The 144179-nt window shown below is 28.7% G+C and overlaps 3 protein-coding genes across 3 annotated transcripts; 1 reads left to right on the top strand and 2 right to left on the bottom strand.

The window, feature by feature from the left end:
* Window positions 1–2712: 2712 nt before the first annotated feature.
* On the bottom strand, window positions 2713–6613 carry LOC122498888 (coiled-coil domain-containing protein 136-like). Its single transcript, XM_043606884.1, has 7 exons — window positions 6370–6613; window positions 5878–5931; window positions 5630–5713; window positions 5102–5190; window positions 4685–4925; window positions 4215–4354; window positions 2713–3948 (listed from the first exon to the last, which is right to left on the bottom strand). The coding sequence occupies exons 1-7, from the start codon at window positions 6476–6478 to the stop codon at window positions 3547–3549; spliced, it is 1119 nt and encodes a 372-aa protein (XP_043462819.1). The 5' UTR covers window positions 6479–6613; the 3' UTR covers window positions 2713–3546.
* Window positions 6614–9546: 2933 nt separating this feature from the next.
* On the top strand, window positions 9547–16166 carry LOC122498929. Its single transcript, XM_043606930.1, has 3 exons — window positions 9547–9582; window positions 10337–10826; window positions 13815–16166. The coding sequence occupies exons 1-3, from the start codon at window positions 9547–9549 to the stop codon at window positions 16100–16102; spliced, it is 2814 nt and encodes a 937-aa protein (XP_043462865.1). The 3' UTR covers window positions 16103–16166.
* A 39005-nt stretch (window positions 16167–55171) lies between these two features.
* Window positions 55172–143343, bottom strand: LOC122498899 (putative aminopeptidase W07G4.4). Its single transcript, XM_043606894.1, has 9 exons — window positions 143115–143343; window positions 134050–134142; window positions 118989–119270; window positions 96571–96679; window positions 87359–87506; window positions 84919–85271; window positions 84153–84431; window positions 61220–61459; window positions 55172–55548 (listed from the first exon to the last, which is right to left on the bottom strand). The coding sequence occupies exons 2-9, from the start codon at window positions 134064–134066 to the stop codon at window positions 55378–55380; spliced, it is 1599 nt and encodes a 532-aa protein (XP_043462829.1). The 5' UTR covers window positions 134067–134142; window positions 143115–143343; the 3' UTR covers window positions 55172–55377.
* Between the last annotated feature and the right edge of the window lie 836 nt (window positions 143344–144179).

The following is a 144179-nucleotide window of genomic DNA, read 5'->3' as shown; positions in this document are numbered from 1 at the left end:
TTACATAAATAAGTAAGTTAATTTACGTAAATTACGTAAGTTACGTAAAATATAAGTTGCGTAAATAATGTATGATACGTAAAAATATAAGTTACGTAAATAACGTAAGTTGCACTTACGTAAATAACTTAAGTTACGTAGTAGACGAATTATTGTAAATTGCACTAATTAGGTAACTTACGTACTTTACGCAAGTCATTAATTGCAAAAAAAAATTATTTTAGTTGAAAACTTTCTTTTTTAATTTTACAACAGTAATTTGTTATCAGAAATATAGCAATAGTAGTCTTTACGAAGAACTATAGTAAAATAAGAAGGCGAAGCAGCCGCGGTCATCTTATTTTACAATAGTCCTGTTGTAAAGGCTACTACAGTCTGTATCACTGATTTCCTTAGACCGCTACAAATGTGATCAGAATCCAAGATTTCCTTTTAACGTAGACTATTGTAATTATAACAAGTCTCTGCGTGAATGCCTACAGTACCCTTTCTGAACCTGTACATCTAAACTATTAATGATTCCAAAAAATAAATTTCAACACGATTAATACGGTGTTTGGACTCATTAAAGTAACTGTAGTAATCGCTCCTATTAAATTCTTAATAAATTATATAGTTTTCGTAATCATTACAAAAAGTGGTCACATATCCGAGCTGTAATATAGACTATTGTAATCATTACGAAAGAAATTTTCTCCGTGTATATGTGACCTGGTCTATGAAAAGGGACCTTACGTGTCAAAAAATCATGTTTTTACTTTTTTGTTGATTCGGATAGGGTTTGAAACACTCTTTAAGATGGTGAAAACCAAAAAGTCATAGGTTGATTAGCAGTTTTTAAAAAAAAATTTTAAAGTCAAAAGAAACAAGAGTAAAAATACGAAAAACTGATTTTTTGTTATTATACAAATTAAAATAACAAAGACGATAATTGTCAATTTAACATCATATTCGTAATCAGCGGCCTCGAAAACACTTACAAACATGTGTCACTTATTTATACTTATTGTTGCTAGTTAGAAAACTTAGATTATTTTTTCTATGTTTGGGGAGTTTGTTATTAATTTATATAAACAATTATTTAAAAAAAAATTTTATTACTTGTATGTTTTTTATTTTGATACTGTGATCCACGGTGAAGAAAATAAGCCTAAATTGATTAAAAAATATATATTATATATATATATATATATATATATATATATATATATATATATATATTTCATCACTATATATTTTTATCAATAATTATTTGGACGTCCACATGATAAGGGCCTATATTGTCGGTTCTAGTTTTCGAGATAATCGCAATTTAGTAATTTTGGAGCAAAATCTTAATTTTAAAAAATTTTTTATTATCAATCTACATGTTTTGATAAGTCGAATCATGCGGTTTTCATTAATTTATCGATAATTTAACTGTTTGATTTCATTGGTTCTTTAGAAAAATGAAAAGGGCCCATTTTGGCGGTCATTTGCAAAAGTAATCCGTATTTTAAAAATGGAGGTGTGGAAAAAATTTAAAACTTCTTGATTTTTCATCTTTAAGGTGTCCTGGACTGTAAACAATTCATATCTGAATAACTTTCCAGAAGAACCAAAGATATTGATGTTAGAGTCTTTTTTTCGTAATTGTCGAAATGAAAATTTGGATATTACGTTAATTTTTTTATAATAGAAAGTGTCAAAAATTTTTAAATAAGTTTAATATCTATTCTTTTTCTTCAAATGACACAATAAAATTGTACCTAATCATTAATCTTGTATTAAAATCGTTCTTGAATAGAAAAACTGTCCATTTTAGAAAAAAGTTTTTCGTATTTTCAAAATTAAGAGGGGGAGATGGTTTTAAAAATTTAAAACCTGTTGGTTTTTTATCTTCAAGGTAACCGTTTTTTTCGAACGTGCATTATGTACGTCTGATATCTCGAAATGGCACCTCAGACGTGCAAAATGAAATGTACTGCTGTTGACACTGTCCTAGGCGCTTCTAATGTCCCGGAATTTTTTCCGTGCAATAGTGCCAAAATGGGCCCTTTTCATGTGGACGCCCGCGTGAAAATGAAAGTATGGCTAAAAGATATTAAAGTCTAGAGAAGTATGTTTTCAGACTGACCAAGTATGGTTGAAAGATAATACAAGTTGACTGCAATTCTACATCAGCCAACTGCCAAACTTCTTAAAGCTGACAAACAATGGCTAATGAGCAAATCCCATTGTTCGAGTACAGCAAAGAATAATGTCAAAAGCTTAGAAAGTATGGGCTCAGGCAAATCGGTTTTATTTTCAAATTTTTCCTTTTTTCCAAAGTCTTAGAAAGTATGGGGAGAAGTTAGAATCAGCTTTTTGGAAATTTTTCGTTTTACTTTTAATTTTTTCGTATTTTTCAAAGTCTGGAAAAGTATGTGAAGAAGCTAGTTAAAATTTTTCCACAATTTTTCATTTTACTTTCAATTTTTCCGCGTGAAAATAAAAGTATGGCAAATCAGTTTTTTATGGTAAAAATAATCAAAATTTCAGTCATGTGTAAAAGCCTATGGTTTAATCATATTGAGTGTATGTTAAAATTTTTAAAGGTTGGACTATGGGATATAGCAAACAAAGTATTGACAAAAGGAAAAATGTATTTTTTATTAATTTTATTATATTATAAATTATAACTATAATATATAAATTTTTATTTTAAACAGAAATTTAAATAAGCAAAAATAAAGGCATCCCGAGTCGAAATTTAAGACCTACTTTAAGCCTGAATTTTCAGGGTTTGTTGACTATTAGTAGTAGTAAAGGAGGTTCTAATTTCAATGCAATTAGGCCCTACTTTGAGTCCCGAAGTCAGCAAAATAAAAATACAAAATCCAACCTGAAATTCGCCAATCTTTCATTTGGAGAACTAAAGGAGGGTCTAGTTCGAATTTCGTATACCTTACTTTCATACTCCTAGACCCTACATTCTGAAGTATAATTTTAAATTATTTTCTTAATGCATTGCTTGAAACACTGAAAATGCAAAAAGTACTCCTAATTGACAAATGCTGATGTGCTTTATAGCGTCTATATACGAACTGTATATAGACGCTATGAAACACATAAAATTCCACTTTTACTCATCCCAAGTGCTTCAATTGAATCTGAGCAAATCTTCAAGTTTTTCTTTTTCTAATTGTAGGGTCTAGGAGTATGAAAGTAGGGTCTACGAGGTTTATAAAGTAAGGTATAGGTTTCTTCGAATTAGGCCCTCCTTTAGTTCTCCAAATGGAAGATTGGCAAATTTCAGCTGATTTTTGGACTCAAAGTAAGGCCTAATTGCATTGAAGTTAGAACCTCCTTTACTACTCCTAAAAGTCAACAAACCCTGAAAATTCAGGCTTAAAGTAGGGCTTAAATTTCGACTCGGGATGCCAAAATGAAGGAGATATTTTTAAAATATGGCTTTGCTCTCTCAAAAATTTCAAAATTCGAACGCAAAACCTTAACGGAATTATTTAAATAAACGGAATTATTCAAAATAAGAAATTAAATTTAAACGCAAAATAAAAATCTCTTTCAATCTGTTCCTTCTGCATCACTTTCCGTTTCACCCTTGTCATCTTCGCTAAAATATTCCTCATTGTCCTCTATTTCATCATTCTCCTCTTCGTCTGTTACATCCTCGCAATTACTCTCTTCTAAATCATTTTCTTCTTCATCCATTTCATCTTTTTTCTCTTCACCGTTTTTGTCCTCGCAATTACTCTCTTCTAAATCATTTTCTTCTTCATCCATTTCATCTTTTTTCTCTTCCTCGTTCTTGTCCTCGCAATTACTCTCTTCTAAATCATTTTCTTCTTCATCCATTTCATCTTTTTTCTCTTCCCCGTTCTTGTCCTCGCAATTACTCTCTTCTAAATCATTTTCTTCTTCATCCATTTCATCTTTTTTCTCTTTCCCGTTCTTGTTGTTCTTGCGCTGCAAAAATTGAAAAGAATTTAATAAATAAATAAATAATAATAATAATAATTAGTACGCCAGAGTTGTAAAAGTTACTAAAATATAAAATACAGAAAGTTATTTATGTATAAAGCCCCTTAGTTAACCCTAAATTTTTTTCTCTGGAAAATATATACAGAAATCTTAATGTAAGATATTTCAAATAACTAACAAGTGACTATACCAAACATTTCAAACTGAAATACTTTCGTTTATAGGTTGGATTCATCCTTGCTAAAGCTTACCATAGTTAAAGCCTTGTCATTTTCCTCCTCCGAAGTACATCTAGGGTGACGCAAAGTCCCACACGTATTGTTTATTAACTTAGTTAAATGTTTTTCTTTAAAATCATCCGTGTTTTTGCTTTTCTTCCGTTGTACGTAATCTATGAAAGAATAGTATTTTCATTTTACAGAATTTTCGTGTAACTAATCGAATATAAATTAACTTATTGAATTTATATTAAACAAAATTTTTATGTAAGAAAAGTTGAATTTCAATGAATTTGTATTTATTACAAATTTTAATTAACAGAATATTAAATTAGAGAAATTTCCAAATTATAAAATTAATATTTCGTTAAATTTTTATTTTCACGAATAGATATTTGTATTGAATTATTTAGATGGTACATATATTTAAAATTTTATATTTCTAAAAAATCATGAAATACTTCATAAGGAAGTTTGCTTTATTGTTTTTATTTTTTACTTACAAAGAATAGCTTCTCTAATATCTGCAGGAACTGCCGGCCTTCCTCTCTTTCTTCTTCCCTTTGCACACATTTCTTTTAAATTTTCGTCGCCAACCAACTCTATTAGAAGAGCTCGTGCCAAATCATTTGGTTTGTTTCTCAAGCGTTGCATAATTATCAATTTAGATGTTGAGACATATACCGGCAATCCTTTTTTAAGTTGTGTCTTTGACTGGGTATCGTCAACTGGACGTTCCTTTTCCTGAGAAAGAGTTTAAAAAAATATTTTTAATTAAGTAGGCTATCTGATGATAGATATTGTATTAAAAAAATTAATAAGTTTCTAATTTCTATAAATCTTAGGCTAAATCGTAATTTCTGCTTATTAAAAGTAAAGTTAAAATTGTATAATAAAATTATATAATATAATAAAAGTACATTTATTTTTTTGATGATTGGTTGATTCGCCTTATTCCTCATCCATTCAGTTAATCTTTCAAAAAATGTGATTGTCTTTGAATCTATTTCTTTAAATTAAGAAGAAAATTAATTCTTGTAATAAATATAAACATAACTTCACAAATATTAGAGCTGTCCAAAAAGCACGAAGCTCGAAGCTCGAGTTCTAGAGAAAATTAAAATACTGTTTTAATACTTATTTAGTTTATTGATTCAATATACCGCATAAATTCGAAATTTTGTACTTATTAATATTTTTTTTGTAATTTAAAAGCTTGAATCTAATCGAGTACTCGAATTCACTCGAGTGCTCGAATTTAATCGAGTACTCGAATTGACCGCAGTACTTGAATTTTTCGATTACTCGAAATCGCTCGAGTCCTTGAAAATTTCGAGTAAACGATACATCCAGCCGGCTCGGACTCGGCTCGAAAAAAGTACGGCTCGGCTCGGCTTTTCGAGATTTTTGCACAGGTTTAACAAATATAATATTTAATATAATTTTACCTAAATCTTCAAATATTAATTCTAAGCTATGATTATCAGATGTTGGAATATGTTGATCGATTGTGATTTGTATTTCCTCTTGGTCTAAAAGAAAAATATAATTTTTGTATTACATAATTACTTTTATTTTGGAATGGAGACTATTTTTGGGCTTAAATGAAGAAAGAACATGTAAAACATATTTTAGAAACAAATTCGCAAAATTACCAAATTATTTTTTATTTTATTTATTTATTTAAAAAATATACCTGAAGCATTCAAAGCTCCAATCTCATGGTCATCATCAACCTTTGCCTTCTTAGCTGTAAAAAATAATAGTAATATATACATGTCAAAAAAATAATATAATTAACATTAGAAACGTTAAATTCTTTTTTTTTAATATTTCAAATTATTCAAAAAATTAATAGAAAAAATTAAGAAATTAATCTCAAGAATTTTTTAGTTTCACAGAATTCCTACCTTATTTGAAGAAAAAACGGTTAACTTTAAGAAAACTATAATCTATTTGTCAAATAATTTTTTATATCCTATTTATATTGTTGAATATGTTTAAAAATGTATTAAAAGCTAACAAATTGACTTTTACTTCCCTCGATTGTTTATTTATTTTACATTAATATCATAAATTATGATAAAAAAATAAAATAAAACAACAGGAAAATTTTAAGAATTGTAGAATTTGCATTTCTAAAGATTTGAGGATATAAATTTAACCAATTAAAATATTTTTTTTATACCTGAAGGTTGCTCTTGGTACTCCTCATTCCTTAACCTTTTCTGAATATTCTCTTTGGATGTAGGTTTTAAGTTATCAGTAATACCATCTGAGAAGGAGGTAGAAGGCATCGATTGAAAACTATTTAGTTTCTGAATTTTTTCCTCTTTTTCATTATTTTTGTCAATTTCATTGTTCTCTTCATTTTCTGATGCATCATTCTTAATAAATTTTTCTGATTTGCAGCTTTTTCTTTCTTTTTGTGCTGTTTTATTATTATTATTATTTTTTTTTTTAACATTTCTTGCTGTTTTTGTTGTTGTTTTTGTGTTGTTTTATTATTATTTTTTTTTTCTTTTAACATTTCTTGCTGTTCTTGTTGTTGTTGTTTTTGTGATGTTTTATTATTTTTTTTCTCTATTTTTTTAAACATTTCTTGCTGTTTTTGTTCTTCTTTTTGTGTTTTTTTATTTTTTTTCTCAATTTCTTTTAACATTTCTTGCTGTTCTTGTTCTTCTTTGTGTGTTTTTTTATTATTTTTTTTCTCAATTTCTTTTAACATTTCTTGCTGTTCTTGTTGTTGTTGTTTTTGTGATGTTTTATTATTTTTTTTCTCAATTTCTTTTAACATTTCTTGCTGTTCTTGTTGTTCTTTTTGTGTTTTTTTATTATTTTTTTTCTCGATTTCTTTTAACATTTCTTGCTGTTCTTGTTGTTCTTTTTGTGTTTTTTTATTATTTATTTTCTCCATTTTTTTTAACATTTCTTGCTGTTCTTGTTGTTCTTTTTGTGTTTTTTTATTATTTTTTTTCTCAATTTCTTTTAACATTTCTTGCTGTTCTTGTTCTTCTTTGTGTGTTTTTTTATTATTTTTTTTCTCAATTTCTTTTAACATTTCTTGCTGTTCTTGTTGTTGTTGTTTTTGTGATGTTTTATTATTTTTTTTCTCAATTTCTTTTAACATTTCTTGCTGTTCTTGTTGTTCTTTTTGTGTTTTTTTATTATTTTTTTTCTCGATTTCTTTTAACATTTCTTGCTGTTCTTGTTGTTCTTTTTGTGTTTTTTTATTATTTATTTTCTCCATTTTTTTTAACATTTCTTGCTGTTCTTGTTGTTCTTTTTGTGTTTTTTTATTATTTTTTTTCTCAATTTCTTTTAACATTTCTTGCTGTTCTTGTTGTTCTTTTTGTGTTTTTTTATTATTTTTTTTCTCGATTTCTTTTAACATTTCTTGCTGTTCTTGTTGTTCTTTTTGTGTTTTTTTATTATTTATTTTCTCGATTTCTTTATTTCTATTTTCTGCATTACCAGTTCTTATCAATTTTTCCAATTCGCTGTTTTTATTCTCTTTTGAAATTTTATGCTGTTCTTGTTGTTCTTTTTGTGTTTTTTTACTATTTTTTTTCTCGATTTGTTTATTCCTATTTTCTGTATCACCAGTTTTTACCAATTTTTCCAATTTGTTGTTTTTTTTCTCTTTTGGTATTTCTTGACTTACGGGTTTCACGATTTTTATTTTTGAAGAATCTCCTTCTTCTGATATTACTTTTGGTTGATTCTTCGCGCCTATTTGCTTCTCATTTTTCGATTCACCTATATTATATTTTTAAATTTTATTAATTTATTATTCTTATTTTATTACTTTATTTATTATTATATTTTTAAATTTTATTAATTTATTTATTATTATATTATAAATTTTACTAATTTATTATTCTTATTTTATTACTTCATTTATTATTATATTTTTAAATCTTATTAATTTATTAAAAAAAAAATTTTATTACTTTATTTATTATTATATTTATAAATTTTATTAATTTAAAAACAATTAATTACTACCTAAATTGCACTGAAGATCCCTATTAGTTAGCAAATGCTTTTCGAATAATTTATTCGTTTTTGCTCTCATCGTCTGTTTTAATTTTAGCGCTGCTGCATTTTCTTCTTTTGACGTATTGTCCATATTCTTCTCTTGACATACGGGTTTCACGATTTTTATTTTTGAAGAAACTCCTTCTTCTGATATTATTTTTGGTTGATTCTTCGCGCCTATTTGCTGCTCATTTTTCGATTCACCTATATTATATTTTTAAATTTGATTAATTTATTCTTCTTATTTTATTACTTTATTTATTATTATATTTTTAAAATTTATTAATTTATTCTTATTATTTTATTACTTTATGTATATTTTAAAATTGTATTAATTTATTATTCTTATTTTATTACTTTATTTATATTTATATTTTTGAAATGTGTTAATTTATTATTATTTTATTACTTTATTTATTATTATATTTTTAAATTTTATTAATTCAATATTATTTATTTACAAATTAATTATTTGTATTAATTTATTATTTATATATTTAAAATTAAAAATTTTAATTATTTTAATGAAATTGTAGTACCTTTCACGTCATTCGTTTTTGGATTTTGACTGATGTTTTTTGATAAATCTTTAATTTTTGAATTTATTGTTGCATCATTTTTACTCCTCAGCATTTGGAGTTTCTTATCAACTGATTTACTGGTCTTTCGTTTTGATAGTAATGATGTACTCAACTCCTTTTTTTGATCCATCAAAATTTCCCCCTCATTGCTCACTGTTAGTGTTTTCAAAAACGCTTCATTCTCTGAAAATTTGAGGTTAAAATTGTAAAATTTTATATAATTTATATAACTTTAATTGTAGATAAATACATAAAAATTTTAACTGCTTAAAAAAATGTTTCTTTGTCTTCATTATTATAATTATTACTGTCTACAAAAATTTTTATTCAATGTTTATACTAACCACTCCGAGATATTATTACTCCTTTATAAGGTTCTTTTCCGTAAAAAACCGTGATTGAATCGCCAATTTCCTTCGATTTCTGTTCTTCGGTTTCCTTTAAAACCGTCACAGAATTATGTTCATCCCACTTCACAAGAAGAAACATTTTATATTATAACGAAGAACTTAAGCAAATTGGCAAAATTTCAATGACATTAATAACAACGCGAATTTAGCCGTAGGATAAAAAAAGAATGTCATTTGAAATTAGCTCATCAAATAACACGATATTTGCAATAGAAGAAAAAAAATGAATGTTTTATTTCAAATTTTCTCAATTTGAAAAGCGGTTATGATATTTTTCAATTGCAAAAATCAATTTTTTACCGTTTTTTGTAGAATTAATTATTTTTATTAATAATGCGGCGACGATACAGAAACCTCGAAGAATACTCTGTAAGTCATCAAAACAAAATAATAGCATCTTTAGAAAGAGAAAGTTCAAGTGACTCTGTTGATTCTTTAAATTCTGTGAGTTTGAAAAAATATTTATATAAATAATTTTTAAAATTGCTACAAGAAGTGTAATTATATGTTAATATTTTTTCTTTACATTAATTAATTTTAATCTAAAATAATAAATGAATAATAATAATTAAATTACTAGAAAAAATAAAATAATAATTAGAAAAAAATATATACATTGAAAAAAGTTTATTTGATTGAAATAATTTTTATTTTTTTAATTGATTCATAGCAATATTTATTAGATCCAATTATTTTATTTATTAATTTAAGTAATTCGCATTTTATACAAATAACTATTTATTTGATACTATAAATTAAAATAATTATGTGTATTAAATATTTTCTTAGTTTAAATAAATATTTAATGGATAATAGAAAATTAAACCATTTAATTGAATCAAAACATTTTTTTAGTGTATAAAATATAATTTATTCTTAATTAAAGTAGTTGAATTATTGTTTTTTAATAATTACATTGTAGAAAAATCAAAAATATAATTAAATAAGTTTTTGAAGTTGGTCGGTCAAATTACTACTGTCAAAATTACAAAAAAGTTATATAGATATAAATATAAATATTTTTTAAAAATTTTATTATGAATAAATAATTAAGAAAAGTAATGAATAAGCAAATAAAAATTGAAAAAGTAAAATAATTAAATAAGTTTAAATGTATTATTAGTTGGAAAATGTAAACGTGGATACAAGTGAAGATGATAATGAGATTGGCCCTGGAAATGCTGCAGCAAGTAGTAATTCTATGATTGATAATGGTGATGATGAAGATGATAATAATCACGATGATGCAGTTAATGGTGGCGACAATGGTGATGGCAACAACAATAATAATGATAACGATAATGAAGATGACGATGAAATCGATGATGACGAAATCGATGATGATGATGATGACGATGATGACGAAATCGATGATGATGACGATGACGACGAAATCGATAATGATGACGATGATGATGATGATCATGGCGAGGTTAATGGTGATGTTGACATTAATAATGATGATGACAGCAGTAGTGGTGTTTCCAATGGTTCATTGATAAACTTTAATAATGGTGATTCTTCTGACAGTTCATTTGTTTCTTCACTTAATGAAACTTCTTCTGATTCATCTGGATCAGAATCTGACATTTCCAACGTGTCAATTGATGAAGGTAATGATAACGCATTTTTAATGAACATTTAACAAACTATTTAGTTAATTGCTTAATAGTTAATCAGGGTTGCCACGCAACCTGGAAACCTGGAAATATCAGGGAATTTTATAAACCTTGAAAAAACTTGGAAAAGTCAGGGAATCTTTATCGAATTCCTGGAAAATTTGTTATTTTCTAAAGTTTATTCTTGAAATCTAATTTTACATAAATATTTCAAAATTAATTAAATTTAAAAAGAGTTGCGTTTACAATTTTCGTAAGTATAAATGAATTTCAAAGGTTTGAATTTTAAATTTTGTAAAATTTCAATTGTGAATGAATTTAATTAGAAATCGTCTTAATGAACGTCGGTTTTTGAAAAAATTTCAATTATTACAATTCTTCTGAAATTTATTTAAATTTTTTAATATATATTTTCAATTGATTATTAAAAATAATGGATTTATAGAAAATTTTTAATTAAAAACACTAAAACAAATTGGATTTTGAAGCAATTATAAATAATTGCAGAAATTCAATTATTTTCAAAAGTAGTAAAATTCTTCTTAGAAATTCAATTATTTTCAACAATTTTAATAAAATTCGTGATAAAATGTCGATTATTTTCAAAAATTTCCCTCAATTCAATTATTTTTAATAAATTTACTAATTTAATAAAATTTTCTAAATGAATTCAATCATTTAAAAAATCTTAATGAAATTCCACGCAAACATTTAATTATTTTTATAGATAATACAATTTTTTACAGGGATTCAATTATTTTTATAAATAATAAAACTCAATGTTGAATTTAAATTATTTTTAATACAATTTTAATAGAATTCCTCGAAATTATTTTCTATACAGTTTTAATTAAATTTCTTCAAAAAATTTAATTATTTAAAACAATTTTAATGAAATTCTTCGAAACAACACAATTTAAAAAAAAAATAATTTAAATAAAATTCTTCGTAGAAATTTTAATAATTTCAAATATTTGTCAAAATTAAGTTATTTCCAATGTCTACCATTTCAATAAAATTTCATAAAAGAATTCAATTATTTAAGAAGAATATTTTAATAAAATTCGTCTCAAGAATTCAATTATTTTCAAAAGTAATATAATTCTTCGCAAAAATTTAATTGTGTTTAACAATTTACAAAAATTCTCGTCAAAATTTCAATAATCTTTACAAATTTTTTTCCGAAATTCAATTATTTTCAAAAATTTTAATAAAATTCTTGGCAGAATTTCAATTATTTTAAATATTTTTATCAAATTTCTCGAAAAATGGACACAAATTTTATTAAAATTTGTCAAAAGAATTCAATTATTTAAAAATTTGTTGTTAAAATACTTTATGAAAATTCAATTTCAAAAAACATTCAATTATTTAATAAAATATTTATTTTTGTATTTAAATAATTGAATTCTCGTGGATTTTTCTAGTAAATATTGATTTAAAAAAGAATTTCAGTTAAAATTTTAGATTATTATTGAATATATTGAAAGCAATATAGAGTAAATTTATAAAAATAATTGGATTTTGAAAAGGTTTCAAATGAAAATCTTCGAAAAATTGAACTTTTCAAACTTTTAATTATCAAATCTGTAGAATTCTTTTTTTTTAAAAAGTTTAATTGAATTTTTCTTTAATTTTTCGAGTTTTTATTTTATAATATATATATATAATTGAAAAATTTCAGAATTTTCAAAATTACGTAAAAATTAATATTGAAAGTAATTGAATTCTTGTGGAGAATTTTATCAATTTTGAAAATAATTGAATTCTTGTGGAGAATTTTATCAATTTTGAAAATAATTGAATTCTTGCGGAGAATTTTATCAATTTTGAAAATAATGGAATTCTGGCGAAGAATTTTGTCAATTTTAAAAAATAATTGAATTATTTTGAAGAAGTTTAATCAAAATTTTGGAGAATAATTGAATTCCTACGAATAATTTTATTATCTATAAAAATAATTAAATTCTTGACAAGATTTTTAAGGAAATTTAGAATTAATTTTTCTCAAACAGTTTATATTAGAATATTTTTTTAATTATTGGAAGTTTTTAATTTCTATTTTATTTAATTGAAATTATTCTGAAGATTATTCTGAAGATTATTCTGAAGAATGCCAGAATAATCGAAATTAGGTAAAATTAAATTGTAAACAAAAGGATTTGAAAATTCGCAAAGAACTTTCTCAAAAGTTAATTTAAGAAAATTGATTTAAAGAAGAATTTTAGTTAAAAATTCTAAAAATGAATAATTGAATTGAAATGAAAATAATTTTAAAGAAATTACAGTTTAACAATATTTTCTATAATATAAAATAATGATAGTATCAAGTTTTAATTATTATAGAACATGAAGAATGATATCTTCATGTTTTATAATAAATATTCTTTTATGTTATTGAATTAAAAATTTTTGAAAATTTTAATTTCTATAGAAAAATAATAATTATTGAATATTCATTTAAAAACGAAATGTCTGGAAATCAGGGACTTATTCAATTTGATAAAATATAAATTTAGTTTTAAAAACCTGGAAAAATTTCGTTTTTTAATCTGAAAAACTTGCAAAAGTCAGGGAATTTGAAATGAGGAAAAGTGTGGCAACCCTGTTAATATTAATCCTAGGTAAAAATGATTCGGACAAAATTCTTTAGAATTCAGTTAAATTTTGTTAAATTCAGGTTCAAATATCTGTACTAATTCCGCACGTTTTTTGAAAGATAAAATAAATTTTTTAGAAATTCCACTGGAAATTTGATAAAAATTTTACACCTAATGTTTGATGTATCATTTTTTCAGAAAATTTTCGACAATTTTTCCGAACGAATTTTGTACTAAAATCTATTATTACCAACTAAAATTTCGTAAAAAATCGATAAAAATTCTGAATACAAAGTTTACTTATTTGTAATTATTCTTATTAAAGGCGTTTATAATATTGTGATTTTAATTAAATAGTATAATATATATTTTTAAATTTTAGATTTTTCCGATGCTTTATCCGACGAATTTTCAAGTGGAACTAATACCGATGACTCCGGAGACGAGCAAAATGAACCTATAAATGAAGATCCACCACTTTTTCAAGGATGTCCACTTACTTTGTCAGAGAGCCTTTTAAGTATTCTTTCTCTGACGCTTCGACATACAATTACTGGTGTACTTTTAGCATCCATTTTACAATTGATTCATTTACACTGTCCAGAGCCAAATCACTGCGTTCAATCTTTATACACATTCAAAAATTATTTCGAGGAATTAAAAAGTCCAATCAACAGGCATTTTTATTGCACTGACTGTCTTAATAATTTAGATGATAAAAATTCACAGTGTGCCATATGTGGGTCAGTTGGGAAATCTAATTATTTTATGACTATATCTGTGATATCTCAACTACGCGCCATGTATGCAAGAAATGGTTTCAAAGAAAAATTAAATTATCGGCATAATAGAGTAAAATTATTCCCAGACAACATTGAAGACATATACGACGGATCTATTTATCATGAATTAAATGAACCAGGGGAATTATTATCTGACGCAAACAATATATCATTTACCTGGTATACTGATGGAGTACAAGTTTTCAACAAATCGAAATTTTCTTTCTGGCCGTTTTATTTGGTCATCAATGAACTTCCATATTCCGAACGATTCAAAAAGGAAAACCTAATATTAGCTGCAATGTGGTTTGGAGAAGAAAAGCCCTCAGCTAATATGTTTCTGCTGCCACTCTATGATGAGTTAATGGAAATCAAAACCGGAGTAGATTTTAAATTATTTGGTCAGGAAGAACTTGTTAATGTTAAAGGAATAATCATCTGCGGTACTTGTGATCTACCAGCGAAAGCAAAATTTCTAAATATGATGCAGTATAATGGCAAATGTGGATGTCCCAAATGCAAGCAGGAAGGAAAGAGAGTTAATAATACACAAGTTTACCCTTACAAAAGAAATATGGCTATGCGTACAGAAGAAGAAACTTTGGAACAAGCAGAAACAGTTACAAATAAACCTATTTGTGGTGTTAAAGGACCAACAATTTTATCATTGCTGGTATACAAATGGATTCAAACAACTGCGATCGATGCTATGCACTGCGTTTTTGAAGGAATAATGAAGGCTCTTCTGAAGTTATGGTTTTTTCCAGAATTTGCCAACATGCCTTTTTCACTTTATCATTTAGTTGATGTCATTGATGAACGCTTAAAAAATATTCATCCACCAGGATTTGTCCAAAGAAGACCACGTTCAATTAAGAAGCACGTCAAATATTGGAAAGCGTCGGAATTGAAAAATTTCTTTTTTTACTTCTCTCTTATTATTTTGAAAGATGTAATGAAAGAAGAATACTTTCAAAACTTTCAATTATTAGTTGGAGCTATACATATTCTTTGCCAACAAAGCGTATCAATACAGATGATAGGCGAAGCAAAAAGATTAATTCAAGAATTTGTGTCAACGTTTCAGACGCTTTATGGTCTTCGAAATATGTCGTGTAACGTGCATTTACTTCTCCATCTACCAGAAGTGGTTGAGAAATTGGGTCCACTTTGGCAATATTCCTGCTTCACATTTGAAGATATAAATGGGAAACTGAAAAAATTAGTTCATAGCAGCAAGAATGCAGAACTACAAATTTATAATGGGTTTTCTTTATACTTAAATACGTTTACATTAAACAAAGATTTTCTCAATGAAGGCACAAAAGTCTACGAGTTTTGCAAAAAACAACTTAGTCCAACTAAACAAATGAAATTGTGTGATATTGGAAATGGATATTTCATTGTTGGGGGGTTATCAAAATTACAAGTGCCGAATAATATAATGCATGGATTTGAAAATGATAGAATCGTTGGCAGAAGATTCTTTGTATTTCAAAAATTGCTGCACAACAACTTTGTTTATAGGTCCGAAATATATCGTCGAGCAAAAGTTACTAACTCAACATGCGTAAAGTTTATAATTGATAATGAAATATCATTTGGTATAATTAATATGTTTGTGAGAGTCACGAATTGTAATTGCAGAAAACTGTGTCGATGTCGAGCAGAACACTACGCCGTAGTAAGAAAATGTATTCACAAAGTAACGTTTCCCAACTTAAGCATACCTAGACAAAGATTGAATTTTATTCACAGTTTACAAATACTGAACGAATTCCAAAATATACATATCACATCATTGAAATCCCTCTGTTTCTTCGTAGAAGTGAAAGATACAAATTTAAAATATGCCGCAGAGCCAGTAAATACAGTTGAGGAAGAATAAAATAAGAAAATGCTTGCTAGTCGAAAGAGCATAGTCTAAATATAATAAGCTCAGTGAAAATAATGTTGCACTTCTAGATTACTTGCTAGAATATCTCTGTTTGTAACTTCTCTCAAATATTAGAATTTTAAGATTTCAAGAAAAAAGCTCAACATTTTTTTTAAATCTTAATTTTGCCTTTCGGCATACCTTAGCAGCCTTCACGAAAAATGAAAGATTTGCTAGACTTACAATTTAAACCACAAAAATTAGTTGACACCGGTCTACCCTTTACCTATTCTTTGTAAACTTACCCAGGCACTATAAAAATCGATATAATTTTGCAAAATGCTCGAATTTTAGTGCAAAACCTAATTTTGCCTTTCGCCATACCTTGGCAGCCTTCACGAAAAATTAAAGATTCGTGAGACTTACATTAAAAAACCACAAAAATTTGTTGAGACCGGTGTATCATTTGCCTATTCTGTGTAAACTTACGTGGCATATTAAAAACCTATAAAATTTTGCAAAATGCTTATATTTTAGTGCAAAACCCAATTTTGTCTTTCCCTATACTTTGGCAGCCTTCACGAAAAATTAAAGTATGGCAGTTAGCTGATGTAGAATTGCAGTCAACTAGTATTATCTTTCAGCCATACTTGGTCAGACTGAAAACATACTTCTGTAGACTTTAATATCTTTTAGCCATACTTTGATTTATTAATACTTCATTACTTGATATTGACTCTTTATTTTGCTTTCAGTGTATGTCCGACTATACATTGATTTTTCTATTAAAAACTAAAAAAATGTTTCTGTTATAAATGTTTAATTAACTAATTGTCTGACTAAATGCGACTAATTCATATTAAATAAAAAAATTTCAATAATAGTATTTACTTTGAATTCACTACTTGTCTGACCATACTTTGATTTTTCCCCTTAATCATTACAAATTTTTACCGTTAGTGATTATTTAAATAAGATAAAAATTTATTTCTTTTATTAACAGCTAAGAATGTAAATTATTTCCAATAATCAAAACATATTCTTCAAAGTTACTTATAAACATGCTTCTACAAAAAATTTAGTTAATTTTTTTATGATTCAACTACATTATTAACGCCCGTGTATATATTTCCCTAATTCGCCTTATTAGAAAAGAGGCGCTGATGAGGATCTATTTATGTCCCTATTAAATATTACAATCAGGCCCTGACTAGAATGCCTCTAGTTAAATTTACACATTCTTATATTCTACTCGGGCATCGACAAGGCTATCTAGTTAGAACCTCTCTATTTTTCCACATCATCACCTGATATTCGAAGCGTGACGCAATTAGACGGGTCCTAACGAATTTTCATAGTTTCCGCCACACTTGCGAAGGGGCATCTATTCAGGGATTTATTAAAGCCTATTTTCAATTTCTACACGGACGTTAATCATATATAGATGCACTGTAAAAAATTTAGGAAGATAACGGACTCGGGAGTTAAGAGTAAAATTTTTCGAGTTAAAAATCAACTCCAAAAGAGAGTTAATTACATTTAAAACCATAAAAATAGTTGAGACCGGTCTATCCTTTGCCCATTCTTCATTAACTTTCCCAGGCACTTTAAAAATCGATAAAGTTTTGCAAAATACTCGAATTTTAGTGAACAACCTATTTTTGCCTTTCGCCAAACTTTGGCAGCATTCACGAAAAATTTAAGATTTGCTAGATTTACAATTAAAACTACAAAAATTAGTTGAGACCGGTCTATTCTTTGCCTATTCTTTATTAACCTTCCCAGGCACATAAAAAATCGATAAAGTTTTTCAAAATACTGGAATTTTAGTGAACAACCTAATTTTGCCTTTCGCCATACTTTGGCAGCCTTCACGAAAAATTGAAGATTTGCTAGATTTACAATTAAAACTACAAAAATTAATTGAGACCGGTCTATTCTTTGCCTATTCTTTATTAACTTTCCCAGGCACATTAAAAATCGATATAATTTTGCAAAATGCTCAAATTTTAGTGAACAACCTAATTTTGCCTTTCGCCATATTTTGGCAGCCTTCACGAAAAATTAAAGATTTGCTAGATTTACAATTAAAACTACAAAAATTAATTGAGACCGTTCTATTCTTTGCCTATTCTTTATTAACTTTCCCAGGCACATTAAAAATCGATATAATTTTGCAAAATGCTTAAATTTTAGTGAACAACCTAATTTTGCCTTTCGCCATACTTTGGAAGCCTTCACGAAAAATTGAAGATTTGCTAGATTCACAATTAAAACTACAAAAATTAGTTGAGACCGGTCTATTCTTTGCCTATTCTTTATTAACCTTCCCAGGCACATAAAAAATCGATAAAGTTTTTCAAAATACTGGAATTTTAGTGAAAAACATAATTTTGCCTTTCGCCATATTTTGTCAGCATTCACGAAAAATTAAAGATTTGCTAGATTTACAATTGAAACTACAAAAATTAATTGAGACCGTTCTATTCTTTGCCTATTCTTTATTAACTTTCCCAGGCACATTAAAAATCGATAAAGTTTTGCAAAATACTCGAATTTTAGTGAACAACCTAATTTTGCCTTTCGCCACACTTTAGCAGCTTTCAAGAAAAATTAATGATTCGTTAGACTTACGTTTAAAACCGTAAAAATTAGTTGAGACCGGTCTATTCTTTGCCTATTCTTTATTAACTTTCCCAGGAACATTAAAAATCGATATAATTTTGCAAAATGCTCAAATTTTAGTGAACAACCTAATTTTGCCTTTCGCCATACTTTGGAAGCCTTCACGAAAAATTGAAGATTTGCTAGATTTACAATTAAAACTACAAAAATTAATTGATACCGTTCTATTCTTTGCCTATTCTTTATTAACCTTCAAAGGCACATAAAAAATCGATAAAGTTTTTCAAAATACTGGAATTTTAGTGAACAACCTAATTTTGCCTTTCGCCATACTTTGGCAGCCTTCACGAAAAATTGAAGATTTGCTAGATTTACAATTAAAACTACAAAAATTAATTGATACCGTTCTATTCTTTGCCTATTCTTTATTAACCTTCCCAGGCACATAAAAAATCGATAAAGTTTTTCAAAATACTCGAATTTTAGTGAAAAACATAATTTTGCCTTTCGCCACACTTTGGCAGCCTTCAAGAAAAATTAAAGATTCGTTAGACTTACGTTTAAAACCGTAAAAATTAATTGAGACCGGTCTATTCTTTGCCTATTCTTTATTAACTTTCCCAGGCACATTAAAAATCGATAAAGTTTTTCAAAATACTCGAATTTTAGTGAAAAACATAATTTTGCCTTTCGCCACACTTTGGCAGCTTTCAAGAAAAATTAAAGATTCGTTAGACTTACGTTTAAAACCGTAAAAATTAGTTGAGACCGGTCTATTCTTTGCCTATTCTTTATTAACTTTCCCAGGCACATTAAAAATCGATATAATTTTGCAAAATGCTCAAATTTTAGTGAACAACCTAATTTTGCCTTTCGCCATACTTTGGAAGCCTTCACGAAAAATTGAAGATTTGCTAGATTCACAATTAAAACTACAAAAATTAATTGAGACCGTTCTATTCTTTGCCTATTCTTTATTAACCTTCAAAGGCACATAAAAAATCGATAAAGTTTTTCACAATACTGGAATTTTAGTGAACAACCTAATTTTGCCTTTCGCCATACTTTGGCAGCCTTCACGAAAAATTGAAGATTTGCTAGATTTACAATTAAAACTACAAAAATTAATTGAGACCGGTCTATTTGCCTATTCTTTATTAACTTTCCCAGGCACATTAAAAATCGATAAAGTTTTGCAAAATACTCGAATTTTAGTGAACAACCTAATTTTGCCTTTCGCCATACTTTGGCAGCCTTCACGAAAAATGGAAGATTTGCTAGATTTACAATTAAAACTACAAAAATTAATTGAGACCGTTTTATTCTTTGCCTATTCTTTATTAACTTTCCCAGGCACATTAAAAATCGATAAAGTTTTGCAAAATACTCGAATTTTAGTGAACAACCTAATTTTGCCTTTCGCCATACTTTGGCAGCCTTAACGAAAAATTGAAGATTTGCTAGATTTACAATTAAAACTACAAAAATTAATTGAGACCGTTCTATTCTTTGCCTATTCTTTATTAACCTTCAAAGGCACATAAAAAATCGATAAAGTTTTTCAAAATACTGGAATTTTAGTGAACAACCTAATTTTGCCTTTCGCCATACTTTGGCAGCCTTCACGAAAAATTGAAGATTTGCTAGATTTACAATTAAAACTACAAAAATTAATTGAGACCGTTTAATTCTTTGCCTATTCTTTATTAACTTTCCCAGGCACATTAAAAATCGATAAAGTTTTGCAAAATACTCGAATTTTAGTGAACAACCTAATTTTGCCTTTCGCCATACTTTGGCAGCCTTAACGAAAAATTGAAGATTTGCTAGATTTACAATTAAAACTACAAAAATTAATTGAGACCGTTCTATTCTTTGCCTATTCTTTATTAACCTTCAAAGGCACATAAAAAATCGATAAAGTTTTTCAAAATACTGGAATTTTAGTGAACAACCTAATTTTGCCTTTCGCCATACTTTGGCAGCCTTCACGAAAAATTAAAGATTTGCTAGATTTACAATTAAAACTACAAAAATTAATTGAGACCGTTTTATTCTTTGCCTATTCTTTATTAACTTTCCCAGGCACATTAAAAATCGATAAAGTTTTGCAAAATACTCGAATTTTAGTGAACAACCTAATTTTGCCTTTCGCCATACTTTGGCAGCATTCACGAAAAATTTAAGATTTGCTAGATTTACAATTAAAACTACAAAAATTAGTTGAGACCGGTCTATTCTTTGCCTATTCTTTATTAACCTTCCCAGGCACATAAAAAATCGATAAAGTTTTTCAAAATACTGGAATTTTAGTGAACAACCTAATTTTGCCTTTCGCCATATTTTGGCAGCCTTCACGAAAAATTAAAGATTTGCTAGATTTACAATTAAAACTACAAAAATTAATTGAGACCGTTCTATTCTTTGCCTATTCTTTATTAACTTTCCCAGGCACATTAAAAATCGATATAATTTTGCAAAATGCTTAAATTTTAGTGAACAACCTAATTTTGCCTTTCGCCATACTTTGGAAGCCTTCACGAAAAATTGAAGATTTGCTAGATTCACAATTAAAACTACAAAAATTAATTGAGACCGTTCTATTCTTTGCCTATTCTTTATTAACTTTCCCAGGCACATTAAAAATCGATAAAGTTTTTCAAAATACTGGAATTTTAGTGAAAAACATAATTTTGCCTTTCGCCATATTTTGTCAGCATTCACGAAAAATTAAAGATTTGCTAGATTTACAATTGAAACTACAAAAATTAATTGAGACCGTTCTATTCTTTGCCTATTCTTTATTAACTTTCCCAGGCACATAAAAAATCGATAAAGTTTTTCAAAATACTCGAATTTTAGTGAAAAACATAATTTTGCCTTTCGCCACACTTTAGCAGCTTTCAAGAAAAATTAATGATTCGTTAGACTTACGTTTAAAACCGTAAAAATTAGTTGAGACCGGTCTATTCTTTGCCTATTCTTTATTAACTTTCCCAGGAACATTAAAAATCGATATAATTTTGCAAAATGCTCAAATTTTAGTGAACAACCTAATTTTGCCTTTCGCCATACTTTGGAAGCCTTCACGAAAAATTGAAGATTTGCTAGATTTACAATTAAAACTACAAAAATTAATTGAGACCGTTTAATTCTTTGCCTATTCTTTATTAACTTTCCCAGGCACATTAAAAATCGATAAAATTTTGCAAAATACATGAATTTTAGTGAACAACCTAATTTTGCCTTTCGCCATACTTTGGCAGCCTTCACGAAAAATTGAAGATTTGCTAGATTTACAATTAAAACTACAAAAATTAATTCAGACCGGTCTATTCTTTGCCTATTCTTTATTAACTTTCCCAGGCACATAAAAAATCGATAAAGTTTTTCAAAATACTCGAATTTTAGTGAAAAACATAATTTTGCCTTTCGCCACACTTTAGCAGCTTTCAAGAAAAATTAATGATTCGTTAGACTTACGTTTAAAACCGTAAAAATTAGTTGAGACCGGTCTATTCTTTGCCTATTCTTTATTAACTTTCCCAGGAACATTAAAAATCGATATAATTTTGCAAAATGCTCAAATTTTAGTGAACAACCTAATTTTGCCTTTCGCCATACTTTGGCAGCCTTCACTAAAAATTAAAGATTTGCTAGATTTACAATTAAAACTACAAAAATTAATTGAGACCGTTCTATTCTTTGCCTATTCTTTATTAACCTTCCCAGGCACATAAAAAATCGATAAAGTTTTTCAAAATACTCGAATTTTAGTGAAAAACATAATTTTGCCTTTCGCCATACCTTGGCAGCCTTCACGAAAAATTAAAGATTCGTTAGACTTACATTTAAAACCGTAAAAATTAATTGAGACCGGTTTATTCTTTGCCAATTCTTTATTAACTTTCCCAGTCACATTAAAAATCGAGATATTTTGCAAAATACTCCAATTTTAGTGAACAACCTAATTTTGCCTTTCGCCATACTTTGGCAGCCTTCACGAAAAATTGAAGATTTGCTAGATTTACAATTAAAACTACAAAAATTAATTGAGACCGTTCTATTCTTTGCCTATTCTTTATTAACTTTCCCAGGCACATTAAAAATCGATAAAGTTTTTCAAAATACTGGAATTTTAGTGAAAAACATAATTTTGCCTTTCGCCATATTTTGTCAGCATTCACGAAAAATTAAAGATTTGCTAGATTTACAATTGAAACTACAAAAATTAATTGAGACCGTTCTATTCTTTGCCTATTCTTTATTAACTTTCCCAGGCACATAAAAAATCGATAAAGTTTTTCAAAATACTCGAATTTTAGTGAAAAACATAATTTTGCCTTTCGCCACACTTTAGCAGCTTTCAAGAAAAATTAATGATTCGTTAGACTTACGTTTAAAACCGTAAAAATTAGTTGAGACCGGTCTATTCTTTGCCTATTCTTTATTAACTTTCCCAGGAACATTAAAAATCGATATAATTTTGCAAAATGCTCAAATTTTAGTGAACAACCTAATTTTGCCTTTCGCCATACTTTGGAAGCCTTCACGAAAAATTGAAGATTTGCTAGATTTACAATTAAAACTACAAAAATTAATTGAGACCGTTTAATTCTTTGCCTATTCTTTATTAACTTTCCCAGGCACATTAAAAATCGATAAAATTTTGCAAAATACATGAATTTTAGTGAACAACCTAATTTTGCCTTTCGCCATACTTTGGCAGCCTTCACGAAAAATTGAAGATTTGCTAGATTTACAATTAAAACTACAAAAATTAATTCAGACCGGTCTATTCTTTGCCTATTCTTTATTAACTTTCCCAGGCACATAAAAAATCGATAAAGTTTTTCAAAATACTCGAATTTTAGTGAAAAACATAATTTTGCCTTTCGCCACACTTTAGCAGCTTTCAAGAAAAATTAATGATTCGTTAGACTTACGTTTAAAACCGTAAAAATTAGTTGAGACCGGTCTATTCTTTGCCTATTCTTTATTAACTTTCCCAGGAACATTAAAAATCGATATAATTTTGCAAAATGCTCAAATTTTAGTGAACAACCTAATTTTGCCTTTCGCCATACTTTGGCAGCCTTCACTAAAAATTAAAGATTTGCTAGATTTACAATTAAAACTACAAAAATTAATTGAGACCGTTCTATTCTTTGCCTATTCTTTATTAACCTTCCCAGGCACATAAAAAATCGATAAAGTTTTTCAAAATACTCGAATTTTAGTGAAAAACATAATTTTGCCTTTCGCCATACCTTGGCAGCCTTCACGAAAAATTAAAGATTCGTTAGACTTACATTTAAAACCGTAAAAATTAATTGAGACCGGTTTATTCTTTGCCAATTCTTTATTAACTTTCCCAGTCACATTAAAAATCGAGATATTTTGCAAAATACTCCAATTTTAGTGAACAACCTAATTTTGCCTTTCGCCATACTTTGGCAGCCTTCACGAAAAATTGAAGATTTGCTAGATTTACAATTAAAACTACAAAAATTAATTGAGACCGTTCTATTCTTTGCCTATTCTTTATTAACCTTCCCAGGCACATAAAAAATCGATAAAGTTTTTCAAAATACTCGAATTTTAGTGAAAAACATAATTTTGCCTTTCGCCATACCTTGGCAGCCTTCACGAAAAATTAAAGATTCGTTAGACTTACATTTAAAACCGTAAAAATTAATTGAGACCGGTTTATTCTTTGCCAATTCTTTATTAACTTTCCCAGTCACATTAAAAATCGAGATATTTTGCAAAATACTCCAATTTTAGTGAACAACCTAATTTTGCCTTTCGCCATAATTTGGCAGCCTTCACGAAAAATTAAAGATTTGCTAGATTTACAATTAAAACTACAAAAATTAGTTGAGACCGGTCTATCCTTTTCTTACTCTGAAAAATACGAAAATGTTGAAAGTAAAACGAAAAATTTCCAAAAAGCTGATTCTAACTTCTTCCCATACTTTCTAAGACTTTGGAAAAAAGGAAAAATTTGAAAATAAAACCGATTTGCCTGAGCCCATACTTTCTAAGCTTTTGACATTATTCTTTGCTGTACTCGAACAATGGGATTTGCTCATTAGCCATTGTTTGTCAGCTTTAAGAAGTTTGGCAGTTGGCTGATGTAGAATTGCAGTCAACTTGTATTATCTTTCAACCATACTTGGTCAGTCTGAAAACATACTTCTCTAGACTTTAATATCTTTTAGCCATACTTTCATTTTCACGCGGGTTGACATTGAAAATTGAAAAATGCTGTTTTTTGGGTACTTTTTGGTTTTTTATCCCGGTACAAAAACTTTTTCTGGGGTTTTCATGATATGCATACGCAACCTCATAACCTCCTTAACAATCTCCAATTTCGATTTTTGAAAATATCTATTTTTCGATGAGTTATCTTTGTTTGAATTTCGCGTCGAAACGTGAAATGAGATAACAGTGAGAGAAAATATTAATTTATTAAATCTCAATCAGAAACTAATAATTCATTAAGGAAACTATTAGATTCTTAGGCAAATCAACGTCATATTTTTAATTTTCAAGGTCAAATTTCTCGAAAACCTAAGGTGTTGGAACAATTCTGATTACGGATTCGCGTTTAGCATCAAAAAACCTATAAGAATCACCCTATCCGATCTCGTAAATAAAAATGCTGTTGCACTGTGCTATCAAAGAAAAAAAATCTTGCTTTTCTTCCTGCAATCTTGACTTGAAAGATTGCTACAAGTTTGCTACAATCTTACCCTTAACTTTTAATAAAATTAGTTTCAGATTAAGATCAAGTCTTTTTTTCCTTGACAGTTGATTGCTTAGGTTGTCAGTTAGAGTCATATAATTAAAAAAAGTGACCTAAACTTTTTTTTAATTTGAAAAATATTTTTGAAAAATCTCCTTATAAAAAAGGATAAGAACTAAAAAGACAAATATAAAAGAATAAACAAGTAAGCAAACAAGTAAAAGTAGAGAAAAAAATATAATAAAAGCAGACGTTAAATAAATATATGTACAAGTTTGAGCAATTAACAAGAGAGAAGAAGTTGCTAAAATGACAGATGCTGAAAAAGAAAAGATATAAAGGAAGTGACTAAAGAAGACACCAGGAATAAGAAAGAAACGAAGAGAGAGAGAGAGAGAGGGAGAGAGAGAGGAAGAAGTATGAAAGGGCGATAGGGGGGAAGGGAGAAAAGTATATATGGCGAGCAGGGGACAAGAAGATAAAGGTGGAAAATCGCGAAAAGAAGAAACAGTGGAGTAAAGAAGAGGAAAGATTGAGGAAGAAGTTGCTTATGTACGAGAGAAGAAAAGCCCCTCTCTTTCTGCCTCACTCTCTCTTTATCTTCTAGTCTCTTTCTCTCTTAATCTTTTTTCTCTCTTTCTTTCTCCTACTTGCTTCTTCTCTCCTTTTCTGTTAGTCTCCCTCTCTCTCTTCTCTCCCATTTTCTCACTCGCTTCCTTTTTCTTTTACTCTCTCTCTCTCTCTCTCTCTGCTACTTGCTTCCTCTCTCTCTCTCTCTCTCTCTTAATCGCGAAGAAAAAAGAGAGAAAATGCAAGAGAGAACGAGAGAGAAAGAAAAGTACCCGTGAGAGTATAGGCGCTCACGTGCGTTTATGTGAAAGGCACATCGGAGAGTGAGTGAGAAGTGAATTTGAAAAAGAAAAGAGGAAGGGGAGAGAGAAACGAATGAGTGAGAGAAGCGGGAGGGATATGATGCAGTTGTGGAGTTGTGCGTTTGCAAGGAAGGCGGAAGGAGGAACCGCGGAGGGAACCGGTCCCGGTCACTGGGCCACCAGCCGGCCGTCGAACCCGTCACACTTACTCTTCACCTCCCCTTGCTCACAAGTCCATTCTCGAAGTCAACACTCCGACAACCTTCCTCCTCGCCACTTATAACCATCTCTGATTTCAAGTTCCTCAAATAATGTCACACTTCATTCTCTCTCTCTTTCTGTTTCTCTATATCCACCACGTACATTAAATAATACGATATTCTTTACCCGGAAATGAATTCACGGAAATGCTAATCCACAAGACCGAGAAAACAAGGAATAAAGGATATCAACATTCCATTTTTTATAAATAATTGTCTGCACGATCGATCAAGGTTCATCTATCATTTTCTGATTATCAATTATAATAGAAGAGTATTTTTTTATTCTTGGGGAAAATTTATTTAATTGTTCTATTACAATTACTATAATTATTAGCGTATTAATAAATTGATTGTAAAATGTAAGAGAGAAGAAAAAAATTAATAAGTAGTTGTTGGAATTGCAACAGTACTACACTCAATATGGCAAATAGGCAAGCAGAGGTACACATTAATTTTGGTACCTGAACCTGAGGACCTTTTTGCAGCAAGTACCTGAAGGCAATCAGTCCGGCACTAAACGCCTAAGGGTGAACCGCTGTCGCGTTACACCAATTTTGTTCATTAACCAATTATTGCATTATATCGAGTAATAATCTTATTAAATACTAAAGCTTGTAAAGATACGTGATCATTTAATAAACGTGTGTATTATGTGTATTCCCTGTGTTTGATTGTGTTTAATCCTTTATAATAAAATACAATTAATATAAAAAGTCCAACAGTAGTATTAGTCTGTGATGGTCAGACATTTTTGTAGAAGTGAAAAAAAGTGTAAAGAAATTAATAAAATAAAATTATTTTTTTATTTATATTCTAAGGAACATTGAAAAAAAATTATTTCATTCAAATAACTGATTACTTATCTATTATCAATTAAAGATTTATTTGAATTAAATAATTATCAATATTTTAAATAATTATGGTTCGTAAGTCAATTTAATAGTATTTGCTTCAAATATCTACTCAAGTTATTGTTTCAAATACAATTTATTTGGTTTAAATAAAAAATTATTTGAGTCAAGCAAATATTTATTTGATAACAAACAAGTAATCGGTTTATTATTGAATCTAAAAAATTTCTTTTCAGTGGACATAACATTAGTGAATAACCCACCCTTCGATATAAACAAGAAATAAAAGGAAAAATTATTTTATTTATTTAATATTTTGATGTTTACTTTTATCATGTTTTATTGGGTGAGATGGACATTAATAACTTTTATTAAAAATTTTTTATGTTAATGTTAGATATAGGGGAGACCGAGAAGGAAAGTAACAGAGGAGGAAAGTAACAACGCTTATAGCTTTTAAACAAATTAGCCGATATACAAAGTTAAAATTTTTTTTAATGAGTAGTGCCCCCTACAACTTCTCCATAGTGTGCAAGAGCATTTCCGGTTAGGTTAGGTCCGCTAGTGATATGACGTTACAAAAATACGTCAAAAGTAAGTTTTCGTTTAAATTTTCAAAACCTCTTATTTTTTTTAATTACACAGTTTTATAAAATGTGCGTTTCGTTTTTTTGAAGCTTAATTATCTGCCTTTAAGTTGTAACAGTGTATTTTTAAATTACGTGTAATACTTTTCTGTAATTTTAACTTTTTTGTTGAAAAATAGAGTAAGGAGGAAAGTAACACGTTGTTACTTTCCTCCTCGTTTCAATATTGTGCATACTTTATGAAATGAGTGAAGTAAATCATATTTAAAGTTACAGATTAGATTTTGTTTGTCAAAAATAATGAATTACAAGTAAATTGACTTTCGATTTGACATATTAACGTAACTTAAAAAGAAAAAGAGACCTATATATTTGATGAATTGTTTTGAGAAAATAAAAAATGGAATAGGATTTCTTTTTGAAAGGTTTATTAAATACTTATTGAAATATGAAAAAAAAACTTTTTGTTTACATTATATAACAAAATGACGGTGGTAAACTTTTATGTTCAAAATCGACTATTTTTTTACGGCCAGAATACTTTTTTGAAAAGTTTAAGTCCTAGAACAAAAAACAAAGAAATTTTATAATCACAATGTAAACTTTATATTTTATAAAGAATTTACTGTTTATTTTTTGGCAAAAAATCGATTACTTTACTCAGAAAGTGCGCAATTTTTACAAGAATTAATATAAAAAATCCCATATGTGCTACCAAAGTTTATATTATATAGATCATTAAATTTCTTTGCTTTCTGTTTCAGGACTTAAACTTTAAAAAAAATTATGCTGACATTTTGGCTCGCATTTTGGTCATAAGAAAATAGTCAATTTTGACTATGAAATTTATCGCCGCCATTTTGTTATAAAATTTTAAATAAATTTTTTTTTATATTTTAATATGTATTTAACAAACCCTCCAAAAAGAAATCCTATTTCTTTTTTCATTTTCCCAAAACAAACTATATCAACAATTAGCCTTCTATGCCTGCCTCAAGAGTGTTGTTACACCTGAAGTAGTGGAAGATATTACTTCATTATTAATTATTAATAACTTAACTTAAACTAAAGACTTAGTATTTTTGTTACACATTTTAATAATTTAATATTGCACGTACGAAACTTTTGGAATTAGATGCTTTATCTATGATATGGATAAGAAGATAATATCTAGAAGACACTAATGTACCACAATGAGTTAAATATGTATTAAATTTGTGCCAAACGTGTACAATTTGTACTCTAAGTATCTTTGTATTTTTCTAAGTTCATAATAAAAATATTTTTAAATAATAATAGTCTTCAAATTGTAAAATTAGCCATAATTCTATAACGTTACTTTCCTCCTATGTGCTGTTACTTTCCTCCTCGGGGGTTAGGAGGAAAGTAACAAATGCAGAGATCGTGAAAAAGTCATACTGTGAACTGGTTACTTAATCTAAATGTCTAATTTAAGATTTATTTAACAGGTGAAAGTCCAAGCTTTCAATTAAGGTGTCAACAAAAATTATTCGTTAAATAGTTTGAACGCTACAATGAAAAAACTGATTTTTGTTACTTTCCTTCTCGGTCTCCCCTATATAAGAAATATTAAAGAAAAACAAATTAAAAATGTCTGAGAACAAACTAATTGATCTAATTGACACCAAAGATGGAAATTTATTTGTAAGTTGAGTCGAAAGTTACAATCAAACGACATTGATTATGAAGATTGGATTTGAAATTTTTGACTACATGAAAACTGCACTGAATCTCATGATAAATGTTCAAAATGTGACAAGAATAAGAAAAAAGTAATTTGAACGATTAAAAATTAAGTTTAAGCTAAGAGTAAAAAATTATAAGTATTGGCCATCTCTCCCGGACATTCCGGGAGAGATGACCGAATGCACTTTCTAAAAAATGTAAATTTTGAGATTGTTTCTATAAAAATCTTTTATTTTATTTTTTGATACTTTAAAGTTAAATGTTGAATGTTTAATTATCAATAAAAGTTTAGACAAAAATCGCTTTTTTATCATTTTTACAGTGCTTTAAAAAAACTATAGCCATCTCCCACTGACTTGCCCTCCCATGTAGAAATTAAGATTGGAGTTTAATGGGGTACAAGTCAGAAGTCCCTATCTGTAGTGGGGAACTGATTAGGGAAAATAGTTGTAACCCAATTACTTTTATAACGGTCGTCAGATCGGGTACTAGTCTAGAATATCTAGTCGGGAACTAGCAAGTAAAACTAGCTGCTACCGCACAAGTGTAAAATAAACGGATCCTTTTCGATTTCTATTATTAGTATTTATTATATAACTATGTATAAATTAAAATTATATTAGTTTTAATTATATCTCGTGTATAAAATTTGTTCACTCGCTTGTATACACACGGAAAGAAAAGGTCTAGAAGAGATATCCATAAAAATATTGTTGAGCAGAATATTGTTGTGTTATCCAAATCAATGGAAGAGACAACTTTCAGAATGGAAGCACATTTCATATTCAATGGATGAGGGAGCCATATTATATTGTTGAATCAAATATGGATGTGACATCCATAGGCATGGTTGGGCTTACAATTCATGCTATGGATTTTCACATATGGCTGCCTCTTCCATATAAACTTTGGTTGGGAGATCCATAGTTAGTTAAAAATTTCGATACATGTTGCGCGCAATTCATTACACAGGCACACAAAAAAATAAAAAAGTCAAAACCCAGAGGTTACACCCCCCTTTCCCATGTTTTTGGGGTCGCTGAAACCGAATAAGACCATGAAAATTTTTTTTCATCGGCCATTTTCCCGCTACCACCCCCTCACATCTGCTCCCGGGGGTTGGAATTTCAGTTTAAAAAAAAGTGGACTAGGGTGTCTATTCCTATGTTTTTTGGGTCGCTAAAACCAAAAAAGACTACCAAAAACAAATTCTTTCCTCCCTTAATCCCCTACAACCCCCTTAACACCCGAAAGGTGGGTGGTCGAAATTCGAATTTTCACGAAAAGTCGATTACGATGTCTAAACCTACGTTTTTTAGGTCGCTGAAACCAAAAAAGATTCCCTAAATCAAATCCTTTCCACTCCGATCCCCTACAACCCCCTGTAATAATTTTTTTCAAATAAAACGAACCGATTTTTGGGAGATTGAAAATTAAATATTAATTATCAAAAATTATTGCAGGGGGTTGTAGGATGTTGAGGGTGGAAAGGATTTGATTTTGGTAGTCTTTTTTGGTTTCGGCGACCCAAAAAACGTAGGTTTAGACACCGTAATCGACTTTTCGTGAAAATTCGAATTTCGACCCCCCACCTTTCGGGTGTTAAGGGGGTTGTAGGGGATTAAGGGAGGGAAGAATTTGTTTTTGGTAGTCTTTTTTGGTTTTAGCGACCCAAAAAACATAGGAATAGACACCCTAGTCCACTTTTTTTTAAACTGAAATTCCAACCCCCGGGAGCAGATGTGAGGGGGTGGTAGCGGGAAAATGGCCGATGAAAAAAAATTTTCATGGTCTTATTCGGTTTCAGCGACCCCAAAAACATGGGGATAGGGGGGTGTGACCTCTGGGTTTTGACTTTTTTATTTTTTTGTGTGCCTGTGTTATCATGGCATCCATTTAAAAATGGTCGTCTCAATTTGTCCGTCGCGTCGGTTTCCTGTCACGTCTATATAATCACGTTGTGAGTTTATTGTGTATAAATAGTGTTATAATTGTTTATTATTTATTATCGTTATTGTCTATTAGTGTTTATGTAAATTCGTTTTCATGAAATATGTGTAGAGTATATAAGGAATATTATATGCTCAAATATTGTAGTTGTGTGTATAGTGTAGGTGGATAGCGTTAGTGTTTAGTATGCGTTAGGTCTAGGGTTCGTGTCTCCCCCATCGGTTAATAATTTATTTCGTTAATATGCGGTTATTCAATAAGTGGTGTGTATTAATTAACAAAAATTTGTATAAAATATCTCAAGTGACATAGAATTTAATTAATTGAGTGATTCTAATTTTTTTGTTTCCCATTTCCATTACAATGGATCACCCAACCATATAGATCTTTTGCTGCTCCAACAATATACAGCCAGCCATAGAATATGGATGCAGCAACCTTAACTATGGATATCCCGTATTTTTCAATATAATATGGCTGTGATATCCATGTATCTGGATGTGTCAACTATTCCTTTTTCTCCGTGCATATCTTATCATTAACCTGACACGCACGTACGACACACTGCATTACCGACGCGATACCACACGTATTCCGAACCGCTCTTATATACTAACTTCTCACTTTTTTCTGTACGTTTGTGAGAATTGTTATAAATTAATATTCTATATTAATTAATCATTTTTTCACAAAATTTCATTTTTAAATATTATCTTACTATTTCCATGTACTTAAGGTCAATTTTTAAATTAACAAAGAATGGCATAATTTAATTAAAAAATCACACCAAAAAAGATTTAAAAAAACACTGAAAAATAATCTACACGGAGAGACCGAGATGTGTAATTTTTGTTTAAAATCACACTAGAATTTACTATTTTCACATTGCAACCACCGGAAATAAGGGGACTTTTTGTATTTTTTACTATTTTCTACACTAAGTCTCTAATACGACAAATGTTCACCAAATTAGTAAAGTTTCTTACTATTTCGTCCAATAGTTCCAAACAACTGTAGTAAAATCAGAAGTATTGTGTACGTAAAATTACTATACACGCACATGTTTATTTCACTTATATGTATAGACGCGGTTAACTAATACACTAATACACAACTGCACGCACGACAACGAATTTCACTGAAAGTATACATCTTTGTTTCCTTATATATTGAATGATGAAAATTTACAGCAATTACGAGAAAGCAGTTTACTTTTAACAACTTATTATAAGACATAGTTCTTGGGACAGGAATAAATACAAAATTTATTAATTTATAATAGTCAATTTCTGAGATAACGAACGACCTACGTTTCACTTTATATTTACTTATTGTAGATAATATCCAAATTTATTTTACATACACGAAACATAGTCACTGTCAATGATCGGATGGCATCAATTCATTTACGGAGATTGACGAAGTTAACAACCAATAAAAATGCAGGTGCCATATGACTGCACTCGCTAGCCACACTTGCTCACCAAAAATTACTACAGTGGATAGTAGGTTTTAGTGGAAAATGTTTTCATTTGTCAGATTTTGTCTAATGAAATTAGATAAAACTATCTTCAATTTTCGCTATACATTTACAACTCTTACACAAAATATTAAAACTTGCTATTTCAATGTAGCAAATTTATCTATTTCTTTTGTAAATTTATCTAATTCTGTAGTACATTATGCTAAAAGTCCCCTTATTTTCGGTCATTGCAAACATTTTTAGTAATTTTTACAAATGTGGGTCTCTCTGTGTATAGAAAAAGAGATTTTATTGACATTTTGATTATTAATTCGAGCCCTAGCAGAGTTAGTCTCACATTTTTTTATATGGTTTTAAAATTTTATTTTTCAATTATGAATTTTAATATTAATTTCATAAAGTTTTGAATATCTCGGATATGGGCTGTAGAATTAAATTTACAATAAATTCAATTATTAGGTATTCATTTAAAACAATTTTCTTTATTAATTTTCATATTATTATTATTACTATTATTATTATTGTTTTTGGGTTGTTATAATTATTTTTATTCAAAATATAAATTATAAATTAATTATTATTATAATGCATTGTTATTCTTCTTCTTATTATTATTAATTGTTATTATATATAATTCACACTTGTATTCAACGTTTTTATATATTAGTTATAAATAACTGCAATTAGTCTCGCGTTTCTTCGTGAACATCGTGTATACATGATCGATCGTGCGCGCATGAAACTTTTTAAAATGATCTAACCCTTTTCAATGTCGCCTTGTGACACTGGTTTGTGGAACCGGTTTTTTTTCAATTTTTTTCTGCTTCTTTTTCTTAATGCGCTTGAGTTTATTGACTTAAAATATTTTCAAAATATTCGAAATTATTTGTGAAGGTCTTTGCCATAAACTGCTAATTATCATGGAACCAAATATCTTGCAGTGAAGGTGCAAAGCATTTTTTTTCTCTCATTTCAAAAACCAGTTACACGAGAAAAAAATGTTTTTTTAAATGTATTTAAAAAAAATTAGAAAAAAAACCAATGGGAAAAAAAGGAAAAAAATAAGAAATAAAAAAAAATAAATTAGGAATAGAAAATAAAAAGAAGTAAAAAATTTTTTTGGAGTATTTTAATTTTTCTTTTTTGAATGGATATAAATTTAAAAAGAGAAGTTTTAATGATAATGACGAAGTATATTGTCAAGGGGTAATACACACTTTTGAGAGAGGATTAACCACATGTGGAGAGGACAATCCGGAGTTACAACAAAACTGGTATACCTTAAGTCGATAAATATGATGTACATATCCATTGTCGTTTGAAACCGGTATTACGTGCAGTGGTATTCAGAAAATAACTCAAAACGATGACAATCGATAAGAGAGGCGCGAGATATTGATCGTGAGAATGGAAAAGGAAGTCTAGTTGGTAGCGTCAAAAAGAAGGGTTTTTCTTCTAATTAAGAAAAAAAATGTTTTGTCTTAATTAGATTCTTTTTTATGTATATAAATATGTGCTTCTACTCAAGGAATTCTAATGAATAATAACAAATGGAAAGAAAAATTTTCTATACTGACAAATTAGTACTGAAGGTATAATTATGCTTGTTTAGGTAAAACCGCAGTTTAGAACCATGACAATGCCAGTATTAGAACAGTGTTCTACGAAGACAAACCTATGATTGTTCTGAACCATTACTAGGGCAATATCACACCAAGAAAAAATTATAATTGCACTGAACCATTATTTAGCCACGATTAGGCCAGTACCTATTTCACTAAAACAAAATTAGAACCAAAATTAAAAGTAGTGAATTAGTATTAGATTATACAGTAGATACCCCATTATCCGGATTTTCGATTATCTTGACAAATTTCAAATATTTTTTTTGTTTTTAATTTTAAATTTTGTGAGCATTTAATATGCCATAAATTTTGAATCAATTTTCACACGAAACGTTACACGCTTTTATGTATTTTAATGATTTTAAGAAAATGTTTATGTTAATCTTTTAAAATTTCTAACTAAATTTCTGACTAAACATTTATTAATGTTGACATTAAGAGTTTTACTTTGATTTAGTTTTTAAATAAATACCTAAAATTATAAACCAAAAATTCGTTTATTTTGTACTTTTTTCAATTATCCGGATAGGTGCCTGCATCCATTAGTCCGGATAATGGGGTCTCTACTGTAATTATAATTCCACTAAAACAGAGGTTGAGTTGCACTGAGACTACACTGAGCACTGACCATGTATTATGCCAGTCTTGAAACAAGTTTGGGACAAGAACAAATTAAAAATCCGTTTTTCAACCAGTATAAAGAAAATATATTAATTAGGTATTGAATAAGCACTGAACTATCATCACGCCAGTTTAGAACCAAGACAAATAGAAAAGCCAATACACAACCAAGAATAAAATAGTATTCCGCCAGTTTAGAACCAGGACAGTTGGAAAATACAGTTTAAAAGTAGAAGTATATACGAGTCAGTAATTAGTATTGACCTAGTACTGAACCAGTTTTACGCCAGTTTAGAGACAAGAAAAATAAAAAAACAGTACTCCGCCAGCTTGGAACTACACGGAAAGACTTTGTGTTTCAAAATTTAACATGATCGTGTCAAACAGGGGAAAACGATGTTTTATGTTATTTAATCGTATTAACGTATCAACTATTAATATGGTTTATACTAAAAATTGGCACGGACCATACTAATTTGTTGTATTACTTTGTTAAAAGCTGATACGTTCGTACGATTAAATAACATAAAAACATCGTTTTCCCCTGTTTCAAATGCATCATATTAAAGTTTGAAATGAATTTTATTAATTTTTGAAACAAAAAGTTTTTCATTGTAGGCTGAATAAAAAATTCAGTCAGCAACGGGTTTTGAACCAATATAGTGAATTACAAGCATTGTTTTGAAATTTTTTATATTGGATCAGCAGTAAACCAGTATAACGCCAGTTTAGAGCCAAATAATAAATTAATAAATAATAGTAAGAATAAAAAAAATTACACCCACAAAATAAATTAAAATTTAAAAAATATGAATGCGAGTACACAACCAGTATTGAACCAGTTTTTACCAATTACAAAAAGTACAATACCAGAACAACATTAGTGCTAAAGTAATTCAAGAACAACTGTAGCCACACAGCGTTAGAAACAAGTCCAGTTTTGTACCAGCGTAAAAACTGTACTAAGCCTCTATTTCGACAGTTTTAGCGAAAATTTTTGAAACTTTTAAAAAAGCTATTATTTTTATTTTTCTTGTTTTTATTTTTATTCGTTTTCACTTTTCTATTAAATTACTATTTTGCAAATCATTATTATTCTAATTATATAAGCCAGCTTTAATACGTCAGAAACTATATACTACTCTGTCAGTTCTGGTGAATTTTGTTCCAATTTTCTGCCAATATTAAGCCAGTCTTGAACTAATACTGTACCAATTTTGTCCCTGTTTTGAACTAGTTTATTTGAATTAATTTGCTGTTTCTCAAATTACTTTCATTCTAATCATACGTTAATTTTGTGCCAATTTCCAACCAATTTTGCTCCAATTTTTTAAATTGGTTTTCTATTTTTCAAATCTTCTTTGGTTTACTGGATTAATTTTCTATTTTTAAAATCTATAATTCTAATCATACATCAGATTTGATATCCATTATAGCAAAGTGTACTCTGTCAATCATAGACCAACTTTGTGGTAATTTTGATCCAGTTTTGCGCCAGTTTTCTGAAAACAAATTTGACATTTTTCAAATTAGCTTTCTCTAATAATGCGTCATCTTTGTTATTCATTTTAACAAAAAGGTACTTTACCTGTCTTAGTTAATTTCCGCGCCAATTTTGCCCCACTTTTGCGCCAGTTTTCATTTAAAAAAAGCCATTTCGCAAAAGTATGACTCATGTAACATCGAAATTCACCTGCATTTCATAATAACTTGCCCCCTCTCGTGTATAAATTTCGGAAAGAATCAAATCATTGAAATAAAAATGTTTTTGGTACACGTGGTGAACCGCAAACGTACTTGGGGCGACGACCTTCTTTTTGTACGTATATATATATATATAAAATGCGTAATGAATACCGCACTTGACGATCGTTAACTTCACCACCACTTTGATGCGTTTAAACGCAGCACGACAATCAATGTCTGCTTATAGGAGTTACAGCGCTCTTACTCAGTGAAACCTCGTTTTTTTCTCTTTTCTTTTTTTTGTCTCTTTCTCTCTCACTTTTTAAAGTCGACACTGGAAGTCCATTAGCATTTCCGTGGACAACGTATGTGTGATTACAATTTCACCCTTCTAACAAAACAAAACAAAGCAAAAAGGAAAAAAGTACGTGATTTTTACATTTTCAGAATGCGTACAATTAAATGACCCATTCAACTTTCAATGAAAGTTAATTCCTCCTGCTCTTGCCAGTGTAATAGTGAGGTTGAGGGACTTGAAATCGTTCGCGTTCACTAGACCACTAGAGCACGAAAATGAAAATTTCACATGAAAAGTAATAAAAGAACAAAAAACCAAATAGAAAGTGCCTAATGAAATGAATAAAAGTTTCAATTCGATTTTATTGTTTCTTTTACTCGATTTAACATATTTTTTTTAAATAGAAGAAGGTGACTTTTCTTATCTTTTTATCTTTCTTTCTTTTGCTTCAAAGCGAGAGAAAAGGGTTTTCTTTTCGTTTTCAAATTTTTTTTATCATTAGACATCAAAAATTTCTAAATTAAGCAAATTTTTTTTGTTTTCAACCTAAAAAAATCTATTCTACAAATTTTTAAATATGTAAAAATTTTAAGATAGAAGATTTAAATATGTGATTGTAAGCTTGTTACTCCAATCAAATGAAAAAAATATATCAAGACTTTCAGTGTAGAAATATAAAATCCAAAAAAGATTTTAGAATAATATTTTAAAATCTAAAAAAACATTTAAGAACTGAATTTTTTAGCTTGAAAAAATTCTAGAATAGAAATTTTAAATCTAAGTAAATTCTAGAATAAAAAATTAAAATAAAAAAATTTTCTGGATACGAATTTTTAAATGTTAAAATTTAGAATAGATTTTTTAATCTAAAGAAAACTTCTTGAATATAAATGTAAAATCCGAAAAAAATTTCTGCAATAGAATATGTTAATCTAAAAAAATCTAAAATAAAAATTTTAATTAATAATAAAATTTCTGCAATACAAATTTTAAATCTAAAAATATATTTTTGAATTGAATTCTAAAATCTAAAAAAATTCAAGAATACAATTTTTTACATTTTAAAAAAAATTAGAGAATACACTGAGAAAACTGGATAGTCAAACTTAGAGGGTTAGGTTTTGAGTGTTAAGCCTGATTCTCTGGATAGTTAACTTTTCCCTCCGAGTGAGTCAAATTATTCATCGGAGTGTCTATTTATCCCTCCGAGATGGTTACGAAAAACTTAACCTCAAATATAGTCTGTTTGTCCCTCAAGATAGTTAGTTGAATACTCCAGTTTTCTCCGTGTAGAATTTTAAAATCTTTAAAAAAATTCTAGAAAATTCAAATAAAAAAATCTTTTAGAATGGAAATTAGAATAGAAATTTAAAATCCAAAATCACGTTCTAAAATAAAATCTTTAACTCTAAAAAAATTCTAGAATAATATTTTAAATTCTAAGTAAATTTAAGAATAAAAATTTTAAATCCCCAAAAAAAGTGTTCTATAGTAAAGAGTTTTTAAATGTAAAAAATCCGGAATAGAATTTTTAAATCTAAAGCAATTTCTAGAATGAAAATGTTTATTCTAAAGAAAATTTTTTAGAATATAAATTTAAAATTCAGATAAAATATTTTACAATAGAATTTGTGAATTTAAAAAAATGTAGAATAGAAATTTTAAATAAAATATATACTTCTCGAATAGGAGTCTCAAATCTATAAATAAATGTTAGAATAGAGTTTTAAAATATCAGAATAGAATTTTAGAGTCTTAAAAAGTAGAAAAGATTCTAAATATAAAAAACCGTAAAAAAATTTTCAAATAATAATTTTAAATTAAAAGAATACTTTAAAATAAATTTTTCAAATGTAAAAAAATCTATAGGGGAGAGTGGGGCAAAGGCGCTATGCGGGGCAAAGACGTTTTTTAAAATATCTCCTTTATTTTCTGTCTATTCCAATTGGTATTAAAAATTAAGCTGCAATGCAATCAGACCAATTGATTAAAAAAAGAAAAACCTAAAAATATCAAATATTTTAAGAAATATAACAAAAAAATTGTTTTGCAAAAATAAAATGATAATTTTACTGAACAAACTTTTATTTTTTAAAACATAAGTTTAAGTATTTAATTTTTAAAAACGTAACATGTAAATAAATTAAATATTTCTCCACACAACTAGCGTGGTGTTTTAGTTTAATTTTGTATCTAAATATTTTTTAATTTTAAAGTGAAAAAAAAGTTTTTTATGTTGGGCAAAGGCAATATTGAACATAATTTGGTTAAAAACAATTGAATATTCGAATTTTCTATGTATTAATTCACAATATAAGGTTAAAATCACTAAAAGTTTTTATTTTTTATTTAAATAGTTTAATTCTTTTAATAATATGTTGTTAACCTCATGTTTCGTAAATATTATACTAATAAATATCAATTGTTAATTCTTTTAAGGCTTATAAATGCTTTCTTTTAGAAATATAAGCAAAAACGTCGCTGCCCCAGCGTGTGGGGCAAAGGCACTTTTTGCATTGTTTTTAAATTTCATTAAATAATGTATTTATAATTATAATATACTAAATAACAACTATTAAAATTTCTTGTTGATTAGCTTTAGAATAATGAAAAACAAAGACAGCATAAATTAATTGCTTAATTTAAAAAATATACATCGATAAATGTAAACCTAGCGCCTTTGCCCCACTCTCCTCTACTAAGACTTTTAATTCTAAAACAATTTCTAGACTAGAAATTTTAAATCTAAGAAAATTTTAAAATGCAAAAAACCCCTTCCAGAATAAAATCTTTAAGGTATTTGTCGCATAAATTCGTTTTCGTTAGATTTTTTTTAAATTTCACATAATTATTCTTTGGATATTTATCTACAAAATAAGGCCTATTAAAATAAAATTGACCGTCTGTAAGTCTCAAAAAATGAAATCAAAGTTTCGATTTTTAATATGTAAGGTATAGGAAAACCATATGAAAACCACAGATTTTTAATTTTTGCACTTATACTAATCGTCAGATTGTTTAGAAAAACTAAAGTTTTATTTATTGAACCAAAATGAACTTTTATAAAAAAAATGAAAATTTTTCACCGTCTTCACGGAGAGAAAAAAAAGTAAGCGGCTCTACCTGTCGGTAGAGCGGTTGCGTTAAATGCGAAACAGCCGTTTAACTTGAGGTTAAGCACGCTGCTTACACTCGAGGGGAGAACGGTTCTCCTTTTTGGGAAAAGCGGGTACACTTTCTGGAAAGTAAGCGGCTCTATTTGTGTGGAGAAGAGAACCGATACTCCTCAAAAAGTATAACCGTTCGACGTTTGCGGCGCAACTGCTGCGCTTTATAAAGGGAAAACAGCGCTCTCTTGCCAAATCAAGCGGCTCACTTTTTTTTCTCTCCGTGTTGTTTAAAAGATATTTAACATCAAACTTGAAAAATTATTTTAACATTTACTGTAAATGACAGGTGAATTCGTAAACGTGGCAATAGCGCTTGTTAAATACTACAGCTTGTCTGCTACTTTTGGCGCGAAATTTTAAAGACGGCCATACGCCAAACTTGCTACGTTGCCACGATCGTTTTTCATGCGAGAGGTTATGAATATACATTGAGAACATCTGGGTGTCAAACTGTATGCCCGCAAAAGTTTTTCGGAAACTCGCATTCATAATCGTTTCATAACCCAGGTGCGATTTTTTGGTCGGCCCATAGTTGGGCCAACTTTTACAAAGTCGGTCCAACTTCTCGTGCCAGAGGTTGGGCCAACCATACAGATGATAACGGCGACCGTCTAATGGCGACGATGGTTGGCCCGACAACTCATAAGGAAGTTGGCCCAACTTACAATGCATATGTTGTGCCAACTATACATTTCAATGGTTGGTCCAAAGACTGACGCCAAAGTTGGCACAACTTTAGATGCGTAAGTTGGGCCAACCACAATTTTCAAAGTTGGGCCAACTTCAACAGCCAAAGGTAAAAAATTATTAAAAAACTACATTATTTAAACAATTAACACGTTATTATTAGCGGGAACATCAGATATAACCTTTACCTATTATTATTAAACACAATCTCATACATACATTTTCGAAAATATCTATCGCTCGCTGGGATCGAACCCCTAACCTAACGCACCGAAGACTTATACACTGACCACTACGCTACGCTCACATGGGAGTGCATAACGCAAAATGTATATTTAAGCTGCAACAGTCGGGCCAACCGTGGCCCAGAGTTCGGCCAACCAAGAAAGTTTAAGTCACTTAAACCGCATTTGACAAAGTTTTGCCAACCGTTGGGCCAACCGTGGCCCAGAGTTCGGCCAACCAAGAAAAATCAAGTCAATTAAACTGCGTTTCACATAGTTTTTCCAACCGTTGGGCCAACCGTGGCCCAGAGTTCGGCCAACCAAGAAAGTTTAAGTCATTTAAACTGCGTTTCTAGAGTTTTGCCAACCGTTGGGCCAACCGTGGCCCAGAGTTCGGACAACCAAGAAAGTTTAAGTCAATTAAACTGTGTTTCTCAGAGTTTTGCCCACCGTCGGGCCAACCGTGGCCCAAAGTTCGGCCAAGCAAGAAAGTTTAAGTCAAATAAACTGCGTTTCACATAGTTTTGCCAACCGTTGGGCCAACCGTGGCCCAGAGTTCGGCCAACCAAAATAATGTAAGTCAATTAAACTGTGTTTCACATAGTTTTGCCAACCGTTGGGCCAACCGTGGCCCAGAGTTCGGCCAACCAAGAAAGTTTAAGTCAATTAAACTGCGTTTCACATAGTTTTGCCAACCGTTGGGCCAACCGTGGCCCAGAGTTCGGCCAACCAAAAAAGTTTAAGTCATTTAAACTGCGTTTCTAGAGTTTTGCCAACCGTTGGGCCAACCGTGGCCCAGAGTTCGGTCAACCAAGAAAAATCAAGTCAATTAAACTGCGTTTCACAGAGTTTTGCCAACCGTGGCCCAGAGTTCGGCCAACCAAGAAAGTTTAAGTCAATTAAACTGCGTTTCACATAGTTTTGCCAACCGTCGGGCCAACCGTGGCCCAGAGTTCGGCCAACCAAAATAATGTAAGTCAATTAAACTGTGTTTCACATAGTTTTGCCAACCGTTGGGCCAACCGTTGCCCTGAGTTCGGCCAACCGAAACTGAAAGTCTTTTAAACTACGTTTGGATAAGTTGTGCCAACCTTTGTCGCCAAAGTTGGCCCGACGGTTGGTTAAACTCTGCATTTAATGGTTGGCTTGCAAAGTCGGGCCAACTGTGGGCACAAGTACTTGCCAAAGTTGGGCAAACTCTGGCAACCAAAACTTTGCTTGCCAAAGTTAGGCCAACCTTGGGCCAACCTTCAAACTCTGGCGGCCAACTTAAATTCGCACCTGGGAAGTACAGTCAACGGATACAAACTTTTGAGAGTGACCAGTAGCGCGACAAATACCTTAAATTAAAAGAAATTCTAGAATAACATTTCAAAATTTAAAATACTAGAATAACATTTTTAAATTTGTTAAAACTTATAGAATACAATTTTTAATTCCTAAAAGAATATTTTATTTTGGTTAAAAAGAGACAATTTTTGGAAACTCCTGCCTTTATTTTTTATTTCTTGTCTTGCCTTTCTTTATTTGATTGTTTCTTTTATTTATTTCTATTATTCTCTTTTCTTGAAAACAAATTTCGGTATTTGAAGGAAGCCAAATTCTTGTCGGATTTATGAGGTGATAGGGAATAAATTCTGAATTGAATCGAAAGTTCGACGACTTGTAAGTCTATATTGAATGACGTCAGAGAGACAACATTATAAACTCGCTGGTCGAATTATCTTACAAATTCTTCATTTTCAATTCTTTGATCAAAATTTATTTGCCTTAATTTATAACAGACAATTTTTGCAATGCAAATAAGTTTATACATTGTCTGCTCGAATTTTTTTCAAATTTCTAAGCAACTAAATTAGTACAACTAGTAGTAATTTTTTGTATCTCTTTTAAAAATTTTCATGAAAAAGAATTATTACTTTAATTTGTAAGTATAATTTTAATTGGTAACCATTTTTTCTTCTTTTGTTTTAAAACTGTTCATAACTTTTCAATATTTCAGGGCTGACAATTTTTCTGAACTTCTTTAAGGGGATGTCAAAGTGGATGCGATTTTCCCATTGAAGCTCAATGCAAAAACCCAATCGACTTTGACATCCCCTTAAGAAGCTCAAGAAACGTTAAATGAAGTAAAAAATTTATTTAACTTCGAAGTAAATGGGTTTGAAATGAAATACAAAATTTTTTAGAAATAATAAAAATTAATTATAATTAGTAATTGCTAAAAATGTCCAATTGCATTAATAATACTATTCTTAAGGCACATTTTGGAACGAAGTATTCAAATGTGATTCATATCTTCATTTACTGTCGATCGATAATAAATGTAAAAGTAAAATATCTTTAAAAAAATAATTCAGAATGAAAGTAAAAATTAAATACACTGTAAAAAAAATTTATTGTAAAATTTGAAAAAGTTAAAAACAAATATTAAAAAATTGTAAATAATATTATTACCATTTAGAACGTACAACTAGCGTCATCTTTAACGCATCATCCCTTTGCGCATCATCAAACTAGAAAAGAGAGAACTGCATTGCCAGCGAAAGATCAGACAAAAATTACTAAAAGTTTCTCAAATATTCCGCATCATATACCATCAGTTTTAAATTTTTAATATGTTATTAAATATTATTCAATATCTTCAATACTACTATAATAAAAGAAACTAAAAAAAATTTTATTTGTAAATATTTTATCAAAGAATGTCAATTTTGAACCAAAAAATAAAAAGAAATTCCAATTTTACATTTCACAAAGAACTTATTTACACTCCTTTACGCACTTTTCATTTATATGCAAATGCAAACGACTTGAAGAAAAATGAATATTCTTTAAGAAAATGAGTCATGCAATTTAATGGACAAAGTAAAGATATGCCGCTCGTCTGTGGTAAATTAAATTTAATAATCAACATTTTTTTTCACCGCCAGACATTATATTTATCACTTGAATGCAAATAAAAGAAATTGAATTTAAAATTTGCGGTTTTAAAATATGAGTTTTAATAAAAGATAAAAAAATAAGAAATTTTTTTCATTACTTAGAAAAATATTGCTTAGGGTATAGTGGGGTAAAAAAGCCACATTTTTACTTTTGATGCTGTAAAATCTGTATTTAAATTTTTTTTCTCCTATTTCCAATTGTTATTGAAAGTTTAGTTATTAAGCTTGAAAATTCTTGACGGAAATATTTTTTATCTCATGAAAGGACTAAGTTATAAGAGTTTTACGAAAGCACTGTAAGTGGCTTTTTGCACCACCTGGTGGGGTGAAAAAGCCACCTTACGATTTTAGCAAAACATGTTATCCATTTAGGTATTTTTATAGTTTTCCTTTATTTATATGACAAATAGTCTTATTTGAAAAATATTTTAATAATTATGAAAGAGTTTTTAGCAAGCAAAATTGAAAATTATATTAAGTTTACCTGTTTTCGATTTGCACTGCCAATTTTTCGTACCTTTTTTAGAATAAGTTCTCTTTAAGTTTCACCACAGATAACATATTTCGTTGCAACCGTTTATTCATTGTTTATTTTTTTAATGCACTTTGAACTACTTTTTTGTCGTGTTTAATTAATTAAATTATTATTATTATTATTAATTAAATTTTGTAAAATTAGAAGGTTAGTTTAAATAGAAAACAAGTGAATTTCACAAAATATTCAATGGATTTTTTGCCCTGGCTTTTTTACACCCAAGACCAGTTATTAAAAAAGCAAAAATAAATTTTTAATTCAGTTCAATTTCCAAAAATTAACATTGTATACGATTTCGGTATACTTTTCTCCTTATGTACAAACATTTACTTTTATTATTCGTTCACTTAATCAGATTGTAATATGTTTGAAAAGTTCACCAAAATGTTTTCAAAAAAGCAACAAAAAATTAAAATTACAATAAAAACAATATTAATCTAGGTACAACATTCAAACTAGATTCAAAAGTTGCGTATTACCTAATAGTATTTATATTCTAAACAGCTGATAAATCGGCTTAATAGTTTTCAAATAAAACTCAAATGGCTTTTTTACACCATGGCTTTTTCACCTCACTCTACCCTACAAATATTTTCCTTTAAATATGCTTTTTAAAAATATTTTTCATTTTAATTAAGGGGTTAAACCACTCTAGAGCGTCAAAAAGAGGTTCTAATTTCAACATTTTTTTAAAAGAAAAGTTTAAAAGTAATGAGAAATATGTTTACATATCTCTATCAGGTACACTTTAAAGAGAACATAATATACTTTATAAATTTTTTTTTGTTTAAAAACTGCAGATGTACATGTACGTGATGGAAACCCTTTGTAAAAAGAAATCCTTCGCGGCCGGAAAGGTTTTTGGTACAATTTTCAACCTAGAACAGAAAACAAATTTTTTTCTATTTTTACATCTCAATAGCTAGAGAAAGACGTAGGGGATTTTTTTTATGTTGCATATTTCTTTAGTTATAAACAATTTAGTGCCTATTTTTTTCAGTCAAAAATTCAGTTTTTCTATAAAATGTTCACCATTTTTGCAAAAATCGATTTAAAAAAAATCCCCTACGTCTTTCTCTAGCTTTTGAGATGTAAAAATAGAAAAAAATTTGTTTTCTGTTCTAGGTTGAAAATTGTACCAAAAACCTTTCCGGCCGCGAAGGATTTCTTTTTACAAAGGGTTTCCATCACGTACATGTACATCTGCAGTTTTTAAACAAAAAAAAATTTATAAAGTATATTATGTTCTCTTTAAAGTGTACCTGATATAGATATGTAAACATATTTTTCATTACTTTTAAACTTTTCTTTAAAAAAATGTTGAAATTAGAACCTCTTTTTGACGCTCTAGAGTGGTTTAACCCCTTAAATTAATTAAATTTAATAATTATTACTTCATTATTTTTAAATTGATTACTATTAATAATAATATTATTATTGTGATAGTTATTATTATTATTATTTTTTTTTTTTTGTAGTCAGAAGTGGAAAATCTGCGAATTCAGATACCTGCCACAGAAAAAAAAAAGTCTTAAAACTGTGAAGGGCTAATTTTAAAATCAGGCTTAATTTTAGTCTGTAACGATATTTTAGCCTCATAATTAACTTAAGAGTATTGTTAACACGCCTTAATCTTAAAGCAATAAATATTTATGACTTAATTTTATATGTGAGTCTTAAATGTAGTCTCAGCGAGACTAGTAGAAACTTTAAGAACTCAATAGATAAAATGAAGTCGAAATGTAGACTAGTTTTTAGTCCCCTAGCGTCTATAGTCCTCTGGAAGGGGAGACGCGCTTGGGCGTGATCAGGTGACGTGTCATTAGTTGTCGTGGCGTTGCCTTGAGTGTACGTGTTTCCTTTATCTGTTAATCACCTATAGATTTTCATATTTTTGTGTACCGAATAAATAAAATAAAAAAATAAATAAATAAATTCATTGAGGCTACAATATTATTCAGAGAAAAAGTTGCGCAGTAAAAATCGAAAAGTATCGAAATGCTTATACAAGATGGTGACTTTTATATATTGTTACAACTCGTTTATATTTATACATAGAAGATAAATTTAAAACAAATATGTATGAAAAGTTTTTATTATATTATGTGCAAGCATAGTTACACTGAACTGAAATGAATTTGATTCAATTAACCGATTTCTTGTCTATTATTAAATAATGACACTTATAAGGTACATGTTAACAAATGTCATCATGAAAGTAGATGAAAAATTAAACCTCAATAATAAAAGAATAAATAAATAATTTCATTTTATTATTTTAAATAGCTAATTTAACTTTTCTTACAGATGCTTATATTACAATCTGTTACCGGCATCTCCTGATATAGTTAATAACTATAACTTTATATTCAATAGAAAAATAAATTTGAACTGCATTATTTACTACTTTTAAGTATTTAAGAAAGCTTTATTTTAGTCACTATATTGACTTGCGAGTAAATTGAAGTTTAAAAGGAAACTACTTTTAAGTCCACTTTTTGTCTATCGGCTATTTTTAAGACTACATAGCGACTTCATTCAAGCCTGAGTACCGACTTTTTTTAAGACTCTTTTTACAAACTAATTTTAAGTCTAGGATGACTACTTTTTGTTACATCTTAAAATTAGCTCGTTTGTAAACTTTATTCAAGACTTATTTTTTTCTGTGTGGGTAATGAATTCCAGGTTATGTGGGGGTGACCGCTCTTGTTCTGGTCTATACCCACTAAAAACCACTCCCGTCTTAATTTGGGACACTTTATCCACCTGCGGAACTACCGTCAGGCCTTCAACTTCACAAGTGGTGGTCCCCTTGTCCTACTCCTTAACTGGGCCATAATCCGCTCTAGCTATGTGGGAACGTGGGTGGGAGGAAAAGTAAATAATTTCCTCCCACCCACACTCACACACAGCAGAGCACTGGATTCCTCCGGTCAACCTCGTCTTCCGTATCGTGCCGCTCTTGTTCTGGCATTATTTCCTCCTTGTCCTTGACAAAGTCTTCTTTGCTTCCTCGAGGGCAGTTCTGAAGACCTTGCAACCTCCTGATCCGGCGACATGCTGGATATTCTCCTTCTCGCCGAACTTTGCCTGGCATAAGAAGCAGCATGGGCTCTTCTTACAATCTGCTGCCTTATGGCCAGCTTCCCCGCACTTGAAGCACGCAGCCGACCTATCTACACCTTGGCAATCTCTACCTAGATGACCATAGTCAAGGCACTTATGACACCTTGTGACCATAGTTCTGCTTCTTATCTTACAGGAGACGAACTTTATGTGCCCGATTTTCTCCAGCTTATCAGCGTCTTCCTGACTGGTGACCACGACAGCGAGCTTTACTCCTCGCTTGTTTGGTCCGAGAATCGTCACCCTCCTACCTCCTGCTGGTACCGTAGAAACTTTCTCCAGAGCACAGAGTACGTCATCTTTTTCTGTAAGGGCATCCATATCGCGGATTTCCAACGTAGATTACGAATCTGTAATATAAGTGAAATTGTCCCATCACGTCTCAATTTTGAAAAAACGGGCTCAAAGTGTCAAAATATGTCATTTTTGGCACTTTTTGAAGCACTATAAAAACAGAACGCGACGTGATAAAAAGCTCAAATATGGCTTAAATGAGAGCTCAAGCCTTCAACTTTAACATCCAGAAGCAAAAAACCATGCAGAAATATCTCAGAATTGTGGGAAAAAACTTTTTACCAATTTACCCTATATGCACTGTAAAAATATGGCATCTTATTTTAAGATACTTTGGTAGTCACTTTTAAGTTGTTTCGAAATGTTATCAAAAGCATCTTAAAATGCATTAGTTTTTAAGATGGAAGTTGAAAAATTAAAATGTTTTGAACGTTTTAAAAGTGACTACAATGTATTTTAAGATGCTTCTTTTTGCAGTGTGATCGCTAAAATAATAGCTGTTGGGCGCGCATGCGGTAAAAAGTTGTTCCCCACAATTTTGAGTTATTTCTACATGGTTTTCTGCTTTTGGAAGTCAAAGTTGAGCTCTCATTTAAGCCACATTTGAACTTTTTATCACGTCGCGTTCTTTTTTTATAGAGGTTCAAAAAGTGCCAAAAATGGCATATTTTGACAATTTGATCCCGTTTTTCTCAAAATTGAGACGTGATGGGACAATTTCTTCGTAATCTACGGCAAAAATCCTGTAAGAATCACTTTCGTTTATTCTTGTAGCAAGAAAAAACCTTAATTTTGTCGACCAGTGTTATCGTTTAAATATTATTATTTATTATAGTTAATTTCGGTGAAATATTAGCTTCTTAATTTACATGAATCTGAATTCAATGTTTGATTTTATTTTTCATTTTTCGAAGTCCGCATTTTGAAATATGAAATTGTTTTTATTTTATCACCAATACTAGACCAATATGGGTACATTTATAAAAAAATTTCAGCTCAATTTATTAAATATTTAAAGATAAAAGTGATCGAAAAAATTACCATTGACTTTCTAACAGTCACATGCTGTTAAAATCTAAGTAGTGTCGATTCATTTTGATCGTGGCTGAAAATTAATTTTTTTCATAAAAAAATTTCTTTCGAAATTGGAACTATATTTATTAAAGTTGTTATTGGTTTCTCCACTTTAACCAATATTGGCCCAATGTAGGTGGCATTTTGAATACCAATAGCTTTGAAACACTCGATTGAAATTAAATGTGGACCAAGTTTAGTCGCAGCAAAAATTAATTTTTTTATTAAATTGAGTAATCTTGATTTGAAATTATAAATATGTTTAGATTTAAGATCAAAATATTTATTACTTAACTTTGACTAACATTGGCCCAGTATTGTTAATGGTTTTAATGCTTTTTTTAAAATAGAGTACTAATTGTAATGTTAACTAAAAAATGGATTCTTATTTCAAAAAAATTATTAGTTTAATATTTTACTTATTTAAAAATTTTAAATCCTGGAATTCATTTCTAAATTTCTGTCAATATTGACCCTCAAAATAAGTGAAACCGGCCACTTGAAAAATTTTTATCTCCAATTTTCAAGTTATCTATGATTTTTAGTAGATATATGAGTACACTTTTTCCCCCTAAAATATTTTTCAAAAAAAAATTTTATTTTTGAAGTAATCAGGTACTGAAGTTTTAGGTCATTTTATTTTCATTTTATTATTACTTTGAAACAAATAAAGATAATTAAGTAATTTTTTTTTTAAATTAAAGCTTAAAGTCTATACTTTAAAGATGAAATAAAGCGATTGCTAAAAAATGAAAATTTATAATTGTTATTAACAATTCTTTTAAACAATTGCAAATTGAAGAATGTTCTCAATGTTTTTGAAAGATTAAATTACGATATATTGATGCGCAAAACTATAAGGATTCATTTAAAAAAAAGAAAAATGAGTAACCTCCAATATTATAGAAATTGTGTAGATTTTTCTGCCAAAATGCAGGCCAAAATCGATTTTTAATCTTAAAAATCCGCTTGAAAGCGTGAAGTTTCTAACAAAACAAAAGAAGATCTTATTTATTCGTTTGCAATTTTATCTTTTTCCAGGAACTTGAGTCAATTTTTGCTTGCATTTTGTCAGCAAAATTTACACAATTTCTATAATATTGGAAGTTACTCATTTTTCTTTTTTTTAAATGAATCCTTATAGTTTTGCGCATCAATATATCGTAATTTAATCTTTCAAAAACATTGAGAACATTCTTCAATTTGCAATTGTTTAAAAGAATTGTTAATAACAATTATAAATTTTCATTTTTTAGCAATCGCTTTATTTCATCTTTAAAGTATAGACTTTAAGCTTTAATTTAAAAAAAAAATTACTTAATTATCTTTATTTGTTTCAAAGTAATAATAAAATGAAAATAAAATGACCTAAAACTTCAGTACCTGATTACTTCAAAAATAAAATTTTTTTTTGAAAAATATTTTAGGGGGAAAAAGTGTACTCATATATCTACTAAAAATCATAGATAACTTGAAAATTGGAGATAAAAATTTTTCAAGTGGCCGGTTTCACTTATTTTGACCCCCAATATTGGCATATTTTCAGTCGTCAGATTTAAATAGTATGCAACAATTTTATTCGTAGCTGAAAATTAATTTTTTATTATAAAAGAATCTACGTTCGAAATTGCAACTATTCTTAAATACACTTTGACCAATGTTGACCCAGTATTGGTCGTGTTTTTAATGCCAGACTTTGAATTGATTTCTACAATCTGACCAATATTGGCCCAATATTGTCCCATGTTAAATGATAAAAATGTTAATAGTAGAAATTAGTTTATTTCACAAAAAATCTGGTTCGAAATGTAAACTATTTTTAAATCCATAGCTAGACATTGATTTCTTCCCTCCAATCAATATTGGCTCAATCTTGATAATATATTACATGTCAATTATTTACATAGACAACCATTTGTAAATTTTTAATTAGTTTCCTTTTTCACAACTACCTCTATGAAATATTAATCTTTTTCTTAGATTATAAACTTGACAATAATCGAATTTTTTTCCTACTGCATTTGCAATATTCAAATTTTAAAAAAAAGTAGAATTTTACCTACATTTTTCGGAAACGAAGCGAAAAATTTTGAAGAAATAAAAAAAAAAGAAAATAAGGAAAAATAGTATATTAAACAAATTGGCTGCCTTTATTCCCATGTTACTTACGATATTTTTTATTCCTAATGCACAAAAGTGTCGATTTCAGATAGCAGACGACAGGAAATAAAAGTCAGTCACTTGTACGACTTATATGAAAATGACGGCCGTTTTCTCCCTTGGGCAAAAATAACGCATGGGATCAGCGGTTATGTTTGCACATGGGAGAAAATTGACGTCATTTTCATATGGTCGAACAAATAAGTGACTTTACTCCCTGTCGTCAGCTATCTAAAAGCGCCATTTTTGTGCATGTGGGATAAAAAAATTTTTTTTTTAAAAGATTTGAGATGGACGTGAAATTTGACATTGAGAAAGATTATTTTGACTTTTGATGGGGGGGAAAATCTGAACTGGAAACGTTGTACGTGTACGATTAGACGTTTATATTGGTTTTGAATTCGCTTCACATACATATTGCATTTCATAAGGCATGTCATTTCGTACGGTGAGACATTTTCCCTGAATCAGGTAGCAGTAAGACAGTGCCAGGACAGGATTTCCAGAATATGAGAAGAGATTATGAGGTTCTGGTAGATGGCCTCCAATGTCGATGTGGGTATATTTCAGTGGTGAACAGCTGCATGTTCCGTGCTAGAAAAAACCAGTGGAAAATCTTTTTTTTTTTTTTTGACATAAAAAAGGAAAAGAGGAAATCTAATAAAATGCATAAACGTGAGTTGAATAATATGAAAATTATATAATCTATCTCTTTATAGTAGACATATTTTAATTCTACAAATTACTTATTATTCGTTGGCAAAAAAATGCACTTGCTTAAGTGCATTTACTTGCGAAATTAAGAGGAGTTATTTTTTTACGAATATATAATAAATGTCGAGAACATTTTAATCGCTATTTTTTAAAATTCTAAAGTTTTACCAACAAAAAAATTAAAATTCGACACGAATTCCAAAAATATTTGATTTCGATTTATGTTTTTTAATATAAAAAATACTTTTCTGATTGATGTATTTTTGACAGATTTTATAACAAATAGTTTAGGTAAAAATCTAGTCAGACTGATAGGTTCGTATTATAATTTTACTATTAGTAGTGTGAGTCCCATTTAGCTGCACTGAGAGACCTTTGAGACTGTAGCGGAACAACGTATGTGACAGAAGTTCCACTATGGTTTTGGTGCGCTGCGGTAAAATTTTGGGCGCGTGACAGTCCCAAATGTTGGTGAGCAGCTCACCGAAGTAGTGGGAATGCCGCCTTTGGTTTGCAGCTGAACAACTTTGGGACTGTCACGCGCCCAAGATTTTACCGCAGCAACCCAAAAGTATAGTCCTGTAGCGTTCCTCCAAAATGTTCAGTAGCAGCCTATCGAAAGTCTGCTGCTGACCCAAAGGTCTCTCAGTGTGAGCATGGATCATTGAATTATTATTAATGTACACTAATTAGTAGTACAGGAAGATTATAGTCAGACAAAAACCACCCTTGTATACAGCAAAAATAGGTGTCTTTTTTGATATCTTAAAATAAGATGTAAGATGGAAAAATGTTATCATACCTTAAAGTAAGATGTTTTCTAAAGTACCTACCTTACTAAAATTATTTTATTTACTTTGATATTTTGTTTTCAAAGAATTATAATTTATATCAATATTAAATGCTATTTTAAATGAGACCATTTAGTAAAATTATTAAAATTTCAAACAAAATTTAGAAGTTGTATAACTTTATCATTTTTCAATTAATTTAATTTGTTGCAGTTATTTTAGTTTTAAAAGATACGGAATTCTTTGTTTGAAAAGATAAATGTATTATTATTTTTTTATTTTTTAGAATAATTAAAATTTTTGTAATCAAGATTATTTTTAATTTTAAAATTATTTTGAAAATAAAAGTATGAAATATGTATCAATTTTTGCGAAATTCAATTTTTCTCGTACAACAAGAAAGTATAACAGTAGTAAAAGTAATAATTTAACAAAATTTATCGGATTCACTTGAAACTCGTTTCTAATGACGAATTGACGAATTAAAGTTACCTTTACTATCAATAGTAAAATTATTAATTTGTCAGATATAGTTGGCAAAAATCTATTAGTAAGTTAATTTTAAATTCATTTTAATATAAGTAGGGGAGAGTCTCCAGTTGTGAGACACCTCCAGTTGTGAGACAGTTAATTTTTTTTAACATGCAATATTAAAAAACCGATTGGTTTATATAAAAACATTTCTTTTTATATGAGCCAACTTTTTCGTGTACGCCGAAGCGGATATATAAACTGTTTTTGTTAAATACCAACACTGTGTGTGATAATCGACTAAAAAGCGTTTTTTCAATAAATGCAAAGTACTTTTTTTCCAAGTTAATTAATTGGAAAAGGTAAATGTAATGCATTTTCTTTTAGTGTTTTTCTTATATTTTGTGATGCAATATTGCATTGTTCCAATCTACGGTTGAAAATAATTTAATTTTCCTTTTTCAAAATAGCGCCAATTTCTGGGTGTGAGACACAGCATATCACCAGTTGTGAGACGGTGTCAACACCCATCTGGGCAGCATAAAAATACGACTTTGCAGGCATACTATTTAAATGTTGTTTTGATTTTTTTTCTAGTATTTTTGGGCATGTCAAGTGGATAAAAGTCAATTGATTCAGAAGAAATCAATTTTAATGCTCTTTTTGAAGCTATTTAATTGTGATTATTTGATAGTCATATTTTGGCGAGTAAATATTATTATTTAGTATATAATAATATATATTATTAATATATTTAATTATTTCTACTAAACATAACGTTTTAGGTCAAACTTATTAAATTTTAGCAATTTTTAATGAGTGTCTCACAACTGGAGACATTTTTTTTTGTTGAAAAAAGCGATGTGCTCGGAAAATGTATCGTAAAATTTTTTGAGTTCATCGAAACACTATACTTTCTTTTAATAAAAGTTGCGTATTTCTGTTACCTTTCGAACGGTGTATTTTATTTACAATTTCGTTTACCCATTTACAATTTACGGGTCAAAAATGAAACCCGTCTCACAACTGGAGACTCTCCCCTAGTAAAATACATTTTTAGTCAGACAATTTAAACAATTTTGAATTTCTCCACTTTTTCACAACTAAAAATTTAATTAATCATTTAAATTAATTTTTTTTCAAAATTTAGAAAAAAATTCACAAGATGCAAAATTTGAAATTTTTTAAATCGTCGGTTGGGTGCAGAAAGGTGCCAATTCAGACTAGTAGTGAAAAATGTGCCGTTTCAAATCTGAGTTAGCATGTTTTCTAAATCTCAGCTCAAATGGCAGGCCTCTCAAATGTTTTTTGAATTATTTTATATTTGTCCGAAAGTTTTCGTTTTACTCTCCTTTCTAATTGCACATTTCCTATCGAGTTTTACAGAACTTTCAACATTTAAAATTTTCAAATTCTCTACATTATAATTCTTAATAGTATGCCGACATTTTCATCAAAATATTCCAAATGTTTTGATCTCTGAACTATACATCAAGAAATGCAACAAAAAGGAAATAGACTCTTTTTTCAAGGAAAAGGATTATAGAGGAACATTTTATAACGAACAATAATTCCAAGAACACAGAACGTAAAGTTTATTGAAAATTTTACAAAGTAAATGCCTGACATACAAATCCAAACACTGAATACCAAAAAATTCATAAACCTCAAAAAGTTAAAATTGATATTCTTCAAGGAAGAAGAAAAAAAGTTGAAACAATATAAAAGAATAAAATAAAAGTTAATTAAAAGCAAGTTTCATCATTAGAAATTTTTTTTAAACTTTATTATCGCATTCTTTGTTAAGAGAATTTTCCAAATCCGAGAATAGGAACCGCTTCGCCAATGCTAAAACCGGTGCGCCAGTTGCAATTTCAGGTAAATCACCTGCACTAGCTGCAATATCCAAATGAGCATAACGTAAAGGTTTTTCCGAACCTCGACCATGCTGTAAAAACAAAGCAGTTTAATTCAATTTATTTCTTCATTGAATTCAATAAATATACACAAAATGTTTATAATACAAAACAATAGAGGAAACTGTTTGCAAATTAGTTTATTGACGTGATAAGAGAGAGAAAAAAAATGCAAATCAAATAAATATAAAAATAGGGAAAAAAAATTTCTTCCGAGAGTAATAATTTATTCCTGTATTCAACGCTGTGTAACTATTTGATAATAAAACGAAAAAGTACCTCCTGGCATCAGTCATAAAAAGTTTCTGAAAATTTAATTACTTTTTACTCCATTAACGAATCACGTAAATGTTCCTCTACATAGGCTCTCTTCGATGAATACAAATTTTAAATTCAGAATTTCTACGTTTCTACAAAAACATTTTTTTATTATTATTTTCCATGTTAATGGAAAATTATTCAATGCTTTTAAATTCCTTCCAAAAGAAAAGAAACGGAAACAAAATTGAAATAAAATATTTAATAGACCCGAGTATGTTATCAAAAAGAATAGATGTTATATATTTTTTTTAAATAACATGAAGTGTTGGAATTTCATCACTTTAAAGTACTAACGATTTTATTATATGTGTAGATATATTGAATTGAAAATCGAGGTTTGAATGTACCATCTGGCAACGATATTTTTATATCTAGAACACAGCAGAAAGCGTCACATGTTTGAGATATGTTTATTTGAAAGCGGTCCTGCATGACGAAGTGTACTTCAGAATCAAAAACTATCAGCGAAAAAAAATTCCACCTGATACTACATAAAAATTGACACGATCTAACAAGTGTCAACTTTTAAATATTCTTAAATCAATATTATTAAGATTTCAAACTGTATTCAAATTTTGATTATTAATTTATTCTACTTATACTATCTAATTTATTTTACGAATTGTTAATATAATTTAAAAAAATTATTATTACGAGAAGATTTATTTGAAATAGTATATTACTATTTAAAAGTCAAAAAAATAAAAAATCCCCTTTTTTTAATTTACAAAAAAATCAAAATTCTTTAGGTACAAATTTTTTTTTTTATCTGAATAACAGATATATCGGCATAAAATGAAATTAATCGATTAAATTGTACATAGTGAATTGCTATCAGTTATTGCAGTCGAACGAGGCTAACAGGAAATGAAATCTCGATAGTGATTTCGCGTTGGTCCAATTCGATATGTTTATGTTTTCATTTCATTTCAGATTTAAATATTGACAAAAAAATAGAAAATAAAAGGAATGACATTATTTATTGAGGGGCGAGAAAAATATGGTGCATTATATAATGGGCCTATACATTAGACCTGCAGTTTTTAGGGATTTTAAAAAAGGCAATATTTTTTCAAAAACAAGTGACAGTATTAAGTGTTTTCACTAATTTTTTATTATTTTTCGGTATTTGTAAACTGAAAGGGGAATTATTTCAGAATTTTAAGGAGAAGAATCCAGGGACTCCAAGAACTAAAATTACCCTCTTTATTATTTACAATAACAAAAATTTAATAAAACCTCTTTCCTGTTTGTAATAAGATAAGAATATAATAAAATTTTTCTGACACTTGTTATAAAAATGTAATAAATTTTCTTTTGATATTTATAACCACGTATGAAATTTTACTGCCACTCGTAATAGAAATTGAATAATATTTTTCTTGCTATTTACAGCGAAATATAAAACTTTTCGCTCAACGATTAAAGTTACGTTAAATGAGAATTAAACTTATTTCGAAAATCATGAAAATGTTTTATAAATTAAAAAAAAAGAAAAGTTTAGTAATTATTCTTTATATTTAGGAGCAGTATTAATATTGTTCGAGAGTGCTTATATTTATAAAAGAATAACTAAATAAAATAAATAAATAAAAAATAATAATTATAATGAAGGAATATAAAAGTAAAGTAATGTTTGAAATAAAATATAAAGTAATAATTGAAATAAAAAATAAAATAATTAAAATAAATTAAAATGAGAATGAAAAATAAATAAAACATATTTTTAAAAAATAATCAATTTATTAAATTAAAGTAATTAAATTGTTTTTCGTAAAAAAACAGTACGAAAAAATTAAGGAGCCGACACTTGTAATCTATACTTTGAGCAAATTTTAAACAAATGGAAAACTTTTTTGACTATTTTCAAAAAATGTGCCTTTTTGACTTATTTTCAAAAATTCAAACTTTTTCGACTTTTTCCAAATATTGCAACAAAATACCACATTTTTAATATAAAATGCAACTAACTTCAATTTTTTGTGTTAACAAAAACTATAGACAAATCTTTCAAAATTATATTTTTCAATAATTTTTTCCGATAATTAAATTTTAAAAATATACGAACAATAAAAAATTTTAAGAATAATTAAAATTTTGTAAAATTTAATTGAAAATAATAATTATTTTTTTAAAGTATTTTTTATTATAATTTTTGAAGAATTTTTATTGGAAAGTTTCAAAATAATTGAATTCATTCTAATTTTTTAAAATTCAATTGTTTTCAAAATTTTCAGTTACACATTTGCGAAAATTCAAATAAATACAATAAAAATAGTATTAAAATTTTTTAGAATTATTTTTAACAATAATGTTCAAAATTTTTTAATTAAAATTCTTCAAAAATTTAATTTTTTTTTTAATTTTTAAAAAATGCAATCAGTTTTAAAAGGTTTTACCAAATTTTAATTGTTTAGAAGTTTGTTAATTATAATATATGTAATTGAGGCCTTGGATCCAAGGCCTCAATTGAAAAACTATTATCTTTCAAAAAATATTTTTAAAAGATTAATTTCAAATATCTCTTTATTTTAATTTTTTGAAAATACTGGTATATTAATAACTTTAAAGAAACGTGCACAGTTACAATTATTATTAAAAATTGATTTTTTGTATTTGGGTCACTCCACTGACTTTCGTCTGGGGGTTGTTGCGGCTATATTTTGAAAAAATCTGGTTTCAAAATATGTTAAACTAGAAGACTTCCTGATTCCATTAACCACAATATTATTTCGAAAATTTTATTTTTTTAAATTTTATTATTAATCAAAAGTTGGCCTCTCAGAGTGTTATTTTGTAACCTTAAATTTTGCACTTTTTTAAAATCGTTTTTATTTAATAATTATTTTATGTCATATAACTGAACTTACCAAAAGCATAAATCATTTGATGGTGAATCAGGAATCGAAGCAATTACTATGAAAATAATTATATTATTTTTAATTAATAAAGCAAAATCGAAAATATTTTTCACAAAAAAATTTTCCGATTTTCTAAAGACTATAACTTTTTTCTCAATGCTCCTAAAATTTTAATCTTCTCCGTGTAGCTTAAAAGTTATATAATTTACTCAATACTAAAATTTGACGTATGTGTTTTGCTTCGTTTTTGAAAAATTAATTTTTTAAAATATTCACTTAAAAAGGTTAATTTTAGGACTTGAAGTTAACCGACCAATTTCACATCACTCTATTTACACGTTGAAATTCGATGAGAATTGTATAAAATTAACCTTTTTAAGAAAATAAATTAAAAAATTAATTTTTCAAAAACGAAGCAAAACACATACGTCAAATTTTAGTATTTAGTAAATTATATTACTTTTAAGCTACACGGAGAAGATTGAAATTTTAGGAGCATTGAGAAAAAAGTTATAGTTTTCAGAAAATCGGAAAATTTTTTTGTGAAAAAAAATTTTCGATTTCGCTTTATTAATTAAAAATAATATATTTTCATAGTAATTGCTTCGATTCCTGATTCACCATCAAATGATTTATGCTTTTGGTAAGTTCCGTTATATGACATAAAATAATTATTGAATAACCGACAGATTGGCTCGGTCGGATGAATGCCTGGCTCAGCGGACGCTTAGGACCAAGGGTACTTGGTTCGCGCCCATTAGCCTGGGATTTTTTCGGCGCGTGAGGTAATCTGAGCGGGAGGTTTGACGTCGAGGTATGATGATGTGCACCGTCGATTATTGTCCGGTACACACTATTAGAACTAGATTGTCAATAAACCGGTTGTACTCAGATAGGTTTTCTACAGTTTCCCTCTCCACTGGCGAGAAAACCCAAGGCAAATGCGAGTACTCCTAATTTTAAGCCGTTCTGTAGTCGCAAAAATTTAGTGTAAGTAGTATGTAAGAAAAATTCCAGTTTTGAATAATTGATTTTAGAAATCAGTGAAAGGTCAGGGAAATACAAAATAAAATTTTGGTTACAACACTGAATTAAATAAACAATTTTTTCTACTATTTCGTATTTTTTAATCTAGTAAAGATACTTTTTTGTAGTACAAAACTAAGATATTTTGAAATATCGTACAGGGTCAAAATAAGTGAAACCGGCCACTTGAAAAATTTTTATCTCCAATTTTCAAGTTATCTATGATTTTTAGTAGATATATGAGTACACTTTTTCCCCCTAAAATATTTTTCAAAAAAAAATTTTATTTTTGAAGTAATCAGGTATTGAAGTTTTAGGTCATTTTATTTTTATTTTATTATTACTTTGAAACAAATAAAGATAATTAAGTAATTTTTTTTTTAAATTAAAGCTTAAAGTCTATACTTTAAAGATGAAATAAAGCGATTGCTAAAAAATGAAAATTTATAATTGTTATTAACAATTCTTTTAAACAATTGCAAATTGAAGAATGTTCTCAATGTTTTTGAAAGATTAAATTACGATATATTGATGCGCAAAACTATAAGGATTCATTTAAAAAAAAGAAAAATGAGTAACTTCCAATATTATAGAAATTGTGTAGATTTTTCTGCCAAAATGCAGGCCAAAATCGATTTTTAATCTTAAAAATCCGCTTGAAAGCGTGAAGTTTCTAACAAAACAAAAGAAGATCTTATTTATTCGTTTGCAATTTTATCTTTTTCCAGGAACTTGAGTCAATTTTTGCTTGCATTTTGTCAGCAAAATTTACACAATTTCTATAATATTGGAAGTTACTCATTTTTCTTTTTTTTAAATGAATCCTTATAGTTTTGCGCATCAATATATCGTAATTTAATCTTTCAAAAACATTGAGAACATTCTTCAATTTGCAATTGTTTAAAAGAATTGTTAATAACAATTATAAATTTCATTTTTTAGCAATCGCTTTATTTCATCTTTAAAGTATAGACTTTAAGCTTTAATTTAAAAAAAAATTACTTAATTATCTTTATTTGTTTCAAAGTAATAATAAAATGAAAATAAAATGACCTAAAACTTCAATACCTAATTACTTCAAAAATAAAATTTTTTTTTGAAAAATATTTTAGGGGGAAAAAGTGTACTCATATATCTACTAAAAATCATAGATAACTTGAAAATTGGAGATAAAAATTTTTCAAGTGGCCGGTTTCACTTATTTTGACCCTACATAAATATTTATTTTTCAAATATCAATTTATTTAACATCATACCTTCTTTATAGTTATGAAGTTTTCATATTCTACCAAAGATATTAATTTCTCACAAAAAATTGGCCACGTGGACAATTATGGGAGGGAGGGGTCTATTAAAAGTCCACGATTGTCCACAATGGGGGTAGAAGGAGTCAAAAAGGGATAAAAAAAATTGTGCACGTGGTATAAGGACGACCCCATTATAATTAGTTAATAATTAAATAAAAAATTTTTAACAAATAAATATTTAGACTCACCTGACTGAGACCAGATGCCATTACGAGAAAAGCTCCTGGACCCTGATGACCTCTTTCCGATTGTGAACTGGGTTTTCTTTTCGCTTGAAGAACATCATCGCCCTCGGCTTGACCTTGATGGCATTTGAAATCCTCTCTTCGTAAACGAGAGATTTCAAATGGATCACCCATGACTTCACCAGAGGCTTGAAGCTTTTCTGCATTACTGTCCAGTCTTGCCACTGCATTATCCATGACGACCTGCATTAAATTAGATTATCATTTGCATAAGTCAGACTTCAACACTAAACCAATCTTTTACTAATTAATTCAAATTAGTCGAGAGATTAATTATTTCCCTCTCTTTAAACTCGTCCTTTCTACTCTGTCTCGTACATTAAAATTTTCCCTCTGTATCCACCACGAAATTCTCAAAAATAATTTTCTCCCATCCAAGTACAATAATTTTATTTCTTTTCTAACAATGTTATTTTTTTTATTTTATTCAAGAGTTTAAAATAAATTTTCTTATAAATTGGACAAAAGGTGAAAAAAAGAATTGTGTATAAGACGAGATAAAAAGTAAACGAAACTTCTCTATTTCCAAACGGTAGACGATATAAAAAAAAGTTTAATGCTGACCCAACAATCTCATGTCTGTCTCCAAATTTTATAGTTCCAGAGAAAGAACATAAAATCGAGTAGATCAGCAGTTCTTTGGCCCTCAACTCACACACATACACATTTATATCCTTTGCTTTTGAAAAAAAGGAAATCACAATTCTAAAGGAGCAATAAATTCTATAATTTAATTCGAACGCTGAAGATTATAAAATATTGTGTATTGTATATTATACGAAAAAAAGGAGAGAGAATATTGTGAAATTTAAAAATTCGCAGAATATAAAAATCTATTCGTTGTTTTTTTTCAAAAGTTGCAAAGCACGTTTTTCTTTTAAAGGTATTTGAAAAAACTGCGCGCGGTTTGCTCCAGATTATCATTAAGAGGTCTTGAGAAATGTAAATACAAAAGGCGAGTAGCTAGATTGGTAAAAGAAAGACTCCTCTCCTTCTCTCTCATTCTCTCCTTTTTTTCTACTTTATGATTAAAGAAAGAAAGACTTTTTCGTAATTATCTGCAAGAAAGGTGGAGAAGTGAGTTATTAAGAAAAATAAGTATAAGAAAAATAAGAAACGCGCTACATGAAAGAACACACAATAGCGATGATGAAGAGCGAGAAGAGAGGGAGGAGAAACGAAAGGAATAGGAAGGAAAACAAGGAAGAAAACGGGTCACACGCAGTCTGAAATACAAAGTAGAAATATACATGATTAAAACTTTTCGTTACAATTATATAGAGAAAGTGCTATAAAAAGAGAGAGAGAAGAATTATTGTCAAATTTGCTTTATTTCAATCAAGATGTGGAAATATTCATTTCCGTAAGAAATGGCGAATTGAAAGTGATTTATGATGAGATTAATTCTTTGAGATGTAAACATTCTTTTGCGATATAGGGAAATTTTCTTTTTCAATTATTAACGAAATCTTGGACATAATTTCTTTTGCTCTAAAGTGTAGAAATTTTAATATTTTGAAAATTACAATTTAAAAATTCATTACATTTTCTAATGTAAAATACACAAAGCGGATTTTATCCATAAATCTAGACATAATGATTTTTTTTCATTTCTGCCTCAGAAAGTGGTTTTTGAATATAAAATTTTTTCTGTGAAAGTATTAATTCCCGTGTAAATGTTAATTGTTCTTAATTACATAAATTATTCTGTATTAAATTAATTACACATAAAATATATTATTTAGAAAAAACTGACTAATTCAAAAAGGAAGAAAACAGACAGTAATTTACATTCAAGAAAGTTATTAACTTTTAGGTATTAAACTTTTCATATTCTGGAGGCGCATGAAAAGTCTCCAATTTTTATTTTCCGAATCTTTATTTTATCGAAATTCTTTTTATCTAATGAATTAATTATAATTTCTTTTAACCGAAAGAATAATTGTCAAAAACATTATTTTTTTGAATGACTAATCAACAGAATGTTTAATACTGCGAAAGAAAATTTTTTATAATCTTCAAATAATAACTGAATTATCATTTATAAAAATTATTATTTCTTATTTACACTAATATTTTTATTTTCGAAATGTCAATTTTGATAAATATTATTTTATAGATTTGTTAATAATTATAATAATTATATTCCAAATTATTATTCAATATAATTCAAATATTACCGAATTACCAATTCTTAAAAAAGTTATTGTTCCTACACGGAAAGAAAAGGTCTGGAAGAGATATCCATAAAAATAATGTTGAGCAGAATATTGTTGTGTTATCCAATTCAATGGAAGAGACAACTTTCAGAATGGAAGCACATTCCATATTCAATGGATGAGGGAGCCATATTATATTGTTGAATCAAATATGGATGTGACATCCATAGGCATGGTTGGGCTTACAATTCATGCTATGGATTTTCACATATGGCTGCCTCTTCCATATAAACTTTGGTTGGGAGATCCATAGTTAGTTCAAAATTTCGATACATGTTGCGCGAAATTAATTACACAGGCACACAAAAAAATAAAAAAGTCAAAACCCAGAGGTTACACCCCCCTATCCCCATGTTTTTGGGGTCGCTGAAACCGAATATAACCATGAAAAATTTTTTTCATCGGCCATTTTCCCGCTACCACCCCCTCACATCTGCTCCCGGGGGTTGGAATTTCAGTTTAAAAAAAAGTGGAGTAGGGTGTCTATTCCTGTGTTTTTTGGGTCGCTAAAACCAAAAAATACTACCAAAAACAAATTCTTCCCTCCCTTAACCCCCTACAACCCCCTTAACACCCGAAAGGTGGTGGGTCAAAATTCGAATTTTCACGAAAAGTCGATTACGGTGTCTAACCCTACGTTTTTTGGGTCGATGAAACCAAAAAAAATTACCAAAATCAAATCCTTTCCATCCCGACCCCCTACAACCCCCTGCAATAATTTTTTTCAAATAAAACGAAACGATTTTTGGGAAATTGGAAATTAAATATTAATTATCAAAAATTATTGCAGGGGGTTGTAGGGGGTCAAGGGTGAAAAGGATTTGATTTTTGTAGTCTATTTTGGTTTCAGCGACCCAAAAAACGTAGGTTTAGACACAGTAATCGACTTTTCGTGAAAATTCGAATTTCGACCCCCCACCTTTCGGGTGTTAAGGGGGTTGTAGGGGGTTAAGGGAGGAAAGAATTTGTTTTTGGTAGTATTTTTTGGTTTTAGCGACCCAAAAAACACAGGAATAGACACCCTACTCCACTTTTTTTTAAACTGAAATTCCAACCCCCGGGAGCAGATGTGAGGGGGTGGTAGCGGGAAAATGGCCGATGAAAAAAATTTTTCATGGTTATATTCGGTTTCAGCGACCCCAAAAACATGGGGATAGGGGGGTGTAACCTCTGGGTTTTGACTTTTTTATTTTTTTGTGTGCCTGTGTAATTAATTTCGCGCAACATGTATCGAAATTTTGAACTAACTATGGATCTCCCAACCAAAGTTTATATGGAAGAGGCAGCCATATGTGAAAATCCATAGCATGAATTGTAAGCCCAACCATGCCTATGGATGTCACATCCATATTTGATTCAACAATATAATATGGCTCCCTCATCCATTGAATATGGAATGTGCTTCCATTCTGAAAGTTGTCTCTTCCATTGAATTGGATAACACAACAATATTCTGCTCAACATTATTTTTATGGATATCTCTTCCAGACCTTTTCTTTTCGTGTTCGTGTCTCCCCCATCGGTTAATAATTTATTTCGTTAATATGCGGTTATTCAATAAGTGGTGTGTATTAATTAACAAAAATGTGTATAAAATATCTCAAGTGACATTGAATTTAATTAATTGAGTGATTCCAATTTTTTGTTTCCCATTCCCATTACTATGGATCACTCAACCATAGATCTTCTGCTGCTGCAACAATATACAGCCAGCCATAGAATATCGATGCAGCAACCTTAACTATGGATATCCCGTATTTTTCAATATAATATGGCTGTGATATCCATGTATCTGGATGTGTCAACTATTCCTTTTTCTCCGTGTAATAATATTTTTTTATAATGTGTAAATGTTCTATATTTTAAAGTTTCTAAATTTTTTTTTTCGAAATATCATTTGTTATAAAACTTCTTTTCTTATAAATGTTTTTCAAAATGATTTTAACTTTTTCGAATTAACATTACTCATAATTTTCTTTACTTCTAATCATTCTTCTTTATAATTACTATATTTTCTAACATGTATTTCTTCTAACTGGTGTATTCCACGTCAGTTCAACACAAAAAATTTTATTAGGTTTTGGGATTCGGTTGAAATTGGGTAGATTATATCCTCTGGTGGTAGTAAATAAAATCCCTAAGCGATTTTAAAAAATTTCAAAAATTGGCGGACATATTGGATTTTTAATTTTTTTGTACTTTTTTTTGAAAAATATATATCTCTGCTTCTTCTTAACGGATTTTAGTTTATGACCTCTTAAATTGTTCGTATTGAAATATACTTTTATTTAAAAAATTAAAATTAAAAAAATTATTTAAATTTTTTGTTTAAAAAATTAATTTAATTTTTTGAAAAGCCATAGAAGAAATATGCTACCTTCAATTTTGATAATTGTTTTACCATTTGTAGCCATAAATGTGTTGAACTTGTCCTGAAATTTTCATCGTGGGACAGCCAGTAGTTTTTGAGAAAAAAAATAAAACGTAAATCCTCGCATAGCGCTGTAGCGCTCAGTTTTAATGCCGCACGATTGTAAATGGAATATTAATGAAAGTACGAGTTTTTATTAACCCTAGAACTAAAATATGATTTTTTTATGGACTAACGAAAAACTGGGGTGGTTTGTTACCCCAGATTTGAAACAATTGTAAAAGGTTACCTTTTTCGTAATTTTTTTAATTTGTCAACAATGTGGCTAATTTGAAAAAATTAAACGGATTTTAAAAGGTAAATAAAGAAAAACTGTAAGACCTCGGAAACTCCCCCGTAAAAAATAGAAACCTTCTTTGTAATAAATAATTTTTATTCTATTTTAAAATCATTTAACATTTGTATATATTGTAAATAATATTTAAATTTTCAAGTTGCCTTAATCAAAATAAAATTGTCTTTATTTACCTTTTAAAATCCGTTTAATTTTCTCAAATTAGCCACATTGTTGACAAATTAAAAAAATTACAAAAAAGGTAACCTTTTACAATTGTTTCAAATCTGGGGTACCAAACCACCCCAGTTTTTCGTTAGTCCATAAAAAAATCATATTTTAGTTCTAGGGTTAATAAAAACTCGTACTTCCATTAAAATTCCATTTACAATCGTGCGGCATTAAAACTGAGCGCTACAGCGCTATGCGAGGATTTACGTTTTATTTTTTTTCTCAAAAACTACTGGCTGTCCCACGATAAAAATTTCAGGACAAGTTCAACACATTTATGGCTACAAATGGTAAAAAAATGATCAAAATTGAAGGTAGCATATTTTTTCGATGGCTTTTCAAAAAATTAAATTAATTTTTTAAACAAAAAATTTAAATAATTTTTTTAATTTTAATTTTTTAAATAAAAGTATATTTCAATACGAACAATTTAAGAGGTCATAAAATAAAATCCGTTAAGAAGAAGCAGAGATATATATTTTTCAAAAAAAAGTACAAAAAAATTAAAAATTCAATATGTCCGCCAATTTTTGAAATTTTTTAAAATCGCTTGGGGATTTTATTTACTACCACCAGAGGATATAATCTACCCAAGTTCAACCAAATCCCAAAACCTAATAAAATTTTTTGTGTTGAACTGACGTGGAATACACCAACTATAACTTTACCGAATTGTCACTTCTCATAATTATTATTATATCGAAATAGTATTTTCCAAATTTTTGTAATATCTAATAATTTTTTATACAAATTTTTTTATTGTATAATAACCAGTTTTTATAATTTTATTTTATTCGAATAATTATTTCGTACAATTTTTTTCTTACCGAAATTATATTTTAAATCATTTTTTTAATCGATTTTTTATTTTTCCAAATGATTCTTTTTCATAATTTTTATATTTCCTAATTCGTATTTTGCATAACATACATTTTTTCTAAGATTCAAATTCTCTAATTTATTGTTTTCCTAACCTATAAGTGTCATAATAAGAATTGCACCGAATAGTTATTTCATATCCGGTTTCGACTTTTCCCATCTCTGAAGAATATGGCGCCAAATTTGAAAAAGTTTTTTATTTTATTATATAAAAATTATTAATTATTACAAATATTGTTTAAAACAATTTCCCTAATGATATTTAGCGTAGTTAATTGGTTTAAACAATGTTTGTAATAATTAATAATTTTTAAATAATAAAATAATAAATTTTTTTCAAATTTGGCGCCATATTCTTCAGAGATGGGAAACGTCGAAACCGGATATTCTGTAGATGAAATAACTATTCGGTGCAATTCTTATTATGACATTTATAGGTTAGGAAAATAATAAATTAGAGAATATAAATCTTAGAAAAAATGTTTGTTATGTAAAATACGAATTAGGAAATATAAAAATTATGAAAAAGAATTATTCGGAAAAATGAATATTAGGAAAAATAAAAAATCGATTAAAAATAATTATTTAAAATATAATTTCGGTAAGAAAAAAATTATACGAAATAATTATTCGAATAAAATAAAATTATTAAAACTGGTTATTATACAATAAAAAAATTTGTATAAAAAGTTATTAGATATTACAAAAATTTTGAAAAATACTATTTCGATATAATAATAATTATGAGAAGTGACAATTCGGTAAAGTTATAGTTAGAAGAAATACAAGTTACAAAATGTAGTAATTATAAAGAAGAATGATTAGGAGTAAAGAAAATTATGAGTAATGTTAATTCGAAAAAGTTAAAATTATTTTGAAAAACATTTATAAGAAAAAAGTTTTATAACAAATGATATTTCGATAAAATAAAATTTAGAGACTTTAGAATTTAGAACATTTACACATATTAAAAAAATATTAGGAACAATAAATTTTTTAAGAATTGGTAATTCGGTAACTAATTGAATTATATTGAATAATAATTCGGGAATATAATTATTATAATTATTAACAAATCTATAAAATAATATTTATCAAAATTAACATTTCGAAAATAAAAATATTAGTGTAAATAAGAAATATAAAAAATAATAATTTTTAGAAATGATAATTCAGTTATTTGAAGATTATAAAAAATTTTGTTTCGCAGTATTAAACATTCTGTTAATTAGTCATTCAAAAAAATAATGTTTTTGACAATTATTCTTTCGATTAAAAGAAATTATAATTAATTCTTATGAGATAAAAAGATTTTCGATAAAATAAAGATTCGGAAAATAAAAATTGGAGACTTTTCATGCGCCTCTTCTCAGTTTAAAAAAATAATTTGTAGAAAGGAAATGTTAATTACTATTTAACAGTTTATTTTATTTAGAAAATTTATTAAATGAAAAGAGGAAGAGTTTGTCTAACTTAAATAGACATATAATTTTGATGATAATAAAATAAAAATTAGGAATAGTTTATCTGACTCCAGAGGCATTTACTACCTAATAGTAAAATTGTCAAAAAACTGCTTGTTACCTTATTTACTACGAATATACTAAAATTTACCTTCGTCTGACAAAAATTTACTTGTACTTCTGCGATTTTTGTCTGTATAAAAGGTACTTTTACTGATAAAAATTAAATTGCAAAAATCAGGTAACTTTTGTCTGATATAAACAGATGGTTTATACTTATAGATAAATAGCAAAAAATATATAAATTTAATTGACTTAAACAAATTTTACTACTGATAATTAAATTAAAGAAAGAAACATAGGTCTGACTTTTAATACCGATAGCAGGCATCACAGTTGGTCCCCTTTTAAAAATTTTGTCCCCTTTTTCCCCTTTTTTGATGATTTGTCCCCTTTTTCCTCTTTTTCGGTGATTTGTCCCCTTTTTCCCTTTTTACTGATCAGAAATAAAATTTTTTAAAATATATTTCAATGTATGATCATAAAATTTATATTCAATTTTTGAATTATCAAAAATTTTAATGGAAAATCTTTAAAGGTAAATTTAAAAATGAAAATTAATGAAAATTATCTTCTAATTTTTTTAAATTCAATATTTTCAGTATTTTTAATTACATATTTCCAAAAATTCAAATAAATTAAAAATAATAATATTTTAGAATTATTTTTTACATTTTGGAGAAAACAATCATGTTCAAAATATTTAATTAAAATTTATCAAAAAGAAATTAATTAGTTTTTTTAAATTATACAAAAATTCTTTTTAGAAATTAAATTATTTTCAAAAAATTACATTAAAATATTTTTAAAAACTAATTATTACAATTGTTTTATAATAATTTTTTAATATTCAATTATTTTCAAACAATGTAAATAAAAATTTATGAAAATTTACTTTTTGGACTTATTAAAATTTTATAAAAATCATGGTCCTGATTTTAATAAAAATTCTTCATAAATTTGATGATTTTTAACAATATTTTTCAAAAATTCAATTATTTTTAAAAGATTTTACCAAATTTTAATTGTTTGGAAATTTTCCAAAATTGAAAAACTATTAACTTTTAAAGATTAGTTAAAAATGTTTTTAAAAAAATTAATTGTAAGAATTTCTTTATAATTTTTTGAAAACATTATATCTTAAGAAAAAATTATGGAAAGTTACAATTATTATAAAAAATTGAGTTTTTGTATTTTAATTGAATTTTAAAAAGAACTTTTGGAAAATTATTTAAATTAATTGATTCACAGATATGAAGTTTAGTTTAAAATTGTAGAAAATAATTGAATTCAGGAAGGATTATAATTGTAATTTTTAGAAATTATTAAAATTCGAATAAATTTTACTCATTTTCAGTAAACATTCATATTTTCCTCTAAAAAGAATTTTGATAGGGAAAATAATTTTAATGTCAGTAAATAGTCAGGGAAATTGATAAACTGAAACTTATTGTGACCACCTTGTATATTATATTAAAATTAAATCATTTAAAAAAAACTCTATACAAGTGATATGATAAAAAATTTGAGTTATATGTGCAAATTGTATAAACAAATAAATTTTTGTAGGTTTGAAATATTTTTTTTGAAAATTAATATTTGTCCTTTCCGAAAATTTTATTAATACAATTTCAAGTTTTTAAATGTTATAAATGATTATTTTTTTAAAGACTGCATTTCTTTGGATAAACTTTCTTAAATGGCTGTAACACTCTGATATAATAGAAAATTGTGTTTTCTTATTGTTTATGTGATGTAAATATTTAAAAATTATTTTAATATTAAAGTTATTTTCTACCAAAGAATCCAGAACTGTAAAAAATTTGAATGAATTTAACTCATTTTAATTTGTTTGGTATATTTTTTGTCCCCTTTTTGTCCCCTTTTTTAGGAAAAAAATTCCCCCTTTTCCCCTTTTTTGAGGATAAAAGGTAGTGTGATGCCTGCGATAGTGAAATTTTCAAAAACTGGATAAATTTGTCTGTCCTAAACTCCTAAACATATTTTACTGCTGCTACTGAAATTTTCAATAATTTAAATATTAAAAAAAAAAAGAAAAAAAAAAGAAAAAAAAAAGAAAAAAAAAAATATTCTTAAAAAAGAATTTGATAAAATAATTTTAAAAAAAAGTAAAACTGAACAAATGAATGACTTTACTCCCTGTCGTCAGCTATCAGAAAGCGACATTAAATTAAAGAAAGAAACATATGTCTGACTTTTAATACCGATAGTGAAATTTTCAAAAACTGGATAAATTTGTCTGTCCTAAACATATTTTACTGCTGCTTGTTATGTTTGAATTCGATTGTTTATAATTTAATTATTATTTATTAGAAAGATTTAATATTTTAATCGAATTCAGACTTAACTGTATTAAACAGAATTTTTTAATAGTTTTAAATCAATAAAACACTCAGTATTTAATAGTGAGAAATGAATGTTAAGTTTATTTTGAAAAAATACTGTTATTAAAAATTTAGGATCCCCCCTTTAAGTACGTTATCAGTTCAACGTCTCCGATTAGACGGTATTTAAGGTTTATGAAAGAATATTAAAAGATGGGTGGAAATAGGTTGTGAGACACAAATAATTACTCTAAAATATTAATGACATAATCTAGGTTATTTTATTTAAAACATAAGAATAAAGTAGCAATAGCAAGAAAAATACAGTAATAGTTACAATAAAATTATCCCTTGAAAATAATGTATATATGTATATATTCAGTACGTGTCATGAAAATTTATAAATGTAGAATTATTATATAGTTTACTCACCAATTGTAAATTGTAATTTACAATGAATTTATTTCTTTTTAGTACGAGAAAAATCTTTTTCTCCCTTTTTTATTATATAGGGTAATATCGACACTTATGGATGAAATCCCGTATTTAATTTCAATTATGCTCTTATCGATATTTTATACTTTTTACTTTTTATAAAAACGTAATTTCGTTTTCTTTGTTTTTCTTCTAATTAAATTTGTACTCTCTGATTGGTCTAAATCTGAGACAATATTCAAAAAATAATATTTGTAATGCTTAAAATTCGGGATCACCGTTGTTTGGATGTGTTTTTTAGGGAAGGAATAACTTGAAACAATAAATTAACATTATAAATATTTTAATTTATTATAATCAAAATTTAAAATAACTATTTTTGAATACATAAGCGGGGATAATGAGTTTTAAAAATACTTTTGTGCGCGCTGAGTAATCATTGCCGAGATGTAGTGAGTTCGGCGTTTACTCGTATTCTAACCGATGTAGTTCCAACATAACTGAATCTAGCCTAAGAGCATTGCAATTGTCAGGTACATTTGGCAACATCTAATTTTGAAAAATAAGGTAAAATCTGGCAACTGTGGAATTTTTGGAAAAGGATGGTTGTGCAAAAAAAAGGTTTATTGGTACAGGTATAAAACTAGTGGAGGAGTACAAGCGGGTGGCCAGAGTTACCGTCATAAAAAACAATATAAACCCTTGATAGGTAGAGGTACACATGTCGGTTGTCACTTTATTGCAAGGTAAGCCTAAATACAATAGAAAACAGATGTAGTAATGTCTTGACAGAAAAAATGGTAAAACCTAAACTTTCTCACTACCTGACATTGATGTATTTTTGCTTTAGAAATAGTTTTTCACCTTCTTAGTGAGTCTGAGACAAAATTAAAATAATTTTAAAATACATTTATTTTTAACATTAAATTTTGTTACTCCGTAACATGCCGGCCCCCTTGAACTATAGTAGTTCAAAATTAAAAAATGTATTAAACTATTACAAACTATTTGTTATTACTCCTAACATTGAAAATACAATTGTATGAGTTACTTCTGTTCAAAAACTAAGTTCAGTACTAAAATGAATTCTAAACTAATTGCTAACAGTTACTCATTTATAGGAAGTGGGTACAATTTTTTCAAGGCTCTTTTGTAAGTTCCGGTAAGTGTACGGACTGTCACAACGCGAACAATTTTATCTGGCCCGGGATGTGTAGCTACAATTCTGCCAAGAGCCCATTTCATTGGTGGTAAATTATCGTCCTTAATTACCACTAAAGTTCCTTCTTGAATGTTTTCTTGATTTGTTGCCGACTGCCACTTGCTTCTGGAAATCATTTCGTGCAGGTACTCCCGATGCCAACGGTTCCAAAAATGTTGTCGCATTTGTTGGATAATTTGCCAACAATTTAAACGTCCTATTGGAACATCTCGTAAGTCTTCTTCCGGTAAGCATTTCATTGAATTACCAATAAGGAAGTGACCAGGAGTTAAAGGATTTAAATCGTTTGGATCAGAGGATAGTGTTGTTATCGGGCGTGAATTAAGAATTGCTTCAATTTCGACAACGTATGTGTGCAATTGTTCATATGATAAAAGAGTATTACCTACAATTCGCGTCAAGTGAAATTTAAATGATTTTACCGCGGCTTCCCATAGACCCCCGAAATGAGGAGCTCTAGGTGGAATGAAATGCCAACTAATCCCGTTATTTAAAATGTAATTTTGAGTTGACTCATTTTTAATTGTGGAATCGATTTGTTGGAACATCTCTTTTAATTCTTTATTAGCACCTACAAAATTAGTTCCGTTGTCAGAATGCATTGAGCTTGGTATTCCTCGTCGACCGATAAAACGTTTTAAACATGCAATAAAAGCTTCTGTCGATAAATCATTTGCTAATTCTAAATGAACAGCTTTAGTAGCAAAACATACAAAAATCGCAACGTAAGTCTTGACCTTTGTTCGATTTCTAAGTCGAAATTCCTTAACATAGAAAGGACCACAAAAATCAACCCCAGAATGAAAAAATGGTTTTGACATTGACACTCGATTTTTCGGCAATGATCCCATTAAATAATTTATTTCACGAGGTTTCGCTCGAAAACACGTTACGCATTTCCTTATAACGTGACGCGTTGCATTCTTACCGTCAATCGGCCAATAGGATTCTCGAATTCCGCAAAGAGTAGCGTTTACTCCTGCATGCATTCTTATTTTGTGTTCATTTTGAATAATTAATTTAGTAATGGGATGTCCCTTTGGTAGTACTGCAGGGTGTTTTTGTGAATTAGAAATCTTTGCATTATTTATTCTACCTCCCACTTTAATTAGACCGTTTTCTACAAATGGATCAAGATGAAAAAGTGGACTTTTTTGATCAACGTTTTGATTTTTTGTCAATGAATTTAGTTCCTGAGAAAACGATTCTAATTGAGTTAATTTTATTATTGTTAAAATTGCTTCTCTGAGTTCTTGCATTTTCAGAAAACCCGTTTCGCGATTTTTAGAATCCTTAGTTTTACAGGAATTACCAAAACGTTTGCAATATGCAATAATGCGTGTTAATTTGTTTATATCGCTGTACCTTTTTAAAATATCACTACCAAATTGTGTGATTTTTAAAATCGAAAGTGTTTGAGTTTTACGCATTTCGGGAACGTCAATACGTTGTAATTCGAATTTTGGCCACATTTCTTCGTTTTCACAAATCCATGAAGGGCCATTTCTCCATGCAATGTTTTCTAGAAAGAGTGGAACTTCTTGACCGCGAGAAATAAAATCAGCGGGATTGTCTTGAGTAGGAACGTGTTTCCACTCGCTTGGTTTTGTCATCATTTGTATCTCAGCTACTCGATTAGCTACAAATGTGGCTAATTTGTAGGGCGGTGTATTGACCCAGTTTAAAACGATACTTGAATCAGTCCAAAAAAACCTCTCTTTAATTTTTATGGGCAACGCGATATCTGTGGCAGCCACAAGTTTAGCAAGTAACACAGCTGAACATAATTCGAGTCTTGGAATAGTGATAGTCTTTAGAGGTGCAACTCGTGATTTTGCACATATAAGATGAGAATGATGAATTCCCTGATTATCAGTCGATCTGAGGTACAAACAAGCGCCATACGCCTTCTCACTAGCGTCACAAAATCCGTGCAATTGAATATCAACAGGATTCTCAACGCTAAAAAATCTGGGGAATTTTACTTTGTTGAGAAGAGACAATTGATTTTTGTATTTTTCCCAATACTCTTGAACATCGGGTGGAACCGGATCGTCCCAATTTAATTGTGTTTTCCACAACTGTTGGATAAGAATTTTACCTGTGATAACGACCGGACCTAACAAATTTAGTGGATCGAATAATTGAGAACATTGTGATAAAATTACTCGCTTAGTAATTTTGTCTTCGACATTACCTTGATTTACGGTATATGAAATTGTATCTGATTTAGGGTCCCAAATTAAACCTAACGTTTTAATTGTACCGGACAGGTCTAATGACATGTAGTTATCAGTCGGCTCCTTTGATAAGCCACTGCATAATTCGGGATGATTTGAAGCCCATTTTCTCAATGGAAAACCACCTTTTTGTAACAAATCATTTAAATCTTTACGAATTTGATGAGCTTCATCAAGAGTTTTTGCACCTGTTAAGCAATCATCGACGTAAAAGTCTTCCTTCAAAATTTCGCAAGCAAGTGGAAAGTTATCTTTCTCGTCTTCAGCGAGTTGATGAAGTGTACGAATTGCGAGAAACGGGGCGCAAGAGGTCCCAAAAGTCACAGTGTTAAGAGAAAAGATTTTAACAGGTTCTTCAGGCGAAATTCGCCATAAAATTTTTTGATATAACCTATCCTGTTCTGCGACCTGAATCTGACGATACATTTGTTGAATGTCTGCGGTTAACACATATGGATGTGAACGAAATCGTGTAACAATTGTCGCTATTTCTCGTTGAAGCGTTGTCCCTACTAAAAAGGTGTCGTTTAAAGATATACCGGAGGATGTTTTCGCCGAGCCATCGTAAACTACTCGAGTTCTCGTAGTGATACTATCTTCCTTTATCACTGCATGGTGGGGGAGAAAATATCCCGGTTTTAGCGAATCTTCTAAATTCAAAGGAGACATGTGTCCTGCATCTAGATAACCTTGAATACATTCAGAGTATTCTTTTTTTTAGTTTGGATTTTTTTCAAGTTTTCTTTCAATCGCATAGAACCTTTGAAAAGCTAAATCTCTTGAATTTCCTAATAACTCTTTTTTTTCATTAAAAGGTAAACTAACTTCATATTTACCAGAAACAGTACGCTTCGTTGTTTTGACATAATGTTGTTCTGCAGCTTCTTCGCTGGCAGACAAAAATTTCTTTTTACTATCTTCACCTAATTCCCATAAAATAGGAAGTTCCTGAAATTTAATAAGATTACAAGTTACTTCATTCTTTAACGTTGAATGAGATTGCGAATGAATTTTGTCGTCAACGTATCTTCCCGAAAGAATCCAACCTAAGTTTGTCTCTTGAAATACAGCTGATTGACCCGGTATACGCATTTGTCCATTGCGCAACAAATGATAGAAATATTCCGCTCCAATTAAAATGTCGATTTCCGCGGGTTTGTCGAAATTCGGATCTGCCAAAATTAATGTTTCGGGAATTTCAATGGATGTATTATCAATCCGTCGAGCTGGCATTTTATCAGATATTTCTTGGAAAATGAGAAATTTCAACATCAAGTTCGAGTTATCATAACGAGACTTGATTTGAGTTGAAACTGAATGAGAGATATTAGATTGAAGATTTTCTACCCCTTTTAATTTCATGTTTATGCTGCTTTTAGGAAGTCCTAAATCTTCTGCTAATTTTTTTGTCATTGCATTGCACTGAGAACAGGAATCGAGAAGAGCTCTACAAGTTCGATATTTTCCTTTAACATCTAGAATATCAACCAAAGCTGTACCTAAAATAATCTGAGAAGAATCCATACCCTGAAGTTTAACGAGAGTTGTTGAGGAGGACGAACTTGCTTCGTCATCCTTCTTGTCCCTTTCGAAATGCAACAATGTGTGATGGCGACGATCACATTTAAAACAATTTCTTTTACGACAATCAATCGTTTTATGGTTTGGATAAAAACAATTGTGACAAATTGAAGATTTTTTAACAATTTCATATCTCTCTTGAGGAGACATATTTCGAAATTGTTGGCAAGAATAAAGCATGTGTGGTTGAGAACATAATTGACATGATTGTTTTGTCTTTTCCTTAGTTACCTCTACTGTATTTGTCAAACATGTTGAATGTTTTGATGCAGGATTTTTCGGCAGAGGCCTTGCGACACTTATTTTGGATTGAGTATGTGTAGTTTCAATTAATGCACGCTGTTCGAGGAAATCGGTCATTTTCTTAAGGGTGGGAAGTTGAGTACTACCAACAGATTCTTCCCATTTTTCTCGCGTATAATTGTTAAGTTTTGATCGTAAAATGTGAATAAGTAGAGTGTCCCAATGGTCCACTGGCAATTCGAGAGCCCTAAGTGATCGATAACGCTTTTGAAATTGATCTAATAGTGATCTGATTGAGAATTCCTTTGATACACTAGGAATTTCAAACAATTCGTGCACGTGACGTTCTACAATAAATTTTCTATTGTCGAAACGTTCCTTTAATAAATTCCACGCAACGTCATAATTGGCGGCCGTGGTTTCGAGCGAAGATATAACTTCTGCGGCATCATCATGTAAACACGCTTTTAAATAATAGAATTTTTGAATCGTGGAAATCGAAGGGTTATCGTGACACATAGACTTAAACGCGTCATGAAATGCAAGCCATGTGTCAAAACTTCCGCGAAAAACTGGAGTTTGAATTCTTGGTAATTCAAATCGAGCATTTAAGTGTAACGAGTTCAAATTTTGTGTATTTGATTGTGGAATATGATTTTGTAAATTATTATCGGAAACCACTTCTTCGTTCCGAGGATTGATTTGCCTTGAACTCGACGCATGATTAGACAACTCTTCAACGCGTTCTGACAAAGGAAGAGATTGAATGGTACTATGTTGTAAGTTACCGTGTAATTTTAAAAATTTCTTTAATAAACCGCTAATTTTATGGAATCTGTTTTCGAAGGATGTGCGTTCAGTATATTGAGCTTCTAAATCGACTTCATCGGTATAATCTTCGATTTTTGTCTGAACAGTTTCAAATCGATCCCACAATGTCAAATGATTTTCGTATCGAACTTCTAAATTAAGAGCATCAAGATCCGGTTGTTCATGAATTGATAAAAGAATGTTTTCAGATGCGGTGAGAGCTCGCTTAATGTTACCCCTTTCCTTTCTCAAAGGTTTCAGTAATTCTTCCGACATTGTTAGATATTACTCTTTAAATTGCAACACAAAATCTAATTATCAAAAAATTGAAGCAAAAGGTAAAGATCATGAGGAAAGTGTAATTGAATGGAGGTAATTCTATGACTTACATTGATTAGCCTTGTTGAATGGAACTCCCACAGTTGATGACAGCGATCTTGATTGTTGAGGCAGATGAATCTCGAACGAAGATTGTGATGTTGAAACAAAGTCTTGATTATTACAATGCACATCAATGGTCACTTGACGTTAAAAAAGTCTGACGGATTCACAACATATGATTTGGAGAAAAATGTCTTTATTTTCTCCACACCGACAATAGAAATGTTTATAAAAACTTAGTCCTTTTGATTATTTTAAGGAAATAACTAGATAAAAAGTATATTCCTTTTGAAACTAACGATAAAAAATCAGTTTCGTAAAGCGCGATTTTAATCACCCTTCTACATTCAGACTGCACCCAACTTAATTTCACTTAATGATCTGAACCTTTTCACGAACACAAGGCACTGCAACGTTGAAATGATACAGTTTTTAGTTTGTCGATTCAACTTAGGTTCACAGAATGAAAAAATGTGAATTATGGGGCTAGTTATTTATTTTTTTTTAAAATATTATTCCTTCCTTGAAATATGAAAAGTCACTGGATTTTGTCACCACTACGTTTTTGATGAAATATCCGGCTCGAAGGACCATTAATTATGTTTGGATGTGTTTTTTAGGGAAGGAATAACTTGAAACAATAAATTAACATTATAAATATTTTAATTTATTATAATCAAAATTTAAAATAACTATTTTTGAATACATAAGCGGGGATAATGAGTTTTAAAAATACTTTTGTGCGCGCTGAGTAATCATTGCCGAGATGTAGTGAGTTCGGCGTTTACTCGTATTCTAACCGATGTAGTTCCAACATAACTGAATCTAGCCTAAGAGCATTGCAATTGTCAGGTACATTTGGCAACATCTAATTTTGAAAAATAAGGTAAAATCTGGCAACTGTGGAATTTTTGGAAAAGGATGGTTGTGCAAAAAAAAGGTTTATTGGTACAGGTATAAAACTAGTGGAGGAGTACAAGCGGGCGGCCAGAGTTACCGTCATAAAAAACAATATAAACCCTTGATAGGTAGAGGTACACATGTCGGTTGTCACTTTATTGCAAGGTAAGCCTAAATACAATAGAAAACAGATGTAGTAATGTCTTGACAGAAAAAATGGTAAAACCTAAACTTTCTCACTACCTGACATTGATGTATTTTTGCTTTAGAAATAGTTTTTCACCTTCTTAGTGAGTCTGAGACAAAATTAAAATAATTTTAAAATACATTTATTTTTAACATTAAATTTTGTTACTCCGTAACAACCGTATTTAAACATTTATCTTATTTTCTAAATAAATTCCAGAATTTAAAGAGACTGAAAGTAAAAGGTCTTAGATCTCAAATACAAGGCTTGAATTTCAATATCTTGTATTCGTTTTTCTCATATATTATAACATTAACTGAACTTCACTTTGAGATTTAAATTAAATCACTCAGAAAAACACTATAGTTTAGAACTAAATAAATTTTACTTTCTTTTTTCTATTATTTCAACTCACTCTTTTAAATATTCACTTTTTTATGTTTTACTTCTTTACTTGTTTTTTTGTATATTTTGATATATTCTTTTATTTGATTCCTTTTTTAATTAATATTCTTGTTAAATAACAATATCAGATTTCTATAAATCTATCTTTTATTAAGAAAACACTCACTTCAATATTTGAATTTCAACCCTTGTTTTTGGGGATAAGAAAAATAATCTACTTCCGCCTTTTGCGGGAAAAGAAAAAATAAGGATATAGTAAACGTCCGCTCTGCGGGAAATACTCAATAAAACTCCTCGATTAATTTCAAAAGGAAATCGTTCACACCCTGGAAATTGACTCAATTTTTATAGGTGGGAGAAACTTATGCACACGGCCCGCCAATACTTTATTGTTACTAAGGAAGCTTTTTGCAAGCTTGCAAATTCCTTGGTAAATGGCGTGATAGAGTTTGTTGTTCTCTATTGGATTTTGCGCGTGTGTAATATGTATTCTCCTTTGTTAGTAATTTTTATAAGTGCTTTGAAGAGTCTTTGTGTGGGTGACTACTTTTGCAGAATTGACAAATTCCCGAGACGGTCGCTACATCTCCTTAAATGATTTCTTTTCATATTCTAAATTATTGAGACGATAATTAGTAATTCCAAATAATAAAAAATATAAAATAACTATTTCTTTTAATGGACTTTCTCTATGATTTGTAATAACAAATTGATGGGTAATATATATATATATATATATATATCCTTAGCATTTATTTAATGCTTGTTTAGTGTAAGGTGTACTTAATTTTAATTAACAAGTTTACCCATTTTAGATTCTATATAATCTTAATAAAATTTTTAAAAAATATTTTAAAAATTAAAATAGTTACGTTTCGAACGTAACACTGCTACTGAAATTTTCAATAATTTAAATATTTTTGGCTTTCTTAAAAAAGAATTTGATAAAATAATTTTAAAAAATAGTAAAACTGAACAAATGAATGACTTTACTCCCTGTCGTCAGCTATCAGAAAGCGACATTTTTGTGCATGTGGGATAAAAATAAAATTTTGAAATCAATAGAAAAAGTTTGCCTGACAAATAAAACTTTTACTAGCTATATTCTACAATTTACAAAAAACGTTATAAACTTTTCTGACTAAAACAGATTTTACCACTGATATTAAGGATGAACGTGCGCGACTTTCCCTGACAAAAATTTAAACCTTAAAATGAGATTTTTCATATGGAATGTATTCATACTTTAGAAAAAAACTTTTTTTTGTTACTGTCACACACACTAGAAAAATTTTATATTCATTGAAAAACAAATTTAAAGCTATGAAAAAATGAGGGACTAACTCTGCTGGGGCTCTGCTGGTTTCGTGAAAAATTCTGGGAAAATTCAAATATTTTATATTCATATATAAACTAATACTATGTTATAACCCGTGCAGAAATCGCCACTTTTGTTCCCGATTACCGCCCTGGCCCCGGTCGGGTTTTCATGATCTGGCCCCGACTTCGTGGCCCCGACCAGGACCAGGCCGGGTTTGCCCAAGGATCTACAAACAGCGCACAATGGGATTTTTTTTACAATTTACTGTTCAAAACTGTCTACAGCCTACAATTCTTAACCGGTTTCAGTATTCTTTATTTTAAATTAAAGGCGAATAAATTCTTAAGACATCCCTTAAGGTCAATTTTTTAGTTCTTAATTGTTTATAATTTTTATTTTCAATCAAAGTTAACAAATTAATACAATTTTTCAAAAAAGGAGGCTTATTTTCTTATTCTGTTGCTGCATATGATCTGAATCAGTTCAAATTAATACAATATGACCACCACACAATTAATAAAACAGAAAGTAATTTATATCAATTGTTACAAACAATATTAATTAACAAATAGTTAACTTTGATTTCTTTCCACTAAAAAATGTTTTTTTCACCTTTTCTTTTTAATTTAAGTTCATTTAAAGAATATTTGTCCTTTTTGATTATAAAATAACTTATTTAAATTGTTATAAACAATATTAATTAACAAATAGTTAACATTGATTCCTATTCCACTAAAAATTTTTTTTCACATTTTCTTTTTAATTTAAGGCTATTTAAAGAATATTTGTCCTTTTTGATTAAAAAATAACTTATTTAAATTGTTATAAACAATATATTAAATAACAAATAGTTATGTAACTTATGTTCCTGTTTACCAAAAAAAATTTTTTTCACGTCTACTTTTTAATTTAAGTTCATTTTAAAAATATATGTCCTTTTTGTTTAAAAAATAACTTATTTAAATGGTTACAAATAATATTAATTAACAAATAGTTAATTTTTGTTTTTTTCCACCAAAAATTTTTTTTTCACGTTTACTTTTTTATTTAGATAATGTTAAAAGACCACGGATATATAATATTAAATATTTAAATAAGTTATATTATAAGCAAAAAAGACATATATTCTTTAAAAGAACCTAAGTAAAAAAGAAAATTTGTGACAAAAATTTTTCAGGATCATAAGTTAACTATTTGTTAATTAATATTGTTTATAACAATTTAAATAAGTTATTTTTTAATCATAAAGGAAAAATATTCTTCAAATGAACTAAAATTAAAAAGAAAATGTAAAAAAAATATTTTTTATTGGAGAGGAATCAAAGTTAACTATTTGTTAATTAATGTTGTTTATGACAATTGAAATATATTACTTTATGGGTTTTTAATTGTCTGCTGGTAATATTGGATTAATTTGAACTGATTTAGAGCATGTGCAGTAACGGAATAGGAAAATAATCGTCCGTTTTTAAAAAATTGTGTTAATTTGTTAACTTTGATTGAAATTTGAAAATAAAAATTATAAACAATTAAAAACTCCAAAATTGGCCTTGAGGGATGTCTTAAGAATTTATTCTCCTTTAATTTAAAACAATAGGACAAACGCACCAATTGTCGTGGGTGAACCGCATTTGTCGATGTTATCATGGTGATAACCAAAAATATTGCCTAAAATGTTAAATTTATTTGTGGTTATAATATTAACATATTATTTTTGACATTTATAACTCTTAAAAACTCTTAAATATTTTTCACACTTAAATTGAAATTCCATGTTTAAGGCAAAAAAATAAATTATTATTAATTAATAATTTTTAGTATTATTGTGAATTATTAATAATAAAAAATTTTTTATTATTTTAAAAAATAGTTAAATTATAAATAATAGAGAATAAATAATTAAATTAATAATTTTTACCATATTATTATGATAAACATATTAATTTATATATATATATATATATATATATAACATACATTTTTAATAATTTTTCTATAAATAAATATGATGCAATCAATTTATTATGATAACACTGTATATAACGGTCCCATGATTCAAAAGGAAGTTTAAGCGAGGTCGCTTCCAAGCTTGCGTGGCTATGCGGTATGTGTATTTTACTTGCGTCCTCGAGGTCTAGGGTTCTATCCCCCGTGCGTGCGATATTTTTCCGTCTTAGTTTTAAGTGTTTTGTTTATAATTCTCAATAATGTTACATAAAGTATAGGTTTAAATAATTATTAACAATAATAATAATAAATTAGGCATTAATTTAAATAAGATAGTCTGTCTAAATTAATGAAAGAAAATAAGAAAAATTTTTTTTTTTAAAAACTTAGTTCAATAAAAGCAATTCTAATAATTATTTACATTTTTAATGACACTCATAAAAGTTTATTTACTACAAAAATATTAATAATAATTATTAATATTGAAGTAAATACTCCCCATGCTTTAATAATCAAATAACGAGCTTTAATATAATAAAATGCAGTCAGTATTGGATTTCTACCTGGGTAGCGAAAAGATCGGGGGAAATCCCATGGCCCCGACCGGGTCCCGACAGGGCGGACAGATCGGGCAAAGTGCCATGGCCCCGGTCGGTTTTAGTGTTTCAACCAGGCCGGGGCCAGGTCGGGTTGCCAGATCGGGGCCCGGTTTTTCCCGATCTGGCCCCGGTCAAAATTTCTGCACGGGAACAGTTGTTTTATGATTAGTTGGTTAGAATTAGAATATTCTTTATTAATGCAGAAAAATGTCAATGCATGTAATTTATCGTTATGTCGAATATTCGTCATTCAAGTTAGCTTAGTTCAACTTCAAGTTGAACTACCCCGAACATTCGAATGTCGAATATTCGACATTCGAACAAATTAGTAATTTAAAGTTAATAATTACTAATTTTAAAAAGTAATAATTAGGTACTAATTATAGGGGTCATCCAAAAAATACATAACGTTTTTGAAAAAAGGGAGGGGGGTCAAACTATCTGTTAGTGTCAGTAGAAAAATTAGGACTCAAACATCAAACAGTTCGTTTCAAAATGGGATGGGTGATTAAAATTTCCAAAAAAAGGGTTTCGTATTTTTTGAATAGCCCCCAATTTAAAAAACTGATTTTTATAAACTAGCAAATAGAAAGTTTTCTTATAATATTTAAATCTAGAAGAAAAATTTCAAATTATTTTGCGTTACGGTCAAGTTGAAGAAAAGAAAATTCTAAAAAGTCGTCATTAAGAAAAAAATACTTACAGAGTATCCTGTTCCAGCAGAGAGACATGCATGTCCTGTGAGTGTGGCGATAGTGAAAATATGTGGATTCACAGAACAGAGCGCCATTTCTTTAATGTGACACAGAGCATCAGCCATTGCCATTCGTCCTTCAGCGTCAGTATTCCCAATGCGGACTCTCATGCCCGACTTGGCGGTAATCACTTCGTCAGAGACATAGCAATTTTCCCCGACGCTATTTCTTACAACGCACAGTACTGCAACGACCTTTACCGTTGGTGGTTGTAACAAGTTTACGATCTACAAAAATAAAACAACTAAAAAAATACCTTCCTCAATGAGTCAATAAAAGTGAAAATTGAAAAATCTCTTTCAAAACACATTTTTGAATTATATATTTTAAAGATTACTATTTCTATTCATATGGCAAAAAATGGAACCCCTTAAATATTTCTTGAAATATGTGTTTTTGGGGTAAAATGTTTCAAACAAAAGTTGTTTGACTTAAAAAATGTAACAATTATATTAATAGAATTAATTTTAATTAATAATGAAAGTAAATTAGAACATATATTGTATGTAGTTTAAATTATTGATCAATTTTATTCCTTTAATAAGTGACATACAATGTGCACGCGCGTATCTAATGCTAGTATAAATATATTTATATATGTAATATAAATAGAATAAACAATTTTTAGAATAAAAATGATTTAATAATTAAATATCTTTAAAATAAATGCACATTAAAACAAAAAAAAGTAAGTTGATTTTTTTTAAAGCTTACCTGCATAAATCCAGCACATGCGGCTGCTCCGCATTTGTCTCTCGACATGCCAATCATATTGCCGTTGATTTTGATATCAGCGCCACCGGTGTCATACGTGACGCCTTTTCCAACAAGGAGCAAGGTTTCGAGAACACAAGCAGGATTTGGTGGTTCATAAGTTAAGAAAATAATTCTACCAGCGTGTCTTGGTATCACAGATGCGGCACGATTCACCGAAGCGAACAGTGGATATTCCTGTAAAAGTGTCTCTTGATCGTTGATCACTTGAACGGAAATATTAGTTCCCGAAAATAGTTCGGAAATATACTCCTCAACTCTTGGCGCTGCCATTCTTTCGGGATCACCACCACCTTTATAAATAAGAAAAGTAAGAAGAAAATTCTTTGACAAAAAAATACCAAATTTACAGGGCACTTCTATTTTAAGCTTTTTAAGAATTGTTTACTTCTATTTGTTTTTCCTCTTATTAAGAAAAAAGTATCGAAGAAATTATTACAGGAAATGACTGAATTACAAAACCGTGAAAAGGAGATAAAAATTTCTATTAAGAAAATATTTTTTATTTATTTTTATAAATTTTAGAGGTGTGCAAAAAGCTCGAATAGCATGGTCGAGCTCGAGCCGGGCTCGATACTCGAGCATTATAAATATTTTAGTTACTCAAAAATATTTGAGAGCTCGAAAAATTCAAAAGCTCAAAATTATTTTAGCTTTTATACTGCACGTTTCGGATGGAATTTGGTTCGAGTACGGATTGATTCTGCTCAGCTCTGCTAGAAAAACGAAAAGCTTGAAAATACTCGATCGAGCATTTTGCACACCTCTAATAAATTTGTATTTTCAATTACTAAAGTTTCCTAACTTGCAAAATTAAAAACATACGATAAATAAGTAGTATTTTTAACTTCAAATCTTTAAATTTTTACAAATGTTTTTTGCAGCAAATTTCAAAATAAAATTATTTAACCCCTTCACTGTCAGTGGGCTCTATAGAGCCATAAAACTGTCGTGCCCTGTATGTCCATGGGCTCTATAGGGCCATCGAAAAAAAAGACATTTAAAAGTTAACGAATCTGGCTAAAAATCCTTACTCGGGGGTTTTCGGGGTCGCTGAATCCAAATCCGTTGTCAGAAATTCAAAATTCAAAATGGCGGCTTCAAACTGGCGCCCAAAAAAATTTTTAAGTTAACGAATCTGTCTGAAAATGCCTTAAAATGCCTACTCGGGGGTTTTTGAGGTCGCTGATTCCAAATCCGTGGTAAAAAATTCAAAATTTAAAATGGCAGCTTTAAAAAGGTGAGAAAAAAAATTTTTTAAGTTAACGAATTCGTTAACTTTTCAATTTTTTTTGTGGTCGATATTTTGAAGCCGCTATTTTGAATTTTGACTTTTCGACCTGAAGGGGTTAAATTTAATTTTAAAGCGTTTTTAGCTTATTTTAAACCCATTTTAAAGAATAGGCCTGTTTTAATATTATTAAAACAATTTATTATTAAATAATAATAAATTATTATTTAATATTATTAAAAATGTAATTAAGAAAAAAGATAAACAAGATTGTTAGAATGGAAATAATACAAATGGTGATAATATTTATTGATTCGTGAAAGTTCGTTGCTGCCTCGTGAAAGATCGTAGTGATGAGTCGACGCGAGCCGAAAACTGACGAGTAGAAACAAACGTCGGGAAAGTTCAAATAGACTTACAAGAACATAGAGAAACTAATTTCTATTTAAACCAAAATTTTCCATTCAGAAAATAATTTCTCATTTATAATATATAGTTTTATTTCGAAGAATGTTTTCTATTTAGAAAAAAATTTTCTGTGTTGACATTTCTTACGCATTCTTATCCAAAATAAGGTCTTGAATTTGTCCGATTTTTTAGGTAGAAAACATTTTTCTATTCGGAGAATAATTTATTATTCACAAACTTGTTTTCAGTTTAGAAAAAAATTTACAATTTCAAAAATAATTTTCTTTACTTAATGTGAAAAAAAATTGGAAGAATTTAAAGATTGATGAGCGAATATTATTTGAGTAGGACGAATGAGTCTGTCGACTAATGCACTATATGAAGGAAATGAACAAATGGTAAGTAAAAGTAAGTAAAGTAAAGTAAGTAAAGTTGTAGTGCAAGGCAATTAAGAGCGAAGTAAATTCAAAGGTGCCGCAGAGGATTTAAGAGGCCTCGAGCAATTTTTCTTGACGAGAAAAAGAAATTTCGACATTCAGCGTCTTACTTTCTCTCTCTCTCTACAAATAGTGTGGGAATGTGAAAGAGAGTGGGGAGGGGGTAAAAAGGGGTTATGTGAGTGGAAAGTTTGAGTTGATGGCACAAACTGTTATCCGTCGATGTCAGGTGCCGAAGAAACTTAGTCGCCCGTCCCTGGGCATTTTCAAGTTTCTTTTGACTAGCTTGGGGAAAACGACTTACCGATGTCCCTTGCGACGTATCTTCCGCTTTCCAAGGCAGTTGCGAGCTTTACGATCCCCTGCAGCTTCTTACTGCAGATTGGACTCCATACACCTAACTGGCATGCCTTGTAACATCGCTCTGCTGATATCTCTCGTACTTCAAGGGGCTGTAAAACCAAGAATCATAAACATGGTCTCTCTCTCTTCCTCTCTTTTTTGGTTTGTCATATTTTTTAAAATTGTGCTTTTTTCTTTCTGTTTAAGTGTATTTTTTGCTATATCAGAAGTGTTTTGTATTTTTTTCTTTTTTTTAAAGGAATTTTTATTAAATTTTAATTGCTTCAATTTATTTAAAATATTTATTTTTTTATACACCCGTCTTAAGCTTATCTAACCATACAAGTGTTTACATTTGATACATTTTCTTTTACAATACTTTCTATACTTAATACTAAATTTTGCGTTTACAGAACGCAAAGACTTGAAATTGTTAATATTCGCATTTGCCTGGACCACCCGTCTAATTAGATTTCTCGACAGTGGAGAGGGAAACTGTAGAAAACCTCTCCGAGTACAACCGGTTTATCGACAGTAAACAAATGTTCCTAACCTCACAAACTTACATACTTAACCACAATAAACAAAACGAAGTTTTATTAAGGTGAAAGAAGTTAACAATTTTCCGAATCAATTTTAACAAACAAATAAATAATTATCTTAAATAAATCTCTTTATAAGCTCATGGGTTTCATATTTATCGACAGCACAGCTGCCCTAATACAGAAACCTGCTTAATTTGAAAAATATTTTCGAAATTAATTAGGGTAGAGTGGGGTAAAAAAGCCACATTTTTACTTTTGATGCTGTAAAATCTGTATTTAAAAATTTTTTCTCAAATTTAAAAAATATTTTAATAATTATGAAAGAGTTTTTAGCAAGCAAAATTGAAAATTATATTAAGTTTACCTGTTTTCGATTTGCACTGCCAATTTTTCGTACCTTTTTTAGAAGTTCTCTTTAAGTTTCACCACAGATAACATATTTCGTTGCAACCGTTTATTCATTGTTTATTTTTTTAATGCACTTTGAACTACTTTTTCGTCGTGTTTAATTAATTAAATTATTATTATTATTATTATTATTATTATTATTATTATTATTATTATTATTATTATTATTATTATTATTATTATTATTATTATTATTATTATTATTATTATTATTATTATTAATTAAATTTTGTAAAATTAGAAGGTTAGTTTAAATAGAAAAGAAGTGAATTTCACAAAATATTCAATGGATTTTTTGCCCTGGCTTTTTCACACCCAAGACCAGTTATTAAAAAAGCAAAAATAAATTTTTAATTCAGTTCAATTTCCAAAAATTAACATTGTATACGATTTCGGTATACTTTTCTCCTTATGTACAAACATTTACTTTTATTATTCGTTTACTTAATCAGATTGTAATATGTTTGAAAAGTTCACCAAAATGTTTTCAAAAAAGCAACAAAAAATTAAAATTACAATAAAAACAATATTAATCTAGGTACAACATTCAAACTAGATTCAAAAGTTGCGTATTACCTAATAGTATTTATATTCTAAACAGCTGATAAATCGGCTTAATAGTTTTCAAATAAAACTCAAATGGCTTTTTTACACCATGGCTTTTTCACTCCACTCTACCCTAATAATTTCAAAATTATCAAAGAACTCAGAAAAAACGGTAGCATGGTGGGATACGAGCCCACGACCTTTCTATTGCCGGTAGACTTCTTTCACCTTAATATTTGATTGTTGAATGATAAATTCATTTCCTCCAATTAAAACGAATTTTTGTTGTCGAGGAATCTTAAAAATACAATCAAAAAATCATATATTTATTATACGTTTCTTTAAAAATAAATAAAAAATTATTTGTCGAAAGATATATTTTACTAAAAATACATAAGGAAACAAAAAATACTTTTAGTGCTGAAAATTTTATTTATTTATTTTATTTTTTATTTATTCAAAAATAAATTCCTAGGGCTAATGAGCCTACTGAGGAAGAAGATACATACCCGAGTCGAACTTTTAGACCTGCTTACCTCCTGGTAAGTATAATTTAACCCTAACCTGCACCTAACAAACCCTTGGTGTTTTTTTCCTCCTGCGTAAGTTCTATTTAACTCTGACAACTCCTTTTTAAGTCCTAATTGAACCTTAAACCCTGTATTGCTTCTACCACATTCTTACGCAATAGGAAATGTTACGCGCGGTACAAGATATTCAACTTATTATTGTTTTGCAAATTACAAAATTTTTTATTTTGAAAATTTCACGAAATAATTCAATTATTTTCTAAAATTTTAATAAATCCTTCGAAAAAATTCAATTATTTTTATAAATAGTAAAATTCTTCCGAAGAATTCAATTAATTTTATAAATAGTAAAATTCTTTGCAGGAATTCAATTATTTTCAAAACAATTTTAATTGAATTCCTTAGATGAATTCAAATATTTTAAAATATTTTCATAAATTGCAATTATTTTCTTAAACTTTAATAAATTCTTCGAAATAATTTAACTATTTTTATAAATACTAAAACTCTTTGCAAGAATTAAATGATTATTAACCCAATTAAAATAAAATTAAACGAAAGAATTTAATTATTTTCAAAAATTCCCATAAAATTTAGTTTCAACAAGAATTTAAAATTTTTGAAAAACAATTTAATTATTCTCAAAATATTTAAAAAAAATTCTATATAAGAATTAAATTACTAGCTCAATACAATTTTTGAATATATTCGTCAAAAGAATTGAAATAATTCTATTATTTTCGAAAAGTAATTAAAATTCTTATGATGAATTCAATTATTTTGAATATACTTAATTTTAATAAAATTCTTTAAAGAAATTCAATTATTTTCGAAACAACTTTAATTGAATTTTTCGAAAAAATTTCATGATTTTTAAATATTTCTATAAATTCTTCATAAACAATTTAATTATTTCTTAAAATTTTAATAAATATTCTATTATTATCAAATTTTTTGATAAAATTCTTTGCAAAAATTCGAAGATTTTCAATACATTAATTTTAAAATTGAAAATATTTGAAAAGAAAAATTAAAAAAAGATTAAGAAACCAAAATGTAAACAACAATTAACTTCAAACTGCGAATAGGTTACCGAAACATGTACTTTTTTATTATTAATTTATAAATATTATTTTTAACTGAAATGTTTTGCCATTTTTTTTAAATAATAAAAATATTAATTTATGAATGTTTAAAGGTTATTATTATTAAACAATTTATTTATTTGCTGTAGTGTATTAGTGTCAATTAATGCTTTATTGAATCGCTCAACAAGTCACTGAAAATAGAGCGTCTGTGTTCAGTTACCCAGGCGGAAATTTCCAACCGGCGCGGATCCTAGCCCGTACTGACGCCGGTGTAACTGTACTGGCTCGGAACCGCCTGCCAACCGAATGTGAACGGGCATTCTACCGAATAGTGACTAGGCCAGGAGCGCGCTGGCAACCGGCTCGGAACTGGCATTCTACCGCCCGCTGACCGGCCGGGAGAAGCCGTTCCGTGTATAATTCAACCGGCTGGGATCTGGCACTCTACCGACCATGGATTTTTCATTCAATAGCCAGCCGAGCGCTGTCATTCTACCGACTGACAACCGGATCGGATCCAAATGATAATGTTAACAAATATCAATAAAAAAAATAATAATTAATTGCAAAAGATAAATACTAATGACAATTCATTGACAGTTCACTTTACACATTTTTTTTTATTTTTTTATACACTTAAACGCAATTTTTTATTACATACACATTTGAAAAATCCTAACGCTTGGAGGTACGAACCTACGCCTAACCGAATATTTACGCACCGAAATCTCGCACGCTAACCACTATGCTACGCTCGCATGGGACTCTCAAATCTTAAATACTCTCAAGTGTCACTAGCTCAAATAAAACTTGCAGAATTACTACGCGTCAATGATACCGCTATATTTTCAATACTTTATTGAATGTATATTTAGGACTATTTCAATATTTCGTTAAAAAAGAAACTTGTTATATTTTTATTATTATATAATACATATATTGAATAATTGTTTTTTAATATAATAATATTGAACGTAATAATATTAATAATTTTAATTAATATCTCAATAATAATAAATTTATTATTATTAGGATATTATTAATTAATTTTATATATTATTAATTAACATTAATATTATTGAGAATTAATAATAAATTATCAATATTAATATTAATTAATAATATATCAATAACCATAAATTTATTATTATTGAGATATTAATTAAAATTATTAATATCATTACCTTCATTATTATTATATTGAGAAACAATTATTCAATTATTATTGAGATATTATTAATTAATAATATATAATATTAATTAATAACGAATTTTTCTAATTATTTAATTTTTAAAAAAGTCTCAATAAATGATTACTTAATATATTGATAGATTCATTTATTAATAATTAGTTTCTAAAATAATGCAATTACTTGTAATAATTATTTAATTTATAATGTGACAATAAATGACGAGATCCGCAGTCGGATCCGCCCCAGTACCGAGCCAGTACAGACTCAACATATCCGTCATTTTTCCGACGCCGCAGAAGAATAAGATCCGCCGGCGGAAGAAATCCAGTACCGAGCCAGTACTGACAATAGTAGGAAGACGGTTCCGACAGTCGGAGCATAATCTGTACCGCGCCGGTTGCTTTTTCAGATCCGAATCGGTACACACCGTCGGTACTTGCGGTCTGTACGGGCGCGGATCCCAGCCGGCTGTAAACTCCGACGTTCGTCCGACGAACGTCGGACCGCCGTCGTCGATCGTCGTCGTCGCCGACGTCGTCCGCCTGGGTAGGTTCCGTAGCATAGTGGTTAGGGCGTTAGTTTCGTAGTCCGTAGTTCGTAGGTCGTAGGTTCAAGTCTCGCGTGCGTTAGATTTTGTTTATTTCGTAGGTTTGCGTTTATTCCGATTTTTCTGTATTGTATAGTTACAAGTATGCAATTTAATGATTATATACACCGTTAAATAATTTAATTAACAAATATTAAATTAAAATTTTTTTTATATATAAATGGATATGGTTTAATCCCCACATATATACTAACATTATTTATGAATTCGCTATTGGTCACGATTAAATTAAAAAAAATTAAAAATCATTAAATAATAATGCCATTTATTAATAATTAAAGTTATTATAAAAATTAGTTAAAAATGATCTCAAATATGCTATGAGCAGTTTTTCCAGGGTTTTTGGAGAGGAAAGAATTCTGTAAGTAAGGGTCAGCAGTATTTAATAAGGTTCTAGGAACACCTGCTTTCCCCCTTTTACCATCTAAATTTGTCGCTAACCAGGGGTTTGCAGGAGGTAATCAGAGTTAACTTGCAATGCAAATAAACTCTGCTTTCATCCTATTACATCCTTACAAACCCTCAGTTTTAAGGAGGTAAGCAGGTCTAAAAGTTCGACTCGGGTAAGTATTTGATTATAAAATTATATTTAATTTTACAACTTTAAAATTGCATATCAAACATAAACAAGGTGAGAGAAAAAAAAAGAATTATTATATCTTCAATAAAACAATTAAATCAGTCACAGCCAACCATGCCTATGAGTAGTAATGAATGATATTGTCCCAATTAGCAAGAATTAACAAAACTAAAAAGCAATAAAAAAAATAATATATAGGGTAAGTCCAAGGAAGATGGCCATAGTTTTTTTAAAGTACTGTAAAAATTATAAAAAAGCGATTTATGTCTAAACTTTTATTGATAATTAAACATTGAACACTTAACTTTAAAGTAACGAAAAATAAAATAAAATATTTTCATAAGAACAATCTCAAAATTTACATTTTGTAAAAAGTGCATTTGGCCATCTCTACCGGAATGTCCGGGTGAGATGGCCAATGCTTATAATGTTTTACTTTTAGCTTAAACTTAATTTTTAATCGTTCAAATTACTTTTCTCTTATTCTGGTCACATTTTGAACATTTATCATGGGATTCAGTCCAGTTTTTATGTAGCAAAAAATTTCAAATACAATCTTCAATCAATGTCGTTTGATTGTAATTTTCAACTCAACTTAAAAATATATCTCCATCTCTAATGTCAATTAGATCAATTATTTTGTTCTCGGACATTTTTAATTTGTTTTTCTTTCATATTTCTTAAGTATCTAACATTAACATAAAAAATTTTAAATAAAAGTCATTAATGGCCATCTCACCCAATAATACATGACAAAAGTAAACATCAAAATATTAAATAAATAAAATAATTTTTCCATTCATTTTTTGTGTATATCGAAGCGTGGCTTATGCACTACTCATTAAAACTTTAAATTATAGAAAATCCGTTAAAAAATAACAATATAGCAGTAAGAAATCTGAAATTCTCAAATTATTTTGGACCCATGCAAGAAAATGTAGAAGGATTACACTTACATTTTCATTATTTTTCAACAATTTGTTGTTTACATTTATTAGTAGTCACCAAAGGTTGAAGAATAACCCATAATAAGTGATATTTATTAACAAATTCTGTAAAATCATAATTTTGCCATCATAATGTTGCCTGATCGAAACTTACATTTACTACTTTTACTAAATTATTTTGACTGTAATGGCAAATTTCGTCATCTTACTTACAAGTTTCGTGATTTCGTCTGTTTGACATAACACTAAAATTAACCGAAAATTAAAAGAATTTGTCTGACCGAAATATATTTTAGCAACTTCACTTTTAATTCACTTTTACTTCTAATATAGTAAAACTTATACAAAATAAAAAATATACTACTTGATGTTGAATTATTTTTGTAAAAATAAATTGTATTTTTATTATTGTCCGACAAATAATTTACTTATTCTATTAAAACGAAATCATTCTGTCTGACTATATAACTTGTTTTACTACTTAGAATAAAGTTACAAGAAAAATATTCTCAAGAACAAATAAATTTGAAAAAAGCTTATTACAATTGTATAGTTTTGAAAAAATGTTTTGTCCGATTAAAACTTATTTTTACTACTCAGTTTCAAATAAAAGAGACTTAAACAAAGTCACACTGAACTAGACTCTTACGTATACGTAAAGATAATGAAATTACAAGAATCAGGATACTTTTGCCTCTACTGAAATAGATTTTACTACTGATACTAAAATTACAAGGATGAAAACAAGTTTGCCTAGAATTAAAAGAGTTATTTTCTACCACAACTGATTTTACTAGTCTGACTTTAACAGGTTTTACTACTGATACTGAATTGTCCAAGAAACTATATAAATTCGTCTTTTGATAAAAAAGTTGGTTAATTTTTTGTAAAAAAATTAATAATAAAGTTTCAAAACTGAAAAAAATATTGTTTGCCTATATAAAGACTTTTACTACTGATACAAATATTAGCAAAAAATCTGCATAAAATTCTCCACTTTAAGGAGATTTTTCTACTGATGCTAAAGTTTACAAAAGTTTGAATAATTTTGCCTGACTAAAAAGAATTTTACTACTAATATTTCAATTTCTAGAAATTTGATAAATTTGTCTGACTCTCTAGATTTTACTACTCATACAAAAATTATGCATCGGGTTTCAAAACTAAATTTAAAAAAACCAAAGAATCAATGTTTAGAATTTATAATGTTGTCCCCCTAAAGCAGACTTTTACTACTGACATTAAATTTTCAAACAAATCTGAATAGTAATGTCTAACAAACAGATTTTACTACTGCTAGAAAATTTACGAAAACCTTAATTTTTTGTCTGACAGAAATTTACTTTTACGACTGTTACTAAAAGTTAAGAAATCATACAATCTTTGTCTGCTGAAAGCAGTATTTCACTACTGAAACTAACATTCCAAGAATCTGTCCTATTTTTCCCAGTGTAAGAAGACTTTAACTACTTATAATAAAATTACAAGAATCCGAATTTTTCGGGTGACACAAACAGATTTTACTACTGATATTTAATATCAGTAGAACTACAAGAATCAGAAAAGTTTGTCTGACAGAAACAGACTTTTCCTGAGGATACTAAAATTACTCAAAATAAAGAAACGTCTGACCAAAATGGGCTTTCACTACTGATACTAAAATTACAATATAGAAAATCATTCAATTCGATTGTAATAGTAGTTTTACTACTGATATTAAATTTCCAAAATAACTGGATAGTATAGTGTCTGACATAAACAGATTTTACTACTGGTACAAAAATTATTTTTTCCTTAAAAAACCTAGTCTTATTCCATTTATTTCTTCCTAGTTAATATAATCTCAATCTTAACCCCAATAAAATTTCAATTTTCAAATTTCCAAAAAATTTTAAACAAACATTATCAAACAAAAATATCCAAACTAAATATTTAAAATATCTTTCCCATTCCAAAAGAACAAGGAAATCCCTCCCTTCTGCAAAAATAGAAGACCACCCAAAAGAAAAAAAATAAATAAAAGAAAGCATAAATAACCTTATAGTGTTTTTAAGACAAGTTCATGAATTTTAGATGCGCAAGGACAAAAAGTAGCTACCCCGTTGTAGAAGCTAAAGATGGCAAGTAGAAGTAAAGAGGAGGGGACAACGACGGGTTTAACAAATATTTTTCAAGAAAAGTTATTTCTTCTCAAGATGAATATCATGAAAGCGTTCAGATTACGCGGTTCAGGAATTCCGAGGGCGTCTTTGGGTATTTCGAAAACGATGCCTTGCATTTCGGTGTGTCCTTGCCTTATATACATATATACACGTTCCCTTTACTCCTTCATGCAAAAGAAGGGACGACGACTATAACACAGCGAGTGGCGACGCAAGGACTTCGAGTATTTCGTTAATTAGGTCGCCTACCAACCACCGCAAAATTCAGGAACGCGAGATATTCGTTACACACACACTGTGAGATTGTAGTTTCCTACACTAGACTATTTATACATAAAGAGAGAGAGAGTGTGTGTGTGTGTGTGAGTGTGTGTGCTTCCCCTTTCACCTCAATGCCCGCACGCTTTATCCCGATTCTCGAGAGCTTTACTCAAGCTTACTGCTTTCCAAGACTTTAGGAACTATATATACAGGAATTTAGTGTATTATATATGTATACAGATGGTGCAGGAGGCAACCCATCAGGGATCAAGATTCGTATAGTTCGACAAGATTTTCAAACACTTACCACATATAGGCCCTCCAGAGCACCTAACAATGTTACCAACTCGACATTTTCAAACCGAGAATCCGGAAGTAGTGCTATTAATGGACGTCGAACTCCAGCCACCAGTGCCCTAAAATTTACAAGAATGAAATATTTTTTTTCTTATATTTTCAAATAGCAAGGAAAATACCTTTTTATTGTCCAGAAAAAAGTAGAGTAAAATAGGATACATTTTTGTAATATTTTTAGTTGCCAGAGATTAAACTGAATTACATAATAAAAATCACTTAAAAAATTAGTCTTAAAATGATTTAGTTAACAAAAATAAAGACAACACACAAAAAAGCCAGTCTCATTTTTGTTGCAGCTTAAAATGAGTAGCGTAGGATACTCAGTGTGGAACTAAGTTTTTTCAGTGAATTGGAAAAAAAATCTTAGAACAAGCAAGGTGGAATTAAAGAAAACTCGTCCACTATAATTTATTGCTTCTTTGACATTATTCATTTGAAACATCTAGTAGATAGATTTGAAAAAATATTAAATATTATATTTATACACTGAGAGAAATGGATAGTCAGATTTTGATGTTAAAAAGATGATGTTACACGATACTATCATTATGCTACTGCCAACCATCACAGATGCTAAAAAAAATATAGTTATGCTACCCCGTACTACCAAGATGTTACTCCTGATGATATTGATGGTAACGGTGACTATCTAGATAGCTGTCTGTATACGTAGCATTAAAGATGGTCACCCTAACCACAATTATGTTACCCACTACTATAAATTTCTCTCCGTGTATGTTTATTAAACCTGACGCTTTTGAGATTTCAATATAAAAAAGTATTATTTAAATTCTTTTAATTAATTAATTAGGTACTAATTAAATATAAATTCCTCTATATACTTATATGAGAAAAATCTCGATCACGGTATTTAACTACAAAGTAAGTGCTCAATATTGAAAAGCGAATGTATTACATTGCAGCGCGGCAGTCTCGGCTAATCCGCCGTTCAGTATGGAAGTACGAGACAACCGTCGCTCACTTATCTATATTTGGGTAAGAATTCCTGAAGTGCCTATTTTTCATTTCATTGGGTCGGTGAATTTTTCTCATTCTTATATGTTTCGATAGCCTATGATAGTAAAATAAAAACCTATAAATAATTTTCCAAAATTCGAATATTTGCCAAAGGTATTCAAGGTCAAAATTATTTGTAGCGTTTTAGTAAATAGCTAATTACTCGCGATTGGGAGAACCGATTTTAATAAAAATTGGAGGATAGTTTACCTGAAGAATTTTACTTTAGATAAATGATCAAAATTTTAATTAAAAAATATAATTTGTTTAAATAAATTAAGTTTTTAATTTTTGGGGTTAAAAAATTTGTTCTCCATCTTTTCTTTGGATTTTTTTTTAAATAATCAAATAGAGAATAGGGGAGACCGAGGTGAGTTGTAACAGAGGTTAGTTGTAACAGAGCCGATTTCTCGAAATCTGTGACCTTTTAAAAATTTTGAAAAGCGTGAATTTATTACATTTGTGATTCACTATTCGATGCAAATTTACTTGACCACCTAAGAAAAGTTTATGAGATTTATTTAATATGTGTGCAAAAAAATTGCTAAAAGCAAGTTTTCGGCTGAAATTTTGATACTTTATTATTCGACACATATTAGATTTTTGTTATTCTCATATTTACCTTCATAACTGTTGGATATCCTACTCTCTAAATCTGAATATGTGAAATTTCACTTATTGTACGTTATAAGTCGTCCTCTCGATCAATAAGTGCATATACACTTATAAATAAGTGAATTTTTCACTTATTCTGAGTGAAATTTCACTTATTATAAGTGAATATGCACTTATTAATCGAGAAGACGACTTATAACGTACAAATATGTGAATTTTCACATATTCAGATTTAGAGAGTAGTTTTATGAAATGGTTTTGTTTTTTGTGTCAGTCTCAAAATTTAAGGCTATGTCCAAGTTGTGAAATGTAAACAAACCAAAAGGTTACTAAACCAGCACTAAAATTGCAATTTTGCGACAGCCAATTCTCCCACAAAAAATAACATTTTTACACTTTCTTTACGAAAATGGAAAATTAGAGTATCAAAATTTCCAATAAAATTGTTTTTGACTATGAGCAATAAAAAGCAATTAGTAAAAAAACTAATTAAAATGACCTGTAAAATGGCATTTTTGACGCGTCGCGAAAAATAAACTGTTTGAGTATATCAACGGCATGGATGATGAAGAAGTTACATGTCAGCGATTGGACCTTCGACATGTGGAAGGGTAAATTTTTCCCTTTCCTCCTTGAAATTACAAGAGAAAGGGTAAAAACTTCTTCATCGTCCGTGCGGTTGATATAGTCAAACAGTTTAATTTTTCGCGACGTGAACTCTGTTGCTCGCTGCGCGTGCGCAGACCGTACCAAGGTCGCAATGACATCACCATGAAAAAAGGCACAATTTGTTTTTGACTGAAACTCAGTGGTTTTCTCATTTTTTCAGTTATTCAAAGTTTAGTAACCAAATTCGATACTTTAGTTCACCATTTCCATAAAGAAAATGTGAATTTATATTTATTTACGCAAATGGGAACGGCGAAAAAATGGTTTACTATTCGGTCTATAATGAAGCATTTTTTCGCTGTTCCCATTTGCGTAAATAAATATAAATTCACATTTTCTTTATGGAAATGACAAACTAAAGTATCGAATTTAGTTAGGGGCCGTACACATAATACGTCACGCGATTTTTGACCATTTTTAACCCCTCCCTCCCCCTATGTCACACTTCGTTACAAATCTTGAACCCCCCCTCCCCCCTACGTCACGTCACACACGTAAATTTCACTGTAAATTTTATACATTGGACAATATATATTATATCTTACACTCTAAATTATTGAATCAGTTAAAAATACCTGATTTAGAAGCAAAAAGTCAGTCACTAATTCAAATAGTAATATTTTTTTCTGACAATTAGTTGAAAATAACTGATGTTTCAATACAATTGTTTTTGATTGATTCAATTAGTCACGTTTAACTACCTACATAGCACCGAAACTTTCCTAAAAATTTACTAAAGATTTACTCGCAAGCTTCGAAATATTTAAATGCAAAGTTTAGTGAAAATTGTGTAAAGATTTAAATATCCCACTTCAATAAATGTTTAGCGGGAAACTTTCCCGAAAATTTAAGTTAAATTTTCAGGAAGATTTTCACGAAAGTATATAGTCGAAAATGCAATTCAAATGTCCAGGAAAGTTTCAAGCTATATTTTTAAGAAAATTTGACGATAAACATTTATTGGAGTGAGAAATTTAAATCTTTACACAATTTTAACTAAACTTTGCAAGTAAATTTTTCGAATTATGCAAGCAAATTTTTAATATACAATATTTAGAAAAATTTTGGTGTTTTGTGGATAATTTTTCAGTTATTTTTAACTGATTCAGAAGCAAAAAGTCAGTCACTGCTGATTGACAGTTAAAACCATGATTTTTAACTGATTCAAATTAAGAGAATATATATTATTTATCATATTATAAATAATATGCCAATAGATGTTAAACAGGTACATTATAGATATTTAATAGTTCAAATCATTTTTAACTTGTTTTATTTAGAAAAAGTGACATTGTCACATATAATTTCTTATAATCTTTGAATTTAAAAGATTGTGACGTAACACATGAGTTCACCCCCCCCTCCCCCATGTCACACTTAGTCACAATTCTCAGACCCCCTCCCTCCCCCTAGCCGCGTGACGTATTATGTGTACGGCCCCTTACTACACCTTGCATAGCTGAAAAAATGAGAAAACCACTGAGTATCATTCAAAACCAAAATTAAGAATGCATTGACAGCACCATGCGAAAATGCACATTTTGTTTTTGACTGAAACTTAGTTATTTTCTCATTTTTTTCAGCTATGCAAGGTGTAGTAAACAAATTCGATACTTAAGTTCGCCATTTCCATAAAGAAAATGTGAATTTATATTGATTTACTCAAATGGGAACAGCGAAAAAATGCTTCATTATAGACCGAATAGTGAAGCATTTTTTCGTCGTTCCCATTTGCGTGAATAAATATAAATTCACATTTTCTTTATGGAAATGGTGAACTAAAGTATCGAATTTGGTTACTAAACTTTGAATAACTGAAAAAATGAGAAAACCACTGAGTTTCAGTCAAAAAGAAAATGTGCCTTTTTGCATGGTGATGTCATTGCGACCTTGGTACGGTCTGCGCTTGCGCAGCGAGCAACAGAGTTCACGTCGCGAAAAATTAAACTGTTTGAATATATCAACCGCACGGACGATGAAGAAGTTTTTACCCTTTCTCTTGTAATTTTAAGGAGGAAAGGGAAAAATTTCCCTTTCCACATGTTGAAGGTCCAGTCGCTGACATGGAACTTCTTCATCATCCGTGCGGTTGATATACTCAAACAGTTTATTTTTCGTAACGCGTCAAAAATTCTATTTTACAGGTCATTTTAATTAGTTATTTTACTAATTGCTTTTTATTGCTCATAGCCAAACATGATATTTTGGACTTTTTGAAACTAATTTTCCATTTTTGTAGAGAAAGTGTAAAAATGTTATTTTTTGTGGGAAAATTGGCTGTCGCAAAATTGCGATTTTAGTGCTGGTATAGTAACTTTTTGGTTTGTTTACATTTCACAACTTGGACATAGCCTTAAGATAAAAAATAATTATTCGAACTGATGTACAATTTTTCGCACCTAGGCGAGTTGTAACAGGCTGTATCAACTCACCTAGGTGTACGCAAATTTGTGCTTGATCGAATAGAGACTGTTTGGATTTTTGCTAAAGTATATTGTTTTATATTTTGGCTTTAAAAGTATTTAGAATTTTACAAATTTTCGTGTAAATCTCTTTTATATTTTCCAAAGGAAAAAAAATATTAATAAAAACATTTTTCGAGTTGCTCTTTCATAAACAAAAGTCAAAAATAATAAATAAATTTTCTTACTCTAATTACTCCTTAATTATTTCAAAATTCGCAAACGCTCTTCGTCAAAGATTCAAGTTGCATTTGATATTGGCTAGACATAACTTCTGTCTAGTTTTTTTAATGTTACTTTAAAGTACTCCTAGAAATTATAGTTCTAAGTTTGTCGTGTTGATGACACTGCAATAATGTCTAATAAGTAATAACTAGACAGCTCGACTGATTATTTACTAGAGATAAATTTGTTCTTATTCTTTCCAATAATTTAAATTTTTTCATTTTAATTTGTTATTAATTAAAAATTTAATTAATTTATTATTATAAATTAATAATATTAATTAATAAAATTAATTAATAATAAAAAATATTAATAATTATTAATAAAATTAATTAACAATATTAATTAATAATATTAATTAATAATATTAATTAATAAATATTTACAATCATTTATAATAAATATAAAAATAATAAAATTAGTTAAAAATTAATTTTTTAAATTTCATTTTAGTTTAATTATAATTTTCTATTAATTAAAAATTTAATGAATTACCCCCCAAAATTTTTTCGGTGAAATTGCGTTATTGTTTTAAGGTTTATATAGATTATAATTGTTTATACTAATAAAAAGTATTTGTCTCAGTGTTATTGTTAATAATACACTGAAAGAATTTTGGGCAGGCTGCAGGCTTTACATGAGTGCCGCTAGAGCTCGCTGCCTCAAGCTCAACTCCTCAGGGGCAGCTGCTCACCTTTCGGGAGTAGATGCTCGCTTTTTTGAGGTGAGCTGCGAGCCCTGAGCAAGGGGCACTAATTTCGGACATGAAAAGCCAGCAGCCTGCCTAAAATTCTTTCAGTGTAGTGCATTAAAAAAATGAAAGTTGTTTGAAAACAGTAAATATTTAGGATATTCGAATTTAGAATTTTTTTTATTTGAATTAAAAATCAAAAAATAATGTAGAAAACTACATGTAATAATTGACTATTTGCATAATTTTTATATAATAATTCAACTAATTAATTAAAAATTATAAAATATTATATAATTTTTTATTCTATTCGATTTATTATGTACATTATATATTATAATGGATACAGAAATTTTCCAAAAATATTTTTTATTGAATTTCTTTGGTGCTAAATAGAAATTTTATATTAATTGCATAAAATAAATGTGTTAACTACAGTAAATCTTAATATTAAACAAATTTTTAGTATTTTAAAAGAATTAATTTGTCTAGTTTTTCTACAGAACCGTCGACCAGAATTTATAAAGTTGGGCTAGATAATAACTTGATGAAAAAAGCGTGACACTCCATTCCAGTTATTAGCCAGTTGGCTAGTAAAGTAACTAGACAATTTCAAGCGCGACTGGACAGTTCCTTTATAATAACTAGGACAAATTTCTACTAGGGTTACTTTACTAACTAAACTAAGCATTAAAAATGAATTTTTTCATTAAAATTACAAAATTTGCAACCTTGGTACTAGGTGAGTTGTAACACCGGGAACAGTTTTAGATTTTGCAATTTTTTCTTAAACCTTTACAACTTTTTAAATTTTTTATTTTTTATTCACATACTACACAAAATTACCTATCCAAAAATACAAAGCTCATAAAAATAGGACAATTTTTGGCTGAGTTATAGTGGATAATGTAAAAATCATAGTGCTGCCCTTCGGTCTACACACACAATTGAGAGCACGAACGTGAATACAAATTTCGAAACAAACACAAACAATTATAAGAAACAAACACAAACAATTTTTTATTATTAATTATAAGAACGCAGCTGAATCATCGATGTCGAACGTCAAATCCGATATGAATGTTGATTTAATATTACCAAGTTTTATGTTACAAATGAAGGGTTTTACAACAGAACAGCTAAACGGGGTCAAAGATTCCATCCAGACCAATGCACACAAAATTGATCAATTATACATATTATTGAAAAATAAAAAGTGATAACGTAAATCTGTCGAAAAAAAAATAATTCAATAAACTGTAAATTTAAAAAAAAAACCTTAGATTAATATCGACATAAACATAGCACTACTAAATGTAAACAAATTGAAATAAAAACACATAGTTCTCTTAAGGGGGGGAACCACATTAGAACGCTGTTTTTTAGCCGTTTTTCGCGAATTTTTTTGAATGAAATAAAACATTTTCACCATGTTTCACATATATATTCAACTATAACTCATATTTTTTTTAAGCGTTTATATAAAAAATCTTTCAAATTGGGAGCTATTACATATAGAGCTGCTCCGCCGGAGTTCATGACTGCCGTGCAGTCCTGAGCCCACAAATTTTGTCCGAAAGCAAAAAATCAAGTTTATTCACATTTTATAAATATTTTATTATTAAGTGAACTAACTTTTAAGTGAAAATATTGAAAATTGAAAAATTGACACTACTTTGAAAAAAATATTCGATTTTTTGTCTACCTTTTTGCAACTTTTTTATTTAAAAAAAGGTACTAAACATTTTTTTTTCTTTTTAAGTTTAGTTCACTTAATAATAAATTTAATAACAAACAATTTCCAATTTTTCATTTTAAAATCGGTCAATAACTTTTTGAGCTACACTGGACGGCAATTTCAAAAATCCTGTTTTGAGAAAAACGCATTTGAAAAAAAGTATCAAAAAATTGATATTTATAAAAAAAAATTTTTTAAAGTCCTTACACTTTAATCGGTTATTCCAGCACTGTACATATCCCTTCATCTGCTTCATAAGTAGCATGTAAGTCTAATAATTCCTCTTTTCGTGCCTTTCTGCTCTCCTTAGTCTTAAAAGTGCAAAGCCTATTCTACTAATCTACGGTAACCTGGAGCGCGCTCCGTTCATCACCAGTACAGCGAGGAAGTCGAATTTTGCTCTTAAAACTTTTTCAGCCGATTTTTGAATACCTTAACTAACAATTTATGCAAAAAAGAAAAAATCGATTTTTTCAGACGTCTAATGTGATTTCCCCCCTTAAACAATTATACAATTATCAGAGATGACAGAGTTGATAATAAAGAGAGAAAAACGTACATAATTGCGATGAGTTGAAAGTTTTGAATGTTTTCCAGGACATATAATGTGTATATTTACGTATATTTGTTAATGTTGGTATCATATTGAAAATCTTATTGGTACACGGAGAAACTTTTTGTTCTAATATTGAATATATTTGGTTATCTTTATTCTAAAAGTACGTTAGAATGTGAGGATTTTTCGTGCGTTGTGCTAATAATTTCAACATTAATACGAAAATATGATAAGTTCGTTATATATTAAGCAACCTTCGGTGTACAAAAATTACTATCTGCATTAGAAATAGTCTTATTTTTCTTTAGAAAAGAATAAAATGCTAGTTTTTGTTTGTGAAATAATACGGTAATTCTAACCTTTTTTCCACATATAGATAGAATATATAACAGACATTCTAACGTAACATACCAATTTTGGAAGGACTGCGGGCGGACTTAACCGATTTCGCCCGAGCATCACCGAGTCCATCACCTGACGTCGCGAACTATCCCTAATGTTTTCGAAGTTGAAATTCACACGTGTATGAAAGAAAAAAACCTTTTATTAATAAACGTGAATGTCTCCTCATGCCAAATTAAATTCAAGAACTGTTCCTCAATATAACATAATTTTTTTCACGACTTTTACTTATTTACATAATTTGATTAGTAAGTTATTTTAAAAAATGCTCTCTCTCGAAGGCACATATTTTTCCACTCGTTTAATATATAAGGACGATTCAGCTGTGTACTTCTAACGAATCGTGCGATCTTTCGGTTTCCGTGACCAATCGTCGTGTCTTTACTTGCGTGTGCGTGTGTGCGTTAATAATATAGGTTAGGTTCTTACGTCGTGTTAAATATATTTACCTACAGTTACAGTGACATACACTAATGCCATCTACCATCAGATCCAAGTATCACTATCGTCTCTATGAGTATCTATAGACAATTAATTTGTTGTGTTTCTTTTTAATTCATGGCTTTCCCAACTTTCCAAAAATTATTATTTTCTTTCTAAAACAACATACTAATTTTCGTTAGTTTCCTTATGAAGAACTGTAAAATATATACTGAATGAGTGTTTTTGATAGTCTCAATAGCAATTTCTATAACCTATGTCGTTTTTCCCTTGAATCTAACCTAACATACTAAAATGTCTCACCAGTTTTAAGAATTAGTGGTATTAAAAGTTTCTCCGTGTAGGTTACTAAATGAAACAATGTACATTTCTTTTATCCACTTTTTTTCCAAAATGTTAATGGTTTTATTAGTTTTTAGTACCCGCGTTTTCTAATAAGTTTATTATAATATAATTGTTTCAAACATATTGTAAAAATTCACTTTTGTTAAATTATATCTAAATTAGGAGATGAGAGTGTGCGTCGTCGAGTAGTCCTCGATGACCGTTTCGACAATAAATTATTGTTACATATATCCACAAATGTATCACAACGTTATTGTTTATTGCGTTATTTGTATATTTTTTATATTTGTTGATTAATAAACTATCTGAAAAAAAATTGCAGCGCGGCGATTTTCGTCTATCACGGAAGTCAAGCGACGTTGGTCGCGGTTACTTCATGGATGGGTGACCGCTTGGGAATAGCCGTATTTTTCTGACTAAAAAAGATAAGTGTGTTTGAATGTGTATGGGTGTGTGTTTAGTCGTTGGAAAAAATGAAAAAATAATAAAGATGTGTATGTTAGTGTGTAAAATTGAAAAAAAAGATGTGTATAAGAAGTGTTGTGTTAAAGGTGTGAGAATTAATTATATTTATAGTATACAAAAAATATGTGAACAAAAATTTCCATTTTTCAATTTATCGTTGGTATATCTTTAGCCACATAAAAGAATTGAATTAACAGTATGGTGTTATTCAATCGATAACAACAACTACAAAAATTAAAAGTACAAATTTTTGAATCATAAAAATGATTCTTTTAAATTTAAAAACTATATTCATTGACTCAAAAGCATATACTGTTAAATTAAAAAATTTCGTTCATTGATTCAAAAGAAATACCTTCAAATTAACATAATATGCTGTCAATTTAAGAAATATGCTTTTGTTTCAATGAACGTGACACTATCGAATCATTAGAATCGGTGCTTTCAAAACAACAGCATATACGTTAGGCAGCCCGTTATGACACTATTGAATAAATCAAACCCATATGTCATTGATTCAACAGCATTTTTTTCTCCGTGCAGCAAAAAGAAGTAGTTAGTTGAAAGGATTTCCACAAAAATTTAATTTTGTTTTTCCCTGACTTTTCTCTAATTTCCAGACAACATTTTGATTTTTCCCCTGACAATAAAGAATATTTTCATTTGCTCTACACTGAGAAAACTGGAGAGTCAAATTCAGAGGTTCAAAAAGTGTATGTTTCCTTTGCTTATGAAGAGAGTTGAATAGTCCTTCTAAAATAAATTTTGAATTGATAATGGAAATCTACTTGTATATTCTCTCCCATTATATCTGAGGGTTAAAAGTTGCGCAGAAAATGTGTACGATCTGATGCGCGCGAAATTATTTTTCTGACATTTTATGTATTTAATTTAGGGGTTAGGTTGCCATATTTATTCATTTCGCGCGGGATAAGGAAGGGATTTCTCAAGATGGTTAATTTGTCTCTCTGTTAGAGAAATGGCACGAATATCTGTTAATGGTGAATTTGAACATTTAGATTGTTATCCAATAGCTAACTCTCAAATATGAACGATTTGTCCCTCCAGATGTTTAGTCCAATACTCCAGTTTTCTCAGTGTAAAAATGATTAGATAGTCAGAAAAATGTTCTATTACATTTCTTCCATACGAATTAAGATTTTTAAAAATTTCAAAATCAAATCTCAGAGTGAACGATGTCTTCATATTTTATAATAATTAAAGATGACAGAGTGATAAAATCATTATTTTTTATTATGAGAATATTGTTACTGTAACTTCTTCAAAATTACCCGAGTCTAAATTTAGACCCTCTTTTAAGCCTCCTAAACAGTAAAATGAATTTCTTTTAAATCTGCTTACTTCTCAAAATACTCCATTCCCTCTTATTCACTCTCTTTTTAACTTCTTTCCAACCTCTATCAAATTTTTATTAAAAATTTGGAACCCTCTTTTAAAACTCTGTTCACTTTTGAGATCTCTTATTATTCTCCTAAACCCTCTCCTATGACTTCTGTTCATTTTTAAGAACTCTTTTCATTCTTCTAAACCCTCTTCAGAAAATTTTTCTAATTTATGTATACAAAATTTATTAACAATATGTGACTGTTAGAGCTTCAATCCTAATTTTTCTATAATTTTTCTCTTAATGTATTAAATAATTTAAGGTAAAATTTTGTAAGAATATCTAAACTATAATGAAAAGGATAGTGATATTCAAAAGTTTGAAAATTTTTTTAATTAATTATTGTAAAAGCACTTTAAAATCTGTAAACAAAGAGTGGGTTTGAGTGACCGCCTCAACAAGTAATTTTAAAGTATTTTATAATAAAATTAATTTTAAAAGTAGTTATTAAAACTTTTGCACCTCACTGCCCTTCCTCATCAGATTTTAGAGTTATTCACAAAAGATTAGCTTAATTTATTTTATATTTTAAAAGCAAAATGATTGAAAAATTAACATTGGAAATCTAATAGTCACATGCTGTTAAGTATATTGAATATACTATAATTTTTTAAAAACAGTGTAAAAAGAATTAAATTATATTAAAAACATTTATACTCAGGAGGAATTTCACGTCAGAAATATCACGATTTGCAAAGGGTCTGCTGATTTTCGCAAAACTTCGTGGGATTATAGTTCTATATAAGAGACTTCTTTCCCTCAAACTTTTTCAAAAAAAATTCAAAATTGTTGAAGATACGCCATTTTGAATTTTAATATTAATTTCATAAAATTTTAAATATCTCGGAATATTTTTTATGGATTTTTATGAAATTTACACATTTTTCAGGTAAAAGTATGTACTTTAAAATGCAAATAAAGTTATTAAAAAAAATTAATTTTTGAATAAAAAAATTTAAAAAAAAATTTTTAAACAATTTTTTGTTTATTTACTTTTTTTTGAGAAAAATGTTATTAATGTATTTGGAATCCTTATGAATTCACCTTTAATTTCATAAAAAAAATTGATGGAGACTCAACTGGGTCCGGAGATATTGAAGTTTTTGTAAAAAATAGACCTAGTTGCAGCAGCAATGCACGGCTACGGTAACGTACAACGCGACTTGTGCAGTATGGTGCTATGGCGCGGCGAGAAACGCAGGGTGTCCAACTTAGGCCCACGGCCAACTTAGAACCACTCTCCCCTATTAAAATTAGTGATTTTTAAAAAAATTTCTCTAAAAAAACGATAGAAAAAACGTTAGTATAGAAATATTGCAAATGGCGTTGATATTCATTTGTTCGTGCAAAGTCGTTGCGGCCTCGTGAAAGTTCGTGATGAGTCGATGCGTGCCGAAACTCCACAAGTGGAAACGAACGGCGGCAAATGCGGCGGAAAAATTAAAAAAAAACTGCAAAAAATCGCATGTAGGTACTTTTATTTTAATTTGTTAATTTTAAGATAAAGAAAATTTCTTACCCTTTAAAATTAAAGTATTAAATGTAGAAAATTTAATTTAATTTAATAAATAAAAATAATTTTTCACACGGAGAGAAAAATCAAGCGTTTGTAGTATGGAGACTTCCTATGCTAATTTTGTATGAACGTCCTGCTAAAGAGGCATGTTTTTATACCTCAGTTGCATGAAACATATACTAAAAAAGCATGGATCTCTTGCAATCGTAGTATACTGACGTCCCATGCGTTACAGGTAGAACTTTTATGCTGATAACGTAGAAATTTATACAAATACAGCAGAAGTTTTACGCATATTGCGCATGTGCATTCTTTTACGAAATAAGCTTAACTGTCCATACTACAAACGCTTGATTTTTCTCTCCGTGCAAGTAAGTGTTTGCTATTCTTAACGAATTATTATTTGCAAATATTTTGCGTACAAATTGTATAGAAAATCGAAAAGATCGTTTAACAATTGCAATGTGTATATATATATATAAAGGTGTTGTTCTGAAAATGCCATAATTCCCTCTTATATAAGTGGATTAAATCGACTCTCTCTCTCTCTCTCTCTCTCTCTCTCTCTCTCTCTCTCTCTCTCTCTCTCTCTCTCTCTCTCTCTCTCTCTCTCTCTCTCTCTCTCTCTCTCTCTCTCCTCTCTCTCTCTCTCTCTCTCTCTCTCTCTCTCTCTCTCTCTCTCTCTCTCTCCTCTCTCTCTCTCTCTCTCTCTCTCTCTCTCTCTATCTCTCTATCTCTCTATCTCTCTCTCTCTCTCTCCCTCTCTCTCTTTGTGTATTGGATGCGTTGTAACCGGAGAAAGATCGAAGATCGTAAAGTCTATATTGATCTTTCTGTCTTGATGCTCGAATAAATCACCGAGCTTACCGTGTGCTTTGGAAATAAATAAATACCCTTCGAGATGCTTTTGTGCAACCTCAAAAGAAGACAAAAGATTCAATAAACCACTATACAGTATTCTTATATATATTGTACCGAGAGGAAGATGGGAGAAAATCCTATATTGATGGAACAATTTCCTTTGGTCAATATTCATATTATTAATAACATTTATTTTCCTTTTTGAACTCGAAATTATTGTCGAGATAATAAATAACGATAATCTATTGTTTCGACAGTGACAAAATTATATCACTAATGGAGAATTAAAGAAATTATTTATACGAATTTATATGAAAGATTGTTTATAAACATTAGTAAAAACTATAAAAAATTTGTCTATATATTGCAGAAGTAAAATTTTTAATCAAAAATTAATTTTCTTAAACACTTTTGTTTAGTTAAATACTTAAATATGCATTTTTAATTATCCATTCAGTTTGTCGTAAGGATATTTTATCAATCACAACAAAATTAAATTACTTTATATGTATATATTTTATAATTAATGTAATTCAGTTGGAAAATTTTAATTTTCACTGAAAATGGAGTTTATTTTGTTTATAACTGACAGAAATGGGTTTTATTTATCGATGAGGGAATTAATAAATGACATTCATCGAATTGCTAACGGAAATGTGAATTGATAAACATTCATGTCGAAGTGAATAATTTGTGTATTTATATATATAACTATTCTTGAAACGCAGTTCTCATATCGTTTAACCCACACATTTTCCATGCGAAGTGAATGTTATAAAAATTCTAAATATTTGAAATATAGTAATTAAATAATAATATGATATAGGTAGTAATAAATTTAGGTTCAGTTGGGGTAAATACGGACAAAATACATATTTTTCACAAATAACGTAAGTTTTTTATTATACAAGGCAATACTTCCGATTTTCTATTGCAGTACTTTGTTACTTTAGTTCCCTAGAATAATTTTATGGAGCAGAAAAAATGTAGATAATCTTTAATTGCATAAAACCAACTATCCAGATTTACCCCAAGATTTAGGAAATTTTTCTAAAATTTGGGGTATATCCGGAAAGCTTAGTTTTAAAGAAAGGTTTTTAAAAAAGTTACCTTAAGTATACTACGGTATTAAGGGATGGGAAAACTTGAAAAAATCCATAGTAGATGTATATAAAAGTTCAATTAGTTAAGTGTTATAGTAGGATCATAAAAATTATGAAATCAACCATTCAAAAAGTTAAAGTAGGGGAGACTGGGGCTAAACCGGACAAGTCAAATATTTCCGAAACCATGAAGAATTTCAAATAATGTAAATAATCTGTGCACAGTGGGCCAGGAGGTAGGCAAAAGCGGCCAAAATTCAAAATTTAATTGGATTTACTTAAAACTCGTTACTCGGGGGTTTTCGGGGTCGCTGATTACGATTCCAATGTCAGTTTTTCAAATTTCAAAATGGCGGACGCCAATATTAAACATTAATCTAAATTACTTAAAACTAGTTACTTGGGAATTTTTAGGGTCGCTGATTACGAATCCAATGTCAGTTTTTCAAAATTCAAAATGACGAATTCAATATGGACGATGCAAAAGTTAAACATTCATTTAATTGCCTTGAAAATCGTTACTCAGGAGTTTTTCGGGTCGCTGACTACAAATCCGATGTCAGTTATTTGAATTTCAAAAAAGCGGATCCAATATGGCAGACGCAAATGTTTTTTTTTTGCTTAGGGAATTTTGGGAAATCTGCCTACAGATACCTTGGATTCCGCGCTCCAAGGTTATGTGGGGTTGGTATAATAAAACAAAAGGAAATTAAAAAAAAAAATAACATAATAAATTTAATAAACTGGCGACCTACTGCCAGACCGACCCACTAAATCCCGTAACCCTTCTGTTACGTATGACTTCGTAACTATTTTTAATTTTTTTTTATTTTAATTAAAAATTATTTATATTATAAAGCCTCATTAAAATTGGGAATCTTGTGAATTTGAGAAAAGTTTGATGAAAAGAAAATTAAATTATTGCTTAAAATAAAAGGAATCAATTTGAAAGTGAAAAATATTGGTTAAAGTGTAAAAGTGGAAATTAAATGTTAAATAAAAAAAAATTAAAAGTTAAAATTACGCGAATAAAATAAAATTGTGGTCTTTAAAGTTTTAAAGAGAAATAATAGAAAGAGAAAATATCAAATGACAACCTTGGTTTGGCAGTGTATTGAAAAATTATTAAATATTCTAACTAATTAACAGCATGTGATTGTTACAGAATTCAATGTTAATTTTTTCGACCAATTTTCTCTTAAAATATTAAATAAATTAAGCTACTTTTTTGTGAATAACTCTAAAATATCATAAAGAAGGGCAGTGATGTGAAAAAATTTTAATATTTTTAAAATTATTTATTAAAAAATAACTTTAAAATTATCAGTTCTCAAAATCACTTTTAATCAATTTCTCGTCTTTTCCGATTTCAAAGTATTTTTTTATAATTTATTTTAGAATTATTAAAACTTTTGCACATCACTGCTCTTCTTTATTATATTTTAGAGTTATTCACAAAAAACTAGCTTAATTTATTTAATATTTTAAGAGAAAAGTGGTCGAAAAAATTAACATTGATTTCTGTAACAGTCACATGCTGTTAAGAAAGTTATATTTGTCCGATTGAGTTCAGATTTAAATTCAGTGACCCTGAAAATTGAATTTCGAATTCAATTATTGATAAGGATTAAAGGAAATAATCAAGGAAATAAAAAATTGAAACGAAGTATTTATTTATCTCTAACAGGGTGTATCCAATAACACACCTGAGGAAAATAATTTGAAGATTTTGCTATTTGAATATAAAGGATAATTATTGTACTTGGTGAGTAGAATATATATTGTCCACGCATACACATGAATCACTCTTACAACTTAAGGGTATGTCCAAGTTGTGAAATGTAAACAAACCAAAAGGTAAACAAACCAAACACAAAAATCGCACTTTTGTAACAGCCATTTCTCTTACAAAAATTAACATTCTTACAGTTTCTCTACAAAAATGGAAAATTAGAGTTTCAAAGTGTCCAAAAAAATCATTTTTGGCTATGAGCTATAAAAAGCAATTAGTAAAATAACTAATTAAAATGACCAGTAAAATAGCATTTTTTAAGCGTCGCGAAAAATAAACCGCTTGAGTATATCAATCGCACTGACGATGAAGAAGTCTCATGTCAGCGATTGGACCTTCAACATGTGGAAAGGGAAATTTTTCCCTTTCCTCCTTGAAATTACAAGAGAAAGGGTAAAAACTTCTTCATCGTCCGTGCGGTTGATATAGAAGGAGTTTACACCGTAAGCCTTAAATATAAGCCTCCGCGAGCATAAACGGATATGCCTCCATGAGGATATACTTGCGTCTGCGCAAAGTGTTTGCCTGCAGCTGTGTTGTGAAAGAGTTTGCCTTGACCACGTGTTCGCGCAGGCGCAAATATATGCTCCTGGAGGTATATCCGTTTATGCGCGCGGAGGCTTATATTTAAGGCTTACGGTGTAAACTCCTTCATTGTTAAACAGTTTAATTTTTCGCGACGTGAACTCTGTTGCTCGCTGCGCAAGCGCAGAGCGTACTAAGAATGCATTGACAGCACCATGTGGAAGTGCACATTTTCTTTTGAATGAAACTTAGTTGTTTTCTCATTTTTTTCAGCTATGCAAGGCGTAGTTACCAAATAGAGTACGAGTATTTTAAATAGAGTATTTTCATAAAGAAAATGTGAATTTATATTTATGTACGAAAATGAGACCTCGTACAAAAATGCTTCAAAATAGCGAATAGTGAAGCATTTTTGTACGAGGTCTCATTTTCGTACATAAATATAAATTCACATTTTCTTTATGAAAATGGTAAACTGACGTACTTTATTTGGTAACTACGCCTTGCATAGCTGAAAAAAATGAGAAAACAACTAAGTTTCAATCAAAACAAAATGTGCACTTCCACATGGTGCTGTCATTGCATTCTTAGTACGCTCTGCGCTTGCGCAGCGAGCAACAGAGTTCACGTCGCGAAAAATTAAACTGTTTGACTATATCAACCGCACGGACGATGAAGAAGTTTTTACCCTTTCTCTTGTAATTTCAAGGAGGAAAGGGAAAAATTTCCCTTTCCACATGTTGAAGGTCCAATCGCTGACATGAGACTTCTTCATCGTCAGTGCGGTTGATATACTCAAACAGTTTATTTTTCGCAACGCGTCAAAAATGCTATTTTACAGGTCATTTTAATTAGTTATTTTACTAATTGCTTTTTATAGCTCATAGCCAATAATGATTTTTTTGGACACTTTGAAACTCTAATTTTCCATTTTTGTAAAGAAAGTGTAAGAATGTTAATTTTTGTAAGAGAAACGTCTGTTACAAAAGTGCGATTTTTGTGTTTGGTTTGTTTACCTTTCGGTTTGTTTACATTTCACACCTTGGACTTACCCTTAACATTATTTTTTAATCTGGTAACAATATAAAGTCAATATTTTCACAGAAGTTTTTATAGTTTAATTAAATAAACATTGTATGATTTCTCATTAATTTGGGTGTAGAGAAATAATTTAAATGTCTTTTTTATAAACATTAAGAATATTTTTATTACACAAAAAATAATTGTTAATCAATAAGTCTTGTTATCGTATTTGGGTGAAGTAAGGATATTTTAACCCGTTGCCTGTTTCCGACCCACGGGTGGGTCGTGAAAAAGTATGGCCATAACTGTTTCCGACCCACCCGTGGGTCGTGTTCACTATCACTCAAAATAAATATAATTTGTATATAAATTGATAGATATTTTTCTTTATATCAATATTATAAGAAATTATAAGGGTCATTAATGATATTTTAGAAAATAATTGAATAATTAGTTATAATTTAAATATATTATACTATTTGAAAAAGTATCAGATTCCGCTGGGCAGTTTGGGACAACCATGTTGTATTTTCATCAAACAGTTAAGGGGTTAATAAATATTATAAGGGAAGTGTTCCGGTTGTGGGCACCCTTTTTTTTGCCTCATAACGTTTGTCCATGTGCATATTATACAAATATATGTGTACGAATTTAAAGCTAGAGGTTTAAGGTGACTGTCAGTGAAGGAATTAAATTGATTCCTTTAAATAAAAAAGTTTTATTAGAAATTTAGTGAAATGGGAATTTTTTGACAAAAAAAATTTTGTACCCGGTTGTGGGCACCCTTGAAAAATCCACTAAAAATGGAAAAATATTAAAGGAAACCAACACAAATAAAGAAGAAATGAAAGTTTCTTTATTTTAAGAGAATTTGCCAGGATAAAGAACAAAAATGATGACACGTTTTCACACTATGCTCATCGCTAACAAAAGCATAATGCTTGCATGTGAAGTAGCTAGTACGCATACCATAACGCACTTCTAATGCACTGAACGACTATATTGATCGCATTTAATGGAGTTTGCGGCTGTCACTTTCCTTGGCAGAAAGTTTAGATAGATGAGACAGTAGTCCTCATCATTGTCAGATGGTAGAGCCTCCTTAACATAAAGGTGCCCACAACCGGGAATGACAGTCATTTTTTAAAAAGACCAACACATTTTGTGATGCAGGATTTTGGTTAAACGCGAAGGTAAATCACAAAATATAATGACAACACTGCAAAAAAAAATTAAACCCTTCTTTTCTGAACGAATCTACACCCATATGCTGCTCTTCGAAAACAATACAAAATTACTTTTTTATTTATTTAATGCAAATTTTCTTTATTATGTTCACAGCTATTACACAAATGCATATATTTGTTTCGTTATCAATACGAAAAGTCCGTATTGTCAACGAACACGACTTGCAATACTTAGATCAGTAAAGTCTGCTTGCCGTCGAAGTTTACGTAGGGGTGCCCACAACCGGCGCACTTCCCCTACCAATCTAAAAATAAATTAAAAAGTGTTTTATTGAGAGTTTCTCCTTTTTGTATTTTATGAATGAGTACCGTCTAACCGGATTCACTGATTAATAGTGAAATTAAGAAAAAGATTCACTACCTTTTAAATAATTAATTATTCCGAAGAACAATTACGCTTACATAAGGGTATTTAGTTTTTGACTTGATTCTTCTTTAATTTGTCAGAAGTGGTTTTTTAAATATATAGTTAAAGTGGAATAAGATTAAAGATGGATTTATTTTGTTAATTAATAAATAAATAAATTTATATCTAACACCTTCTTTTGGAGCCTTTTACCTTCTCTCGGAACTGTCGTAAGATCGTTACTTGGTAGTTTTTGGGGTCACTGATTACGAATTCGATGTCTGCTTTTGGAAAAAGCAGTGAACACTATCCTAAGGGTTTTTATGAGTTCTTAATAAGAATATGTAATTAATAATTCAAAATGATGGACCCAAAAGTTCAGAATTTTTTGTTTAATTAGGGTTCAGAGTGGGACAAGTGACCCTATTTTATAACCAAAAGTCTAAATAATGTACTAAAAATTGCTGAGAACTTGTTACTCGAGGGCTTGCGGGGTCGATGATTACAAATCAGACGTCACATTTTCAAAATTCAAAATGGGAGATCCAATATGGCTGACAATTTTTCAAAAATTTAACAGATCCACTTCAAAATTTGATTTCGCCACGTCCACGGTCGATGATTCTGAATTCGGTAAAGAGCGAATAACCAGAAAGATTAAAATTCTTAATGCACTTAAAATTTGCTATTTTGAATTTTGAAAAACTGACGTCGGATGCGTAATCATCGACCACGAAAACACTCAAGCAACGAGTTTAAAGGGAATCTGTTGAACATTTTTTAATTTGTTCCCCATATTGGTTTTGACATTTTGAATTTTGTAAATCTGGCGTCAAATTTTTAATTTGCAACCATAAAAACCCCCAAGAAGTGACTTTGAATGAAATTCGTTGAATTTTTTTTAAAAAAATTTCGCCATATTTGATCCGCCATTTTGAATTTTAAAAATTTGACGTCTGATTTGAAATAAGTGACTCCAATAATCACCAAGTAACGAGTTTGAAGCTATATTTTTAGTATACTTAGACTTTTAGCCACGAAAAAGTTTCTCCTGGACCTCTATGCATTATTTTTATAATTTTTTTAAATTACAAAATAAGCAAAAATGGTCAGATTAATCTAATCCAATATATTAAATTTAAATGAGATTTCATGTTTAGCTTAGGAAATATAATGCGGAAGTTAGGAGAACTATCAAATAATATCAAATGAATTTCGAAAAAGGAAAATTTAACAATATCAAATGTGCTTCATTTTTTATTACATAAACTATTTTTAACTTTTTTTTACTTTTCTTCAAAATTCGACATCTTATAATAAAGAAATAAAGGTTTCGAGTGAGAAAATTAATTAATTTAAGAAAGGAATAAGTAGACCAAAATTTTCCTTTGCAAAAAATGATATCTAAGGAAAAATTTTTCTCCTTATTTTGTATATAACTCCACCAAATTTTAAAATGGGCAAAAATGGGCTAATTTAATTAAAAGTACATTAAATTTAGAAGATATCTTCCACGTCTGTTTTAGAAATCACTTATGTTAGAGGATCGTTTAATGCATGAACTTACGAAAAAATTCATTTTACAACAAAATATTAACTTTAAAATAATAGTAATAATAATAAAATGTAGAGCTTCTGAAGAGACTGTAGGAGATATGTAGTTTCTGCTCAGAACCTGAAAGATACGTAGTTTCCAAAACGATCCTCTAACATAAGTGATTTCTAAAACAGACGTGGAAGATAGGTAACTTCCAAAATGGTTTTTAAACATAAATGCATTGTACTTGGGAAGAATGGTTAATTTATAATGTAAATTTTTTTATATTTCTTAGCTAATAGTACAAAAAGTATTTAAATAATATTAAAGAGTATTTAAAATACTTATTACTTAAATAATTCTGATTTGCTAAGATTAAATTACTTTGTCAAAAAAATTGTTAAATATGATCGATTTTTGACATTTCATACAGAAACTTAAATAACATATTTTACAGTTTATTATAAATTATTTGATACTTTTATCAAGTACAAAACACAAATTCAGCCTTTAAAAATAAATATCAACCGCTTTTTTTAAATTTCTTAAAATTTCTCATCACGAACCTTCACGAGGCCGCAACGAACTTGCACGAACCAATGAATATTAACGCCATTTGCAATATTTTTATTCAACCCTTTTTATTTATCGTTTTTTAGAGATATTTTTTAAATATTGTAAAAAAATAACTGTTAAAAATAAATAAACGATTAGGGATGGAAATTTTTTTTAATCCCTTAGAGAAAAATTAAGTATTTCCACATTATAATGCCTTTCTAAATTGAATATAAACTATTTGTTTTTAATACTCGTAACTATCAATACATCTCAAATTATTTATACCTAAACATGTTACTAAAAAAGGAAAAAAAAACAGTCTGGTCTCGGACTGAATTTAGAAATAAAAAATAGTATCAAAAGTGACATAAAATATTCGTAATGTTTGCAAATAGTCACGTTATTTATTTATAAATAATTAAAATGTTTTGTGTTTCAATAAAAAACGTTTTAAATGGTCATTAAATAGACAATTTAAATTATTCTCACGTAAAAATTATTTTTTATTATAAAAAATTTTATGAAGGATAAAATAGTAATTTAATTTTTTCGCCATAAATATGAAAGTGTCTTTTTGGGAATGTTTTTTTTACACTGTAAATAAATTAATATTTAAAACCTCGGTTTAAGAAATAGTACCATTAGTATTTTTTTAAGAAAATAAGTGTTATTAGTAACTTATTTAAAAAAAATAGTAGCTAAATAATTGTATAAGCTGAAAAAAGTGTCAAAAAGTATCAATATTCGCGTGAATCTGAGGCCTGAAAAGAAAAAAAGAGAGAAAAGGAAAAAGAGAGAAAAAAGAGTTAAAGAAGAAAAATGGGATTACCGTTTGATTCCATTGGTCGCAGCTTCGCCGAAGCTTCGCACATCGTGATAATCCAAATTCAAAGAACCTGTTGGACTGTATATGAGCCGTTTTGCCGGTAAATTGATAGGCAACACTGCAACAATGCTACCAAGGCCAGCATCGATTTGTGCCGCAGCAAAAAGTACAGTTTTAAAAGGTTCGGGTTCATTGCTTCCTGGAGGGGTTCCCGACACCAAAACAATTCCATCGTAATCGTTACTTACAATATTAGTTTCAATTTTCAATTGAGACGGTATCCATCTGAATTTTATCAAAATAAAAAAGAATTTTTCAGTTATTCATAAATTATTAATAAAATGATGATAATAACAATAATAATAATAATAATAATAATAATAATAATAATAATAATAATAATAATAATAATAATTCATTTATTACAATTTATTAATTACCTATTATTAATTTAGATTCTCTTTCAATAAAAAGTTAGAAAAAAATCTAATCTACTCTCTGAATTAGAATAAATTAATTAAAATAATTTAAGAATAAAAATCATAATTAAAAAGATATAATTTAAAATAATTTGTTCTAATTATAATAATTATTTATCAGTATAATTAAAATACCCCTAAGCGATAAATTTAATTAATACTAATAATAAGTGTTTATTTTATTTGTTAAAATTTATAAAAGTTTTTTATCTTATTTATATACATTTATATTAATCATACTAGAGTAGAACGGGGTGAAAAAGCCAAGGTGCAAAAAAACCATTTGACTTTCATTTAAAAACTGTTAAACCGATTTATCAGCCATTTAGATTATAAATACTACTAGGTAATAAAAGTAAATGTTTGTATATAAGGAGAAAACTATACTCAAAACGTATACAATGTTAATTTTTGGAAATTGAACTAAATTTGAAATTTATTGTAGCTTTTATATAAACTGGTCTTGGGGGTGAAAAAGACAGGGACAAAAATCCATTGAATATTATGTGAAATTCATTTGTTTTCCACTTAAACTAACCTTCTAATTTTACAAAATTTTTGCGTGTTTACTTAATAAAATTAATTAAACACGACGAAAAAATAGTTCATAGTGCGCTAAAAAAATAAACAACGAAAGAACGGTTGCAACAAAATATGGTAAACTGTGGTGAAATTTAAGGAAGACTTTTAAAACAAGTACAAAAACTTAGTAGTGCAATTGAAAACAGGTAAACTTAACATAATATTCAATTTTTCTTGCTAAAAGCTCTTTAAAATTTATTAAAATATTTTAAAAATAAGATTATTTGTCATATAAATCAACGAAAACAGGTGGTACAAAAAAACCACTTACAGTGCTTTCGTGAAACTCTTATAAGTTAGTCTTTTCATGGGATAAAATAATATTAACGTCTAACGACTTTTTTTACCTGCAATTTTTCTGTTTATCTTTAAAAAAATTCCAATTTCAAAGAATAATATAATTTTGGGATTTTCCCGCCTAAATTGTTTCATTTTAAGAGTAAATTATAAATGTTCTTTTCTTGATGTGTATATTAAAAAACATCAAAATTTATTAAATTATCAAATTAAAAATTAATAATTTTTTTCAGTTTACATTTTTTGTTGACTTTTAGCCGCAGAGGAGATTGAATAGAAATAAAGAATATAAAAATGTGTTTCACAGAAAAAAAATTTGATGGATTTATGAAAATGTTTATATATATAAATAATTTCTATAAAAAGTATATACTTGAAAATGAGTCTTGAGTTTAAGATAAGTAACGATCCGGAGTTTAGATAAAGACGTGATTTATTTAGCTTACGCGATAAATTCGGCAACATACGTAATTCTACAGTGCAACCATCTATTTAACAGAAGCTTTATCAAAGTCATCCATTCGAATGTTTCGACTTTATAGCTGATAAATTTACTCTCTCTCTCTCTCTCTCTCGGATCGATTGAAAACTCCCAAAAAAATATATGTAGATTTTATTGTTTCACTTAAAAGTATTTAAAATCTAATGAAAGTACAATGAGAAAAAATTTATTGAATTCAAATAAATGATTAAATGTCAATCAAGCGTAATACTTGTAAATCAGTTAAAGAAATATTTCTTGAAGCAAATTATTTTTATTTAATATATTGTAAACAATAATTTCATTTACAGTCGCATTTTTATTCTTCAATTTTCAGTTTTTATTTATTCAATTTTTAACTGGTTTTGCTTTAAATATTGAAATTATTGGTTCAAATACAATTTATTTGATTTGATTAAATTATTTAACTTAAATAAAAATAAACGAACAAAAATCTATAAAATTTTACTATAATGATTCTACATGAGCGGATGGGAAGAAGAACTCGCCGAGCGCGCGGTTGTAAGGGATAATATCAGCCAGGTAGCAGTGAGCTCCTTCCCTAGTAGAAATTTGTCGTGGCATGACTAGATTTATTCAAGTTACTGTACAGTTTTAGTCATGGAAGTTTAATCTAGCTTAACTGGCGAATTACTAGACAGCTACTGCATAACACTGTTAAAGAAAATATAAAGTTGAACTTGATTATTACTGCATAGAAGTCCTGTACAGTTATTTTCATGGCACTGTCAAGGCGTTCCGAGAAATGATGTTCCAAAGTTTGTCGTGGCGTTAGCGCTACCGCCAGTTTCAGTAACTAAACAGTTGTGTATTGACATTTTCGAAATATTTTCTATAAAATAAATCTTTTGGTTTTACAGTTTATAGTTTTTATAATTTTAATTTTGTTCTTTTATTTTACTGTTGACAACTAAATAACAAATTTTTTAAATTATTTAATATTAAAATTTTGATTTAATAATAAAAATTTCTTTTCAATCAAAATTTATTTTTAATGAAAATTCCTTTAGAAAAAAAAAATTTTTTTAAAATTCGCTTCAATTAATTGAGTTAATTAAAATAACTAATTTTTTAAATTCAGAAGACAATTTCTTTTCAAGATTATATACTCTTATTATATGTATAAATATTAATTTAACAAACCTGTTACATACAAAAAGTTAGAATTGGTCCAATAAAGTGAGGTTATGTTTTACATTGATGAATTGACGTTGACATATGTATAGCTCTCCGATCTGAATAACAGAACTGTCTATAATTAATGACAGTAGACAGTAACAATTTATTACTAATTCCTTACGGAAAAAATAGACATAATTCTAGTTACACCCGCGAATTATTTCTTTCAGTGTATACTCTGATGTATTTATGGAAAATGTCTACACAACACTGTTCAGTTGCTGGACTGACGGTAGCGCTAACGCCACGACAAACTTTGAAACATAATTTCACGGAACGCCTAGACAGTACCATGAGAATAACTGGACAGACAGAACTTCTATACAGTAATAATCAATAAGTTCAACTTTAGAGTGTTATGCAGTAGCTGTCCAGTAATTCGCCAGTTGAGCTAGAAAAGATGAAAAAGGGAACTGCTTTACCTGCCGGTAGAGTATGGTTCTTATTTTTCCGGAATCGTCCATCGACTAGAACGGCCGTGATGCGTAAAGCGTGCGTTCAGGTATTTCGTCCCAGTGTGACCCGAGTTCGCTCCCCGAAACCGCTAGATATTTTTCGTTTGAACTGAATTAATTCTTCATATTAGGGTTTACTTATAAGTTTGTAGTGTGATAAAATAATAATATTTATTTCAGTGTTGTGCTTAATTAAAGGAAAAAGTGAATGTTGTTTAATGTAAAAAAATGACATGTGTTCAAGAATCAGTAATTTTTATATTTTTTTTTAATTATGTAGTTATTTAAAAATAATTTTACAGATAATTTATTATAAATCATTTATTATACGGAACAATAGATACACCAACAGTAAAAATATAGTTTCGTAAAATTTTAATTTATTTAATTTGTTGACAAAAAAATTTAACGTTATATTTTCAAATTTGTACGTGTTTAATACGTAACGTCAATATAAAGAAAGTTTTGACATTTCCAAGTGAATTATTTTGTATAGTTTTTCTACAGGACTGATGATCAGAAACTGTAAAATTTGACTGGACAATAACTTGAAGAAATTAGCGTGACATCACTTTATAGTTTTTAGCCAGTTTAACTGTAAAGTGCCTCGAAATTTTCCAGTGGAACTGTCCAGTGCCCTTAAAGATACTATGACAAATTTCTACTAGGGTTTGGGCCACACACTGCTGCCTGACTGGAACTATCCCTTTTTCAATCGAGCGCTCGGCGAGTTCTTCTTCCCATTCGCTCACATAATATTAAATATTATTAATTATTTATTTATTTAAGAAATAAACGGGCAACAATCCTTTACATTTGTAGAAACTAAGAATAAATGACAATTGTTAGGCAATTAATTATTTAAGTAAATATAATTATATACTAGATACTAATTTAATTTAATTTTTTTTAATTTCGCGCTAAAACAATTCACAAAATTATCGTCTAGATATCATGAAAATTCGCTCATAAACGAAAGGAAGCGAATATGTATTTATTATGAAACAGTGCTAGTTATTTAGTTTCAGATATAAAATAAATAACGTAAATTATAAATTACAATAATAAATAAATGGTAATAATTTCTAATAATGGATAAAATTAGAGAAAATAAAATGAAGGAAAAAATAGAATATTTTATTCATATTAATAAATTTTCTTTATGTACTTTTATTTAATTATAGACATAATTTATTGTTGTTCAATATAATTTATGTAGAATTCTCTAAAATCATTTCAGTAAAATTTTATTCAATTCTTTTGACTGGAAATATTTATTTATTAACAAACAAGTAATCGGCTATTTAAATCAAATTTCTTTACACGTCTTTTTTTTGCGAAATATGCATTTTTATTTCATAATAATACCTACATTATGCCCTAAACATAATAGAAAATCGGATAAAATTGAATTAAAATGTCGCAAAAAAAACAAAAAAGGAAAAAATAGGACAATAAAAAATAATGACTTTGGACTAGTTTAAATTTAAAGCGCGAGCAGAGTTTTTCTTTTTTTTCATTTCACTGAAACAATGACTTCATGAGAACGTGATATTGTCGAAAATTGTATTTACAAGCTAACCGAATTTCTAACAACTTTATGTATATACCGTAGGGCTAAATCAACATTGTCCCACGTGACCGTAGTTACTGAAACAGAAACATAACCATAGAATTGTGTTGTGTGTTTTGGATTTCCAAACTTCAATGCTATTATTGATAAAGTTAATAATATCAAAATAGAAATAAGAGTCATTGATTTAATAATCCAAAACTATCAATTCTACTAAATAGAATTTCTATTTTCTGCGCGTATATTTATATTTCCGTAATTCAAAAAAAAAAGAAAATCAAAATCTCTATTTGCGAAAACAATGGAAAAATGCTATAATCATGAAATCAGATTTATTAAATAATATTTTCTGCTCTTCAAAACAATAAAATTTGATTTTATACGCCTGGGAAAATAGAGATAATGAATTTATTACAACACTTACGTATAGTATTACTGTAAATATATATTATACCTAATAGAAAGAATGAAAAAAATTTAAGAATTAAAAAAAATAAGATTGTCTTCTTTGTTTTTGAAATCCTGACTCGGAGTGATCGACTAATTCATCGTTTTTATTAATTTATCGACCGAGTGATAACATCATTACTATACCCATATATTTAATTTAAAAATTTAATTCTATAATTAATAAATATAGGGGAGAATGGGGAATTGTGGGCCACCTCCATTATTTAATAATATTTAAAAGTTTGATCATCCAATTTTTTTTATTTTCTTTTGTTCGTCCAAAAGAAGTTTTTCATAAACATGTCATGACTTTATAACGCTTTACAATTATCTATAAGACGCAAACAACAAGCACCTGAAAAATTGCGTTCAAATAGTTACTTTGGACGCTCATGTTTTTATTGTTTTTACAAGGATTTTCAAGATTTAGTTATGGAAAATATTTTTTTTAATTATTGTGTGGCATTGGTACTTTGACTCCAAAAAGAAATTTTGCATTAAATTAAAATGAATAAATAATACAAAGCTTTTGTAAAATGAAGCATTTGGGGAATCGTCCACGTATTTTGGGGAAGTATTTGTTGCTTGTTTTTGGCGATTTAATTACACAATGTGTCGTCAATTTAAAAACTTATTTAAAATTAGCCAATGTTAAACGACATAGAACGTGGCGCCACCTACGAGGGGAAAATTTGTTGTGTGTTGTTTTAACACCAAATTCGGATTAAAATAACATTTTTCATTTTCTGTGTAAAATTTTGATTCTAAAGTTTGGAAGTTTAATTGAATTCAATTTCAAAATTAAATTCTAAAATTTAAAAAATTAATTTAAAAAATTTATAATTTAATTTAAAACTTCTAAAAGAAATAAAACTATTAAAAGAATTTTTAAATTCTTGAATCACTTTTTTGATAATACGATAATAATGAAATTGTCGAAAAATTTATGTATAAGGAGATGGTGTACAATTATACATGAAAGTTGTCGATAATTGGTACTATCATTAGATACGTGAACTGAAATTACATTCAAGACCTGGAAACCCGAAGACATTAATGAGTCGATGGCCCCATACGGTCCCAATGGAGCCATCGACATTGAACATAACATCCCCACTTGATTTCCTCAAGAAGAATATATAATTGTTGCAGAAGGAATCAATACGACAATATAAAAATACATCTTGTGATCTTTATGGAAATTTATGTAGATACTACAGTCAAATGATTTGAAATAAATAAAATATTATTTAATTATAATTTAATGTAGTATATAGATATTTATTGCTTGAAACTCATTGGAGTTTATACAAAGGTACCGCCAAGTATTTACATTGTTTAAACTTAAAATTAATAACTTTATACAATACACATTTAAAAATACACTCATAAACTCTCAAAACCTTTAAAATATAATTTGATAAGACCCTTAATTTATCTCTATCACACGAAATTAGCAGATCCATCCAGGACTTTCCTTCGGAGAAACCTAAAGGCGCGTATCCACTAGACGAGCGCAACACGAGCGCAACACGAACCGAACGTTACCCAGTTGGGACGTACCAAAACGTTGAGCGAACATTTAAAGAATAAAGATTTAGAAAAGTTAGAATTTAAAATTCTTTTATGTGTAAATGTACAAGCAAAAAAAGGGGAAACTTCGAAAAGGGCTCATGATTTTTTTAAAAAGTTTTTCGACACTTCTTTATTACTGTCATAAATTAAAAAATTTGATGTTCACAATTTTTATTGGCTATGCAAAAATAATGACGCCGATAATTAATAAAGATTTTGTTCTGAAATTTAAAAATCTAAATTGAAAAATTTGAACTTTTTTATTCATTTCTAAAAAATTTGTAAAAAAAAAGTTTACATTTTTTAAAATTATTTCCTAATCTAGAAAATATGTATATTTTTAGTAAGAAATCAGTAGAGTTTAGAAAGTATTATTTTTTAACTATTATATAGTAAAAGATAAATAAAATTTCTGGTGATTAATTTAATTATAATCATATATATAATTAATACTCTTAATTACTTTTTAAAGTAAAAATTAATTTTTAATAATAATACGTTACCTTAATTTGAATCAGTTAAAGGCGACTAAATGTTTATTAATATAATTAGTTAAATTCGACTAATTTACAAAGATTTCTTTATTGAAAATAAGTAATTTTTTGTAATAATTAGTATTTTGGTTTGCTTTTTTTAATGAGTTATTTTTTAATAGTTGCAAAGAAAAATATTAGCAAAAATTTTTCTGATAATTATTTTTTGAATAATAAATAAATTTTATTGTTTATGGGAAATTTAGGTTTACTAGTGGACTCGCAAATAGAAAAATGGGGACACATTTTTATTGTTGCTTTGAGGTATTGTCATAAACCGACAGCCGATGGATCGGCTTCGAGCGCGAACCGAACATACCCAAATTTTTTTCTATCCTTTTTTCTACTTGTACATAAAAATATTGACGAATGCTTCAAAATAACTACACATGTAGCACACATTTTCTTGAGGCTAGACGAACGTTGAAACCCTGTGACTTTGCAGGGAAAATTTGGTGGATCGACTTGGAGCATGGGCCGAATCGAACGTACACAATAGAAAAATATCGGTCATTCGTGTTGCGCTCGTCTAGTGGATACGCGCCTTTAGCCAAATTCCCCATTATTTGAATTTATCAATCCTGAGAAAAAAGGACATTCCGAAAAATATGGATTATTGTTTCATTATCTTGTAAATTGAACAAATCTGGTTAGGGTTAATTGCAAATTTTTTTTTTATGGCGAATTACGTGTCGTCTTGTTAGAGAACAACCGAGATACAGCCATAGGGAGGCCTACTTTTAAATGAAATTGGGCCCTCTCTCCTGAGGGCAGGTACAGATTGATCTGCAAACTCGTCGAGGCTTCCACTCTTTCCCTATCCTTCACTCGTGAATATGATTCGTAATCTTACAAAATACTATTTGTCCTCTCGATTAAAACATCCATATCTAACATATTAAAATTTCGTGTTAAAGGAACCTTTTCGACAATGCTTATTATTTGTAAGGCCCAATTATATTTATTATTTGATTTTTTACACTGTTTCGTCAATTTTAAAATTTTATTACAGCAAATTCTGGGGTATCTCTATCTACTATATCTGGCATGCTTTTGATTTTTTCTAACCACGTCAAAGTTGACTTTAAGGGGTCTTGTAACTTTTTTAGCCCTAAAATCGGATGATTTAAAAAAATTTTTTGCTCATAAGTTTTAAAATATAATTGATCGAAAGTTTTTACATGTCATTGTGTATATTAAGAAGCTTTAAAAAAAGGATTTCAGATTGGAAAAAATATATATACCTTCCTTCTACAGAGGGCGCTTTGTCTACAGGTCAAAATTACTTTTAATTATGGTTGTCACTGTAGCTCATAGCAGAATTATCTAAAATAAAAAAATCAAACATAATTTCAAAATAGATGACTTAATACAGGACCTTAACCTCGAAATACTTAAAAATATCAAAAATTAAGAAAATGGCAAGCTTTTGAATCTAAAAATCTGAAAAACACAATTTTTTTAAACAGAAATGATACACAAAAAGTGTAATTTTGAACATTAGTAGTAAATCAGAGGTTTAGATCCTGTATTAAGTCGTCCATTTTGGAATAAAATTTGATATTTTGATTTTAGACAATTCTGCTATGAGCTACAATGACAACCAATAATTTTTACCAGTGGCCAAAGCGCCCTTTGTAGAACAAAGATACTTATGTTTTTTCTAATAGGAAATTTTTTTTTTAAGACTTCTTAACATACACAATGATATGTAAAAACTTTTGATCATTTATTTTTTAAAACTTATAAGAAAAAATTTTTTTAAAAACTTCTGATTTTAATTCCTAAAAAAGTTACAAGACCCCTTAATACTACGTGAAAAAGTTTAACCCTTCCCGTCTCCACCCTACTAGCATAGCCAGGGGTACTAGCCGGGAGGGATAAGACTCTTTTAAAGAAATAGTTTTGCCCTGTTTCCAAAATCTCCAGATAACGAAGACCCCAGACTTTTGCTCCGTATGTGGGTGACTAAAATTAAAATGTCATTTTCATGTCCTGCCCAAAAATTTGGAATAGGGGAGACCGAGGTGAGTTGAAACGATTTTTACATTATCCAGTATAACTCAGCCAAAAATTATCCTAATTTTATGAGCTTTGTTTTTTTTGGATAGGTAATTTTGTGTAGTATGTGAATAAAAAATTAAAAATGTAAAAAGTTGTAAGGGTTTACTAAAAGATTGCAAAATCTAAAACTGTTCCCGGTACTACAACTCACCTAGTACCAAGGTGAGTTGTAACACATGTCGACATTAGTTGTAACAGTTGCAAATTTTGTGATTTATAATAACAATTTGATACCGCCAATTTTGGGCTTCGACAATACCAACGAGTTTTGAACCCTTGTTAAAACAAGTTTCCGAAAACTCGGTAAAAATGGTAATTTAGGGAGCAAATTTAAAGAGGAAGAAATCTCGGACCCTCCGTGAGTTTCAGAAGTTTTCTTTAATTGGGGAATTGATTTGATGCGCAATCAAAATTAAAGTAATGATAAAAAAAAGTATTGGGAAAAGAATTTATAATTTTTGGACCCTGCGCGAGTTCCGATAAAAGGTCTTGAAAAAAAGGGAAAAACGATTATGGACCCACAGGAAGTTTCCAAAAATCGCAGGGAAAAGAAATGACAGGTTCAGGACCCTCGGCGAGTTTCCACGGAACCGTAATTCCTCTGTGGTAAAGGAAAAATGAAAGGAATAAAGGAAAAACACAACCTCGGACCCTCCGGGAGTTTCCGAAGTTTGTGTTACTTGGAGAAAGGAAATTTAAGAATTTTAGACCCTCAGAAAGTTTCTAAAAATTCTTAAAGGAAAGGAGAAAAAGAAAGGACACTCTAATACACTAAATTTTCCTGCTATTACGCGTATTATCCAATATTACAGGGTATTACAGAACTAATACAGGGTATTATTGATTATTACAGAATATTACCTCAATATTATGTGGTATTACACTGACGAAATAATGCTCTATTACACTCTATTACGTGACTATTACATGACTATTACGTGACTATTACGTGAGGAGCGTACACGCCAATACACAAGTAAATACCCCCTCGACTAAAACTATTTATTTGAATCAAACAAATGTTTTCTCTTAAAATAAACAAATTTTTTAGTTATATACAATAAAAAGTTTTGGTTGTGTAATGACCATTTGGTTAATACAAATAAACGTATTGGAAGAAATTATTTGGTCAAATCAAACAAACGTTTGGTTGTCTGTATAGCAATGCATTTATTTGGTTGATTCAACCAAAATTTGGTTATTTCGAACAAATAGCCAGGCCGTTTCTTTGATATTTCAATTTAACTATTTAAATATATTAGATTATTATTCTAATGTTTATAGCTATAATATAAGGGCACTAGCCTGTATAAAAAAGAATACTTTTTTAAATAAACAATTACAACTAATTTTAAACTTGAATTGGAATTGAAATGTAATTGTATTAAACTTAAATTTTAATTGAATTTCAGCTAAATTACCATTGAATCAACCTTGAAATACGATTGAATTACAAGTAAATTTAATTTTGAATTGAAATTGAATTATACTTGAGTTATAATTGAAATACAATTGAATTACGATTGAAAAGCAATTGAATTTCAAATAAATTACAATTTAATCAACCCTGAATCACAATTAAATTTCAATTGCATTAAATTTGTATTAAAATTGAAGTACAATTAAATTTGAATTACAGGTAAACTATATATAAATCACAATTAAATAAAATATTAGGGAAATGTAATCATGGTTGGACCTTAGACAAGTTAGGACGCTGGTTAGAACAAGTCGAAAATAATATAGGGTAAGTCCGGGGCAAATGGCCATATGGGAGAGATGGCCAGTTGAAATATTTTACTGAATTTCATAATAAATGTTCAGAATGCGACCTGAATTATAAGCATTGGCCATCTCTCCCGGACATTCCGGGAGAGATGGCCAAATGCACTTTTTAGAAAATGTAAAAAATGCCGTCAGAAAATGGAAAAAAATAAAAGTCGGAATTTTTAATTTTAAAACATACTACCGTATAGAGCATAAAAATGCCCAACTTTTTTGTCTTTGAAATTTTTTTTTGGGACTTTTATTTTTAATAATAATGGACAAAAACTGAATTTTTCTTATTCTTCAATTTCATTGAATTTCAAAACATAAATCGACTTTTCTCAAACAAATCTTAATGAAATTAATCAAAAATTGATATACTTACTTATCAGGGTCTACTGAAGACGATGAAATGATTGAAACATTAAAAAATGTTTATTGCAAAATTATTTGTTAATGTAAATAAAGACCTGTCGGTAAATACCCATAGGTATTTATTATTACTTATTCTTCAATGAAATTGAAGAATAAGAAAAATTCAGTTTTTGTCCATTATTATTAAAAATAAAAGTCCTACAAAAAAATTTCAAAGACAAAAAAGTTGGGCATTTTTATGCTCTATACGGTAGTATGTTTTAAAATTAAAAATTCCGACTTTTATTTTTTTCCATTTTCTGACGGCTTGACTAGCTTGAATTTTTCAGTTCAAGCGCAGATCGAGTTATTGGACGCGGGAGCTTAATTTGTAAACAATGAGTAACGTTAAAAATATTAAAGTCCCACCTTTACCTATAAGGTCCAACCTTTGACTACATTATTTTTTTAAATGTTTATTTATATTTTAAAAAAATGTTATGCCAACCAATTTGCAATGTTCGAAAAAAGTGTTCCTCTTTTGTAGATCTTTCCAACAATATAACTCAATTGCCTAAATTTATTTTCTAAAAAAGTTATAAATAAAGAATTCGAAAGGTGTTCCAATCCTGTCTATGTTCTCCTACAAATTTACACCTAGAGAAATGTTTTATTTGAATTAAATAAAATTAGTTTCAATTTAAAATAAAAAATCTATACTTACTACAAATAGAGCAAATAAAATCATTTTAGTTAAATAGAATTTTATTAAAAACAAATTTATTTAAAATAAATAAATAATTTTGTTGATTCTAAGAAAAATATTAAAACACAATGTTCTTTTGCTAAATGTTATTTTAATTATAACTGTAAATGCTCTATTCATGAATATAATCTCGCAAATGACGAAACAGAGGAAAAAATGTCTAGTTTGGACCAAATGTAGAAATAATTCTATTAGTAATTAATACAAGTTAAATTCCCTTCCTCCCTCTTTGGCTCTCTCTCAAGTTGAGAATGAGTTTTACATTAATTTGTGGTAAACGCTTGCTTTCAATCGGCATGAATCAAGGCTTCGCAATTAACTTCCTCTTGAAAGAGCTATGCTCCAAATCCATGCCCAAACGAGAATATAGGCGCGAAAACCGAGAGAGTTGGAGGACGAATTGTGACTCACTGCTAGCGTTCACAGAAAATGCATTTGCCGATAACACTCCGGAGAGAATGAGTAATTTCGTGGTAGTAAATAGGCCACTGACATTAATTCCAGAGGGGAAATAATAAGAGAGCATTATCATCTGCACAAGGCTTGGCTTAAAGAAAAAAGCGGGGTATATAGAAAAAAAGGAAAAATCTTGCCAGGTTTGTGTTAAAAAAAATGAAACCTCCCTCTCTTGCAATTACTTAACCCTTCATTATTCTCGCGAAAGAATGCACATTTTTATTCTTTATTTCATTTTTCTGAAAAATTACTCTACCATCTTCTTAGGAATTGTTTATACAATACAAATAGAAGAATTTTTTGTTTGCTTCCAAAACTATATAAACCTTAAAAATATCAGGTTTTCACATGTTTTTAAATTCAATTTTCTTTACAATTTTAATTTGAAAATACTTTTATAGTATTTTTTAAATTTAATTCCCAAAATTTTATTACAAAGTTCGTTAGAAAATTTAAAAAAATTTAAATATGATTATTATAGTCAGGTAGCAAATGTTACGCGCAAAACATGGTATTCAATTTATTATTATTATTATTATTATTATTATTATTATTATTATTATTATTATTATTATTATTATTATTATTATTATTATTATTATTATTATTATTATTATTATTATGCAAATTCCAAAAAATTTTAATTTCGCTTTATCAACTTTAATTTTTCATAAATTTCAAATTCAAAATTTTAAAAAATCCTCTTATTTACTAATTGAATAGTTAACTATTATTATTATTTAATATTTTTAAAAAATTTTAATAAAATTCTTGGAAGTTAATCGAATTATTTTCAAAAATTTTATTAAAATTCTTTGCAGTAATTCAATTTTTCTCAAAAATTTTATTGAAATTCTTTGCACTAATTCAATTTTTTGGATACAATTTAAAAAAGATTTTCAGAAGAATTTAATTATTTATAAAAAATGTAATTAAATTCTTTGCAAGAATTAAATTATTTCAAAGTTAAAATTATAAAAGGTAGAAGAAATTTTAACATTTTTTTTAACAAAACTATTATCTTTTAAAATTAAACAAATTTCACATTTTAAGGGAAAAATATAAAAACTAAAATAATTTATACATTTTTCCGTCAAGAATCGTAGCACAAAACTTACTCTGTAAATCTAAAATATTTTAATAATAAATAAATAATTAATAATCAACTATTATTAATTAAATCTTAATTGTTATTATTAACTTTTATTATCCATTAATTAATTTCAATTTTATACAATTTATTTCAAAGAAATTAATTATTCAATTTTTAACATTATAATAAAACTTCAGCCACCAAAAAGTTATAAAAATCTGACCAATATATGCAAATTGAATTGGAGTCAAAATAAATTTTATGTTTGGTATTTGTAAAATTAAAATTTACGCAGAAAAAAAAATTCTGCTCGGAGAAAAATAAAATTTTAGCTTTGAAAACAAATAAAATAATTGTACCTAGAAAAATATTATAGAGAAGTATATTAAACTAAATTTTATTAAATACCTGATTTGAATATTTTTCAATTTTTAAGTACCGCTAATAATAAAATTAATTGAAAATTGTTCTAATTATTTAAAAAACAAATAAATTATGAATTATTCATAATTAATATTAATTGATAATAAAGGACTATAATTAACTAATCATATATAATTAAATAGTAAATAAACCTAATTTAATTATTAGGTTAGAATAATAGAAAAAAATATATTATTAATTAATTAACTTTTTAATTAATTTTAAATTTATTTAATGTATTTTTCACATTGAAAAATAATTATTATCAAATTTATAATAAAATTTATACTCAGTGAAAGAAAAGAGAGAAAAAAAATTTTCCAAGAAGAAAAATAAAATTTTAGCTTAAAAGAATTGGTCTGAAAAGGATGTTGAGTACCAAATAAAAAATATAGATAAGTAAATGAACACAGGTAAACTGTGCTGATTCATGAAATGAGATTTTTTTTCTGTGATAAAATTTTTGGAGAAAAACCAATACCCCATATTGTGTGTGGGTTAATAAAATTATCTCACCTTGTTTCCACAGCCATGATGAAAATAGGTCACAAATCCTGCGAATCACAGGAATGGAATTCTTTTTTTCCCTTTCCGTTTCCAAATGGTATCCTAAACACGATTTTAGATGTTAATTATGATAAAGGAAAAAAAAGTTCGAATTTTGATGTTTTTCGTATTTGTGACTTTTTGACATTTGTCCACGTTATCGTTTAGAAAAAAGAAACAGAAGCAAAAGACGATCAAAGAAGAGAGAGACACAAAGTATTTTCTTCTTTTAGGATGAATTCAGCTGAGTAAGGGACAAATTTTTTTTTCGTTTTTTGTTATCTCATGAGAGGGGGGGGTCTCTTTTTTGTAATTTTCACCCAATTTTTACGTCTTATCGCAGAGGCTGAGTTCGCAGAACATTTTTGCTCTCTAAATTGCATTTGAAAGTAATTTTTATTAATTTTCTTTTATAAATTTAATTTTCAATTAGATTTTTATAATTGTTTAAAAATTTTTAAAACTAAAATTTAAATTAAAATTTTAAAAACTTAATTTTTAAAAACTAAATTTTTTTTAATACTGTTGAATTTTTATTTCTTTTGTTGTAAAATTTAATTTTTATTTACTTTCATAACCTTAAAAAAAAAAGAAGTTACACACAGAGAAATATTTTACTCAAATTTTACTTGAATCAAATTTAAAAATTTTGTTTATTTAAATAAAAATATATTTTTCTTAGAATTTATTAATCAAGTCTTTATTAAATCAAAAGTATATCTTCTACAAATAAAACATTTAATTGATTCAAATAAGAATATTATTCAGAAGAAATAAAAAATTTATTTGGAACAAATAAGCAATATATTTAGTAAAAATAAAAAATTAAAGGGCAAAAATTAATTATAAAGGCTGCTAAAGAAACAGAAGCCTACTAGTTAATTTATTTAAAATAAAAAACTTACTAAGATGTACTAATTAAGAACATTTCAAAATAAAAAAAAATATTATACAATTTATTATAAAGGTAGGGAAAAAATTAATTAATTTTAGAAATAAAAAATACTCTATTTTCATGAATCAAATCTAAAAACGAGTCCAAAAATATAGTGATTTTCAAAAACATTCAGAACGACTATCCACCCTAAATAAAGTAATTTTCATTTGATGCGGATTCCTCTAAACTGAGTGCATATTTTCCTCTTACATGGGTAGTTCTACCAAAGGGTAAATTTATAATGTCCAAGGTTGTTTTTTACATTGATTTTGAAAAAAATAAAATTATTTTTAATGGGAACTGTAGTGCTTAATGATTTCTATTATGCCACAAAATGTTACTCGGTTTGAAAAAATATTTTTTGCAAAAAATAAGCATTCAAGTGCTAAATTCTCAGTTTCCTGGCATCATAAAAAACGTTAAAATTATTATGAATTTCCATTCCGATTAATTCACCATTTTTCAGAGTGCTTAGTAAAGGTTAACTAAATATATCACTTGCATTTTACTTAAATTGCAGTTCAATTAACTAAAATTTTGTACTTTGTGATCGAAATGGGCATTTGGTCAGACAAATTCTCAGTTTCCTGGCACGCACTTTTAAAAATAGTATATTAAGCAACAAGGGCATAAAGGCAGCCATTTGTTTACGGTGATTTTTGTGACACGAGTGGAGGTCGAGGGCGCCCCGAGACCGGAACGAGTGTCACAAAAATCAGCGTAAACAAATTGGCTGCCTTTATTCCCGTGTTACTTACGATACTTTTTATTCCTAATGCACAAAAGTGGCGATTTCAGATAGCAGACGACAGGGAGTAAAAGTCATTCACTTGTTCGACTTATATGAAAATGGCGGCCGTTTTCTCCCTTGGGCAAAAATAACGCATGGGATCAGCGGTTATGTTTGCACATGGGAGAAAATGGACGCCATTTTCATATGGTCGAACAAATGAGTGACTTTACTCCCTGTCGTCAGCTATCTAAAAGCGCTATTTTTGTGCATGTGGGATAAAAAAATAATTTATGTTTTTATACTTTTGTTGTTCTAGGTGTCGTAGACTATCCACTTTTAGATAACTTTGATAATACTTTTAACTTGAATTTAACCTACTTTTTAAAACCTGAACGTAAAAAAATGTTGTGCCAAAATTTTCTTCATTTTCTTCCTTCGTTTGTAGAACTACCCATATATGGTATCAAAAATAATAGTGTGTTTTTTTTCTTATAGCGAGAGAAAAATAATTTCACACATGAAAAAAGTGAAATTTTCAAATATTTAAAATTAGTGTTTAAATACGTGACCAATCATAGGGGAGACTATAGGGTAAACTCTCTCACTAGCGATTTGACGCTATGAACTCAACTTAAGATGGAGATATTGGTACTGTGAATAGTACTTAACATTCAACTTATATTAACGAACTTTCGTTTAGTTTCATGAATTCAACATAGAATCAGAGGCAATCAAATGTTTTTAAAGGTGTCAGAAAATAGTATATTACATTATAAGGGCAGAAAGTTCGAAATTCCTGCACTGCGCGAAATGATGCCCGAGGCGAAGCCGAGGGCATTATCGCGTAGTTTAGGGCTTTCGAATTTCTGCCCGTGTAATATATACTATTTTTCTTTATATACGGTCGAGTACGCTGTGTAATTTATTTTTTAAGAAAATTGCAATCGAGTTTCATTTGACAGCCGGCCATCTTTATTTACTTTTGCTCCTCGCTTCAACGCCTCTAGCGGACACTCGTGAAGCTCTGGTTTTTTCTCTGTCTCTCTCTTGCAAACAATATTCGCCTGCCCCGACATTTGATGCACGAGCGAAGCGAGTGCTTCTGGTCGGGGGCAGGCACGAAAAAAAATGTGAAAGATAAATTACAGTCAGGTCCCCATACTGTTAGATTCCAAAGTGTTATGTCCTCAGTAGTGTTATGTTTTTGCATAACCTCCAAATTCAGAAGTGTTAGGTGACGTCACGTTACGTCACCAATTTTCAGGGCCGTATTCTTAAGCCCAAAGAAAAGGGGTCATATACTTCTAGGCCAAACTTGAGGTGTATATATTTACGTTCCTGAAAGGTGCGCAGTAGACATACTTTGAGCACATAACAGAGCTGAGTCTGGAGGAGTGGGAAATTTCTGGAAATGTAACAGTATGGGGACCCGACTGTAATATTATATTTTCAAAAGAATTTTTCTGGTGGTACAAAATTAATTCTATGTTTCTAAAATTCTAAACATTCTAATGAAAACACTTTCATTATTTCTTCAAATTATTACAATTTTATAATAACATTTTGGCACGTATTAAAAAATAAATTAAAAAATTTTTAATTATTTTATTTTTGTTTTTAATGTTTATTAAAATAAGTTTTGAAAATAATTATATCAGCAAAAGATTTCGTTCATTTCAATATTCAGAGCTTGTGGATAATAAATTTGTAAAGTATAAAAAGTTTTCTTGATAATTTTTTTTCTCATTTTATATTGCGATAACAATTACTCGTTAAATTGTCATTGAACTCGAAATTTTCTTATTTACCGACAGTGGTGTTTTTACCGACAGAGAATTCTTTTACTCCCGCTGTAATAGAGGTTGGGTATGAAAATCAACCAATGCACAAATGTTTGTCTTTCTGCTGCGAAATCGCAGCGGGAAATACGTACTTTCGACCGAGGTATGAAGAAAAAACGTGTTTTTTAGATTTTTAAGTTTTTCGATCATTATTTTTGAGTCTTAATTTTTTTGGCAAATTTTTTTTGTTGCTATTGGATGTCCTTCTTTGAAGTACATATTTAGTTTTGTCTTATTTCAATAAGATTTAATTAAATTTATTCTGAAATGTGAGGAATACACTCGGTGTAAAGCCGCTCACTTATAGTTTTAAATTTAAAATTTAGAATAATATAATTTCACGTAGGGAAGTGTGCCGGTTGTGAGCACCCTTTTGTTTTTGCCTTATAACATTTGTCCATGTGCATATTATACAAATATATGTGTACGAATTTAAAGCTAGAGGTCTAAGGTGACTGTCAGTGAAGGAATTAAATTGATTTCTTTAAATAAAAAATTTTTATTAGAAATTTAGTGAAATAGAAATCTTTTGACAAAAAAATTTTTGTACCCGGTTGTGCACTGCAAAAACTGGTATCTCACTCGTGTCTTAAAATGAGTTGCTTTAAGTGTTTAAACCATTGAGATACAAAATCTGTTTTATATTGAGACATTTAATTTCATCTCGTGTCTCATTTTAAGACATTAAAGGTAACTCAATGCGTATAAGACACGTAAAACGTCTTCTTAGTGTGAGACGGATACTCGAAACACATTTCGTGTCTCAAAATGCATTGCTAAATGTGTAAGACACTTTGAAACGTCTTAAAATGAGACACATATCTGTTTCAAATATGTGGACTAAGACATCTTATGTGTTTCAAATATGGGACAAAACGTCTCAAAATCAGACACTTGTTTTTGCAGTGTGGGCACCCTTGAAAAATCCGCTAAAAATAGAAAAATATTAAAAGAAACCAACACAAATAAAGAAGAAATGAAAGTTTCTTTATTTTAAGAGACTTCGCCGGCATAAAGAACAAAAATGATGACACGTTTTCACACTATGCTCATCGCTAACAAAAGCATAATGCTAGCATGTGAAAAAAGCTGGCCCGCATATCATAACGCACTTCTAATACACTGAACGACTATATTCATCGCATTTAATGGAGTTTTCGGCTGTCACTTTCCTTGGCAGAAAGTTTAGATAGATGAGACAGTCTTAGTCCACATCATTGTCAGATGGTAGAGCTACCTTAACATAAAGGTGCCCACAACCGGGAATGACAGTCATTTTTTAAAAAGACCAACATTAGAGATGTGCAAAAAGCTCGAAAAGTCGAGCCGAGCCGAAATTTTTTCGGGCCGAGCCGAGCCGAGCCCGAGCCGGCTCGATGTATCGAGTACTCGAAATTTTCGAGTACTCGAGTGACTTCGAGTACTCGAAAAATTCGAGTACTCGGGTAAATTCGAGTACTCGATTAAATTCGAGTACTCGAATTTTTCGAGTACTCGAATGGATTCGAGCTTTTGACTTACTAAAAAAACTATTAATAAGTAAAAAATTTCGAATTTTTTTGAATTACTGAATCAATATTTCTATTTGCTAAATATAATAAATGCGAAAATTCTATGAATTTTCTCTAGAACTCGAATTTACTCAGAGCTCGAAAAAATTCGAGTACTCGAATTCCCTCGAGTGCTCGAAAAATTCGAGTACTCGAATTAACTCGAGTACTCGAAACTATTCGAGCTTTTTACACAGCTCGGCTCGGCTCGAACTCGGCTCGAGCTCGAACTGATTAGGCTCGGCTCGGCTCGGCCCGAAAAATGAAAAGCTCGAAAAAGCTCGCTCGAGCCTCGAGCCTCGAGCTTTTTGCACAACTCTAACCAACATATTTTGTGATGCAGGATTTTGGCAAAACACGAAGGTAAATCACAAAATATAATGACAACACTGCAAAAAAAAAAATTAAACCCTTTTTTCTGAACGAATCTACACCCATATGTTGCTCTTCGAAAACAATACAAAATTACTTTTTTATTTATTTAATGAAAATTTTCTTTATTATGCTCACAGTTATTACACAAATGCATATATTTGTTTCGTTATCAATACGAAAAGTCCGTATACGAAAAGTCAACGAACACGACTTGCAATACTCAGATCAGTAAAGTCTGCTTGCCGTAGAAGTTTACGTAGGGGTGCCCACAACCGGAGCGTGCCCACAACTAGCGCACTTCCCCTATTATATTTTAACAATAAAAAAATTTATGACTTGTTAAAACAAAACTTGTAACTAAATTTTACTTTCTCTTAATAAAATATAACATTATTTAAATCCATAGTTGTAATTCATGAAACCTATATTTATTATTTATTAAATCAATTTGTTGTTAATAGAACTCATAGTTTATAAATAATAAATCATACTTAAGACGGGAATAAGACGAATTTTAATATTTAAAAAATAAAACTGTTCCGTCTTGAAAATATAAATTGATCAGATTTACCCTAGAAAATTGTGATTTCGAAATTTTGTATATGTGTATTAAAAAGTTTCTCTAAGTAAAACTAAAAAAGATAAATTAAAAAATCTTTTTTAATTTTTTTTGTAGAAATCATAAGCATTCAAATGATATAAATTAACTTGGATCTAGAGAATAATTTTCTAGATTTTTACCGATCTGAAAAAAAGTGAGCGGGTTTACCTCAGTCTCCCCTACATTTAAAAAAAGTAACAAGATAATTAAAATACTAAAAACAAACGTAATGTTAAAAATAAACATGTACTCTAACATTCCTTATATATTTTATTGAGAATATAAATTTATATTTTATAAATAAAAATAAGTGATGAATAAGAAAAAGTACATTTGTAGTAAATAATTCCTCTAACTACACTTTCATGCGAGTCAAGGATAAAGTTTTAAATATAACACATTTTTCACATTTAAAAAACAACGTCTCACATTCTTATACACATTTTAAACTTCTACTATTGTTAGTTTCAGTTCAATTACACTTCTAAAAATGTTTCTACAATTAAAATTTCACTAATGAGAAGATCAAAAAGCATTTAATTTCATTACTAAAAATACTTCGACAATTAAAATTTTATATAACATTATTTATGAAATGTAAATATAGAAAAGTTGAAACTTCATCGGACTCTTCACCTAAATACGGACTTTTAATAATTCTGTCGTTATTTAAATTTATTAAAAAACAGTTTGACATATTTGCCTTTCTAATTAATCAATTAAATTTGGTGAAAACAAAATTTGCAAATTTAGCGAAAAAATCTTAAAATTCACGTAACTCCGTTAATTTGAATTAAATTTTTTCAAAAGATGACCGTTTTACGCAGAATTAAAAAAATATTTAAATTCTAATATTATTCTAAAAACCTCGTTGAAGTTAAAAAAAATAAAAAAAATCGCAAATATTTTCAACTGCGGTTTTGTCAATTTTTATTTTGACAAAACGAGCAATACACGATTAAAAAGATGTGCTTTTCCCCTTTCAACCAAAAAAACAATTTTGAAAATCGGTTGAAAATTAAGGAAGTTATGAGTATAATTCTTTACATGAATACACAAAAAACGGGTTTCGCCCCTAAAATGAAATTTTTGGGGTGTTTAAGTGATTTAATACATACTACTTTTTAAAAGAAAAAGTGTTATTGAATAATAATTTTCAGGAATTACTGAATAATCATTTATTTAAATAATCATTATAATCTTTATAATCATTACGTTTATGCGTTATAAAATTTTAGTAAGTTCAGTTTTATTTTGTTTATGGTTGTAAGATTTGATATAGTTTATTATCATAAGAAAATGAGGTTATGTTACTTAAATTTTTAAATTTTAACAGATGTTTTTCACCTGAAGAGGATATCAACGTTGATATCGAAACGTGGTGAGTGACGAATTATTTAAATAAATATGATTATGCAGTAATTCCTGAAAATTATTATTCAATATATATAAGCCATATTGTGAAAAACCGCACTTCATGAAATGCCTAGACGTTTTATGAAGTGCAGCCACATTGTGAAAAAAATATTTACTTCACAACGTGTCCAACATTTTTGGACATTTCATGAAGTGCTACAGCCAATTATGCATTTTGTGAAACTAAATAAAATTACACAATACGTCAAAATATAAAATGCATTTCATGAAATGCCCAAGTCGTTGAATGCTGATAATGAATATGACAATTGTAAACCAAAAATTCAATAAACAAACTTATATTTTACTTATTTTTGCATGGCAGACTATTATGACATTTGCTATTACATAAAATATTATTTTTTTACAGTTGCATATTTTTGTCGTACATTGACGACCGGACACTTTAAAATTGCACTTTAAATGACCTTGCCCTCCCGTATTTTTTTACACACTCTCGGACTGTTATATTTTAATTATAGTCAACATCTTCTTTTTTAATAAAGTTCAAACCGGCTTTCTTCATTTGTTCACTCCCGAACCATCCCTTTATTATCCCAAACGTAAATCCATCAATTTATACAGGCTTACAAAATATAAAATAATAACATAAATAATATATAATATTTTATATGAAAACTATTTGCAACATCAATAAATAAATTAATGATAAATTTTATTTTAATTTGAATTTTGTTCACTGTTATATTTCTAACAATGTGTTCATTGGAAATGAAAACAAAAATTATTTATGCACGTAACAATAACTTATTCACAAGTCAGTGACAATAATATTTACAACCATAGTACCTTAATTTTAAATTTTATTTAAATTTTTTTAATATAAAAATTTTTTAATTTATTTCAATTTTCTTAATTATAAAAAATTAAATTTCTTTTATTTATATTTAAATCATGGTTTTACAGATTACTTACAATTATTCATTATCGGCATTCAACTACTTGGGCATTTTATGAAATGCATTTTATATTTGGACGTATTGTGTAATTTTATTTAGTTTCACAAAATGCATAATTGGCTGTAGCACTTCATGAAATGTCCAAAAATGTTGGACACATTTGTGAAGTAAATATTTTTTTCACAATGTGGCTGCACTTCATGAAACGTCTAGGCATTTCATGAAGTGCGGTTTTTCACAATGTGGCTACGACATATATATATCACTGGATGTACGAATGTTTAAATTTAAAAAGTGTTATTTTGCTGTCACACAGTGTAATAACATATTATGTATTTATCTTTCATAAATTATTTTTTTCCTTTTTCAACTCTTCGAGACCATAAATGCGATGACTTAAACTTTATTTTAATACAATTTCCACTTTTTCTAATATTTTTTATTGTTATATATTGGTAGACAAAAGTTTATTCAATAATAAATCAAACAAAATTTTAATTCTTTTTAGCAAAATTAGTTTAATTAAATTACATTGAGTTTAAATTAACTGTGATATAATTTTGATAAGAAGAGTCCAAAAATGATAATTTCCATCATGTATTCGTTTACTTAACTTTAAAATCACATCTAACAACAATAATTATTAAATTGCTTACACTTACAGTTAATTAATGAGTCCAATGATAAAAATATTCAACTAAACACGCAAGTGAAACAATAGTTGCAATATTTTAAAACACTATTTATCGATAAACTGTAGGATTACTGTAAATTTTAGTGATTTAAAAAGGACGTCAACAACATGCCGGCAAAAATAAGAGGAGAACAAATATACACACAAGAAAATAGGTTCAGTGCGCAGGCTTGCCAACAACCAGACTAAGATTGAAGTAAAGCGTGACATGAAAGGATGGGTGCTAACATACACCGGCTGCTTCTAATGCGCGTGCGCATTAAACAGAAATCACTGGAATGGGAGACAGAGAAGCTGAATAGCCCTCCCCCTCCTTACTGCATTATCAGCTGTATACATTGCACTGATGCCATGTTGCCAAATTCATTAAATGGAAAAAGTTGATAAAAAAGGGAAAAAAAGTACTAGTTACTAAATTTTTTTTTATTTATATTTAATGGTCTTAATAAAGTAAATTCGTAGATGCGTATGTATATTCACAAAATTTAATCTGTAATTGATTATAATAATAAGGAACGTACAGAATACCCAATAGGAAATTAACCATTCCCAAGTGCGAAATGCCAAGACTGCAAAAACGGCCCATGATTGGTCCAGTAATGTCGGCCGCGAATTGGCAGTAGTTACTGGGCCATTACTGGTTTTCAAAACGTCCCATTGCTGGGCCAATGATGGCGCCGATGGTCAGATTTTCAAATTTTTTAAGACTCGGACAGCTCTCGGCCCAATAATGGCACATTTACGGCAAAGTTGATCAATCTTTAATGGCAAAAGACAATTGCCAGTGATGTGACGAAGATCGGCCCAGTAATAGCTCATTATTGGCACTTTAATGGCAAAAAATTTGTATCTTTCATGGCAAATTATAATTGCCAGTATTGGGGCGTAGCTTGGCTCAATAATGGTACAATATTGGCAAAGTTGATCAATCTTTAATGGCAAAAGACAATTGCCAGTGATGTGACGAAGATCGGCCCATTAATGGCACTCTAATGGCAAACATTTTGTATCTTTGATGGCAAATTATAATTGC

Source organism: Leptopilina heterotoma, unplaced genomic scaffold (genome assembly GCF_015476425.1).
Source record: "Leptopilina heterotoma isolate Lh14 unplaced genomic scaffold, ASM1547642v1 Lhet_161, whole genome shotgun sequence".
In the NCBI taxonomy this organism is placed as follows: Eukaryota; Metazoa; Arthropoda; class Insecta; order Hymenoptera; family Figitidae; genus Leptopilina; species Leptopilina heterotoma.
This window is presented reverse-complemented; position numbering and strand designations above follow the sequence as displayed.

Excerpts from the sequence above, each read along its gene's own strand:
- LOC122498888 (XM_043606884.1), bottom strand. The coding sequence starts at position 6,478 with ATGCCTTCTACCTCCTTCTCAGATGGTATTACTGATAACTTAAAACCT. Across the intron at positions 4,926-5,101 it reads CAATCATCAAAAAAATAAAT|GAAAAGGAACGTCCAGTTGA; the intron begins GTACTTTTATTA and ends ACTCTTTCTCAG. Across the intron at positions 4,355-4,684 it reads TATTAGAGAAGCTATTCTTT|ATTACGTACAACGGAAGAAA; the intron begins GTAAGTAAAAAA and ends ATTCTTTCATAG.
- LOC122498929 (XM_043606930.1), top strand. The coding sequence starts at position 9,547 with ATGCGGCGACGATACAGAAACCTCGAAGAATACTCT. Across the intron at positions 9,583-10,336 it reads GAAACCTCGAAGAATACTCT|TTGGAAAATGTAAACGTGGA; the intron begins GTAAGTCATCAA and ends ATGTATTATTAG. Across the intron at positions 10,827-13,814 it reads CAACGTGTCAATTGATGAAG|ATTTTTCCGATGCTTTATCC; the intron begins GTAATGATAACG and ends TTTAAATTTTAG.
- LOC122498899 (XM_043606894.1), bottom strand. Across the intron at positions 87,507-96,570 it reads CTCTGGAGGGCCTATATGTG|CCCCTTGAAGTACGAGAGAT; the intron begins GTAAGTGTTTGA and ends TTGGTTTTACAG. Across the intron at positions 61,460-84,152 it reads CTGCTGGAACAGGATACTCT|GTCGTCATGGATAATGCAGT; the intron begins GTAAGTATTTTT and ends AATTTAATGCAG.